The 144,179-nt window shown below is 39.5% G+C and overlaps 3 protein-coding genes across 3 annotated transcripts; all 3 read right to left on the bottom strand.

Annotated features, from left to right (window-relative positions):
* Positions 1-3,721: 3,721 nt before the first annotated feature.
* Positions 3,722-4,612, bottom strand: ucn3l (urocortin 3, like). The gene is made up of 2 exons (XM_072453861.1): positions 4,465-4,612; positions 3,722-4,280 (listed from the first exon to the last, which is right to left on the bottom strand). Exon 2 carries the CDS (start codon positions 4,265-4,267, stop codon positions 3,803-3,805), a length of 465 nt encoding a protein of 154 aa, XP_072309962.1. The 5' UTR covers positions 4,268-4,280; positions 4,465-4,612; the 3' UTR covers positions 3,722-3,802.
* Positions 4,613-6,590: 1,978 nt separating this feature from the next.
* On the bottom strand, positions 6,591-50,427 carry LOC140367257 (uncharacterized). Its single transcript, XM_072453627.1, has 28 exons — positions 49,916-50,427; positions 49,810-49,845; positions 45,577-45,603; positions 45,438-45,497; positions 43,203-43,328; positions 41,845-41,916; positions 41,731-41,766; positions 40,120-40,179; positions 39,983-40,027; positions 39,120-39,155; positions 37,936-37,971; positions 37,758-37,814; positions 37,490-37,561; positions 35,823-35,894; positions 35,718-35,753; positions 34,872-34,952; positions 34,491-34,544; positions 34,357-34,410; positions 34,033-34,095; positions 33,888-33,950; positions 32,985-33,101; positions 17,144-17,221; positions 16,903-16,956; positions 16,334-16,382; positions 14,418-14,660; positions 10,805-10,864; positions 9,153-9,344; positions 6,591-6,734 (listed from the first exon to the last, which is right to left on the bottom strand). Exons 1-28 carry the CDS (start codon positions 50,414-50,416, stop codon positions 6,703-6,705), a joined length of 2,412 nt encoding a protein of 803 aa, XP_072309728.1. The 5' UTR covers positions 50,417-50,427; the 3' UTR covers positions 6,591-6,702.
* A 1,824-nt stretch (positions 50,428-52,251) lies between these two features.
* col7a1l (collagen type VII alpha 1-like) lies at positions 52,252-114,059 on the bottom strand. Its single transcript, XM_072453626.1, has 77 exons — positions 113,956-114,059; positions 105,892-106,072; positions 104,616-104,775; positions 103,189-103,282; positions 100,680-100,853; positions 99,871-100,034; positions 95,566-95,695; positions 95,374-95,490; positions 94,556-94,711; positions 93,917-94,033; positions 92,874-93,020; positions 91,512-91,631; positions 90,472-90,630; positions 89,346-89,459; positions 89,113-89,262; positions 88,027-88,164; positions 87,719-87,865; positions 86,701-86,820; positions 86,470-86,616; positions 83,798-84,082; positions 83,245-83,384; positions 82,688-82,811; positions 82,400-82,543; positions 80,425-80,612; positions 79,898-79,972; positions 79,789-79,806; positions 79,691-79,717; positions 79,536-79,601; positions 79,324-79,404; positions 79,215-79,241; positions 79,093-79,137; positions 78,068-78,142; positions 77,894-77,989; positions 77,792-77,818; positions 76,977-77,030; positions 76,822-76,893; positions 76,676-76,735; positions 75,953-75,988; positions 75,834-75,878; positions 75,706-75,741; positions 75,559-75,603; positions 74,588-74,659; positions 74,481-74,513; positions 73,477-73,548; positions 73,345-73,404; positions 73,206-73,241; positions 72,598-72,678; positions 71,250-71,285; positions 71,111-71,155; positions 70,933-71,004; positions 69,660-69,695; positions 69,358-69,384; positions 69,151-69,189; positions 69,001-69,063; positions 68,724-68,762; positions 68,586-68,639; positions 68,467-68,499; positions 67,880-67,945; positions 67,685-67,729; positions 67,572-67,607; positions 67,458-67,484; positions 67,312-67,383; positions 66,727-66,789; positions 66,477-66,494; positions 65,944-65,979; positions 65,805-65,834; positions 65,391-65,426; positions 65,177-65,311; positions 64,130-64,195; positions 62,932-63,093; positions 62,752-62,856; positions 56,929-56,973; positions 55,588-55,656; positions 55,245-55,301; positions 54,474-54,542; positions 52,998-53,042; positions 52,252-52,614 (listed from the first exon to the last, which is right to left on the bottom strand). Exons 1-77 carry the CDS (start codon positions 114,032-114,034, stop codon positions 52,603-52,605), a joined length of 6,372 nt encoding a protein of 2,123 aa, XP_072309727.1. The 5' UTR covers positions 114,035-114,059; the 3' UTR covers positions 52,252-52,602.
* Positions 114,060-144,179: the final 30,120 nt, after the last annotated feature.

Below are 144,179 nucleotides of genomic sequence, written 5' to 3' on the forward strand. Positions count from 1 at the left end.
CTCTAAAGTTTACAGCGAGTGCTCCTGCTGTCTGTGGACCAAAGGCTAAAGTGCACAAGGAGCAGGTGTTTCAGGTGTTTCAGGTGCACAAGGAGCAGGTGTTTCAGGTGCACAAGGAGCAGGTGTTTCAGATGCACAAGGAGCAGGTGTTTCAGGTGCACAAGGAGCAGGTGTTTCAGGTGCGAAGCTGCAACAGCGTACCACACTGTGATGGAGGAGGTGAGGATGGACTCAATTATGGCGGTGTAGAACTGCACCATCATCTCCGCTGTCAGATCGTCTTTCCTCAGCTGCCGCAGGAAGTACATCCTCTGCTGGGCCTTCTTGATGGGGGAGCAGATGGTGAGCTCCCACTTGAGGTCCTGGTGATGGTGGTGCCGAGAAAGCAGAAGGAGTCCACAGTGTAGATGGGGGGAATCTGTGATGGGGCTGGGGAGCTGTGACTTTCCTGAAGTCCACGATCATCTTCACTGTCCTCTGGGCGTTGAACTCCAGGTTGTTACCGCTGCACCAGGACACAAGCCGGTCCACCTCCCTCCTGTAGACAGACTCATCCCCATCCGACATGAGCCTGATGAGGGTGGTGTCATCCGCAAACTTGATCAGTGTCATGGTTGGAGGTGCAGCAGTTTGTGTACAGGGAGAAGAGCATGGGAGAAAGTACACAGCCCTGTGGAAATCCTGTGTCTAAGACATTCTTCAGGCATGGTGGAGGCATTCTGAGCTGGGAGAGATATATGTACAACACATTTAACTAGAGGGAGGTTGAAAATAAGCTTCAGAGGTTAAAGAACAAGGAGATATGATGGGTCTAAATCTGCAAAAACCCAATCATTAATGCGCACAGAGAGAAGAGACAAAGAAACAATAAGTTAAATTTTCCAGTGAGAGAATGGATCAGGGGAAAGAGCGCCAGTTACAACCAGTTTCTGTTGCAGTCTCAACTGACCCACCCTCTGACGCCCCCTGTCCATTTTCCCCATATTTATTAAGATCTAAGGGGGTGGGGTAAAATAGCAGTTCAGACAAAACACTGAAGATAACATGTTAAAACAGCTGTTGCAGACCTTCAGCAGAGGTGTTTCTTATCTCTATCTTGGGCCCCTTGCCTTAATGGGACAGGAAAATACCTGTTCCTCTCCTCTTCTGCGAGATCTTACGTCATGTTGAAACTTACAGACACTTATAAGGTATTCCCTTTTTGCCCCCTTCCCCCCTGGTAGACAGCAGCACGCCTGTCTCCAGGGCAAAGGTAAGAAGGACAAGGGGTCACCACAGCAAAAGTATACTTCATTATTACATTAGTATAGATAACATTTTTAATAAATCCAACAAGATAGGTCAATTTTAATAATTTACGGTCAATACTGACATAGCCGAAGGAACTGTCTTTTACACTAAGTATGATCTCTAAATTTCTCCTCAGTAGTTAGTAGGCTAGCTTTGTGTATCGTTTCTGCTCTTATAATATGATTTAATATATGTTTAAAGGTGTAAGTCAAGATCGGTATTTTTTAAAATAAAATGTATGTTTAGTTTTCAAAGATGTTATCATTGGTTTGTGATCCATGGTTTTGACATTTTCATCATCATCATCATCAATTTATTTTTGTAAGGCCCAAAATCACAACAACAGTTGCCTCTGAGGGCCACAGGGAGAAATTAATCAACAATGTCTGTGGTGGCGATGGAGTCAGACAATGTCTGTGGTGGCGAGGGACGATGTCCCAGGGTCCTCTGTCCTTAGACTCTCCTTCTCGGCCAGGAAAAACTACAAAAAAAACCTCTTTGGGAAAAAAGCGTAGAAACCTGGAGGAGTTCCAGTGAAGGAGAGATCCGACTCTCACAGACGGACAGACGGACACGAGGAGACTGGAGCTGGACCCACTCTTCAGGCAGAAGAGGGACCGTCTGAGTCGAGCTGGACCCACTCTTCAGGCAGAAGAGGGACCGTCGGAGGCGAGCTGGACCCACTCTTCAGGCAGACGAGGGACCGTCGGAGGCGAGCTGGACCCACTCTTCAGGCAGATGAGGGACCGACTGAGGCGAACTGGAGCCACTCTTCAGGCAGATGAGGGACCGTCCACACAGGGCAGGGACCACTTCACCAGGAGAGGGGCATCTGGGTCCACAGGTCCTCAGAAGTGAGGCATTTTGCCCTTTGCAGGTACAGGCTGAAGCAAAATAAGCATTACAAACACTTATGATCAAACTCAGTCCATTATAATTGGCTGATTGTGTTTTTAAATTTGATGATATTGGTTTATGAAAATTCCTTTCATATGTATTCTATTTTCAGAAGATTGGCATTGTTAACACCATACACTTTACATGTCTGTAGGAAACACACACCAAAAACCTGATCCAACTATTAGGTTAACTGATTTTTCTGATATTTTCAGCTGTGTAAGTGTACGCCTACCCAATGAGTGGAACATGATGCAATTTTAATGGGGAAACTGAGATTAACCAAAGAATATTCCAAAATGTACAAAAATAAGTGGTTAACAAATGAAAACCACTCACTACTAACAATATTCCCCATCCTCTTTTAACAGAGAAGAAAACAAATGGATATTTCTACTTATTTTGCCTCCCGTCGCCTCCATTCAGGGCACCTCCAGAATTATTGACATTGGGATGACATTGCACTTTAAAGGGTCTATAGCCTATTCAAAATGTTCCTTAAGCAAACACAACATCTGTATTGTGAATTGACTATTGACAGTATTGAGTTTAATCACATAAAATCAAGTTATGCATTGATATCAACAAAAGGGGTAACTGTCATAATTTGGGCTGGTCTTGTCCATCGCATCAAATCACATTGAATTTTACAAGTGAAGAGTTCATCTGCAACATTTGCCTCAAAGTTTGTTCTCCTCTTAATGCACTAAACTAGATTTGGCTTTTGAAAACACAAACTGACAAACGTTTTTTTGTCAGTTTGTCAATGTCAGGCCAATTTAGTCAAAAATACACCAGATGGCAGTGTTTCATGTGGACCATAGACCATTCCACTCAACTATCACTGCTAAGATAGAGATTGTGTGGCTGTGGATTTTGGGACACATGGTTACAATGGACTGGTTTTATTCATTCCCGTTTCCAGCTGCTCTAATGTCTCACGGTGTGGCTCATGTGGCTCATGTGCCCTTCAGTCTTGTCCTAGCACAGGGTTAACATGGTTTAGTTTAGTCCTCCGTAATTCAACATGCATGGGCTCAATAAGTTCCAAAGATGACCCGTGTTTGTTGCATATTGTTTATTAGAATAAAAATACATTATTTCAAGTATAAAAAATAACACACTGATGAACTCATACGTTCCTATGCAGAAGGGGGTGGCTGGCTTTCAGGAGAGATGAGAGTAAAGTAACATTAACCAAACAATGAAAGTTACAAACGTAACTGGATATGGGATAATAAAAATGAAATAAATAAATACATTTATATATATAATTTATTTTTTCATTTTTATTATCGCACATCCATTATATATATTTTAGAAGTGAATAAGCCAACGAACGTCGCTGAACAAGAAGAACAAAATGTGGTGATTAAGAATTACAGCTACAATTATCAGTAAATAAAAGGAAAATAATAAATCAATAAACAATGAAATTGTTAAAAAAAAAAGTTTTATAATCACGCCGAGTTCATGAGTTCATTCAGGAACATTACATTGGTCAGTCGCGTACGAATAATAACGTGTGACGCAATAACGCCAAAAATGAAATACGAAACAGTAAATGTGGAGCTGCAGACGCGCCGTGGAAAGAGTCTGTTTGAGTCAAATCAGATCACTTTCTGCGTCCCACATGCGCCAAGAGGCGCGCGTTCTCCGCCGCTTTGGCGCGCATGTTTTTGGCTTTGGCCACGTCGAACAGCACGTTCATGATGTTGGTGGGAACGTCCAGAGACAGTGTGAGCCGGCTCCTGCGGTCACCTTTGCTGCTGTTACGGAGCATTTGGCCCTTGAGCTTGGTCCGGCTGATGAAGCGGTAGTTTGCGGGGCTTGAAGTCCTTTTTTCCCGACTGGACTCGGCAGATGAAGAGGAGGAGGAGGAGGAGGAGGAGGAGGAGGACAGGAATTCTCCAAACTGCAGCACGGAACTCCAGTCATTGAGCTGCGCACTGTCGGGCTCTTGTCTGTCGCTCTGAGCCTCGTCACACAGCAGGTCTGACGGGTACAGGCGCAAACACAGGCTGGAGCTCGGCGTACACACGACCGAGAGAAGCAGCAGTGTCTTCAGGGAGTACAGCATCACGGTCCGGCTCCTGTGCACGACACACCCATCAGAAAGATGCAAATACACCAAAAGTTTATTTTGAACTAAAAACCATAACAATTATATTTAAAACCACGAGTCCAAATCGACTCTAGGACCGCACAAAGCCGTGCGTAATGGTGTTCCAAAGCAATCCAAAACGCGTAACGGCGCGTTTGAGTGGACATACGTACCTCTATAACCCCGCAGAAAACAGGCAACACGTTACACCCGACCACCGGAGGGACCGCCACTTTAGGATGAAGCAGGAGTCCTCAGGAGTCTCTGCTTCTTTACGCAGCGCATTCAATTAGTAGGATCCATTGAAGCGGAGTTGTGCGCCAGCAACAACGTCACCGCACTGACATTTCGCATTGAAGCGCGTTTCCTATTGGCTGAGGGGTGCTGATGTAAAGAAAAACTTTGTAAGTGACATAGCACACAGTGACACGAGGCATCACGACCACTCACACAAAGGAACAGAAACTTGTTTTGAGACAAACAAGCGGACTTTTTCCATTAATCCACATCAGACCGGTTTTTTCAGCACCTTGGACAGCTCCGACTAAGAAAAAAAAACAGGACATATTCCCAAACCGAGTGGGGCCATTTTGTGTGGATTTTGCACGTTCTTCTCGTGTCTGAGTAGGTTTCTTCAGGGCGCTCCGGTTGGTCCTGCCACTGAAAATTACAATTATGAATACAGTTTTATTTATTAAAATCAATTTACCATCAGTGTTGGGAAATAACTAAATACATGTAGTACCAAAAATATTATTCATAAACAATATTTTGATAAATGAAAGTAATTCTTTCATTCATCAGAATATATTTACCTTCCCAAAATCAAATAAATATGGTGCAGTGTTTGGCACGCAATTTAAGCTTTAAGAAAAATTGAAAAAATAAATTGTAAGGGCAATTTTTCCATCTCCAATGAGTGATAACTAAATGTATATCAAACTGTGACACAAAAATAAAGCTGATCTAATTTGTCTACACTATAATGTAAAGCAAACAATGAAGTATTCTTCCTAAGGTGGTAGATGTATCCAAAAATGGTGAACCAATGTGGATTGCACATGGCCTTTGCTTATCAAACCAACAATGGAAACGGTTTTAATTAAGAAGTTGGACTAGTTGGACTATAACCCAGTGGGCGCCTTGAGCATGTGTGAAAACCAAAAGTTATAACGAGCTACTCCATTGTTGAATAAAACGCCTCCACAGCTAGAGAAATCATTCTTTGACATGCAAATGACAAATAGTCCATCTCAGATATTATTCCAAAGTACATGACAACTTGTTCAACTTTACCAAACAATCTAACTTATATTTAAAAGTATGCAAATCTAATTCTATACCTTTTGTGCTGCCTGATGAAAAAAAAAACAGCAACAAAAATGCCTGGAAACATATGATCCCTTCAGCAAAGTTCTCACTCATTTTTGAATTAATAGAGCTTATGCTAATGCAGTTTTATTTGAAGTGTTCTTTTAGCGATTTGTGCGCCGCATCTGTGACAGGAGGTGTGGTCTGCTGACAACAGCTTGTCCCCGTCACATATATCCAGCACATCCACGGAGCGCTGCAGACTGTGGGAGTAGATTATTCTCACTGCAACATTGTCATCGTGACAAATTTGAGAAATAAATTGTAGCCTGAGTATTTCATGACTAATCTTTTCTTTTATTCTGAGAATGCAAATTGTTTCTTTCACAGGGTGATTGTAATTTCCCTAAACATGGGTAGAACCTGCTGATTGTAAACAACAATCAGTAATGTGATTTTCCAAGTGTTTTTTTTGTTTTTATGTTGAGAGGCCAATGTGTATTAGTCAATCAGCATTTTTCTTAGTCAAATTTATAATGAATTTATTCTTCCTTTTAACCTAAAATCCTAAATCCTTTCACAGATAAAAAAAATCACAAAGTGCTTTACATAGGAAAATATAATTAGGGAAAATATTGAGAAAATAAATCAAACAACAACCCAGTCAACTAAAAACGTTTCTAAAAAAGAGTCTTCAGCTGACGTTGTGTTTTTTTATGATAGTTGGTATTGAACTATAACTGTGGATCATCATTTTATTATTTTTTCTTTGTAAATTGCAATATTGCTCGCAAATGGCTTAAAAAAATATAAACAGGTCAACTGCACAAGTTCATGTTTAAAAATTGCAGAACTGATGAGTATTATATTTGTACAATGTTTACAAGGACAAATAAATAGTTAACAGAAAGTAAATAAAACAATAATCAGTGATGTCAAAAAGTGTGTCTGTGCAACTATTTTCCAAATATAACATTATTTTCAACTATTTTAACACAAAGATTTTATTTAGTCTGTATAAAAAAGTAAGTTACACAATATACATAAATAAATCAGTTTACAGAAACAAACATAATGAGTAAGATTTGTCTCAGAAGTCGTCATCTCCATGGTTCAGTGCCTGTGGATGCATCTAGAATTAGAAGAAATAAAATGTTACAATATAGCTTGAAAGATATTGAACATAAAATTGTTGGATAAAACTAGACGGATAGCCAGATACTAATCAATACCAAAACTAGTATTTTCTTGGCTCATCAATACTACAATGTAGTCAGTGGTGAAAGAAGTACTCAAGTTTGTTACATCATTAAGAGTACAGTCAAGTACTTCTTAAGGAAGTACTTGACTGTACTTGCTGTACGCATTATTCATGACTCTTCCCATCTTTTGCACAGCAATTACAGAATTATTACATTCCGGAAGGAGGTATAGAGTAATATCAGCAAACAAACATTTAAGAACTATTTTATACTAAGTGCAGTCAAAGCTGATAACTCCGTGAATCTTCATTGATGCGTGTTATTACCTGTTTTATAATCTTTAATACTTAAAGTTAAAATCGCTAAATAATATCTGTTGATTTTGATGTATGTGTTGTGTTTTCTGGTCAAAGGAAGCAATTGATGACGTAATTTATTTTATCATTATAAAATTATATTTATATTATATTTTATCATTTTTTGTATATTTTTGTGAAAAAAAAAACAGACCCATCCTTTAACTAAAAACCTAATGTCAGGATGTCACCATGACCATTTCAAACAATCATAAAAATACTTCCACTTTTCAGTACAGAAAGTACATAGACCTACTCTAAAATGTAAAAGTACCCGGTGTAAAATGTACTTAAGTAAAGCACTTTTACTGTTGTACTTTCCATCACTGGATATATTCATATTTCATGGACCCCAGGAAGATTAGCCACCACTTGGTGCAATGTAATGGGGATACTCATGAGTGTTCTGATTACATGTAAACATTAAAATACCTCATTTATCTTGGGTAACGCTTTAATATTCGGTTCCTTGGTAAACTATTTATGAGGCTTTAATAAGCACTAGACTATTTATAGCATCTGTAAATGACTTCTAATACCTTTATAAATGTCAATAAGCAATTAACAATGTTTGTTCATACACCATGTAGGAAATGATTGTAATAATAATCAATAATCAAGGCATAAATACAAGTAAATGTAAATAAGTGCTTATAAACCGAATACTAGTACTTATTAATAGATGATTTATAGTTTAAGGAAGCTTTATTTATTTACTATTATTTAAAGCATTGCATTATCTGTTGTTGGAGTTGTTGATAATACGAACTTGGTGATGAAGACATTCTAGGACGAGTTTTTTGTAAAGAACTTTAAAAAAAGAATAAAACAGAATCAAAACTTGTATCGAGCTTATTCCTAAATATCAAAATTAAAACACAAATGCCCCTTTTCCCATAGCTGCAACTCGGTTCGGCTCTACTTGGCTCTGAGTTTGTGGACCCGCTCAGCCCAGATTGCATTTCCATTACAACTGGTGCTCAGTGGTGCTGAGTAAAACTGGGCGTGGAAACAACGCAAATGATTTGAAACTTGAAACGATGTCTGCTCCACAGACAAACACCAAAACACATGACAACTGCTACACATCATAATCCATCCATCCATCCATCCATCTTCTTCCACTTATCCTGGGATAGGTTTCGGGGGCACCACTTCAAGCAGGGACTCCCAGACTTCCCTCACCCCAGACACTTCCTCCAGCTTCCCCGGGGAGACCCCGATGTCTCTCGGGCCAGCCGAGAGACAACAACCTTAGGGACCTCAGCTTGGGTGATGAGACTGAGGTCTACGACCTCAGTCTCTGCCTTCGCTTCAGAAGACGCAACAGCGTAATTGAGGAGGTCCTCAAAGTATTCCTTCCACCGGCCAACAACATCCCCAGCTGAAGTCAACAAGTCTCCACCCTAACCATAAACGGTGTTGGTGAAGCACTGCTTCCCCTTCCTGAAGCGTCAGGCGGTTTGACAGAATTTCTTTGAGGCCGATCGAGTCCTCCTCCATGGCCTCCCCGAATTCTCCCAGCCCCGGGTTTTTTGCCCCAGCACAAGCTGGGGTGCGCCCTGTCAACTGCATCAGGAGTGATGCCTTGGTCCACTCAGACTCAATGTCCCCATGTCTCACGTTAGCCTCCAAACTCAAGCAGTGTGCAGCTTGTTTACGGCGGACACAGTGGTGTTCTGTCTCCTGCTGTTGCTGCAGAAACATTAGAGTTTTACCCAATCGGTGTCTGGACATCCCCCAAAGAGAAAGGGCACATGGTCTAATGTACCTGGTCTGAGGAGGTAGCACCACATAGAAAGGCTCTAAAGCAGGGCTGACTAGAGTTGAGTAGAGCCAAGTAGGAACAAATGGAAATGGGGCATAAAAGGTTATGTGTTTATATTAAAAATGAATTTGTACCGGAGAAAATTTGTCTTGGTGTTGCACATAAGAAACTACGGTACCTCCATAAACAATCTTTATTATTGTTATTAGTATTATTCTCAGTACCTTTTTGCCTGGTCTTGCACTCGAGCTGACACTCTTGCCTCGAAGAGAAGCTGTTTCGGTTTCCCTCACACCCTCCGTACACAAAGGGCCTGCACTCGCCCGACGCAGAGTGGAAGTACCACAGTAACATGAACTCTGAACACGAGCCCTCCTTCATGGGTTCCAGGCACCGCTCCCATCCGGAAACTGACACTGAAAGAAAGACACAGATTGTATTCATTTTATGTTTGTAGATCCGTGTTGACTGGTGTGAAGCTTTGTCACCCGCTCGTAAACACTTATTTGGTTAAACTGGTATGATGACTTTTAATAGGCGTAAATAAAGACTTAATTCATAAAGAACAGATACTTAAAAAAAAAAAAAAAAAAATGATTCAGTAACTACCGGTACTTAATTAATACCCTGACTTCTAACTCTAACCCCTTCCCTTAATTACATAATTACTAAATATATTCATTGTTAATTAAGTCTTTATTACGGCTAATAAAAGTGTATTTATTACAAAGTGGTGCCTGTAAATTCTAACACTTGTTCGCAATATTTATGACTTTTGAGTTTGGTATGTTAAGGGAGTGCAGCAGAAGTGCATCTCAGCAATTATAGGGTGCTGGGAAGAACTTGCTCCACCATCTTACCTCTTTATGGATCTGTTTCGCGAATATTTACTTGATGTAACTAAGGACTAAAACAATATACAATTATTGAAGGTAAAAGCAAAGGAAATGATCTGATGTGACAAAGTTTAATGAGAAATTAAACTGAAACATCTTAATTGTCAAGAGTGTTTATCAAAAGTTCAGGTAAAACTAATATGAAATAAATAATCTTCAATGTCTACTGCCTCAGTCAACAACAAATCTGTGGCTTTCTGCCTTTCTTTTTTTTATGTTTATGGGCCCATTATAGTTCAGGTGGCGATGTTGGACCTTTTAATTATGTTTATCAGCCTAATTTAATATCAATCATGTAACAACATTCGATATTCACACTAGGCAAGTAAAAAAAAAAGAAAATCTTCAATACTATTATTTTATTCCAACATCATATGCACCTTAATAACTACAGCTTCTTATAGTGAATTCTCATTTACACTGCTTTAAAAATGTCTGCAGGTGCAGCTTGGTGGCAGAGTGGATAGCACATATGCCCGGTGCCATGTGGGGATGTGTGGATGTCCTTCCCATCCCTATGCCACGCTACAGTGTCCTGCCTAATAAAACATATGGGACAAACAATATTTAAAAAAAAAAAAAAGACAAAAGAAAAATGTCTCCACAGAACGTTTGAACACATTTTTAAAGAACTGTGAGTACAGGGACATGGGCGTGGCTTAGAGACAGGGGGATATGGACATTTGTGCCTCAGTTGCAGAACAAAACAGGATTACTAATATATGTATAAAGAAATCAAATGCAACTATAAGGAAGCTTTTGATGAAGGGTAAAACTCATGTCTTTAAACTTCTATGCAATGTCTCCTATAATACATGCGACACAGGGCAGGACTAGGTTTGTTGAATATAATTATGAAACTGATTTAAAATGACAACCTTAGACAGCCGTGTTTTATATGTTCACGTCACATTACGTATGTAACTGAGCAAGTCGGTAAGGAAAAAGCGTCACAAAAATCCCACATATTGAATACTCACCGCCATTTGTGGGTCTAAACACTCGTCTTTTCATCCTGGCCGTGTCTCGCTGACGAGAGTCTGAAGCCAAAAACAGCATCAGTTAAACATCAGTGACTAAGAAGGAACCACTTTTAAAGAACGCCAGAGGCTTTTTGGACCAGCCACTGATTGACTTGGCAATATTTTTTCTTCTTTTTAAATGCAGGTTAAACAGTCTTGGCAAACAACTATTTTGATATTAACAAATCTTCAAAGTCAAAAAAGTCTATGTATGGTGCACAAGCCAGAAAAACTGTAAATAAACAAGGCAGATGACATTGACACGGGGCAATGTCAGATAATTTCATCGTTTTTGCATTTTCCCAAAGCCAGAACAGCAGCTAATTATCGTGTAGTGCTATATTCTTACCTCAGGGTTTAATCACTAATGAGCCAAGTATACTGTAGTAATGGCTTTGTTTAACTGAGCTTCAAAACATAGAGGGCACCCCAATATAACACAATAGGTAGAAAATAGTTATGTTTACTTGAGTAACTCTGAAGTAATTCTTGTTTCATTATACTTTTACTGGTTATTGAGCAATAACAATTTAGTAGTAGCAGTGTTATTGCACTATAAGTCAATACGTTTAATACTATGTTATTCTAGTTTTATTGATGAAAAATGTCTATCAATTTATCATTCAAAAAATAAGAAATTCAATTTTTTGCTCAATATTTATTTTGTATCCTTAATTGCACTTGTGTTTTGTAATAATATTACAAAACAGAGTGCAATTAAGGATACAAAATGTTATCATGTGAGATCTAAAACATGTATGCCTCAGTACAGCTACTGACTAACTACATAAAGGTGCACTAGAGACCTGTAGTTTCCCCACGAGACCTGACTCAAATGCTGCTGGATTGGGTGGTCAGACCTAAACACCTCAGGGTCTACAGTGTGTGGTATCTGTGTGTATGTGAGTGTACAGTGTGTGTGTATGTGAGTGTACAGTGTGTGTGTGTGTGTGTGTGAGTGTACAGTATGTGCATGTATGTGAGTGTACAGTGTGTGTGTATGTGAGTGTACAGTGTGTGTGTGTGTGTGTGTGTGTGAGTGTACAGTATGTGCGTGTATGTGAGTGTACAGTATGTGCGTGTATGTGAGTGTACAGTGTGTGTGTGTGTGTGTGTGTATGCGAGTGTACAGTATGTGTGTGTATGCAAGTGTACAGTATGTGTGTGTATGCGAGTGTACAGTATGTGTGTGTATGCGAGTGCGTGTGTGTATGTGAGTGTACAGTATGTGTGTGTATGCGAGTGTACAGTATGTGTGTGTGTGTGTGTGTATGCGAGTGTACAGTATGTGTGTGTATGCGAGTGTACAGTATGTGTGTGTATGCGAGTGCGTGTGTGTATGTGAGTGTACAGTATGTGTGTGCATGCGAGTGTACAGTGTGTGTGTGTGTATGTGAGTGTACAGTATGTGTGTGTATGTGAGTGTACAGTATGTGTGTGTATGTGAGTGTACAGTATGTGTGTATGTGAGTGTACAGTATGTGTGTGCATGCGAGTGTACAGTGTGTGTGTGTGTGTATGTGAGTGTACAGTGTGTGCGTGTATGTAAGTGTACAGTATGTGTGTATGTGAGTGTACAGTATGTGTGTGTATGTAAGTGTACAGTATGTGTGTATGTGAGTGTACAGTATGTGCATGTATGTGAGTGTACAGTATGTGCGTGTATGTGTGTGTACAGTATGTGCGTGTATGTGTGTGTACAGTATGTGTGTGTATGTGAGTGTACAGTATGTGTGTGTATGTGAGTGTACAGTATGTGTGTATGTGAGTGTACAGTATGTGCGTGTATGTGAGTGTACAGTATGTGCGTGTATGTGTGTGTACAGTATGTGTGTGTATGTAAGTGTACAGTATGTGTGTATGTGAGTGTACAGTATGTGCGTGTATGTGAGTGTACAGTATGTGTGTGTATGTGAGTGTACAGTATGTGTGTGTGTGAGAGTGTACAGTATGTGTGTGTATGTAAGTGTGCAGTGTGTGTGTATGTGAGTGTATAGTATGTGCATGTATGCAAGTGTACAGTATGTGCGTGTATGTGTGTGTACAGTATGTGCGTGTATGTGTGTGTACAGTATGTGTGTGTATGTGAGTGTACAGTATGTGTGTGTATGTGAGTGTATAGTATGTGTGTGTGTGCAAGTGTACAGTATGTGTGTGTATGTGAGTGTGCAGTGTGTGTGTACAGTATGTGTGTGTGTGTGTGTGTGTGTGTGTGTATGTGAGTGTATAGTATGTGTGTATGTGAGTGTATAGTATGTGCATGTATGCAAGTGTACAGTATGTGTGTATGTGAGTGTACAGTATGTGTGTGTATGTGAGTGTACAGTATGTGTGTGTATGTGAGTGAACAGTATGTGTGTGTATGTGAGTGTATAGTATGTGTGTGTACAGTATGTGTGTATGTGAGTGTATAGTATGTGTGTATGTGAGTGTACAGTATGTGTGTGTATGTGAGTGTACAGTATGTGCATGTATGTGAGTGTACAGTATGTGCGTGTATGCGAGTGTATAGTATGTGTGTGTATGTGAGTGTACAGTATGTGTGTATGTGAGTGTACAGTGTGTGTGTATGTGAGTGTACAGTATGTGTGTGTATGTGAGTGTACAGTATGTGTGTGTATGTGAGTGTACAGTATGTGTGTGTATGTGAGTGTACAGTATGTGTGTGTATGTGAGTGTACAGTGTGTGCGTGTATGTGAGTGTACAGTATGTGTGTATGTGAGTGTACAGTGTGTGTGTATGTGAGTGTACAGTATGTGTGTATGTGAGTGTACAGTGTGTGTGTATGTGAGTGTACAGTATGTGTGTATGTGAGTGTACAGTATGTGTGTGTATGTGAGTGTACAGTGTGTGTGTATGTGAGCGTACAGTATGTGCGTGTATGTGAGTGTACAGTATGTGTGTATGTGAGTGTACAGTGTGCGTGTATGTGAGTGTACAGTATGTGCGTGTATGTGAGTGTACAGTATGTGTGTATGTGAGTGTACAGTGTGTGTGTATGCAAGTGTACAGTATGTGTGTGTATGTGAGTGTACAGTATGTGTGTATGTGAGTGTACAGTGTGTGTGTATGCAAGTGTACAGTATGTGTGTGTATGTGAGTGTACAGTATGTGTGTGTATGTGAGTGTACAGTATGTGTGTGTATGTGAGTGTACAGTATGTGCGTGTATGTGCATGGTCTGCTTGCTGTCATAGAAAAGAGCAGGAGAGAGGAAACAGGACAAAGAGAGTCCTGACCAGCTTTGGCAGGACACACTTTGAACCATGTGAGTCGAACAAATGAACGATGGAAGAGGAATAGTTGAACTAGCTTCCTTCTCTGAGGTCCTTGGTGTGAAAGAGCTTTTATGAAACATAGAACACATCAAAACTGGAACTAAACCAGGCCAAAACCTGGAAGTAAACCAGGACTAGAAAATGACGAAAGCAAGTCTACATCAGGAGAAACTGGACCAAAACAGGACCAAATCATCATCATCAATTCTTGTGAATGAGATGAGTGCTGTTGTAGTTCTGGACCAATGCTGGAATCTCCCATTCATGTATAGAATGATCAGTATTATTATTACCAGTGCTGTTTAGAGGCTGGTCCTTCTCCCCTGGGGTCATAGGGGTCAAAGGGGCCAGAGAGGCGAGCGGTTGATCATTGACTTCATACAGTTCATCTGTCGCCTGCTCCTCTCTTTCTGGGTCCACCTGGTTTAGATCCGAGCCAAGTGCAAGGGACATTTCCGCACTGTGCGGTTTATCGCCCCTCACTGGTTTAGTCCCGTCGGGATCCACTGACTTCACCATGAACTTGTATTCCAGGCCTGAAAACAACAAAATATATAAACAATGTTATTCAATGTTTTTGAAAGTAATAACCAACTAGACACTGTTGACAGAGGAGTTGAACTTTGTACCAGTTTTTGTTTCCCGTGGATAGGCCCAGTAATTAAGATTAAAATATATTAACCATTAACCAGGGCAAAATATATGCATTTTGACAGCTGAACATACTTGTAGTTAATTATAAGACATAAAAGAGAAGAGTGCAAGAGTGCAAATAAAATCCTTTTAGTCATATGCACTGCTAAACAAAACAGTTTTTAGCTGAGATTTGAACATTGTCAGAGTAGAACCTGTCTCACAACTTCAGGAAGACTGTTCCAGATTTTAGCTGCATAAAACTGGAACGCAGATTCCCCATGTTTAGTCCTGACTCTGGCACCAGCAGGAGGCCGGTCCATGTTTAGTCCTGACTCTGGCACCAGCAGGAGGCCGGTTCATGTTTAGTCCTGACTCTGGGCACCAGCAGGAGGCCGGTCCATGTTTAGTCCTGACTCTGACACCAGCAGGAGGCCGGTCCATGTTTAGTCCTGACTCTGGCACCAGCAGGAGGCCGGTCCATGTTTAGTCTTGACTCTGACACCAGCAGGAGGCCGGTCCATGTTTAGTCCTGACTCTGGCACCAGCAGGAGGCCGGTCCATGTTTAGTCCTGACTCTGGGCACCAGCAGGAGGCCGGTCCATGTTTAGTCCTGACTCTGGCACCAGCAGGAGGCCGGTCCATGTTTAGTCCTGACTCTGGGCACCAGCAGGAGGCCGGTCCATGTGCACTTCCGCTTGAGTTCTCAAATCGGCGAAAAATCGTCCATTACGCCTTTAAGGAAGTACATTTTACATCAATGAAGCTGTCTTTAGCTTATAAATGGGGCCCACAGCATTTAATAAGCTATTCAAATGTTACTATTGCCTAACTAACTATTATGTTATCCATTTAAAACATCTTTACAATTTCAACATAAGCGTTTTGTCTTTTGCTACTGTAAGGAGTTTAGTCATTTAGAGGCCATCAGTTACAAGGTTTCATTATATTTTTCAAGACACTCTCATTTCAATTTCCCTTTAGAAATGAGCAACGTCTGGGCCTTTACATGCTACACTCAAACTACTAGTAGTTCAATGTTAAAATGCAATAAAACACTGTTTAATCATTTTAAATGTTAACTTGTATAGGATCTATATACTAGGTCTTTGTTTTGTATGTAATCACTCTTTCTATAAATAGCTACATTTCGTGTTCATGAAGTACAGAGTATTTATTATTATCAGATTTATTTCTAGCCATACAAATGTATACGGTGATGTATATGATGAACATACAACATTATAACATGGCAAAAAGCAGTATTTTTTTTTTGCATAGTGTAGTTCATTTAAAAAGAAAATGCCGCCTTGTCCTGAATGAGCCTGCCTCACTCTGTCCTGTGTGTGAATGTCTTTACTCTCTCTATCGCCCCCTGCAGTGTGTTCTTCTGACAGAACAAACAGATGGCTCACCTCAGAGGGTCCGTGCTCCAGCCGCAGGAAACTCACAAACACACAACAGAAACAACAACCAACAAACAAACAAACAAACAAACAAACAAGCAGCAACACCAAAAACCCACAGCCGGCCCCAGTGTGCATTGTGTAGAGCAGAGAAAAGAACACGCACTCACCGCACTGGTCCACCACCTCCTGCGTCACCAGCTCCTTCATCTCCGCAGCCTAAACACAGGGACACTTACACTTACACTAGGAATGTCACAATATCACATTTAAGTGTAACCATTATTATGAATATTTTATTTTTTGAAAGCGATATCCAATATTTAGCTTGCTGCTGCCGTCAATAAATTGCCCCTGTCCTGGGTGTACCCTGCCTAAGGCCCAAAGTCACTGGGATAAGCTCCAGTCACTCACCACCCCTAATGAGAACAAGCGGTAGAGGATGAATGAATGAGTGTATTGTAACCTGTAATCACAATAATCAATTACCCAAATAATAGATAACAATTTGTGTTGTATGTATCAAATTAACTGTCAAATGAATTTATTTCTTCTTTTAATGTTTTGAATGCAGTAGTAATTTTTTTTTATAAAAATGCATTTGTTTATTAGCTCTTTTCCTGGTGATAAGTCCTACTGTAGCCACAGCTGCCCCGGGGTGGACTGGTAGAAGTATATCACATTCATACACATATATATACAATTTTCATCCCTGGTTTATACAAGTTGCCATACTAACCGACAATCCAGGTTCTCCTTTCTCTCCTTTTATACCTTCAGTCCCCATTTTCCCCTAAAAATCATAAATGTATTCAGGTTAGAACAAATACAGCCACAGTTTATATTTCTATATGTTTGTTTTTAATAACTAAAATGTATTTACATTACATTCAATAAACCATTTCAGTCTAAATATCACAATTTTTCATTGGCAGTGGTTCCCAATCGTTTTTTCTTAAAAGGTTGAAGAGCATACTCACAAGGAGGCCCCTCAGTCCTGGAGAGCCTGGTTGTCCTTTCTGACATGGTTTTGTCCTGCCTCTGCGACCCCTTTCACCCTAAACAAATAAATAAATAAAATTGAGTAATGTGCAAGATTGCTTCTATATTTTACATTTGGTACAGGGGCACATAAATGCTACTATTTCAGATATTGAAAATGTATATTATAAGTAATTTAACAGCTTATTTAAAAGTCTATGCAACTGTTCTGGTGGGGAGTGTGGCCTTGGTCCCCTAGACCGCCTGTAAGAACACAGTTCTATTGTGGGGCAGAGCTCTGCCACGTGAGCAACTGACGGCACCCAAATGTATTTTTTCCCCTTTAATAATAAAATCTAAATTGTACCGGAATTAAACTTTAGTCACATTGCTATATTTAGACCGCACCGGCCTAATACACCCCAGTTGGACCCATGTACATTTGAAGAGTTTATTTTGCAGAAATAAACTAACCAGCAGACGCGCCCGAGTCGTCCAACACACATGCGCAGTGGAGGAGTTTTTGTGTTTCCCGAGGTGCCTCTTGGTGCGAAGGCAGACCAGGTTGAGAGAGTGGCTTTGGGGTATTTGCTTTACAAAGCCCAAAAACAGCTTGTCTGGGTCCACCACGTACTTCAGAGGTGATCCGAGTTTGGTGAATATCATTATTTGTTCTCACGTGCAGTGAGGTTCATAGCTAGTGAGGCACTGACTTCTGGAGTCAGATGTACAAATGCAAAAGAACCCAAAAGAGCACCTTAAACATAATTTGATTGACAACAGACAATGAGTTATGCTACATATCTCATTTCACCATTCTTTACAACATGTGACACATATTTTATATAAGGTAAAAATTAATTCCAATTGAGCTTATTTCAAGCCTATTTCAAACCAAAATAAATAAAGGTTAATGGTCTTACCTTTACATTTTGATAAGCAGGATTGTATATAAGAAATAAACGAGTTCAAGAATGAAGAAGATAGCACAACAGTCCACTGGCTCAGGAGCGCCCTCTGCCATGAGTCAGGCGTAGTGTTTGCCTCAACGAGTGAACTTTTACTGCTGTTTTATAATTAATCTGAGAGCCTAAATACGTTTCAGAAAAACATTTCATACACTATCCAGAATATGGAAGTGCAAAGTGTTTTATTTGTTATATACAGAGGGACAGTAGAGCCAGCACAGTTTGTGAGGAGTTTTACTGTGCACCGAGAGGCGGAGAAACGTGCTGCCTCACGTTGCCCCACCTCCCTGTATCTGAATGGGAGTTACGGGACAATGCGGAAATTGTGATATTCTTAATTGAAAAAAATATTGTTCCATATTGGACTAAAGCAATTATATTTTATAATAACGTTTTTTTCCTCCCAAGATTGACAGGTGAGGCACTGCCTCCCCTGCCTCCCCTGACTGCACACCACCGTTTGTTCTAAGAGTTCTGGATGGTTGTTTTGGTCCGAATAAAAATGTCATCAAATTTCAATGTGTAGTTACATCTCTGGAGTGTACCGTATTTTCCGGACTATAAGTCGCACCGGAGTATAAGTCGCACCAGCCAAAAAATGCATAATAGAGAAGAAAAAAACATATATAAGTTGTACTGGAGTATGAAATGAGGTTGCAAGTGTGGAAATAACAAATAATATCACATATAAGTCGTAAGTATAGTATAAATATAAGTATAAGTGGCACCCCACCAAAACTATGAAAAAAGATGACTTATGGTCCGGAAAACATGGTATTCCCTGATTGGTTGGCACACAGCGTCAGCCACCAAAAGTTCAGCTTCTGCGCCAGACGTGCATCCAGCGCGTCCAGAGCTTTCAGAGCATCCAGCGATTAAATGGCCAAAACGCGCCACGTCAAACACTCAAAACTTGGGATTCAAAGGATGCTATGGACACGTCGCAAAAACACTGGACACCAAAGACATGCGTCCACATAGACTTTAAATAGAAAGGAACCTTGAAGCTACAGTGTGAACTCACCATTAGGCTGAACTCAGCAATTCACAAAGGACGTTTAGTAATTCCAAGTTTCAGTAGTGTGCGTTGACTTTTATGGATGACTTGCTGTGTTCAATATTTAGTGGATAACACAAAAGTGAAATCTAATATGCAAACAAGGGATTTGAACCCCAGCCTTCTGCGTGAATGGAAAGGGCCTTTCCTGCTGGGGTAAACCTCCATACCCAAGACAGATAATTCATTACACAAATTATCGTTCTGTATTGTTAAATGCCTGTATTTCTAGCTAACGTATCATTAGAAACGTGAACGGAGCCTTAGCAAAAAAAAAAACCCTCTAAATTATAGATTTTAAGTCTGTTTGATGAAGCTTGGCGTTGCTGTTACTTCACTCTGAGCCTGTGCAGTTAGGGCAAACCCTGCAAACATCCTTGATTCCCACAAAGGTTTATTCAGCATGGCTTGAGCACAGATCCATGGGTTTGAGGCTGTGTTGTCCTCAAAGCAGAGCTCTAAAAGAAGCTGCTGTCCGCTCTGGTTCTAAAAGCTCATGTTAGAGAGCGGAGCCTGAACAGACCTCTGAACATGGCCAGAGACTGAGCAGCTGCGGCAAAATAAGAATCATGCTTCCTGTTCAGCACTGCCCAGCGGCCTGTTCAGCCAAGCTTCAGCAGCAGAAGTGAGGGGAAACAGGCTTATTTGGATGTATTTTAGAACAATTCATACAGTTTTGACACATGGTAATTTTAGATTTTATTGCTCACTTAATGCCCTGACCGCACACCACTGCCAAGTTTGTGCCGCTGTGAGACGTGGTTAAAGCTCGAATAAACAAGAAATGACTTATGGTTTATCACCGCTACACTGCATTTTCGTGTCTCTTTATGAAATGCATTGGGTTCGGATAATGTTACAGGGCATTATGCACTGGAAATATATTTTGGGTCTCGATGCAAGTGCTGTGCATTGATAAACAGGAAACAGCTGATGCTAACTTAGTGTGGCAGAACAGCCTGCAGGCTCTGCCACTTAAAATGTTTCTTTTAACTGGCTGTTTATGTCAGCTGTCATTCGCCTTCTGATATCACTTACTTCCAGTCCAGTGTGGTCCATGGTCACGCTTTGTCTCCAGGTAGTGAAGAAAACTTTTTTTTATTGTGGCACTAATTGCAGTTCCTAAAGGTTTAGGATGTGGATTGGCTCCACCGTGTATCCAAAGCTTTATGTTCCAGTCTTAGCTTCATATGCCCGACTTCAGGTTCATAGTAAAAGCGTAGCCTACTGTAGACATCAGCCTAGTCAAATTACTAATCCATCTTTACTTTAAGTGCCACATAGATGTCCCCAAGGTCTTTTGCTAGTTTACTTTTACCAGGTAAAGTCATTAACAATACAACTTTGTGAACAAGACTTCCCTTTTTGTTGGAAGAGGAACTGATGATGAAGCATCGAGTGAAAAAGGGAAAATGGGAAAAAGGAAAAAAAAATAACTGTTAAATGATTTCCAGCCGACTTTTTTATTTAAAGTTATAATGTGACAACTTAAACCTTGCCTCTGTCTTTCAACAATTAACTCAATCTCAGGTAGTGTTGTTTGGCTCTTTATAATTTGCTACACCTAATACCGTTAATATAAATAACTATTTCACTGTCTACTCTGCTACACTAGCTTTGTTTGGCATGATGGCTCAACAAATAAGCTACCATCACTGGAAATACGAACGTTTATCATAAGATCAAGTCAGCGTTTGATTAGAAATGATTATTTTCTGTTTATAAGCAATAACACTGTAGAAAAGCAGTTGGCAGACCTCAATCAGTTATAAAATGTTACATAGTGCACCTTTAAATTTGTGCGATTTTAAACATTATTAATTTCCATTTATTTCGTAGTATAGGTGTCAGAATATTCCATCCAAGTGTCATACAAAAGTGGCATTTTATGAGTTATGTAGTTGCCCCCACAACCCAACCCATATACATCTGAGGAAGATGGATGAACAAAATAAGTAAATCGACGGTATAGTCCAATGAAAAAGTCTGCAGAGTCTTAATCCTTAGTGAGTCAGTCTGTTGCCCATTATCCACACAAGAGATTTCTTCATTGTTGTGTCCTGGTCATGTGATAGGTTAGATAAGTATAGTTTTCTTTTATACAGCTGTGTATTTCATTAAGTGATTTCATGCGTTAAAAGACATTGGTTGAAAACTGGTTTACAATAAATGTGAATTCACAGAAGCCTTAACTTAAATAAATGTTATGTGTCATGTTAGAAAAATATTGTTTTGTTTTCAGGTCATTTCGGTCATATGATCGGTTATCAGCCAGAATCCTGTGTTCTTGATCCATTGCTTATGTCTTTTTACCCGCCACTAGGGGATTTCCGTGCCGTTTCTCCTCATTGCATTAAACCCCTGCAAGAGGGAAACAAGTACAAATCACTCTCGTGATTATTTCTCCTGTTTTCAGGTAAATGTTACAGATTGTCATTTTCTTGTCACCTGTAAATAAGACGTTTTGATTGAAATAAGTTATTTTGAGTACGTTAAGTTAAGTTTTTATATGTGTACTTTGAAAGTTGAGACACCACGTTTTCTGTGCCCATGAACCTGTGCTCCGCCATTTTGGGCCAGCACAGATAATGTGGTGGAAGATTATTTTGCTATTTTCTGTATATTATGTGAAATTATTTGGTAAATGTTGTTGTTCCAAGGTCGGACATTTGAAATGTTGTACACGTGTGTTAACTTTGAATTGCATTAAACCCCTGCAAGAGGGAAACAAGTACAAATCACTCTCGTGATTATTTCTCCTGTTTTCAGGGGTGCAACATTTGGAGGCAGCGCTGGGATAGCTGTTTAGATGTCTGGTGTACACAGTCTGTGCACCGCAGTTTAAATCAGCTAAATCCCCCCACACAATTCAGGCTGACGTAGCGAGGAGGAGTTTGTGGTAAAGGAGAGCTGGCAGCAGTGTTCCAGTCTACGCATCCTGAGGCCAACCAGAGATCATCAGGAGCTGCAAAGACCATACACCTCAGCGTCACCTATACCTGCAAAAGTTCCTCCTGTCTACTGCCACAATGTCGACGCTGGAACAACTACAAGATCAAATTGTGCGTGAAGTGCACACCTTGCTCAAAGACCAATTAGTGACCATCTGTGAGTACTTGGGTATAGCAGACAAAATAAAGGCCAGCACAAGAACACGCCTGTCTCTGCTAACACACATCCAGATGCACATTGGAAGAGATGAAATGGAAGAACTTGAGGATCAAGGAATGTCAGAACTACTGTTGTTTAATGACAAGATTGCTGAAATAATAAAAGTTGGAAAAGAAGACCAAGATACAAATGAAAGAGGTGATTCAGAGCACACAGACGAACCAACTGCTACTTCACTGGTAACAGAGACAGTTAAGGTAGTCAACAACACAGTGGCTCAACCCCAGTTTCAACCAAGTAGCCACCCTGTGAGTAGTGTACCTGATCACAAGCAACAAAGTCCCTACTGGCAAAAGGACTTCAAAATATCAGGCCAGATAGGCGAGCCGGGCCAAAAGGATAAACTGACATTTTCCAGTCTTGCTCACCAGATTGAAAACGGACTGCGCAGAGGCTACTCAGAGCTGGACATTGTAGATTCTGTCATTAGAGCAATTCTTCCAGGCCTACAACTACGCAGCTACCTGGAGGGAAAGACCCAGCTTACCTTGCCCACTCTACGTCGCATTCTACGCTCGCATTTCCAAGAGAAGAGTGCCACTGAACTCTATAAACAACTTGCTTCAGAGGTACAGAACCCTAAAGAGACCGCACAAACTTTCCTTATGAGAGTCCTAGATTTGAAACAGAAAGTATTGTTTGCTTCACAAGAGTCAGAATCAGGGCTTAAATATGACCCAGCTCTTGTCCAGCGTATGTGTTTACACACAATACTTACAGGCTTTCAGAGTGACAGTGTCAGAATAGACATGCAACCACTATTGTTAGACCCTGAGACCCCAGATGAGCTCTTGTTAGAGAGGTTAAATATGGCTTGTGCTAATGAAACCGAGAGAAAAAACAAGAAAAGGTGTTTAGCCTCACAGTCGGCAACAAGTGTGAGTGCAGTTGAGTTACATGACACAGTGCCCGCCAAGAATCCAGTGAAAGAGGTCAAGCCTAAATTTCCTTCTGAACTGTTTACTGAACTAGCAGAGCTTAAGACGGGGTAGCCTCCCTTAAAGGTCTCAGTGCAGAGATAGCGCAAATTAAAGAGACATTACAGCAGCCAGTGACTAGTCTTCAGTCATATGCCCCTCCACCAGCTATGCAGTATGATAGAGACCCACAGATGCAGTTTTATAGCTATCAGGGCCCCCGCCAAAGACCACCACCCCCTAAGTATCCAGCGCAGCACTACCAAAGTCGTCCAGCTCGTCGTGAGAGGAGGTGCCACGCCTGCCAGCAAACCGGGGCCAGCGAGCGCTGCACACACTGCTACTTCTGTGGGAGTGGAGAACACTTTCAAGTTGGATGCAGAAACAGAGGTACAAGACAACAACAAGAGAGGCATTTAAACAGGCAATGGTTACCACCGAGGGACGAGTGTTAACCATCGCCCACCACAAGTCCCAACAGTGTACCAACTGTAAACAAGAACATCCAAATAATACCCTGCGGCAGTGTTCAACATGTAAAAAGACACTTTATTGTTCAAGAACATGCCAGAAGCAACACTGGAACGAACACAAGAGACAATGCATTGAGTTAAAGACAAACAATGGAAATAAAACTGTCCATATTCCACTGCCACCAGCCCAGGTAAACACCACGCACAAAGTCACATCTCTGGTGGGCAGACAATGCCTGGTCGAGTGTCTCCTGGATGGCCACAGACTCCAGGCTCTGTGGGATTCAGGCTCGCAAGTGTCAATCATCGACGAGAAATGGAAAGAGGACTATTTGCCACACATAAAGTTGAGAGATGTTGCAGAGCTCATGGACTCAACTCAACTGAGTTTGAATGCAGCCAATGGAACCAACATGCCGTACCTCGGGTGGATCGAGACGACTTTTCAACTCATTTCCGGAGCTGAACCACCTGAGAGAATAATTATCCCCATGCTGGTGATGAAAGGTTTTTACTTGTCACACCCCATTATAGGTTACAATGTCATTGAATACCTCCTGAATAAGACTGAAAAGGCAAAAGTATACAGTACAGTGAAAAAAGCATTCCCCGGCCTCAGAAGGAACAAGGTGAAAGCTTTCATTCAGGCTGTCAGCGCAGATACCGTAGATGAGTTTACAGTTAAAACTAAGAGAGACTGTATTACTGTACCAAAACGAAGTCACATTCCTGTTGAGTGCCGCATAGCTGCGCAGCCATTTAAAGAAGACATGACTATGCTGTTTGAGCCAGATTTAAATCCGCAGTGGCCAGACGATTTAGAGTTCTTTGACACTTTGGTTAAAGTTAAAAAGGGTAACCTACCTATCATAAGTGTTGATGTCTCTAATCCCACTGATCATGATATTGTCCTGTTAGGCCGTACAGTAGTGGGCACAGTGCAGACTATTACTTCCATCTTACCTGCTCAGGTGTTTGAAAAAACTACTGTAGCTTCAGTTATTCCCACAGGTACAAAGTCACCCTGTAGCACTAGTGAAAGTTGGCACCCACCTGTAGATCTCAGCCATCTCAGTGAAGAACAGAGAGTAATCGTGCAGCAAATGCTTAGAGATGAGTGTGAGTCTTTCTCTAAAACGGACAATGACATAGGCTGTATCGAAAACTTGAAAATGACTATTTCACTCAAAGACAATGAGCCTGTTAAACGCACATATGTCAGTGCCACGCCCACTCTATCAAGAGATGAAAAGTTACTTACATGATCTAATAGCACATGGCTGGGTCAAAAAGTCAAACTCATCATACTCCTCACCAGTTGTGTGTGTTAGAAAAAAGGATGGAACTTTAAGACTGTGCATAGATTACAGGGACTTGAATAGGAAAACTCATCCTGACCGCCAGCCAATCCCTCGTGTTCAGGACATTATGGACAGTTTAGGTGGAAACTCTTGGGTTTCACTTTTGGATCAAGGAAAAGCGTACCACCAGGGGTTCATGTCAGAGGAAAGCCGGCCACTCACTGCCTTTGTGACCCCCTGGGGACTCTATGAGTGGATACGCATCCCTTTTGGACTGATGAATGCTCCTGCAGCATTTCAACGCTGTATGGAAGAGTGCTTGGAGGGACTTCGTGACAACATATGCATCCCATACCTGGATGACACATTAGTCTACAGCAAAACCTTCAACGATCATGTGGAGGATGTGAGAAAGGTGCTCCAGCGGCTAAGAAACGTTGGTATCAAACTTAAGCCAAGTAAGTGTGACATCTTTAAAGCCGAAGTACGCTATTTAGGCAGAATAGTGTCAGCAGAGGGCAGTAGAGTTGATCCCGCAGATTTTGAAGCAGTAAGAGCACTCAAAGACACTAACCCACAAAACGTTGGTCAGCTCAGAAAAATGTTAGGCCTTCTGTCATACTATAGACAGTACATAAAAGACTTTTCCAGAAAAGCAAGCTGTCTGTATGAACTGTTGAAAGCCGAAAAAGATACAGACAACTTAAAAGTGACAAAGAGAAAACAAAAGAAATCCAGTCCAGTTGTGCCCTCAACAAAACAAATATTGTGGACTGATCAACACCAAAGTGCACTTGAGGAACTAATAGACTGTTTGCTCAACCCACCAGTGCTCGGCTTCCCGGAGTTCACTCAGCCGTTCATCGTACACACTGACGCCTCACACAAGGGACTAGGTGCAGTGTTGTACCAAAGACAAAATGGTAAGCTGCGAGTTATTGCTTATGGCTCCCGCACATTAACAGCAGCTGAAAAGAACTACCATTTTCATGCAGGCAAGCTAGAGTTTTTAGCTTTGAAGTGGGCTATCACTGACAAATTTAGAGACTATTTATACTATGCCCCAACATTCACTGTGTTTAGTGACAACAACCCGCTAACATACATTTTGTCCACTGCTAAACTTAACGCAACAACTTCTAGATGGGTTGCTGAGCTTGCTGACTTTCACTTCACTATTAAGTACAAACCTGGCAAGGAAAATGGTGATGCTGATGCTTTATCCAGAATGCCTCTAGATGTAGAGACATTAATGAGAGACTGTTCTGTAGAACTTGCACCTAACTCTATTTCAGCTGCTATTCAAGCCATTGAGGTGCAAAACGACACTCCTGCCACATGGACATTATCAGTAACAGCCATGTCGGTCACAGCACAAGGTGAGCCAGCTGAAGCGTCATTCACGCCCATACCGAAAGAACAGTTAAGCCAAGCACAAAAGACTGATCCTGTTATAGGCCCTGTATTACAGTGTAAACAGTCAGATTCAAAGCCACTGACCAAAGAGCTGAAAACATTCAGTCCAAAAACCAAATGTCTGTTCAGAGAATGGGACAAGCTAGCACTAGACCGTGATGGTATTTTATACAGAACCACATTTGCCCGCAAACAATTAGTCCTGCCAGAACAGTTCATAAAGACAGTGTTTGAAGAACTGCACAACAACCTGGGTCATCAAGGAGTTGACCGCACAGTTTCCCTAGTACGTGATCGCTTCTTTTGGCCATACATGCAGTCAGACATTGAGCATTATGTGACCAAAGTTTGTTCCTGTGTCAAACAGAAAAAGCCCAGTCGTGACACAAGAGCACCTTTATGCAATATTGTAACCACACAGCCGTTTGAACTTGTGTGTATAGACTTTTTACATCTTGACAAATGCAAAGGCGGTTATGAATATATTTTAGTGATAGTTGACCACTTCACACGCTTTGCACAAGCCTATGCCACAACGTCAAAGTCAGGGAAAACTGCAGCAAACCTTGTATTCAATGACTATGCCCTGAAATTTGGTTTTCCTTCTCGCATTCACCATGACCAAGGCGGTGAATTTGAAAATCAGCTATTCACGCAGCTCAAGAAACTAAGTGGCATGGCAGGCTCTAGAACAACGCCCTATCACCCAATGGGGAATGGTCAAGTTGAGCGAATGAACAGGACATTGTTACAAATGCTTAAGACGCTAACTGAAACACAAAAATCAAACTGGAAGGAATCTATCAACAAGTTGATGTACTCGTATAACTGTACACGCTGTGAAGTAACTGGTTATTCCCCCTTTTATCTACTGTTTGGACGGTCACCCAGATTACCAGTAGATATGCTACTATATTCAGATTCAAGTTTTCATGACCACAGAGACTATGTTGAAAAATGGAGAAAAGGCATGGAAGAAGCCTATGCCATAGCAAATGAGAATGCAAAGAAAGCTGCTGATAAAAGCAAAAGACATTATGACACCAAAGTGAAGAGTTCTGTGTTACAGCCTGGCGAGAGAGTTTTGGTCAAAAACCTGACACCAAGGGGAGGCCCAGGGAAACTAAGAGACTATTGGGAAGACACTATTCACACAGTAGTCAGACAAATGGGTCCAGATCTCCCAATCTATGAAGTAAGACCAGAGAGAGGCAAAGGACGCTCTAGAGTGCTACACAGAAATTTACTCATGTCATGTGACCACTTACCTTTTGAATGTGACCCTGATAAAGACAATGCAGCAAAACACAAAAACAGAAGCAAACCTGCTCGAGACAACCCTGTGTCAGACGATGAGGAGAGTGGTGATGAGTACAGCTTTTACTATGCACCACCTCAGCATCCTGTGTTCCAGCCATCAGACTCTCCTGTTGAACCGTTAAGAGAACCTCCGGCAGTGAGACATCAGCTTCCAGAACCAGCACCTGCTGCATCACCAGAACCCCCTGGTGGAGACCAACCCGACGTTCCTGACCCTGTTGCTGTGGAGACAACCCATGAGGAGACGGATTCTGCGGATGGTGACCCACCGGCCCCTCCATCGCCTGCTGCACCTGAGGGACCAGAGGAGCCATCGCCCCAGCGACCTCAACGAGAGAGACACCCGCCGAGACGGATGACCTACAACCACCTGGGCACTCCATCCTGCGTCAGTGTCCAGCCTGCCCCATCACTGCATCCTGTGTATCCAGGTTTGGTGCCATGGTTTCCAGCTCTGCAGCCATACTACGCCCAGCCCTTTGGTATGTATGGATTACAACAAACTTGAGTTGACATTTTTGCCATGGATGACCTGGTACGAAAGACTGTCGTCAAATCTACGTTTGCTACTTTTGGATTATGAATGCAGAAAATGGACTGTTTATGGACTATAGTCTTCAGTTCTAACCTGCGGATGGTTTACTCTTCTGTTGACGGACTAATGAGTAAACATGGACTCTGAAGAAACATTTTTTTTTTGGTATAATGTCGAGACGACATTTTTCAAGTGGGAGAGAGTGTGATAGGTTAGATAAGTATAGTTTTCTTTTATACAGCTGTGTATTTCATTAAGTGATTTCATGCGTTAAAAGACAATGGTTGAAAACTGGTTTACAATAAATGTGAATTCACAGAAGCCTTAACTTAAATAAATGTTATGTGTCATGTTAGAAAAATATTGTTTTGTTTTCAGGTCATTTCGGTCATATGATCGGTTATCAGCCAGAATGCCTGAATCCTGTGTTCTTGATCCATTGCTTATGTCTTTTTACCCGCCACTAGGGGATTTCCGTGCCGTTTCTCCTCATTGCATTAAACCCCTGCAAGAGGGAAACAAGTACAAATCACTCTCGTGATTATTTCTCCTGTTTTCAGGGGTGCAACAGTCACTCTCTGCCAACACTGAGATTCCAGTAATCGTAGCTGAAAGGAACTAACTGAGCACGCTATTAGTGGAAAGCTGCAGACCAAAATAGACCTGTGTTTAGAAGTCCCTTAGATTAAAGCTGACAGGATCTGCAACTGTATCTTATCGCTCTGTTGATGTATGTAAATGTGGTCACCTCTACAACAGCGCTGCCATTTTATGACGCCTAAGAATCGTTTTAATGGTACTACACAAAAACAAGTGGAGGAAGCAGTAGGTGAGTAGAGAGCAGTTCTGTTGTGCTCTTTGGATCATGTTGTACAACAAAAAGCCGAGGAGCAGACTATTGGATCTTATTAAGCCAGTTATTCAAATAATACTGATGAGGGACTCTGGTTAGGGTCTTGCTACCTTAAACCTGTTTTGAGTGTGACTAGTGACCAGTCCATTGGAACTGCAGCGAAACAATCTGCAACAATCCAGAAAGCATTTTTCCCATTGAGCAAAAGTTAAAGCAAACCACCCTGCAAAGAGGGAACTAAAAGCTTTTATTAAGGTCATATTTTTATGCTATTCTATTTTGAGATCATGAACTTTTTCTCAGCTCAAAATCCTTCAGTTTTATTAACAAGAAATCCTTTTTAATCTTTCGTTTTGGCTCGTTCCGTTCCACTCATGTGTGTGATTAGTCAGAGTGGTCACGTGGTATGCGCTTCTCGTACGCACTTGTGTGGTAGAAGAGCACTACTGCGCATGGCCGGTGGACTGAGATCTACCGGATGTAGCCACTAAAGGATAAACTGGCAACACGGTACAGATGGACCGTAGTATCCTGCCTGAGGGGAGTGGCTCAAATAGTCCATGTCCAGGGTGAGAAGGGTCAGCAGTGATCCAACCTGTTCGTTCCAGAGCCCTGGAGATGTACAGGTCCTGCAGAGATGGAAGTCTGCAGCCGATCATCTTCTCAGTAGAGCGCACGATGCTCTATGGTCTCTGTTTGGCACCATCATTTGCACTAGCAGCTTGGCTTTCCTCAGCTGCCACAGGGAGTACGTCCTCTGCTGAGCCTTCTTGATGAGAGAGTTGATGGTGGGCTCCCACTTGAGGTCCTGGGTGGTGCAGAGGAAGCAGCAGGAGTCTACGGTCAAGGTGAGGGGGGCTGTGACTTTCCTGAAGTTCACGCTCATCTCCAGTGTCTTCTGGGCGTTGAGCTCCAGGTTGTTACCTCTGCACCAGGACACCAGCCGGTCCACCTCCCTCCTGTAGACAGACTCATCCACATCCAAGATGAGCCCGATGAGGGTGGTGTTGTCCGCAAACTTGATCATTTTTACGGAGGCTGGAGGTGCAGCATTTTGTGTACAGTGAGAAGAGCAGAGGAGAAAGTACACAGCCCTGTGGAATCTTTGGATGGAAGATGATGAAATCAAATAATAAACATCTTTGGGTGCAAATTGAACAGTGTTGTTTCCAGGTGAAAATGTATTTGTTGAGTTACCAAAGTGACTGTACTAGTGTCTCCCCTTTAAATAGAACAGAGCAAAAAATGTAAATGCAACCATAATTTGGCATTTGGCTCATGTTAATAATATTAACATGAGCCAAATGCCAAATTATATTATTGAAGTCTGATTATGAAAATAAAGCTTAAAAAAGTTTATTTTGTAGATTATAGTAAATGTTATGTAGCAATAGAAAAAAAGGATCCACCAAAACAAATATCTAAGTTTATATTTAGCAATGTATTTGTAAATGCCCTGCTGCATATAGTCTATACTATACTACAATATTGTTACTATTTAGGTTGAATAGCTTAGCTGAGGTGTTTCACAGTTCTTTAAAACACTTATTATTATTTCAACATAGACCTCTGCATTTAATCAAATACAAATCAAGATAGATATTCTGTCATTCGTCGTTGATCGTGTATATTTTGTTGGATTGCAATGATATTATTTTTATTTATGTTCAGGAAAGTAAATTGAAAACTGTTATCACTCAATATGAGTAGTTTATTTACCCCCAAAATATGTTCTTTTGTCTCGCATAAGCCACATTTGTGAGTTGTTAGAAATGTTTATTAAAGCAGTGATTAATGTCATAACTTTATAAAGAGAGTTGGACGTTTCTATTTCCGTCTCCAACAGATTTGACAATGAAACAACAAATATTGCTCACATGGTTCAAGCAGTCATGACATTTAGACAATAAAAAAGTTAAATTCAACAGTTTTAGAAGTTTGATTTATGTAATTGGGTATTCATCTGCCTTCACTGATATATTTTCAGGCAAGTTTAAGGCTGCGTTTACCCTAACAAATAACTTCAAAGTCGGAACTAAAATAGGACTAAAGCCAGAATTAAACCTGGACTAGACCAGGACAGCGCCAAACCAAGTCAACAAGGACTATGGGCTGAAAAATGTGTGAACACACCCAATAGTTATGATAGTTAAAGGTGCACTATGTACCGGTACATGTTCTGGTGGAGGGTCCGCCCCCCTTTTCTCACCATTCAAATGTTATCCCTTTGCCTGGAATATCCCACTGTGTGCCATTAAACTTATCTATATTGAATTTATTCAATAGAGGTTATGCAGATGACATCACAACATTCAGAATCTTTGCCCTGAGTGGCAAAGATTCATATTCATGTGCAATTACTGTACTCACACGCAATTAATTCCATATTCATGTGCATATAACTGATGTGAATAAGAGTGTTTACTTTACCATTATTAGTATTATTTTGTCTTATGCTAGCTATTTTTATTTTATTTTATTATTATTTTATTTTATTTATCTTATCTTATCCTTTTATTTTATTTTATTTTTTCCCTCCTTTCCCTATTAAGATATGAGAGGAGTTTTGTTTATAAGAGTTCTTCTATTAAGAGTGTTTTTTCAAAAAAGTTATCTGTCCGTTTATCTGTATCTACTGCGTTGTAACAACGAAATTTCCCCATGTGTGGACAATAAAGGATTATCTTATCTCTTATCTTAAAATTGTGTGTCAGTGGCTAGTAATCACATTTCTTCTGTAAGAGCACAAACTACAACTACAACTACAACATGAAAATGCAGCTCTCTCCGGAGGGAAAATACAGGGTGGAGGAGTTTGTTTTTACATCAACAACGCCTGGTCTTCAGATGTGACTGTGATCTCCAAACACTGCTCTCCTGCTCTGGAATATCTTTTCATCAACTGCAAACCATTCTACTCTCCACGTGAGTTCGCCTCATTCATTCTGGCCACTGTTTACATCCCGCCGAGCGCACGCTGTGCCTCCTGCACGTACGTCTCCAAGACTCTGTGATGAACAAGTTGGATCACAGCCGACCCTTCTCAACCTGGACACGGAATATTGGAGCCACTCCCCTCAGGCAGGAGGCCATAGCCCAACTGGACCAGAACCTCCCGCCACAAGAACAGTTTCTTTCCCGTTGGACTCATGAACACTTCTCAAACACTGTCACTTTAACCATAATTTAATCACTCACTGCACTGTTCACTTTCTTCTATGTACCTTTTTGTATTTTTTTATTCTATAGCAGATTTCAATTTATATAGGTTGTTTTATTATTGTTCATTGTTTTATGTTGCACCGAATCACCAAGACAAGTTCCTATGTTTGTGAATTCTGTTAATTGACAATCTTTTCTGATTCTGATTCTGATTCTGATGATGTTGCTCCATTGAACCCGGACCTGCAACATGCACTGGGGCAGTTTGCAGCAGAGGCCAAGCTCCTCCAAATCCAAGGCCATGGTTCTCAACCAGAAAAAGGTGGCTTGTCCCCTCTGGAGTCTTTGGCCCAAGTGGAGGAGTGATCCATATGCCTCCTGGGCGCTTCCCTGGGCATGTCCCACCGGGAAGAGGCCCCGGGGAAGACCCAGTACACGGTGGAGGGACTGTCTCTCGGCTGGCCTGGGAACGCCACGGGATCCAGGCCAGCCTCAGAGGAGTTGGAGGAAGTGTCTGGGGTCAGGGAAGTCTGAGAGTCCCTGCTTAGACGGCTGCCCCCACGACCCGGCCCCGGATAAGCGGAAGAAGATGGATGGATGGATACATAATATGTACAGTAACATGCTGTTGGAAATAATACGTAAATAATAAAATAAAAAACATTACCTTTGTTCCTAAGCTGCCCCTCAGTCCTGGAGCTCCCGGCGGCCCCTCGTCTCCGTGTCTCCCCGGGCTTCCAGCTGATCCTTTGAATCCAGCAAAACCAGGAAATCCAGCCACTCCCTAAATCAAGAGGTATAATTAGAAAGAGAAAACCATGTTGTGCATTTACTTTTCAATGGACTTTAAGGAATTTGGAATTTAATTCATGTAAAAGGGGCTGTTTCTAGCAACATACACTACATAGGCGCATGTGTAAGGACCATTTATCCATGAAAATTAATCTCAGATGGTGGGTGGGGCCTAGTTAATTCTGTTTTCTAAAGAAATAGCCAAAATTAAATTAATAAAAAACCTTGTTTGGGATTTTCTCCCCAAACATGCAATATTAGTCTCATGGCTTAAAGTTGTTTTATATAACAACAATCCCATCTTTGTTATTTTCCTAATTTCACTGTTGTTTATTTGCATTGTCATAGAAGACAAGAACACGTTTTTGTTTCACGTGAATAGGCCTAGTAATTACAGAAATATGAACCATAATCCAGGTCAACAAATCTACAAACTGACACTACAAACAACAATTTCCACAATAGAATCCTGACTCCAGCTCAGTGAAAGCTGTCGAAAGTCAGGAATGTTATATTTTATTATTTCGTATCTATACATGACTGAAAGGATTTTTAAAATGTATTTTTTGCACTCTTTTATTTCTTAAACCCGTTTTGTGATTTCTGTAATTTCTTTGTGATTTGAATGCATTTTTCCCTGTTGTGTGAAGCACTTTGAATTGTATGTGCTCTACAAATAAAGTCGTACTTCAACTTGGACCCTCCTTGATGCTAGAAACAACCCAGAAATGACTTAAATAACGATAATACACTTCCACAGTGGATTGCCAGGGTTCACCTTGTCACCTTTCTCCCCGATTTCGCCATCAGCACCATTCAGCCCCCCTTCACCTTTATCACCCTGAAAATGCCAAGGTAAGTCAAATTCAAAATGTTTGATCAGACATACTTTGTTTTGTTAAGTAATCATTTCTCAGTTGTACCTTGCGTCCAGTGAGTCCATTTAATCCAGGAATTCCAGCTGTTCCAGGCAAACCCATGTCTCCCTTTTTACAAAGACAAAACATTTATATTTAATACAGAGGCCAGTCAACAATCTTAAGCAATTCTAATCCAAATGGCCAATTCAAACAGTAAAGATTATTTTTCATTGCTCATGTAATGTTTGTCAAGGCTACAATAATGAGTTATGAACATTTCCATTACAGGAGTTTGAGAATAGTTCCTAAATCTATACCAGATTTCACTCAGTGGTCTAATACGTTTTGAGGTATTTTTACATGCAGTTCTTATCAGACTCCACCGACCTTTTCTCCATTAAGTCCCGGACTCCCAGTGCGACCATGTATTCCTCGGAAGCCCTGAATGCAAATACAATTCATACAATATAAAACATGAAACTTAAGCCATTAGGAATATTATGTGACCTGTAAAATATTACCTTCTCTCCTCTCTCGCCTTCGTCTCCAGGTAATCCTGCTTCCCCTGCATCTCCCTGCCAAAACAAAGTGCATTTAGGGCTATTTTAAAAAGACAGGGACATCAAATAGCTCCTTAAGTTTAGTTTTTGTAGAGTTTGATTGTATTCCAATAAATAATACTGGAAGGTATTAAATAATTGAAATTGCACCATTATCCTAAATTTTAAAGCAATTCTATTATGAAATATTCACCATCACTGGCAGTTCAAGTATCAGAAAGAGTTGACATTAAAACTGAAAATATTACATTTTTGTGTCAGGCAAATGAAGCTAATTTAACTTTTGATGTATACCGTATGTGTTTGAAACTAGAATTGTGTTGTATCTAATCAACATTTTACCTGGCTGCCTTTCTCTCCCTGAAGTCCATTGTCACCTTTGTCCCCTTTGGCTCCGTTTATTCCATCATCTCCATTGCGGCCCTTAAATAAAAATAACAATGTACTTGTTTCACTATAAAGCACAAAACTAACATTGACATATTATTCTAGTCAGCACTATCAGTCACTGACATACATTCATAAATTATTTTAATTCACGTTTCATTAATCCTCCTGAAGGAAATTCTTTCTCTGCATTTGACCCATCCTTCAAATGCCGCAGGAAGGAGCCGTTTGCACAGAGAAATCCTAGAGCGCTAAACAACCAAACTCAATTAGTCTTTTCCCCCAAACTAGTCAAACCACACTTCTACATCCAAGTCGACAGCAGGCCAAAGAACTGAATCGGTGTGAACGGGGGCTGAGACGTTCAGGGGGGTCAAGTAATTTAGTATTAGCGCTAAAACTTTATATCTATGATTGCTAATAATAAAAACAGCAATATTTTTGCAAACATAGATACATGACATCTCATTTACGTTCAACATTTGATTTTCAGACCTGAGGAACTGCGTTGCTCACAAGTTATTTGTTCTCCACAGCACAAATAAACACATTGAAGCTACAGGAGTCCTAGCCAAGAGTACTTTAACTGGAAGATTTAACCTATTGTGCATGTTTGGGTTGATAGGGGACATTGGAGTACCAGGGAAATCCATCTACGATAGACGATGGACACAACGATAGACAACCAACCTTTGGACAAGGGTAATGTCTCTATGGACCAAGCTATTGCTGAACCAATCACATGCCACATTCTTAATCAAATGTTACGATGTTGTAAACAACTGACATAATGTATCATACCATGACTCCATTAAGACCCGGCTCCCCTGTATCTCCCTGTAAAAAATAAAACACTATCACTTAAAATATAACAAATGATTTAGTCCTCAGAATACGTCCACTGACCTTCTGACCAACCGGCCCTCTGGCTCCAAACCGTCCAATTCCCCCTTTTGTCCCAGGGTCACCTTTTAGACCCTTTAGAGGTAGAAACAAAACAACCAAAGTAATCAAGTAAATCCAACCATGCAGAGAGCTCTTTGAAACCACATATATAAAACAACACACAAATATAAAATCAGCAAAATAAAAACAGTACCTTAAAAAAGAGAGAACTATATATATATATATATATATATATATATATATATATATATATATATATATATGTATATGTAGCAGCACAGGAGCAGGCCCTGAACACCAGATCAACAGAGGCCCAGATCTACCACACCAGACAAGACCCAAGGTGTAGGCTGTGCAAAGGGGCCCTGAGACCATCCCACACATAACTGCAGGTGCAAGGTGCTGGCAGGGACAGCATACATGGAGCTCCATAACCAGGAGCTGGCATAGTGTACAGAAACATCTGTGCAGAGTACGGGCTGGAGACCCCAAGGACAAAGTGGGAAACAGTAGGAAAGCCGTGGTGATGGACATCGCAGTACCATGGGATGGTAACATCCAGAAAAAGGAACATGGGAAACTAGAGAAATACCAAGGCCGGGGGTGGATTTAGTGTAAATGGTGTGTGAGTTGACAGCACTTATAATTAGAATGGCATTAATGATGCAATGGTACCACTACCTAGATATGTTTTCATTCTCTGGTCTGTTGTATCTACACCCCCAATCCAATCCAACTTTATTTGTATTTGTATAAGCCTTCATTTCAGAGACTGATACATCAGACCACTCCATAAATCTGGAATGTGGCTTTAGATGCATTGATGATATGCACTGGTGTGCATATCTGTTTGTCTCATTAGTCATGAAGGTCCAAAACTCATCTGTCAGAAAGAATGACAGAATATCTACTGGATTAGCATTTGTCAGATCTCTCTCTCCTGTGTAGCCAACAGGCCCTTCCAACGATTTGATCCATGCCTTTTTATACATTTTGATTTGAAAGCATTTTTTTCTGTTGTGTGAAGCACTTTGAATTGCCTTGTGTATGAAATGTGCTCTACAAATAAACTTAGCTTGCCTGAAATACCTAATGTCTCTCATCTGATCCCAGCTCTCATCCTCACTTATGTCCGGGCCGGTTGTACTGTCTCACCCTAATTCCTCACCCTCCCTCATCTCCACTTGGACATCCATTGTCACTCTCAGGTGTATTTCAGAATCAGAATTTGCTGTATATTACACCTGAGAATCAACACGTGTACTTCTTCCAGCCATTTTGAATGTATTTGTTTTGTTACCGGAAAATACATGGTTAATAAAGGGATGTAACAAAATAACCAATTATTGAAATGTTTTGTGTTTGATTATTATTTCATAATGTTCCTTGTACAGGAAAGATGGAGTCGCATTTCTGTGACTTTGGCGCTTAAAGGGTTTTAACAACTTATAAATAGTTTACTAAGCAATTTTATTTTTAAGAAAATATAATAGAAAAAGAACAAAATTACCAATAACATTTAAAAAAAATAAAAAATAAAGACCACCTGCTTACCAGTAGTTTATGTTAATTGGTAATTCAATAAATATCCAAAAAGTAAAGTAGACTAGTTTGGGAAACAAACAATAAAAAAAAAAAATGTAATGCAAAAAAGTGTAAAGTTTCACCTTGACTCCAGGCGGGCCGTCTTCCCCCTTTTCTCCCTTATCTCCGTCAAACCCAGGAGGACCTCTCTCGCCCTACACAGGAACAAGTATTCCAGTACCAACTTTAAAATGTACTCGCACTATTTCAATCCAAATGTAGGCGTCGATTGTCATGATGAAGAAATGTGTTAGCATCATCTAAACAGGAGACTGAAAGGAGGCTCAGTGGATTTACAAAATGATGGAAAATATAAGTAAATCTATAATATGCAGAACAGAAGTTACTCACTGCTTCTCCTTTGATCCCTTTAAAGCCGCGAGGGCCCTGAATTTGAAGAACACTTCCCTGATGATAGAAATAATTAACAAAAGTTAGAATAGCTTGGCCTTGGATATTAATATGGAATAATGATTTTCTTTTGTAATTTATCGTGATTGAATTTCTCGGTCCAATAAAAAAGCCTTACTCTTTCGCCTCGAAGGCCAGGTACACCACGATCTCCCTGAATGAAAGAAAATTGACAGTTGATGACATTTGTTTATTTACCTATGGGCAAATCTCATATGTCAAGTTTCAGTCCCGCTGTCCGCAGGTCTATTTGACATAAATCGCCCTACATTGCAGCACAATTAGGTTCAGTTTCTTGTCCTGTGGTAACCGGCTTTGAAAGGTCAGCTGCTGCTTGATTGAGTGTGATTAATATTATTGCACACGGATGTTTGAGTGGAGAAGAAAGTAAGGGGACAAAAAATGCAAGCTCCAACGTGAACATGTTATATACAAGTCATATACAGTCTTTCTCACTGATTTTAAATTCACTGGGATGGAACATCATAAATGAAACGCAACTGGAAAAATCTGTGTACGGCCAACAGCCAAAACGATGAAAAAGAAAAAGCCGTGGACCAACAGCTGAACGATTAGATATGGTGAATACATCTAATACATCTCCATAATCCAATCCTGATCTCTATACTGTAAACTTAAAGATTTAGACTTAAATATATATATATAGATAGATAGATATATATACATAGACATAGACATAGACACAGACACACAGACACACACAGACACACACAGACACACAGACAGACAGACACACACACACAGACACACACAGACACACAGACACACAGACAGACAGACACACACACACACAGACAGACACACACACACACAGACACACAGACAGACAGACACACACACACACAGACAGACACACAGACACACAGACACACAGACACAGACACACACACACACACAAAAATCGACTGAAGTAAAAGCACATTATAAAAACAGCAGAAGTACAATGTATTGGAAAAGATACGCTTGTAGTTATACTGAACGTAACTAACTATATCATTGCTAATTCCTCCCCCTCTGCTCTTGTAACAGACCGGGAGTCTCTGGGATGACACGTTCAAATGCCAATGTCTGTCCTGCCAATTCTGTCCCACTGACGCAAACTGTCCTTGACTCAACATTTCTGTCAATTAATCACAAAATGGAGGGGACATTTGAGGAGATTCATTAATGCCCCGTTCCTGGAAAGTGTAAAACATTTGGTGTTGTGGTCTGAAAATATAACAGCTCTCACTAATGCTAAAATAACTTTAATTGTAATCCTAAATGCATTTAAATACTTACTTTTTCACCCTTACTGCCTCGAAAGCCTTTGGAACCCTAAAACATAAAAACAATACACTCATCAGTCAAATCATATAGCTTATTTTAGTTTGGTCCTTTTCTAAACTAGTACAGGTTTAGTCCTGGATTTAGTCCTGGTACAGTCGCCATTTTAATTTGGGCAGGTTTTTATCACATTATGGAAACCTGCCTCCTTTATGGGGACAAATATCAGATTTCCATGAAGTAAATCCTTTATTATTAGATCAACGACATGATTTCAAAGTTATGTTTTTTTTTTTTATGGGTTAAGATTAGGCAAGTAGTGATCATGGTTACGGTTAGGATCGGTTTCCAGGAGATGAATGTTCAATGCAATGATCCTAAGAAACAGCGCTACTACAATGGCAACACGTAGTACTGCAACTGCAACTCCAAATACTGTACCTACCACTACTCACACTATATCCACAGGACATTTTATTCGATCAACTGGTCAAAAGTTTTAAGAGTGAAAACGTTTCCAAGTAGCTTTTTTCCGCTGGCAGAGAATGGTCTGAAGGGAGGAGCTAACTACACTGAAAATACTTCACTTTCAGTATTCTCTGCCATCCCAGTCCCTTTCTTAACCAAATGTTTGCACAGAAACTGGTTCAATATTCTGCATCCTCAACCAAAAGGTCTGGAAACTGAAATAAGTGAGGAAATGACTGCTGAACGTTTTGGAAATAGGATCTAAGGTTTGGCAACTGTTATTAGTGATTATTATTAGTGCTGCTGTTATGACTGATCTGTGTCACTGTCTTGGGCAGGAAAAAGAGATTAGTCAGCTCAATGGGACTTTCCTTGTAAATAAAGGCTAAAGCTTGTCCAAGTACACTTACCAGATGTCCTGAAATGCCCTTTTCACCTGGTGTCCCCTTTTCACCCTAAAATATTCATTCAAAAAACATTTAAGGTACAGAAAACATACAAAAACTTAAATTCATTGCAATATCATGTTTGTTTTTTGATGCATCACCTTTCTCCCCGAGAATCCCACCAAACCTCTGGCCCCGGGCTTTCCAGGAATACTGTCCCCCTGAAGAGACAGATGAAGGGTTCATTTGCAATAAGTGCCATTTTAAAAAGTCATTGGAAGCTTGCCGTTTACTCCTTGTAGTAATGTTTTCAAAAGTCAAAAGTATTTGACTTCAATCAAAATATGATTCCATCCCTCCTTGATCAAATCCACTCAAGTTTATCAGTTTATCAGTTGCAATTGATGGTTATTGGTCATTTCTGGTAGCACTATATAATAATTAGACTTTAATTAGCCATAATGAATCTGTTGTTTATAATTTGACTCAATTTTGTTTTAACACATTGTTAATTCATTCTCTTCACTTGTTTCCGTGAGGGTCACCGGTGACTGGAGCCTTGGGTGGGGTTCACCCTGGACCGGGGCCAGCTCGTCGCAGGCACATTGTTTTAGTGCTTTTAACTATGAGAGCTGATCTTATTAAACTGCATGTTTTAATAAATTAGCTTGTGCCATTTGCCTATGCCACTGCTTCAAGCTTGTGTTCTGCTGCTTGAGCCTCGCTGTACGACCCTCTATGACTAATGTTTCCTTTTAACACACAAAGCAATGGCCAACAGATTAAAAATGAGCCTATTGGCTAACTCTGAAATACTATACAGCTACTGTTGGTCTAAATAGAGTACATTGTCCATTAATTAAAATGATTCAAGCTGTGCTGCCCGGTGGTCGAGTGGTTAAGGCGGCAGCACACATGTCTTAATTCCATGTGTCGCTGGCCGCAATGTCATGGGTTTGAGTCAATTTGCTGCATGTCCTCCCTTGTCTCTTATCTCCATTTCATGTTTGGCTTTCCTATCTAATAAAGCCTACAGGTAATAAAATCCTTTAAAAAAAGAATGATTCAGGCTAAGTAAACAAATAATTAAGGCGTTAAGTATTTATTAAGATCCCTTATTATGCAAAATTAACTTTTGTGAGTTCTCTATGTTAATTTGTACCTCTAAACAATCCCAAAAGTATGTTTTCCTTCATCCGTGTATTTTGTAGATTTAATCGTTTGAAATGGGGGGAGCCAATGACTGCACCCACAGTTCCATCAAATGTGACGCGTTATACTCCACATCCTCCAGGTTGTGTTTCTGTCTCTACCCAGTCTGTTTAAGCAAGATTTACACCACGGAATGTCCCATGGAAATATGCATGTAACAGTATGCATGTAACCTGTAATCTATTTTCAACAGAATAAACTTTTCACTCAAGCCAAATGGAGCACTGTACTTGAACTGAGGCTGGCACAGCATTCCCAGGTAATGTGGGGCCTTTCCCTGTGGAGTTTGCACCACTAAAACATGTACAATAGGCTCCTCCCCTCAGTGGGACCTAATGACATCAGCCTGCCCAGGGACGACAAGTGGTAATTAGCCCTTGAACTACAGCCTGGTACAAAGCATCTCTGCTGATAAGATTAATGTATATAGTGCACTGTCCCTGCCTCAAATGAATATAACATCTAACTCTAAAAATATTATTTGAACGCTCGGTCAAAAGTGTTTCAAATGGAATAACAGCAATGTGTCATGTGCTTAAGAGGAATAGAATATATTTCACCTTTTCCCCTTTTGCACCAGGGATTCCAGGATCACCCTGAAGAGAAATTACAGTATTGAAACAGTTCTACCACAAAAATATGGCAAATATGTTTATTGGCAATGAAATTATTACCAGAGCACCTGAAGGTCCTCGGGGTCCTTGAGTTCCTGGAGATCCGTTCTTCCCTCGTTTCCCTCGGTCTCCCTGCAGTAACAGTATAATACAGAATGTGATGGAAACTGAATTAATGGAAGGGGGAAAAGGATTTTTAATTTAGTCTGTGTCAGCAGTAGTTTTGACATCACACATTATCCAATTATGTGACAAAGAAAATTACATGTTTTCATCTCTGTTATTGCCAATGACGATCAAAACAGGATAAATTAGCAAATATTCTAGTATTGCCTGGTAACAGAATGTTTTGACATATACGGTGTATGTATGAGTGTATGTATGCACACACACACACACACACACACACACAACACAACACACACACACACAACACACACACACCTTTCATTAGTGTGAATCAAAAACACTTGACTTTCATCCACACATATTCAGTCTTTGTGCAATGGAAAATGCCTTTCATTCATTTGCAGTGTGTCAGCAGTGGTGGTGATATCACACATCATCCAATTATGTGAAAGAGACAAATGACTAGTGTCTGACTGATGCGTATGCTTGTGCAAGGATTGTTTTTAATATGTACATCCATGATTGGGACAAGTTGGACTTTTACAATACTCAGTAATTATACATTTTAAATGTAACTGATTATAATTACATTACAAAAATGTACCGTACAAAAAATTTACATAATTACAGTAATGTAAGTATTTGTAAAATCTATATTACACATTTGTTGGTGGCCAAAAGGATTGAAGGCTGTGGCTATTCATGGGTCATCAGGTTTCTAGCACAATTCAATCTAAATATGATATATTTTGAATGGGAAAGAAATCCTTCAGATCAAGAAGGACTCATTTGCCTGCAAGCCATGAATACTAGAAGCTTGTGCATTCATTCTGGTGAATGCAATTTGAAAAGCGTTCAGAGCTATGTCCCAATTTTGAGTTTATTAAAGGCTGTGTTAACATTTATCCTGATTTGATCCCAGTTTGATCCCAGTTCGGTTTCTACATAGACTTGGTTTGGTCCTGTTCAAGTCCTGGTTTAGTCATGGCCTAGTCCAAGTTCAGTTGCAGTTTTAGTCCCAGTTTTGATGTGTTGTGTGTGATGAAATCCTAAATTTAGGTGAGTCAGCGGCCAGGCAGATTAAGTATAATTATAATCTTTGGATAAGCTTAAGTACAGCAGTGTATGCTTTGTATACCAGTATTTATATGCCTTAGTATAGTAGTATATGCCTTAGTATGGTAGTATGTATAGGCCTAGTATAGTAGTTTATTCCTCAGTATAGTAATATGTATATGCCTTAATATATTAGTATTTATATGCCTTCGCATTGTAGTAAATGCCTGTACCTCTCTTCCCGGTGATCCAGGATCCCCCGGGGGCCCTCTCAGTCCGGAGGTGCCCTGCTGACCAGCATTACCCCGGATGCCCTGTATGCCCTGAGCACCAGGGGGGCCCGACTCTCCAGGCTCACCCTACAACAATCACAAAAGATTTAAAAAAAAAGCATAGTAAAAATGAAGATTAAGAAAAGTTTATTGTTTTAAGATGTGGACATTTGCCTTTGGTTTCACAAAATAATGAAAAAGATCCACATATCACTCTTAGCTCTACATACTGTAATGATGCAAAATATTAAAAGATTATGTGGAGATTCACAGAGTTATGAGTGTTAACTGCCCTTGGTACAAAAGAGTTCTTAAAGATATTTTAATTTGCTGATATTACTCAATACCTCCTTCGAGATGGTAATAATTCCAAGTGAATGTGCAAAGGCCGAGTCCACAGCCATTTTACTTCTTCTTAGATGCTGCTCAAAAGCCTCTGAGGTCGCCCTATGACCTTTAAGTTCATATTTACGATGCTCTGCAGTTTGTGCTTCCTCTGCACCCTCATGTTTCTACACCACAACAGCATGTTAAAAGTGAAGATGCTCTCCACAAGGCTTTGCTTCCAAAATGATTCACTGTGAGCATCTCAACATTCTGATTATTAATTGTTATTGGCGACATAGACTATAATTTTGCAAGATTAGCTCTTTAGTATTGAAACATTGACATCTAAAAAGCTATCCAAACACACTGTTTTTTCTCTAATAGAGTGATGAGCTACATGTCGTCGGCATATTTACTTTAATTATGTGGTTATCCATATTTTGTTATTTGGAAAAACCCTGACTTTTGGTTTGAACAACATTATTTAAAAAACAAAACAAAAGAAGTCTGTCAGATCATCTGCGTTATCACAAAAATCAAAGAAAAGATGCCAGTCAGTATATCCTGGAAGCGACCTGAGCTCTCACACACGCACCTGTTTAGTCACTGTTTTTTCTCGTTTCAGTTTTGCCCTGAACCGAGGGAACTGAGTTAACTACATTATAGTCCGACTTTCCCAAAAGCTTCGAAATGCGTCCTGTACGTTGCCCTAACACTAATAAAGGTGAGACATGCACATTTAACAGTCACTACTTTCATTTAATGTTACGAGTGGCCCAGTATTACTTTAATAATAATTGCTTTCAAATTGATTCCTTGCTTTTATCACATAACTTTTTCATAACAATTTCAAAAACAGACTGAGCCAATTTAACTTGCTAAATTAAAACAGTGAGAGTCAATCAGGAAGAGAGTAATTGAAAAGCTATGTTGTTGATTAATTGGTTTAGCAGACATTAAATATATTGAAAATTCCAGTTCTAGTTTAAACTTAAAAGGGAGACAGTTAGCAGTTTATACTCTTTGTTCTGAAAGTGCAAGTACAAGTGTCCTGTTTTAGACATTAATAGAGGACTGTTGTTTATGGGTTGAAGACGCTTTTACCCATGTTATAATACTTCTACTACTCCCTTATCATTAACTAACTCAAAGTTGTATTTCAATAAGTGCTCATTTCCCCTTCCCCCTTTAGTAGGCTAGGGCCACACCCCGATAGCCTACTTAGAGTTCAAATTTTTCAAATAATTGCAATCGAGTCATAGACATTATGGGATTGTTAAATTTGACATCATGAGTCCAAATGTTCAGAGTTCTGATGAATCTAAGACAGAAACGATTTCACACTAAATAAAAAAGTGCAACTATATTTACATTTATTTTCAAATTACAGATTTCAATAAAACGTAGTGAACATGATCATATTTAAGATTTTTTCTAAAATGCATGCATATTTTTTTCCCAGTTTGAATATTTTAGAGACGTTTATACTGTGACTTCCTGGTTGGACATGAGCAGCAGATGTGACAGGTTGTGATAGGTTGAGGTTATTCCACAACTGTAAACAAGGGCCAAAATCCATAAAAATTACACAATAGTTAATTAGTTAGTTAATAGTTATTTGACAAATAATTATACCTGATAACACCTTTATTTTGTTAAATGATTGTTTAAACTGGTGTTGCGGCCATTGATGACTTAGAGGGATTCTGTTTTAAAAGTTTTATTTTTCTATTGTTACTTACAAACTGTAACATGACTGAATATTTACTACAGGGATTATACCACTAAACTGAGTTATAATTACAAAAACATGAGAACCTGGCATATGCAGTGTAGGCTAAAATGTAGAGCAGACTGGTTCTCGTGTACCTTCTGTCCGGGAGGTCCCGCCTGCCCTTCAGGTCCTCTGTAGCCGATCCCTGGCTCTCCCTAAAAGACAAAACAACAAACTTAACTTTACCTTTTCACATGCAGCTCAATAACAATTAGTTTTATCAATGACTTTTACCTTTTGTCCCTTTTCTCCAATTTCTCCCTGGGTACAACACAAAAGACAATCAGCATTCGAATTCATGTGCGTCAAAAAATGTAAAAATCTAAACTTTAAAGAATCGGCAGAGTAAGCAGAGCTGTCAGTTAGCGTTAGCAAGGGGAATTATTAATGCTGACATTACTCCACTGTCCTCCCATAAAAAAAAAGAAAAAAAAAAAGAAAAAAGGCAACATCAAAACCCTGGAAACTTTATTTATTTTTTATTTTTTTGACAACTCTGAAAAGGATGTCCCCAAATGTCAGCGTCACAAAGCAGAGCCATGATATTTTTATGAACCAGTGGCAGATTTTGTGAAGCAATTGTTAGTTTATATTTACGGTGGGAGGAATGATGATGAAGGCTTTGATTAGTGTAATCAGTGGGTTGTTACCAGTGCGTCTCCACAATCGACAAGATATGATTCTCTCTCCAAAAGAATAGGCCACAATATTTTTATTTCTTCTGTTACTTCAGTCTCAGATCATATCTCATCATATCTACAGTAGGCTGAAAACTAGAGCAAATGTGTGTAGCATTACTAAAATATGTCATGTTCATTAATTAATTCAACGGGAAAATTAGTAGAATCACAGGTGAATTATCTATATTTTTATTTATTTAACCAGCAACTAAAATACCTCTACGGCTCCGGTGGTGTTCATTCTGGCTAAAAAATGTAAATCCCAAGTTTAATTGATCTTAAAAAGGTCCCATTACTAGTTGAAGTTGGGTCAAATATAAAGTTTGAATGGCCCAAGCGAAAACACGATCAAATGGCAAACATAGAAAACGTGCCTATAATAAAGTACTTCCAATCATTTTTAAAGCTAAACTAATTACTCTCCCAGAAGTTGTTCAAAAATACTTTAAACTTAAAAAACAAAAATAAGAGCTCATTGTATATCTAATTTGCCAAAAGCCATAAAAGGGCTTAAACAAAGATGTACATCTTTTATTGAGGCTCAGTTATGGAACAATGTTAGGAAGGAGATGAAAGCATGCAAAAACTCAAACCAACAATCCATTGTCACTTACTTGAATTAATGAATATTTCTATATTCTATATTCTATTTTTCTAAGTTATAAAAGGTCAAACATGTATTACTTGTATTGCTACCTTCAAAGATACTACTACTATTACTATTTGTGTTTTTTTTAACATAGAAACCAAACATACCAAACATACAACAAACAAAGATTTCATGCTGTTGAGGGGCGAGGCGTCATATTACAGATGCCTGTCAGTCATCCAGACCCGAAGATAGCACGTGGCTATACGGCTGAAAGACAAGTGTTGTGGAGTTTGTGTTTGTATTTTGCTTCCTTCTGTTTTTGTCACAAGAAACAGCTGTGTGCAGAAATATGATATGACTGAAACTAAATAAACTGAACTGAAGAAGAGTGAGAAGATGTGGGAGGAATTAATAATGTACCCCATTTGTATAGTAATTGAGCGTTTAAAAAAGCTCCACTGTGACACAATTATGCAGCCGACACTCAGATTTACTCTATGTTTCACTGTCGGCAGGTGAATCACTGCATCCAACAGATCAATGTGTGGATGCAAAACAACTTTCTCCAGCTGAACTCAGACAAGACTGAAATCATTGTCTTTGGCCCAAAGAAACACAGAGAAAGTGTTAGTGGTCACCTCCAGAGTCTCGCTCTAAAACCTACAAGTCAAGTTAGAAATCTGGGGATAATAATGGACTCAGACCTGAACTTTAACAGCCACATCAAATCAATAACATCAGCAGCTTTTTACCATCTAAAAAACATTGCCAGATTAAAAAATATAGTATCTAAAGCAGACTTGGAGAGACTTATCCATGCGTTTGTCTCCAGTAGATTAGACTACTGTAACGGCCTGCTCACTGGCCTCTCCAAACGAGCTGTAAAACAGCTGCAGTACATCCAGAACGCTGCTGCTCGGGTCCTGACTAGAACCAGGAAGTACCATCACATTAGTCCTGTTCTCAGGTCTCTGCACTGCCCCCTGTGGCTCAGAGAATAGACTTTAAAGCAGCTCTGCTTGTGTACAAGTCTCTCCATGGCCTAGCACCAAAGTACATCTTGGACATGTTAGTGCCATATGAACCATCTCGGACTCTGAGGACCTCAGGGACCGGCCTCCTGCTGGTGCCCAGAGTCAGGACAAAACATGGGGAATCTGTGTTTCATTTTTTGGTAGCTAAAATTTAGAACAGAAAACTAAAAACTATTTTCTTTAGCTGTGACACTTGCTATTGACAATTTCTGTTGCATTTAGAAAAACATGATTTAGACATTGGTAACAAGTTGAACACTGGCTTTGCGCACGCTGCAGTGTCAGCTCCGTGGAGCCGCGCCAGCTGGAATGCATGAGCGTCTTCTTTCATTTGCTCTTTTTCACACAGAGAGAGTGCGGCGACGTCAATGGAGTCCTTGAGCTTGTTTTAAATAATAAACAACTAAAGAAAAAGTGGGCCTACTATATATTGCAGCAGCAAGATTACTAACAGGAACAAAAAGAAGAGAGCACATTACGCCAGTGCTGAAGTCTCTTCACTGGCTCCCCGTCGAGTCTAGAATCAAATTCAAAATTCTACTCTTGACCTACAAAGCCATAAATGACATGGCCCCATCCTACCTCAAAGATGCTATAGAACCATATCATCCAAACAGAGCTCTTCGCTCTCAGAATGCCGGCCTTCTGGTGGTGCCAAGAGTCTCTAAAAGTACTGTAGGAGGTAGAGCGTTTAGCTGCCAAGCTCCTGTGTTATGGAATCAGCTCCCGACCCATGTTAAATATGCTGACACAGTCTCTTCATTTAAGTCCAGGCTTAAAACGTTCCTCTTCGAAATCGCTTATGGTCAGAGTAGTTAGGAACAGAAAGATAAACCCACAGCTTCAGCTACGCTGCCCTAGGAGTAACTATGCTGGGGGAAGTATGACAGCTTGAGCACTATCCTCTTCTTCTTCTGACTACTTATGCTATCAAACAATATTTATTTTTTGATTCCACTTGCAAACTGTTCACCGCCTTCTTTTCTTTCTCTCACTCCTGAGGACCTGTGGACCCAGATGCCCCTCCCCTGGTGAAGTGGTCCCTGCCCTGTGTGGACGGTCCCTCATCTGCCTGAAGAGTGGGTCCAGCTCGCCTCAGTCGGTCCCTCATCTGCCTGAAGAGTGGCTCCAGTTCGCCTCAGTCGGTCCCTCATCTGCCTGAAGAGTGGGTCCAGCTCGCCTCCGACGGTCCCTCGTCTGCCTGAAGAGTGGGTCCAGCTCGCCTCCGACGGTCCCTCTTCTGCCTGAAGAGTGGGTCCAGCTCGACTCAGACGGTCCCTCTTCTGCCCGAAGAGTGGGTCCAGCTCGACTCAGACGGTCCCTCTTCTGCCTGAAGAGTGGGTCCAGCTCCAGTCTCCTTGTGTCCGTCTGTCCGTCTGTGAGAGTCGGCTCTCTCCTTCACTGGAACTCCTCCAGGTTTCTACGCTTTTTCCCAAAGAGGTTTTTTTGTAGTTTTTCCTGGCCGAGAAGGAGAGTCTAAGGACAGAGGACCCTGGGACATCGTCCCTCGCCACCACAGACATTGTCTGACTTCATCGCCACCACAGACATTGTCTGACTTCATCGCCACCACAGACATTGTTGATTAATTTCTCCCTGTGGCCCTCAGAGGCAACTGTTGTTGTGATTTTGGGCCTTACAAAAATAAATTGATTTGATTTGATTTGATATATGCTCCCCATTAAGAGTTCTTCTATTAGGAGTGTTTTTACAAGAGTTTTGTTTATAAGAGTTCTTCTATTAAGTTCTTCCAATAAGTTATCTGTCCTTTTCCTCTGCATCTACCTGCGTTGCAACAATGAAATTTCCCCATGCGTGGACAATAAAGGAATATCTTATCTTATCTTTAATTGTAAATGGACCAGTGAAGATGCTGCACAAATAGCTTTTTCTGTCATTCAGAATAGCCTGGTGCCCCTTGGAGCAACTGATGCCCTACCACTGTGCGTTGTGCGTAATGAGAGTGGTGGCACTGATATTAGAACATCTCCACCCAGACAAGCAGATGGCAGAAGAGTTAAACAGTGCACATTTAATATTAAAGTCCAATACACTTGTGTTAATATATATGCCTATGTTTAACACTATTTCACCATGTGTGGGACTCTTTATAACCAAGAGGGGGAACATTTAGTTTGTGTATTTTTGTATTTTCATTCACCTTTGATCCTGATTTCCCAGTTTCTCCTGGGTGCCCCTGTTAAATAAATAACATATTATTTCTTGACATTCTGGAAGATACACGAGTTAATTATTCACAATAATACCTTTAATACAAAGTACTCTGGAGGGTAAGGGTAGGGCTGCTGCGTTTCAGGATCATACCCTTCTTGTCTCCTCTCCATCTCCTCTCGCCTCCTCTCCCACTCCATCCTCTCTCGCTCCAGCTCCTCCTCAGTCCTCTCCGGGCTCGGGTCTCGGTCAAGGTCGTCGTTTGTCCCACGGTCCAGATCTTGGTCCAGATCTTGGTCCACTGGGCTCTCTCTCTCCCCCTGCCTCTCAAGCTCCAGCTCTGCCTGTCTCTCTCGCTCCAACTCCTCTCTCTCGCGCTCCATCGCGAGTCGCTCCCTCTCTCTCTCCTGTTCCAGCTCATCCTGGTCCAAATCTTGATCTTCGTCATCAGTGGTCCACTCGTAGTCCCCGCTCTCCTCTTCCTCAAAACCTGCGTCGTAACTTGTTTCGGTAGGTTTTACATCCCACTCGTCAATCACTTCCTCCACGTTTTCGCTCTCTGTGGCAAGGTAGCTCGGTCTGTACCGTTCCCCCATCTTACCACTCGCCTGGTTTCTGCTCTAAAAAAGAAAAGTTGACACGATGCATTTTATATTGAGGGTTTTAGATGTCATGCCTCATTTGAATAGGGATTTAGTCTTTAAATAAGAATGTTAAGGCTAAATAATAACAAAATAAAATAAAAATAGAGCTCTGAAAAGTTGGTAAACAAATTCCGTAATGGAGGAACATGATAAGAGCCATTTAACATCAGAGCATCAAGTCAATCAAGTGTTGATTTGTAAGCTACTATGATAGCATTTCTGATGAAAGCAAAATCTACATTTTTAGGTGCCACTGGATAATTACTTACAGAAATGTTGACCCCATGCTAGGTTTTTATTTTAACCATGGATAAATACATCACCAATTATACCAAATAGTTCAAAACATCTTTGAGGTTATAAAGACTTAAAAACCATTAGCATTTAGTTCTGATGTGTTTTTATGGTCTACTTCATTTAGCCTCCAGTCGCCTCTTTTGCATCATTTGAACATTTCGATGACAGGTTTTATAATAATATATAACTGATGGTAAACTTACGTTTAGGTTGTTGTATCCTTGAGCTCCTGACGTGAGAGACTATATTCAAACAGAGTAATATTTGTTCAGTGCAATGTTGAATTCACTCAATATTAGAGTTAATATGAAAGATTGTACTTGTGGTGCTTCTTTGAGGCGGCCTCTGGTGCCCGGAGCTCCTGGCATGGACGCCTACAATGTCAACATTTATCGGGAAAAAAAGATATATAGAAATAACGTTTTTAACATGACTCTGCACTGATCTTCAAATCTGTATTGTTTTAGATTAGTTTATGTATTTATTTAGTGTTGTGCACCATTTGAGAGGGGCCTAGCTCGCATGGGCTTATAAGACGCAGAAAAACAAAATAATAAGCAGACAGTTTTCACAGAACTGCATCAAACATGGTGTCCTTTTAGAGCGGTCCAATAAACTACATTTAAAAAGATGTGCCGGTCTCTCTTCCTCTGACATGGCACGCAAAGGCAGAAAACAATTTTCATCTTTATTTTAATATTATTATTATGACGATCACATTGAAATTTAGGCTCGAAGAAAATAGTTCTGTGAATACGTTTTGCCATATTGCTCGTTCCCGTTGCCATATAATTTCGAACCCCAAAAATTAGGTCAATTTTATATATAATATCGTAGTTTACTCAAATACAAACTAAGATATCTTAAGTCTTTTTTTTATCTAATATGTAAAAAGAAATTTGAACTTAGCTCTATCCATGTTTAAGATTTTATCTCCAAAATATATGAAATTTTGGCAAATTTTACACAAACAAAAATACACAATGAAAAAGTGTAATACATTTTGTTCTTATATTTATATAAGTAAACAACAGAAGAAGTTTCAAATTGATATTTCTAAATTTAATTATATTTCCTATTCACCTGGAGGTTGCAAAACACTTTCAGGAGAAAAGAATAATGAAAATGTATAAAATAGTCCTAAATAAGGCTGGACATCCTTCAAATGAAATGGTAAATGCAGATTTGTATTTGTTGGCCAAACTGATTTACCTTATTTCCTGAAAGTAAAACCAAACATTAAACTCTGAGGAAACTAATTATGAGGAAACACTGCTGTAACAAGGTTAAAATCTCATTAAAGTTTATTTTGCATAATATGTCCAACAATTAGGACTTACCGCTGAGTGAGTCCACTGCACACTTTTTCTCACCCTGATTTTAGAAACCTGTCAAGTTCCAACATAAATATTGTGATACAGTGCATTCATATCAATACCAAATATATATTTTCATAATAAATAGTCACTAGAAAAAGGACAGACACCCAGTTTCTTTTAACACCTTTACTTGTACATGCAAAGTAGTAAACAAAGACACAAAACAGAAATACATTTCACCAGTGAAAAAGTCTGTGCTCATTACAGTTGATATTTATATTCAATAAACCACAAAGTATTCAAATAAATTAAGTATTTAGCATAAGAAAAACGGGTATGTATTTTGATGGATCATTTTAATAAATATGTTGAATGTAAGTAAAGGGTAAAACGCAGTAACGACACAAAAACGAGTACATGATTACAAAGGTGTTTAAAAATTGTATCCAAACATGAAGGTTGTTTTTTTTCTGCCTGGATGACACATGACTTCTTACAACTCTATAGACAGTTTCTCTGGAGCTAAGAGACGTCCTGTTTAAAAAACAATAAGAAAGAAAGTGTTAAAAAACTAATCTTTGCCTGGGCGTCGTTTACACCTTAATTAATTCATGTTTTGCTCATTCTCAATTAGACAAGCTTCATGAAACTCGTGCTCAAAGCATGCTGAGAACATCCTGCCTCATGCTTTGGTGCTATAAGGCATTCAGCATTCACATTATGCAATCTAGACTTTTGCACTGGGGAAATTTGAGAAAGTATGTGAAAGTAAGAGACTGTTTAGCAGTTGATCTGAATGAATCAAGAATAATTGAAAGAGTAAACAAAGAATTGTGCATACAAAGCCATGCAAAAATAACTATTCAAATAAAAAGCAAATCAAGACTGGAAGTATATAAAAGTGGATTATTTTTTACCTTATCAGGTTCTTCCGTGAGTGGAATATTCATCAGATCTGACCCCTACAGGAAACAATAAATAAATGAATAAATAAATAAATAAATAAAATAATAATAAAATAAAACAATACATAAATTAATTAATTAAAAAACAATAATTAAAAAAAAAATATATATATATATATATATATATATATAATAAATATAATAATGAAATACATATTATTGTCTTCCATCTTGACAGAAAGCAGACAATAAGAGAGAAGAGTGCAAATAAAATCCTTTCAGTCATATGCACAGCTAAACAAAATAGTGTTTAGCCTATATTTGAACATTGTCAGAGTAGAAGCCTGTCTCACATCTTCAAGAAGACTGTTCAAAATTTTTGCTGCATAAAACTGAAACACAGATTCTCCACGTTTAGTCCTGACTCTGGCACCAGCAGGAGGCCGGTCCCTGAAGTCCTCAGAGTCCTGAGCACAGGACTGAGGCAGGAGCAGCGTTCTGGATGTACTGCAGCTGTTTTACAGCTCGTTTGGAGAGACCAGTGAGCAGGCCGTTACAGTAGTCTAATCTACTGGAGACAAACGCATGGATAAGTCTCTCCAAGTCTCCTTTAGACACTATATTTTTGATTTTGGCAATGTTTATTAGATGGTAAAAAGCTGCTGTTAAAGTTCAGAGTCCATTATTACCCCCAGATTTCTAACTTGGTTTGTATGTTTTAGAGCGAGACTCTGGAGGTGACCACTAACACTTTCTCTTTGTTTATGTGGCCAAAAACGATTATTTCATTATTGTCTGAATTCAGCTGGAGAAAGTTGTTTTGCATCCACACACTGACCTAACGGCAGCATGTAGAGGTTGAACAGAAGGGGTCCCAGGACTGACCCTTGGGGCACTCCACACGTCAGGGGCATGTGGTCTGAGACAGTTACCAATTTCAACAAAGTACTTCCTGCCTTCCAGATTGGACTTAAGCAAACTTAGGGCAGTGCCAGGGCCACCCAGTCCTCTAGTCTCTGTAAGAGGGTTCCATGATGGACAGTGTCAAAAGCAGCACTCAGATCTAACAGAATTAAGACTGAGGCTTTGCCCGTGTCAATGTTCAGGTGGATGTCATTTGTCTCCTTGATCATTTAAGGCATTGAAGGCAGGTTGGACTGAGCCACCACATACTTTTTCTGGCCTGGAAGCTTTATGTCAAGTATTTTTCCCACAAACAAATATATATTTTAAAGTTATAGATATTTTTTTTCATCATTTTTATCATTTGGGCCAAATAAGCAGTATGGAAGCTGGCTGTATTCGTTTTGGATACCATTGACATAGAAGGGGATTCCTTTTAAGAACTCTGCACTACTGCTTATAATATAAAAAAAAAAAAAAAAAATTGCAACTTTTCTTCACAAACTAACTGGTAAAAAACTATGATATGATATGACTTTGGGTGCTTTGATGCAGATACGGTAATATAAATTAAACATTGCTCACCTGTGCCTCTCTGATGGGGTGCTCAGCTGTTTCAGTGTGGCCAGGCCTGTGGATGGACATCTCTTCTTCCTAACCAGATAAAGGTCCGAATAAATATTTAGACTTTTTCCTCAGCAGACTGATAAGCACGGACAGTTAGTGCGTGGCGTGGCATAAATGTGCTCAGCTGCCCTCGCTCCACTTCTATTTCGTAACACAATGAGTTTTTTGTTACGCTCATGTTCAATGCGAAACGTTTCAAACAAGGTGGCATGTCATCTGCATGATTCCATGGAAATAGAAAGCCATACGTCAATTCAATTCAATTTATTTTTGTAACGCTCAAAATAACACCAGCAGTTGCCTCGAGGGGGCAGATTAAACAATGTTTATAGGGACTTGGTAATGTCCCAGCGTCCCTTGTCCTTGGACAAATGTCCCAAGCTCCCCTGTCCTTAGACCCTCCTTCTCGGCCAGGAAAAACTTTGTAACATTCTTCGTGGACATAGGTTTTATGCCATACTGTTGAGTTTTCAGTGCATTAAATAAAATAATAATAACAACAATCCTTTTTTTTTTTCAATATGTATTTTTACAATGATTAATAATAATAATAACAATAATATTATCAGTATCATTATTAATATTGATAATAATAAACATACAATTGATAGAAATATACATAAATAAACATAATTCAATGTTTCATTCCTCCTCAATATTATTATTATTAGTATTTTTTAACCAAACACTATTAAAACTTGAATCAAATTTGTCTGTGTGCATTTGTACCTGCTTGTTGTCAGTCGCCTCATGTGAAACAAAGAACTCCTCTGGGAATAAAGGCTCCTATTAAAAAAGATGATAATGATTTCATTATTTATGGTTGTGTGATGAAGACATATAATGAATGGAGATAGTGGGTGTGTCATTAATCCGAGGTGTAAGAGTGGGCGCAGTGCAATTACTCTCGAGGCACTTGAGCTTATTATGAGTTTGTTAAGACTTTGACAGTTTACTTGTTAGGAGCCGCGGCCCCCACTGTGACAAGTCTGCCAGAGTGGAACAACTTCTGCATCATTATATTAAACACTCATCTGTCTGTGCATTTGTCATGTGTTCTATGGCTGCTTACCTCATAACTGTAGTCTTCAGCAGGATATGACTCGTCCTGGTCCTCTCCGCCTTTGTCCATTTCACTTGACTAGTACAAAAAGAACATTATTATTACATCATCATTAAATATCTGTTAATATATTCAGGGCTGTTTCTAGCTTTGTAGAGAGGCAGTTGCAAAAGGCAAAAGGTTTAAACTCTGGTTCAATAGACCTTTCAATATTTCATCAGAATGTTAGAAATTACAATTATTAAACATTATTTGTGGATTACATCAGATCAAAATGTAAATGATTATCTTCTGTTAATATGACTGAAAACCAACAATTTAGAATTTCCAGGTTAAAAATTGTAGTTAGTTTGTATCCGTCGACTATAAAGGGTATAAAAAAAAATAACAAAAATAACAACCAACCTCAAATTTGTATTGTGTTTCATAAAAAATATAATTTATGGTCAAGTATCTAATATAATGATAAACTATTGTGGGATCAACACTCCAACACGCCTATTTTCATTGTTTTCTGTCTATCACAAAACAATGAAAATAGAAAGATAAATGTCTTTACACCAGTCGCTGATATCACTCGTATCATATATCCGAATGGTTTTCATTTGCCAAAACCACCTTGATTTTTCCACATTTTGGTAACAATAACAATGAGGTTAGTCTTAGTTCCTCCACTTGGAATCACAATATGTTACACTACACTTTGCCTTCAGTTGCCTCCATTCCAGACTTTAAAATGTGTTTACAAACTATAACAGACTATAAAACTATTAAAAATTGAACTTATAACTTCCATCATAGATTCAGTAATTTGATGGTTATTTTTTTTCTTACTGGAAAAACTACAGCATTCAGTATATTATAGAGGGTTCACCAACAGTTCAAAGGTTGGCTGTTGTAGGCTCTTGTTGTGCCTTTGAGCAGAACACCTCATCCATCTAAACTGTATTGAGGTCAAGTCAAACTTTTTCCTGAACATAGAACCTAGCCAGCATACAGTTTAGAAACAGCCCTTAATATCTCAATACATCAAAAACAATGTCAAACAATGATTTGCCAAACAATGCCAAGCAAAAACTATGCAGCCCATTTAAACAGCAGAACTTACCAGTTACCAGTGAATGCATGCACACATTGATTACGATAGATTATAGTGAGGTTATAACTTGTTTAAAGCCGTTTTATTGCATAATTTAAGCTTTTTTTTATTCTACACCAGCCTAATGGAAGCAAAGCATGTCTTATTTATCATTAAATGCGGAGTTAGACAGTCGTGTTAGTTGTGTATTTGAGGCTCAGCTGAGCTTGTGTTCTGTTGGGCCGTTTTAAAGCCACACTGGCGACATTTACCAGGCGGTGTCTCTGCCTCTTATGTCGTCCTTTATTTCCTTTGCCCTGGTTAAAGGTTCAGTCACAGAGAGACAAGGTGAGACTTTCTCCAGCTTAGATTATATCATCACATGTACAGTGTTCATTTAGTCGACTCAAATGTTTCAGCGTAGTTTTTGTCAAAGTCATGTACTGGCAGACTAAAGCTAAATAAAAATGAGTCATAATTATGTCTAAAATCAACTACAAACTTACTATGATTTTTTTGGGGGATTAATAGTTGAATGTAAAAAAAATAAAGACTAGATCCAAGTTCTATTTTAGAATTTGAAAAAGTAACTGACTAAAGCAATGCAAAACTAGATATCATCGTTTAGTGACAATTTTAAGTTCTATTTTTAAAAACAAACTTAATCTAAAACAAAAAAAACGACTGAAACTAAATTAAAACATCTTGTCAAAAGGAACCCTGTACATGTAACAGGATGCATACATAAATATACCCAAAGGTGTGATACTATAGTTTCTTATGAACAGACAGGATGTTTAACAGAGCGTGACAGTGTGGGCTGCACTTGCTTCTTCAGAAGCATCACGTGATGTTGCTGTGGACCCTACAATGTTCAAATCTAAGCTAAAACAGTTTTGCTTGGCTGTGCATGTGACTGAAATGATTTTATTTGCACTCTTCTCTTTCATGTCTTCAACTGTTTTGTGATTTTTGTCATGTCTTTGTGATTTGAATGCATTTTCTCCCGTTGTGTGAAGCACTTTGAATTGCCTTGTGTACGACTTGAGCTCTACAAATAAACATGTCATGCCTGTGTCTGGTCAGCTGCTTTAAACAGATTTTGGCAAGTCACGTCACAGCAACGTGACACTTTTGAAGAGGGCTAAGGTGTGTTCATAAGAAACTGTAGAACAATTATATCAGAAGACATAACAAACCCAATTAGATTGTTACACACGATGTGTTTTGGGGGTTTTAAATGAATGATATCAGTGGTTTTCAAACTGTTTATGTTTTGCTCTTTCAGTCAAGGTGTAGTCTTACAACAGACTTGGTTTAACCTGGTATTGTAGCCTATTACAGCCACATGTCAACCTATGGCTGTGGATGCTCCTCCACTGTCTGGAGAAACGGTCTCTAATCCAGATGAACGGTTCTTCATCTGCCTCAAAGAACCAGTTCTCCTCCTGAGTGGTTCCAGCTCCACTGTTTATCTGCAATTTGAAGCACGTCCACCTGTCTGTCCGAGGGAGTCGGATTTCTCCTTCACTGTGGAACTCCTCAAGGTTTCTTTTTCCCGGCCGAGAAGGAGGGTCTAAGGACAGAGGAGCTTGGGACAGTTGTCTAAGGACACAGGATGCTGGGACATTTTCTAAGGACACGGGATGCTGGGACATTTGTCTATGAACGCGGGATGCTGGGACATTTGTCTATGGACACGGGATGCTGGGACATTTGTCTGAGAACACGGGATGCTGGGACATTTGTCTGAGGACACGGGATGCTGGGACATTTGTCTATGGACACGGGATGCTGGGACATTTGTCTGAGGACACGAGATGCTGGGACATTTGTCTAAGGACACGGAATGCTGGGACATTAAGACTATGGACACGGGATCCTGGGACATTTGTCTGAGGACACGAGATGCTGGGACATTTGTCTAAGGACACGGAATGCTGGGACATTAAGACTATGGACACGGGATCCTGGGACATTTGTCTGAGGACACGGGATGCTGGGACATTAAGTCTATGGACACGGGATGCTGGGACATTTGTCTGAGGACACGGGATGCTGGGACATTTGTCTGAGGACACGGGATGCTGGGACATTTGTCTGAGGACACGGGATGCTGGGACATTTGTCTGAGGACACGGGATGCTGGGACATTTGTCTATGGACACGGGATGCTGGGACATTTGTCTGAGAACACGGGATGCTGGGACATTTGTCTGAGGACACGGGATGCTGGGACATTTGTCTGAGGACACGGGATGCTGGGACATTAAGTCTATGGACACGGGATGCTGGGACATTTGTCTGAGGACACGGGATGCTGGGACATTTGTCTGAGGACACGGGATGCTGGGACATTTGTCTGAGGACACGGGATGCTGGGACATTGGTCTGAGGACACGGGATGCTGGGACATTTGTCTGAGGACACGGGATGCTGGGACATTTGTCTGAGGACACGGGATGCTGGGACATTAAGTCTATGGACACGGGATGCTGGGACATTTGTCTGAGGACACGGGATGCTGGGACATTTGTCTGAGGACACGGGATGCTGGGACATTTGTCTATGGACACGGGATGCTGGGACATTTGTCTGAGGACACGGGATGCTGGGACATTTGTCTAAGGACACGGAATGCTGGGACATTAAGTCTATGGACACGGGATGCTGGGACATTTGTCTGAGGACACGGGATGCTGGGACATTAAGTCTATGGACACGGGATGCTGGGACATTTGTCTGAGGACACGGGATGCTGGGACATTTGTCTGAAGACACGGGATGCTGGGACATTTGTCTGAGGACACGGGATGCTGGGACATTTGTCTGAGGACACGGGATGCTGGGACATTTGTCTGAGGACACGGGATGCTGGGACATTAAGTCTATGGACACGGGATGCTGGGACATTTGTCTGAGGACACGGGATGCTGGGACATTTGTCTGAGGACACGGGATGCTGGGACATTTGTCTGAGGACACGGGATGCTGGGACATTAAGTCTATGGACACGGGATGCTGGGACATTTGTCTGAGGACACGGGATGCTGGGACATTAAGTCTATGGACACGGGATGCTGGGACATTTGTCTGAGGACACGGGATGCTGGGACATTTGTCTGAGGACACGGGATGCTGGGACATTTGTCGGAGGACACGGGATGCTGGGACATTAAGTCTATGGACACGGGATGCTGGGACATTTGTCTGAGGACACAGGATGCTGGGACATTAAGTCTATGGACACGGGATGCTGGGACATTTGTCTGAGGACACGGGATGCTGGGACATTTGTCTGAGGACACGGGATGCTGGGACATTTGTCTGAGGACACGGGATGCTGGGACATTAAGTCTATGGACACGGGATGCTGGGACATTTGTCTGAGGACACGGGATGCTGGGACATTTGTCTGAGGACACGGGATGCTGGGACATTTGTCTGAGGACACGGGATGCTGGGACATTTGTCTGAGGACACGGGATGCTGGGACATTTGTCTGAGGACACGGGATGCTGGGACATTTGTCTGAGGACACGGGATGCTGGGACATTAAGTCTATGGACACGGGATGCTGGGACATTTGTCTGAGGACACGGGATGCTGGGACATTAAGTCTATGGACACGGGATGCTGGGACATTTGTCTGAGGACACGGGATGCTGGGACATTTGTCTGAGGACACGGGATGCTGGGACATTTGTCTGAGGACACGGGATGCTGGGACATTTGTCTATGGACACGGGATGCTGGGACATTTGTCTGAGGACACGGGATGCTGGGACATTTGTCTGAGGACACGGGATGCTGGGACATTTGTCTGAGGACACGGGATGCTGGGACATTAAGTCTATGGACACGGGATCCTGGGACATTTGTCTGAGGACACGGGATGCTGGGACATTTGTCTGAGGACACGGGATGCTGGGACATTTGTCTGAGGACACGGGATGCTGGGACATTTGTCTGAGGACACGGGATGCTGGGACATTTGTCTGAAGACACGGGATGCTGGGACATTTGTCTGAGGACACGGGATGCTGGGACATTTGTCTGAGGACACGGGATGCTGGGACATTTGTCTGAGGACACGGGATGCTGGGACATTAAGTCTATGGACACGGGATGCTGGGACAGTTTTGTCTGAGGACACGGGATGCTGGGACATTTGTCTGAGGACACGGGATGCTGGGACATTTGTCTGAGGACACGGGATGCTGGGACATTAAGTCTATGGACACGGGATGCTGGGACATTTGTCTGAGGACACGGGATGCTGGGACATTAAGTCTATGGACACGGGATGCTGGGACATTTGTCTGAGGACACGGGATGCTGGGACATTTGTCTGAGGACACGGGATGCTGGGACATTTGTCTGAGGACACGGGATGCTGGGACATTAAGTCTATGGACACGGGATGCTGGGACATTTGTCTGAGGACACGGGATGCTGGGACATTAAGTCTATGGACACGGGATGCTGGGACATTTGTCTGAGGACACGGGATGCTGGGACATGTGTCTGAGGACACGGGATGCTGGGACATTTGTCTGAGGACACGGGATGCTGGGACATTTGTCTTAGGACACGGGATGCTGGGACATTTGTCTGAGGACACGGGATGCTGGGACATTTGTCTGAGGACACGGGATGCTGGGACATTAAGTCTATGGACACGGGATGCTGGGACATTTGTCTGAGGACACGGGATGCTGGGACATTAAGTCTATGGACACGGGATGCTGGGACATTTGTCTGAGGACACGGGATGCTGGGACATTTGTCTGAGGACACGGGATGCTGGGACATTTGTCTGAGGACACGGGATGCTGGGACATTTGTCTGAGGACACGGGATGCTGGGACATTTGTCTGAGGACACGGGATGCTGGGACATTAAGTCTATGGACACGGAATGCTGGGACATTAAGTCTATGGACACGGGATGCTGGGACATTTGTCTGAGGACACGGGATGCTGGGACATTTGTCTGAGGACACGGGATGCTGGGACATTTGTCTGAGGACACGGGATGCTGGGACATTTGTCTGAGGACACGGGATGCTGGGACATTAAGTCTATGGACACGGGATGCTGGGACATTTGTCTGAGGACACGGGATGCTGGGACATTAAGTCTATGGACACGGGATGCTGGGACATTTGTCTGAGGACACGGGATGCTGGGACATTTGTCTGAGGACACGGGATGCTGGGACATTTGTCTGAGGACACGGGATGCTGGGACATTTGTCTGAGGACACGGGATGCTGGGACATTAAGTCTATGGACACGGGATGCTGGGACATTTGTCTGAGGACACGGGATGCTGGGACATTTGTCTGAGGACACGGGATGCTGGGACATTAAGTCTATGGACACGGGATGCTGGGACATTTGTCTGAGGACACGGGATGCTGGGACATTTGTCTGAGGACACGGGATGCTGGGACATTTGTCTGAGGACACGGGATGCTGGGACATTTGTCTGAGGACACGGGATGCTGGGACATTAAGTCTATGGACACGGGATGCTGGGACATTTGTCTGAGGACACGGGATGCTGGGACATTAAGTCTATGGACACGGGATGCTGGGACATTTGTCTATGGACACGGGATGCTGGGACATTTGTCTGAGGACACGGGATGCTGGGACATTTGTCTGAGGACACGGGATGCTGGGACATTTGTCTGAGGACACGGGATGTCGCCCTTCGAGGCAACTGCTGTGCATTTGGGCCCAACAAAAATAAAATCGAATTTAATTACAGACCTGCCAACGTGAAATGTTTGAAAACCACCAATATAGGTTATACCAAAACGTTTAAAGTTATTTAGACTGACCCCCTGCCTTCCTTTTATTTAAAATCACTATGCTTACAAATGGCCTCTTGAAAGAACAAGAGAGAATGGTCATGTGTGCACTAGTGGCATTTTGTTGTTTCTTTGGCTCATTTGCAAAGCCCAGAATCAGATATATGAAAGGCAAGAGATCAGAGATTTGTCTTTGAATAACAGGTTAACATTACATCGTGCTATTATTAAATGATGAAATAGTTCTTGTTTGCATGTTTACGCTGCAGTGTTACCTTCCCACGCTCACGGTTTTTCTTTTTATGTCCTGCGTTTTTCTTTTGTAAATCATCAGTCAACAGCAGAGTCTCAACAACCGGATCTGACAACTTTAAAACTGTCTACAATGGACCAGAAGAAAAACGTGTGATTAATGACATTAGAAAGACACATTTGTTGTTATTCAAAACCTTTACCTTATTGGTTGCTGTATCATTAGTAGAGTTATTAACGGTCCAGTTTGTTTTTATTGATGCATTTTCACTTTTCCAATGTTCCTTAAACTTGTCGGATGTGCTCTGCTCCCCTCCGTTCAGGGTCCATAACGTTGGCCCCTCAGCTGTTCCATTCAAAGGTTCCTGTACACAAAATAATAGACATTTAGTATCGTAAACTACTAAGTATCATTAACAATAATAATAGTGCGTTGGATTTATATAGCACCTTTTAAGACTACCAAAAGTTCTTTACACTACCCTGGGGCAGACTGACCACTCACACTCACACTCACACTCACACTCACACTCACACTCACACTCACACTCACACACTCACACTCACACTCACACTCACACTCACACTCACACTCACACTCACACTCACACACTCACACTCACACTCACACTCACACTCACACTCACACTCACACTCACACTCACACTCACACTCACACACTCACACTCACACTCACACTCACACTCACACTCACACACTCACACTCACACTCACACTCACACTCACACTCACACACACACTCACACACTCACACACTCACACACACACACACACACACACACTCACACTCACACTCACACTCACACTCACACACACACTCACACACACACACACACACACACTCACACTCACACTCACACTCACACTCACACTCACACTCACACTCACACTCACACACACACACACACACACACACACACACACACTCACACTCACACTCACACTCACACTCACACTCACACTCACACACTCACACTCACACTCACACTCACACTCACACTCACACACTCACACACTCACACACACACACACACACACACACTCACACTCACACTCACACTCACACACACACACTCACACTCACACTCACACTCTCACACACACACACACACACACACACACACACACACACACACGCCACATTCATACTAGTTGATGTGGGTGGAGTGTCTTGCCTAAGGACACAACCACCCTGGTTAGCTTCCACAACGAGACAAAGTGGGACATTCTCGAGTAGTAGAAGGAGGTCTACAGCGTTATTGTTGTGTCAGAAGAATTTGTGTTGTAATTGTAGCAGTCGTAAGGGTAGAAACTATAAGGCTCACGGTTGCAGTAACAGTAGTATCAATAGCAGTAATACTAGTACAGTATTCTACTTACAGACTCCACAAGAAAAGCAGGGTCTGCCAGTTCTGACAGCGGCTGGTTGGGAAACTTCAGTGAACTCTTTAAATAGGAAAAAAAAAAAAAGAGGAAATAGGTTACACAGTCTTGACATTTTAAGGGTCCTTTAATTTGGGATTTGAGATGGAGGACAATTTTGTGTTGTAAAGTTGCCTTTTAAAGTGTCAAAATTCAGTTGTTTTGGCCCATTTATGATCAGCATCCCTGAAATTACTGGTGTTGTCCAAAAAAAACTGGCATCAAGTTCAATATCTTTTCTCTCAGTACACTTTACCTCAAGAGCTACTCTTCTTGTTGTGGTGATATTCAGTCACATTGTTGGACCAAGCATTAAAAGACATGCTCAGTATTCTCAGTATTCTCAGTGCTTGCTCTCCATTTGTCTTTGTTAAGTTAAAATGTGACCGCAAACTATCCATGAGTTTAAGGTGATGTAACATTAGGACGGTGCCATAGCAACAGACCAAGCAAAAGATTGTGCCTGATTATGTCCATGTGACGTCAAAACACTGAGTAGACACATGAAAAGAGTACATTTTTTATGGTAGTTTTTTTTACTGCTGCAGTTATGGCTTTGTTCACGCTCAATCTCTCTGTGATTATATAAAATAACACAAAAACTGGCACAAAGCTCCCCATTTATCACCATAAATGAACTAAAGCACATTTCTCACAATAGATAATATTTGATCATAGGAGCACAATACACGCAGAAAACAACAACTTTCAACAGTCATGAATTTGCTGATACTTCCTTCCAAATGTATATTGATATCATGTTCTACAGTATAGCATTAATCCTAAATGTTTCCATGGAGAGAAGAAAGTTACAGGTCAGATCTGTGGCAAGGCGATGCCGCCCACAGTGAGAATGGATATTTTTCATTTTGTTTTTGTAATTGAATAAATGCCAGGATTAACGTCAGATTGCGGAACATTCCAGGCAAAGCTATAACATCTCCATGGAGACAAGCAGGTGGAAGATCCCCTAGTGCACCTTTCATAGAATAGAGAAAAACGTACGGTGTAATCGGTGATGATGTTGGACGTGTGACTGTTAGACTTTTCCTTGGATTTCTTTGCATTTCCGAGAACTTGCAGCAGCTCCTCTATGCCATCCTGAAGAAGCCTGTCAATCAACGCTTTCAGCAACGGAAGCTAAACAAATGTATATTATATTCAATTATATTAAAGTACATTAGAAAGGTGGCCAGGTGAGAGTTAGGAACATACATACCCGTATACCATAAGCCTCAAACATGTCTTCCAAGTCCTGAAAAGACAAATTGTTAACACACTAGTCTAGACGGGTAAATGAAAAATTGTTTGTTGCAATTAAAGGGATTTCATTTTTATTTTTCAAGTAATAATGTAAAATCTGTCTTGCCCCTGAAAAGTTATATTGTAAAAATCAGCTCTGAGGGTCAAAATTAGACCGCTTTGTGCTGTCTGCATCTAATAAAAGAAGGTTTTATTCTCCAAGAAGCAGGAAGTGCACTGTTAGCAAGCTAATTTGTTTGCTTTAGCTTTAACTTAATCCTAGACCTGTGGCGGTAAACTCTGCTATGGCTCTGAAAGTTGTGAAAATCAATTCCAAACTGACTAATTCTGATGCTCGTGATATTACATAAACTTTTCTGTGTTTACTTACCTTCATTTCAAGGCCTTTTCCAGTTTCACCCTATAATACATTATGAATACAGTAAATCAATGTGTTATAGTAATAATCCATTCTATTTGAAGTGCGTGTTCATTTTACAAAAGTATCTAAGAAATACTGTAAAACAAACCCTCTCTCCTTTAACACCAATTTCTCCCTTTTCACCCTGAAACGACAACACAAATGTAATTCTTAATATCACGTTAATACTTTTTACATAATGTCCGTTACTCATTGTCCTCATTGCCAAAACATACCCTCAAACCCAGCTTTTACCAAAAACAGGAATAGTCCTTTATACGTCAATACAAGTAAAAGGCAACTAAACAAACTTTAACATTTGATTTAATGTACATTATTGTAGAGCAGGACGATCTATTTATTATTAATCCGACTTTTTTTTAAATGTAATAAGACTGGGGTTATGACGCGGTCTTGCCCCACCGCCCGTCAGTTTGGAGATTCGAGGAAAGGAGATAGTCTGTAATATAGCTAAAAACTGCGGAAATCACTAAAAAAAAACACTCTGGGTACATATATGAAGCACAAATAGCAATGTAAGAAGGTTAAAAGCTCTGAAAAGTCGATTTTGCATGTTATGGGACCTTTAAAAAACAACAGTCCGTATTTTCTTAAAATAGACCGAAGTACAGTACAGCTTACCTTCATTCCTGGAGAACCCTGAAATAAAACATACATATAAACATATCAGCATTATATTATAAAGCATAAAGAGTCAAAATTTTACTTTAACCATTCAAATATATACAGTACATAAAAACAAGGATAAATCAATAAACAAGACTGGCTGACTTGCATGCCATGTTAGCCTTCTATATACAAACAATGATACAGGAAACAGGGCATTAGAACACTCATGTCAGAGATGTGATAAGTAGATCATTGCCCTCACCGTCGCACCCGGAGGTCCCATTGGTATTGGAAAGGCTTGGCGTAAATCATCTGCTGTGGCACCCTGAGAAATTGAGACAAGATTAGGACTCAAAACTGCTAAAGTATCTTTATGATTTGACCAGGTGTCTGTACCAAAAGTGCACAGACAAGACTCCGAGACAACAGGAGATTACGCAATTACAAATATCTATACAGAATACAGAGAAAATGGCATATTTACCTTTGAAAAAAAGGCATCTTAAACACACAATTCATTCCCAAATTTCAAGGTAACTCCCTACATACCTTCTTCTTTCTGTTGTTGTGAATAAAAATACTGGACTAATAAAAAGCACCAAGGATGCTATTTTCCAAAACAACCAAAATGATTCAAACACAAAGCATTGAACATGTAATTTGTGTGTCAAATGTATATTGTATTATGGTATACATACAGCATGAGTGAAAGGAACAAATATAAGAAAATAAATAATAAATAATGAAACCTTCACATTTATTCACTATTGGTAATTTAGTTTCTCTAATTCATCACAGTAAGAGTACCAATATACACAGCTTTTTATGTAATCATGTTTTGTCTTACGTTTGCAGTGACCAGCACTTGTTTTCCAGGTAAACCCGGGGGCCCCGATTCCCCTTTGTTCCCATCTCGACCCTATGGAAATGAGAGTATTTTGATGTTGGTTCTCATCCCAAATATCGTCAAAATTCTTCACTTTAGGCACCTACATCAGCACCCGAAACACCCTTTTCTCCCTAAAATAAAACGTCAGATAAAATTGTTATGAAATGAAATCTGGATTGTATTCTATTTTTGCAATTATTATCATTTTGCAATTGTACCTTTTTGCCTTCTTCTCCTTTCTGCCCTCCGTCTCCCTGTGAAAAAAGAGGCAGTGGGATAGTTTCACAATGTAATAATGAAAATCAGCTGGTCGTAACAAATGGCTGCTCACATGATTCCCAGGCAGACCCCTCTTTCCGTCAGTGCCTGGTCGCCCCTGCAGAGAACCACACATAAAACAGACCCATAATGCTGTAGTTTGGACAGTATCAAACAAACTCAGTGTGATTTAATTTTGCATCTGCCAATATTAGAAATTATATTGCTTGTTGTTACAGTCCAAAGGCATAAACATTACGTTACTCACAGGGGTGCCGGGTAAACCAGGTATTCCAGCGATCCCAACTTTCCCTTGTTCTCCTTTGTCCCCTTTCTGCTCAAAATAATGCACAATAAAAATGACATTTATAAAATTGAAACTGCATCTGAAAGTTGAGTCCAGAAGAGTCCAGCAGCAGCCGCTTTACGGTGAGTCACATCACAGTCAGTGCCGAGAAAACTAAATTGGCATAATTTATTCATTTACGATAGCTGCATAGTTTAGTTGGTTTAGTTTAGTTTGTTACGGTTTGGGTTTGGGGCAGAGGCAGGGGGTTGATAGTTGAGTATTAAAAGTCCAGTACCGTTAATGTCTTGAAAAATATATTACAAATTTGAGGACGTAATAAAAAATTTTCAGTGAAGCAACTCTCGAGATTTTATTGTTTTGGCTGGAATGTTCCGGAGTATGGCATTGCCTTTATTTTCATGCCTTTCAGGGTGCATTAATCAGCTTGTCTCCATGGATATATCAGCGTTTAATGCCATACTATGGAACATCTGGGATGCAAAGCAATAAATCCCTCCACCCGAAAAGTTACACTCATAAGTTACATTAATAAGTATCCAACTTACCATTCCAGGATCACCTTTTTGTCCATGTTCGCCCTATAATAGGAAATATAATTGAATACTAAAGCAGGCCCTTTTACAAACGTAATGAAACAAAACATGTTGCATAGAAAATATTAAACCTTTTGTCCTGGTTTTCCTGGTAATCCATTGAGTCCATCTTTTCCATTTCCACCCTGCAAAAACAAGCATTCATATTGAAGAAATTTACAATTATACAATTATATTTGTCCATATATATCTTTATGTTGAGGACGTACCTCTGATGAACCAGGTAAGCCAGGTTTTCCTTCAGGACCCTGTAGAAACATGTAGAAATGCAGCTTTTACGTCTGCTTGAGCATCTTACACAAACAACAACACACGAAGCCAAAGGACTATTAATCTTCTCTTTGTAGATATTTACAGACCAAATGATGACAAAGTTGGACAAGATGGAACAGAAGAAGGAACTAAAGCCTAAATGGGTATGTGCCGCACAGAGCAGCCTAAAATCGGAGGTCACCCTAATTGTACAACATTAAGTGCATTACTCACTCGTGGTCCTGGTGGCCCTGTATCTCCTCTTAAACCCAGCTCTCCAGGCTCTCCTTGTTCCCCCTTAAGTATAGCAGGGACAAACAAGTACACTACAATAAAACTACAGTACGATTTGTGTTTAAGATAATGTTTTTTGGGTAAATGTACCTTAATTGCTCTGGTCAAGATGTTGTTATCACCAACAATCTAAATAAATGAATCCATGGGAGTTTGTTAGTCATGTGTGATATTCAAGTACATTTGAAAAGTCAGGATGTATTATAAAGTCAATTTATTTTAAAATGATTCTTGACTACTTCTTCCAATATTGCTGTTGTTTGTTTAGCTGGAGAATAGCTATGGATTCTTTCTTACTTGGTTTCCAGGAGGTCCAGGTTTTCCCTTTGTCATCACAGCCGCACAAAGAAGACAGAAAGTAAAAAAAAATGTATACAAGCATTTATCATGTGAACGTGCCACTGCTAAAACAATGAATATCTGCACTACAAAAGATTGGTGATGGGTGACCGACACAAAACCCCAATGAATGAATGTATCTGTACTAAAATCATGGAGTCACAGGAGTATAACGTGACGCACAATGGCAGATAAACATTAATAAGAAAATTACTCAACCAGGAGCCAAGTAACAAAGAAAGAGAAAAGCGCAAACATACAGGCTCCCCTTTTTGTCCCTTGGCCCCATCCGTCCCCTGCAACACAGTAAAAGGTCAGAGAATTAAACAAAGAAATTAAGGATTTTGATAGAAGATATGTTGATATAAGACAGGGGTGGGCAAACTGCGGCCCGCGGGCCACATGTGGCCCATTTGTCTTTATAATCCGGCCCGCCAAGTAATATTTAAAAAATAATAATAATAATAATATTTGTTCTTTTTTGCCCTCAGGCATCTGTCTGCACTTGTATCCATAATAAATATGACGTGAAAGGATTCAAATAGCCTATATTTGACAGAAAAGTGATATTTTATTTGACATTTAATTTTTTTTATATATTTTTTTTCACACCAATGATCGCGGGCGGCCCTCCGCTACTTGCCTGGATTCGAATATGGCCCTCGGAGGAAAATAATTGCCCACCCCTGATATAAGATGTAGATAATATCAATAAGGGTGCAGTCTCACGCCACACCAAAAGTGGGACTAAGGATTAAGGAGTTTTCATGCCCCTGGTCACCCTTGAATTAACTGGTTAAAGGTTTACAACAGCAGCAACAACAACAACAACAACAACAGCAGCAACAGCAACAACAATATGTAATATTATAAACGGTTATTCCCATCACTTGTTTATAATTTTTTTGTATTGAATGTATCCAATCTCTTAATCTTTTTAATGTAATCTTTTGTACACTCACATTCTGTGTTTGTGTATTATGTGTTGTTTTGGGATGCATTTTAACTTTACATTTTTAAGAACAAACAAAGCTCAAACCAGCACCAGACGTGTGAATGTACTCTGCATTTTGTAGAAAAAGATTCAGCTGTAGTCATCTGGATTCTAAAACCTTAGTTCAGATGAACTGAACCTTTTTCTACAATAGAACACTCCTGGACAAATGAGGGATTACTCCGACATACTACTCTGCATTTTGTTATTTGTTTGTTTGTTCATGTCTGTATGATGTATGAAGTGTTGTCTATAGTCTTGTTTGGATTTGTTGTGAATTTGTAATAAAATAATTGTACCACTGTATATTAACTACACCTTAGACAACCTCAATAAAGCATGAACAAACACTTAATTAATTAAGAACAATAGTTTATAAGAGTGATTCAAGGCTTAGTAACTACTTGATTAAGGAGTTAGTGTATTAATTAAGAAAGTTCATGCTTTATTTATGCTATCTAAAGGTGGAGTTATTACCGTAAAAAGTGTTACGAAAATAACATTCAAAATAAGATTTGTCTGAGAAAATAAAAACGTACGTGCAGACCAGAGGTCCCAAAGTCTCCTTTCTCGCCTTGGTCTCCTGGTCGTCCAGGTAAACCAAGAGGACCCTGATCAGAAAGACACAGTTGAAATTAGACAACAACAACAAACAATAAATAAATACATTATTTTGTAGTATTTTTTTTTATATACAATGCAGTAAAGCAGACTTACCCTAATTCCTCTGTCACCAGGATCCCCAGGTGGTCCTACATCTCCCTAAAAAATAAATAATAAAATAAATAGATTTGTATTATTAAAATAATAATCTATAATAATAATAATAATAATAATAATAATAATAATACACTACTTTTATTCCTTGATCTCCTTTAACTCCAGGGGAACCCTAAACACACAGAGAAAGACAAAATATAAATAAACAATGGTAAAAGATTGTGGAAAAAGTACATATTTTCCATTTGCTAGATTTAGCAATAGATTTTAGTCTTTAAAGGTCCCATATCATGCAAAATCGACTTTTCAGAGCTTTTAACCTTCTTACACTGCTATTGGTACCTTCCTGGAATCTTTAGCTAGAGAACAGTCTCTATCCTTCCCCTCGGATGAGCAGATGAACGGGGCCTACTCACCAGCCTGATTGCCTGAGTGTCGCAGCACTCTGTACCTGTAAAGGCTTGTTCACACCATGGCGTCAATTTCGCGCCTGACGCAGGAGTTGGACGCCTGTACATTTGAAGGTATCCAGCGCACATGCGCAGAGGAGGGGTTGTTCAGTGTCGCTTTTCTCTTGGTGTAATGGAGGACCAGGTTGAGAGAGTGGCTTTGGTGCATTAACTTTACAAACTCCAAAAACGGAGGCGATGGGCTCCGGGGCTTGTCTGGGACCCGCAGATACTTCAGAGGTGAGCGGAGTTTAGTTAATATCATTATTTGCTCCAAGAGCTGGATTATTTTTTATCATTGCAGGGTTTGTTTTGGGCCTTCTTCTGGGTAGTGCGTAGCATGTCATCGGAGCGTAATCTCTGATTGGCTGCTGCGCAGCGTCTGCCGCAGAAAAGTTGAGCTTTGTTCAACTTTTCTGCGTTGGCTGCTTTGAACACTCTGGACACTCTGGAAACTCTGGACACTCTGGACACTCTGGACACTCTGGACACTCTGGACACTCTGGACACTCTGACGCGCGTCCAAAGCGTCTGACGCTCAAACGGCTATATATTATTTTGCGGCTATTTAGGCACAGTTAGCTTCAAACGCTACTTTGTTTGTTCCAACGCTGCTGCCGCTGAGATGCGCCGCTGTGTCATGCGCTGTGGGTGTGCTCTGTTTACACACCCACGTCACGGGTGGGCGGGGGAGGCCAAAGCCGTCTGCATTTCCAGGTTTGTGAGCGGTGTCCAAGATATTGGTGATATTTCATAACTCTTATGTTATGGGTGTTGCACAACACAAAAATAGCATGATATGGGACCTTTTCCAAAAGTAAAAGCTAACAGTTATGAGCATACTGCCAAAATGAACTCTTTTCTGTCATTGTGAACACCAATTTGATCTTTGGTGTTATTTGCTGTTCTAATAGCAGTTAGATTTTTTTTTTTTTTTCAATAAATAAAAAAAGAAAACACCATGTAGGAGTAGACATTTTGACCAGGCCTACACATTTTTGTTTTGTTTGCAATAACCATTCAGGATTTACTTACATCTTTACCTCTTAATCCTGGTTCTCCAGAACTGCCTTGGAACCCAATATTCCCTTTGTCACCTTTGGAGCCATCATGTCCCTGGGATATACACATTTATTTTGACCTGAGTCTTTGTACATCATGTAATAGGTGTTTTTATTTTTTTCAGATGTTAATGTTTATAGTTGGAAAACATTATCTTTTGCATTTAGTTTTCAAACAGTCAGTATTTTATAATTACTACTTTTTGTTGAGTGCAATCTTTGGATACAATATCCACCTCAGATTATTTATTTATTTGATGGGGACATTTATGTACATCAAACAAACTAACATTTATAGCCAAGGCTAAAGTAGGACTTTGTACAAAGTTTGCGTAGAATTAACATTATACAAATGCAAAACATCTCATTCTGTCATCAAAAATGGTATTTTGGGAGTAGAAGTCCAACTGCGAAACAACCCAGGTGCAGGTCTAGTTTCAATTGTAAATTACAAAACTTTATCAAGAAGAAAATTCATTCTCTGCAATACCTGGCAATGGTATTTAATACTTTTATCGCTCCATTGTAAATCTCTGTGGCTTAAATGATCACAGGAGTTTACATAATACTTGCACTTCTTACCTTTGGACCAGGCTTTCCAGATAATCCAACATTTCCCTGAAAACAATCAAACATAATTAAGCTTATTATTATTAAAAAAAAAAATGCTTCTATTGTATTTATTGTTGACTGGATGAGGAAGGTAAAACAGATAACTTACTCTTTCTCCATTTTCCCCCTGTGGTCCGCGCTGACCAGGGATCCCAAAACCAGGACTGCCCTGTGTCAGAAACAGTGGTAAGAAAAATGTAACAACTAAATTATGACCAAATTTAAAATGTCTGTTCTTCACCTTTGTTCCCTTGTCTCCTTGTTCACCCTTAACTCCCTGAGGACCTGTGGAACCAACTGGACCAATGTCACCCTAAAAGGAAAAACAACAAATTAAAACAATGACTCTGGCGCATGTATTTTCTGTACAGACGATCCCACTGTTTCCACTCACTCTGCACCATTTCACCAGCAACGCAGCCGTAAAATCAGGTCTTTTTATTTATTTTCTGAAGTGTGGCTGCCAATTAGCACAGGGCCATCATGTGTTTTGAGACCGCCCTATTGTTCATAAATATTGGAGTGAGATTAATGTGGCACTGCAGACTTCACTTCGACATTTCATTTGACTTTAAAACTGTGCATCTAGAGCGTAGACCTCCAACAATGAGTTGATGGATACCTGTGGAATGTGCTTTGGCTCAATCAGGATGATCAGGACGGAACCAACTATCAAGGACTGGATTGAAATAGCATTGGACATTTATAAAGTGGAAAAATTGACGTTAACCATAATTGTGAAAATGGACAAATTGACTGAACATTGGGACGAATGATACAATAGCATTGAGGGACATATGCCAGACTTTCGAAGTATTTTTGTCTTTTCACCGTCGGTCTTCCTCTGTTCTTTTTTATTATGTGTTGGGATGGATGTATGGATGGGAGACCACTGGGAATACTAGGTGCCAGAATGGGGCAGCAGTGGCTCTACCTCATACCGTCGTCATGTCCTTGGGCAAGACACCTCACCCACTTTGCCTCCAGTGTCAAAGTCCACTGGTGTATGAATGAGAGTGAATGTGTTACAGCAGATGGGAATTAACACCTGGTTACAATTTGTATCTCATGTTTGTTCATTCACATGTACTGTCTAAAAGGCATTCTTATCATTATTAAAATGCTAAACCAACTGTGGTAATGGAAAATGGACTAAGATAATTGACATTTTTTGATGATCAAGACACTTCCAAAAACATGACATGATGCTTAACTGTTTGATATGGTTTTAAAAAGCAGACTCACCCTTGCCCCTTTTTTCCCAGTTGGACCAATTATCTGTAGAAAAGAAGTGAATGGAACACGTCTACATGACACTCATGTGTAAACAAAAACACTTTTGAATCTCTTACACCCTTCGCTGGATCCCCAGGGACTCCTCTGTGGCCTTCGTCTCCCTTTAAACCCTTTGGACCCATCAGTCCCTGGAAAAGAACACAAAATGTTCAAATAATGCGCATCTTAAGTAAAAGGACTTTAAATATGCTCTCATGTATTGGAACTTAAAACAATTGGTCAATAAAATTATATGAGTCAGGCATTTGACTCTCAGTGCTGCAGGCTTCCAAAAGTAGCCTTTTAGATGAAATAATGAGGATGTTTGCTACTACAATTTTAGAGTATTAAAAAAGCCTTTCTATTGATTTATGGGACAGGTCAGACAGAAAAGGACACACCTCAGCCGTATCTTTACAAAGCAACAGTATTTGAAGGCTGGATTACATATTGCAGTGGGACAGAACAATATCGTCAGAATTGTAATAAATATCCTAAAAAATATTGTGTGCGATGTCCTGGGAAACAGCATATCAACCATCGACTTTAATTCTGCACCACAAGACGTTTTTTTGTCTTGGCCATTCTGCTGCTTAACAAATATACATACATTATTATTTTATACACTGCTTTCTTATAGGTCTGCGGTGAAACAAGACTCTAGTTGAGTTTGTAGCAAGTTTAAATTACATATTTGTGGAGAGGGATCAAAAGCGGCCCAATATTGTCCCAAAAATATCGGCAAAGCTTATGTGCCACTCTGGATTCAAAAAAATTGGTATAATGAAAAAAGCCATAGTGGATCTCTTCTCATGGATGTGAGTTACCCCCTTCTGAACACTCATAACACCTCATGGGGAAATCAGAATCTCACATTGATAATATGTTTGTCTTTTATTTTTATAAAAGTATGTTTGTCCAAGTACATGAGCTCAATATGTTTATATGTTGTGTCAAATAAAACAGTTTTACCCATCATTATTAAAAATCCAATAAAAATGTATAAAAAGGAAACATTATGGAGGCATTAATAAACAAATGAGCTCACTGTTGGTCCTAGCAGCCCCGTCGGTCCAATCTCTCCTTGGTCTCCCTTTCAAATAAAACATTATATTTAGTTTGAAGATATGTCAATCTTGAATACAATGTAATATAATACTTATTTCTTAGTCTTATAATGAATATGTTACATTACCTTGTCACCTTTACCGCCTTCAAGTCCCTTCTTTCCCTGTAATATCCAAGGTGAACCAATTGAAACAAAACATCAATTGGAAATTGATGCAGTTTTAATATTTACACAAAACAGTTTAAAGTACAAACCCGAGGTCCGACTTGGCCTTCGAGGCCTTGCTCTCCTTTTTCACCCTTAAATAAAACACAAAGACATTACTATAAAATCCAAACAAGCAAATATGTACAATTATATAAAGCTTAATTACCTTTGGCCCACCTGGACCAGTCAACCCAATGTTTCCCTGACAAACATAGTTATAGAAATAAATTAATAAAAAAAATTTGATTATATTCATTTTGAGCAGGATTTTTTGTTTTGTTTTTAGTTTTAATGTAGCTGCAAAGGTTTGGCAAAAATATTGGCTCTATCAAAACGGACTTCAACCATTGCTATGTATTGTACAAACACACGTAAACTAACATTTTGCCAATATTTATATATTAATGGCATTTATTATAAGCCTACAGTATTTGGCTGTTACCTCAGTGCCATCATTGATTGATGAGAATCTATGATCTTGCCACACTTTATGTATTGTATATCGAGCTGGTCACAGGGCTCCTAAACAGTCCTTTCGGAGTCGGTAAATAAATGTTTCCTATCCAAATCCACGGCAGCATCATCATTGTTACATTCCAGCTAAATATGCTGTTTTAAATTTAGAAAATGTAATATTTCATACTAATGCTTGCTTACTCTTTAAAATGATCAATGGAATAGCAGCAGCTCCTAAGAAAATGTGTTGCTCTGTGCTCAGATAAAATGACGCTATGTATGAATGTATGAATGGGAATCAACATCTTTGCTATGACCTGGTACTTTCATTCCTTTTTTGGTCAGTGTAACATTGTGCACTGTCCCTGTAAAAATAAGAACATACCATACCACTGTAGACAATCACAATAAAAAAATCCCCAAACTAATGTACCTTCTGCCCTGGTTCTCCTCTCGGGCCTTGAATACCCTTTATGCCAATGCCGTCTTCTCCCTTTACAAAAATGTATACAATAATATACAATTTGGACTCACTAAAGTAACGTAAATTCCATGTTTCAATGTGAATGTACATTTCACCTTTTGCCCCTTCTGTCCATGTATTCCAGGCACACCGTCAAGTCCAATTGGACCAGGTAGACCAGTGTTGCCCTGAGTTACACAAAAATATGGTGCATTTTTTGGTGATCATACTTTTCAAAATAGTTAATGATATTTATTTTGTTTTCACTTACATCTTTTCCAGGCTCTCCCTTGTCTCCTGGCAGCCCCGGATTACCAGGAAAACCCTTTGACAAACGTTCAGGGCAGATTAATCAGATGAAACATTTGATAACTAAATTGAGGCCTCAAATCAAATGCCAGTGTGATTTGTATTGTTTATTTTATCATCTAACAAGATCTTCTTAAATCTTTTTTAATAATGGAATTTAAGACATTAATTTGAAATGTTACAAATGTCAGAAAAAACTTTATAATGTGATGTTTTTAAGGATTTTGTCCCCGAGGCTCTATTTGGCCATGAAAGTGCAGCGTGAAATGGGAATAAGCCTCGGGAAGGACATTCAGTAAATTGTTGATGCTGTGGCCCGCTGCACATGGCAGATAAAATTGTTTGTGCTTTCCACTCGACCACAAGTGGCACCATCATGTGATTTTTTCAAAACAAAATATTGTCGAAAAATTTCTAAAATTGCACACATTTCTGACATGTATATCTGAAAAATGAACATAGCTAGGTTTAAATTCCGTGCCTCTTTTTGTTAACATATTAGATTAAAAACATTTACAAAAGGAGATTTTGGCTATCTTTAGTGTTTGAGCAAGTTATAGTTTACTGAAATGTATGTATAAGTGCAAATGTTGTCAGAATCTTGTTAAGTACAAGATTGTAAAGCTTGGTGTGTGTAGGTGCCACTTTAAGGGCTGCTCTTTATCTCTCTGTGGGAGAAAAAGGCCTTTTGAGAACGGCTTTTGCATGTCCCATATCAATCTATGGCTTCAAGAGGATCTTCCTTGGCTTATGCAAAAATAAAAAACTGATAATTACCCTTTTGCCCGGCTCCCCTGGATCTCCCTGAGAATGATAAAATAATGACTTTTAATATTGTCCACGCTATTACAAACAAAACACAGATCAGTTTGGCAGTACCTTGACAGACGTCCCTGGTGGACCTCCTAAACCTGGGGGGCCGGGGAATCCAGGAGCTCCATTGACGCCTGTGACCCCGGGAGGACCCTGAGGACCCTGTGGGGACACGGTTTATTTAGACGTTTACACATAAGAACACAGTCTAAGTGTATAAAGAACAAGCTGAACACCCACTGATGATCCCGGCTCTCCTTTTCTCCCAGGAACATAGTTGGCATCAGGGCCTGCAATAACATAGCCAGGCTCTCCCTGTCACAAGAATGCAGCTGTTAGCTTTTATTCATTTACATTGTTTTAACATTTGTTTTTGCACAAATTATTGTTGTCAAATTTATTTTTGAAATTGAACTTTAATGAACTTTTAACTTTGATTATTAATTACTGCATGTTTGAGTAATCCTGTATTGTCCTGCAACTGAGGCTTGAGTGCTGTTTTCACTTACCTCCTATCCCTGCCCACATCCAATACTTAGTTGTGATTATTTGAAAAATTGAGACTCAGAGTGAAGTTGTTGTTTTGTTTGTTTGTCACAGAGTAAACAAAGACAAAAGCAGGACAGGCTATTATCAGGAGGTTCCGCCCAATAGGCGGGGCTTACTCAGATTAGAATAAGTATCCGAGTTCTCCGCCTAGAGCCTCAGATTGAGAATGACTCTTGGCTGAGAGAAACGTCTTGTGTAAAAACAGTGTCCGGATGATACAACTGAATATTTTTCTACAGTGACTCCGAGGGACACATGATCTAAAAGGTCATTAAGGACTTAGGCTTTATTAGACAGGAAAGCTGAGCGTGAAACGGTATGTGTGCTGCTGCCTTATCCACTCCACCACCGAGCAGCACCATTTCTTAGGTGAAATATTACTATGAAGATTGACATTGACAATGGTCAATGAAACCTTAGTTTGTTTGTTGTCGTTGTTTAATAAATATGGTCTTATAGTAGTAGAGTAGATCAATGGACCGAGTCGTTTTATCTTTTTGATACAATCTTCTACACATATTACAAGAATGGATGGAATCACTCAAATAGATTAAACTGGACTGGACAAAGAAAGTAGTAAAGCTTTGTCAACTTTTTCAAACGGCAATATCTGTTTTTGCAGTTCAAATTTGACCTTTGATACTGGTTTTAGTATTACTTAGCATCTGGACATTGCTGTTTTTGACGAGAATAGTAGAAATGAAATGTAAACAAACCCTTTCTCCTCTTTGACCCTTTGAACCTGGGGCCCCGGGAAGACCCTAAAACAGACATTTCTTATAAAGACATCCATTCATAGATTTACTTTTTTGAGGCAATGACCAAAAATTATACTCACCCTGTTGCCTGGGATACCTTCAAGCCCCTTCAGAAAGTAATGTTCAGTATTAATTAACTGTAAGACTCATAAGAGCAGTACATGCGCTTCTGTCTAAAATGTGCTTTACCCTCAGACCAGCAGATCCTGGGGGTCCAGATCTTCCCGGTCGACCAGGCAACCCAGGAATACCATCTGTTCCAGGAGGGCCCTGTCAAACAGAAATATTCCCAGTAATGCAATAAAAGGCTACACAGCAGGCGACTAAGGCTGCTGTGTGTCTGTTATGTCACTGGTTCAGATATAACACACAACAACACGTCAAATGAAATCTTCTTTAACCTTTTCGCCTGGTTCGCCTTTTGTGGCTGTAAAAGGATCAAACTTTCCAGGACTCGCTCTAAATTTCTAAATTAAAAGGGGAAGCAAAAAAAGTAATGTTGAAAGTGTAGCAATGAACAAAAGTGATTTTGAAAAGACCAGTAAACCAATCATACCAGACCCCCAAGTCCAAATCCATCGCCCTGAAAGAAATGCAAAAATACTGAGATACAGAGATATGATTTTACATCACAATTCTAAAAATGCAACTTACCCTATCTCCTTTCTGGCCCTATGGGAACCAACCACAGGCAAGAGGTTTTATAAAATGTAAATTAAATTACATTAATTAAGGTTTTATTGCTGTAACTTTACAAACTAACCTTCACACAATGGGTGGGGCAGGGGGGCTCAGGCTTGGCCACTTTTTCTGGGTCTCCTGGGTCTAATTGAGCCTCCTGTAAAACATGTCATTGTAGAAAATGCATTAAATAAATTTAAAAACTTCATGTTAATGGAGACCTATTATGCCAAACCAACTTGTAAAGGCTTTTACCATTGTTACACCCTTATTTGTTTCCTCATCATTAGTTTACTTAAAGTTGTATTTTGATTGATCCCTGCACGTTTGAATTCATCTGTATTTTCCTGAAACTGTTATTTCCGACTTGAACGTTACGAGCGGCAACTCCAGAGCGTTCCAGCTGAAATAACTCAATAAACTCAATAAATGACAATTTTCCAAGTACCTGGAAAAAGTATAGTAATATGTCCCCCTTAACAACAAATAGACATAACATATAGGACAGCGAATTCAAATTAAAAACATAAAGAGCAAAATAACATTACAGAGTTACTACAAAGACTTTATAGTAGACACATGCGTCATAACGTGAATTTAACCGCTCACCTCTGCTTCTGGCTTGTATTCAGACAGAAGTTCGTCGCTGCAGATGCTGTTGATGAAGTCTCTCTCGATTGAGGGGAAGTCGTCAAACGAGGGAGAGTAGAAGATGTTCTTGTAGTTTGTGGTTGCGGCTATTTTATTCAATTCATTAATGTCCGCATTAGCCACTCCGACTGCCAGGACACTCACGCCTGTAATCACACAGACGAGCTTAAAGTACTACCTTTCTATCCATTCCCTTCACAGGTAAAGAGGTGATGGTTTTCAGATTTTACTAAATGATGATGCTATGGCACAGATGATGAGATGAGAGCCAGGTTTCCCTTTTGATAACATACTCCAGGGTCTATGCTATGGAATACATGAATAATAGTCATTTCAGCTGCTCTGAGTCTCAATTACATGTTACATAGGTCTATAGAAGAGATGTCATCTGAAAACCCAGCAATAGAGGCGCGTAGAGTAAAGATTGGTTTATTTTTTTAGCGCCCCGTTGCAGACCTGAACTGTTTCACACATTAGGGTTTCATGTAGGCCTTCCAAAAGACTTAAAATGTGTATGTGGACAAATGTATGTAGAGATGTTTGTACGAAAGCAACAATGGCATTTTTGAACTCATCATCCAATCACAGGGCGGCTTGCAGCTCGTAACACATTAACAGCACGTATATTTTATTAGATGAGTGTGTGAACCAGCCTGGAGCATGTGGAAAATGTGCAGCAAACATTTATTAAAGCGTTTAAAACCATTTAAGAAATACATTTTTTTGTAGGATTCTCACTCGCCCTATTTGTTTTTTCATAAAAGGTCAAATCTGTTTCCTCCCAGGACAGATATATTGTGAAATGATGGAGTTGGGTGAAAGAAAAGAGAGAGTTGGGGAAAAAACATCATCACGGTGAATACTTAGGATGCCCAGAATGCATTAGGTAAGTGAGAAATGCATGTGGAAAGCTGCAAAGTTGTTTTAAGATGGTGAGGCAGCACCTTTAAGTGCCTTGCCAACGGACACAACAATAGCATGTAAAGGCGAGAGCAGGAATGGGGCCAACCTTTAAGATGGTGGACATTTGGAAGAGCAACACATTGTCTACTATCTCAATGGTGGACGATTTCATTCCTGTTTCTGTTGTTCTGCATTGCAGTTATGTCCTCAGGCAAAACACTTTAAAAATACATATTCCGTACTATTTGTACTGTTATAGTCCTTTAAACATGCGCTCATTTTTTAGAATAATAATTGGTCTACTAAAAGCAGTCAGGCATTTTCCATGTAAAGAATTAAGTTAGAGCTCCTTCTACAGGCTTCAGAGGGAACTACATAGGGGAGATATTGGGTACGTAATATTCATGTGCTTATAACTGATGTAAATAAGAGTGTTTTTATTTTACCATTATTATTAGTATTATTTTGTCTTACGATAGCTGTTTATTTTATTTTATTAGGAAATGAGAGGTTCTGTCTTTAGGAGTTTTGTTTATAAGAGTTCTTCTATTAAGTGTTTTTTAAAACTTCCTGTAAGTTATCTGTTCTTTTCCTCTGTATCTACCAGCGTTGCAACAACGAAGTTTCCCCATGTGTGGACAATAAAGGCTTATCTTATCTTATCTTAGATTAAAAACCTAGTTTTCCCCCGACATACACAGCGTTGTATTGAACGCAATTTGACAGCAGAAATACTGGATGGATTTTTTAAAAAACAGCACACAAGATCTCAAAGCTCTAGCTGTAATGTCCAATTCTGTTAAATCTGGAGCAGAGAAGATCAGAGGGAGAAGAAAACTATACATGATTCATCAAAGAATCCTGGAAGAAGCTAAATACAACTTCAGGTGTGTTTTTGAGGTGATGTGGTCAGTGTGTGGGAGTAAACGGAGTTTGACTAAGGAATGAGTGAATCTTTTTCAGAGACTTGTAAAACTAAGTAATTATATAGCTAATCTTAGTATTTTTATGATTATAGTGGAAATCTGACCAAGAGCGCGTGCCACTCTTGAAGGCGGCACCACGTCGTCTTGGGCCCTGCCGTCAGTGATCAGAACGAGGACGTGAGGAGCGTTCGGTCTCATTCCCAAAGACTCCTGGAACAGCTCCTGGAGGACGTACCCAATTCCTTTTCCTGTGAACGAAGTTTGCAGATTGTTTTTTAATCACAGTAATCTATAACCATTTAATGTGCAATGGCCACATCAGCACACAATTTTTTATGTGTTTATCTCATTAACTTTGTTGGAGATCATTGGAGTTCTTAGTTGCGTCTAACCCGTTTTGGTGTTCCCTCCTCGATAAGGCAGAGCTCGGAGCGCCCGCAGCAAAGAACTCCGGTCTTGGTTGTCGTTCAGACGAAACTCAATTCGAGGGTCATCGCTGTAATGGACCACCGCAATCTGTGCGAAGATTAAGAACGAGGTTAACCGCACGATGTTTGTTCAAAACATTGGGGCTGACAACTTTTGAAAGAGTTTTAAAAAGCCAATTTATGCCAAAATGTATCATAAAGAATAATAGATAAAAGACATCTGTAAAATTAAGAAAAGTGTACTTGTTTTCTTGAGTAATCCTGCCTATTTAGTCGATCTCCAAAATGAACTCTATAATTGCTCCCCTTTGCTTTTTAAGTTGATACATTTGACTAAATTCGAGGGGCTGCAAGATGATATGCAATCAAACCGCAATTTGAAATGTTGCAAAGGACAAACCACAAATACTGTGCCTAAAAGGTTTCCAAAATAATCTGTAAGCACCTTGTTGAAACCGCTTGGAGGACAGAAGACAAAGGACAAGGATGAAGGTTTTTGAAGGTTGTTTTTTGTGACGAACCTGTGTTCCCTGAGGTCCAATGGAAGGGAAGTAAGTCACAGCTCTGAATATGAAGTCCTTTATTCTGTTAAAGTTGTCCACGCCGATGCTTGATGACTCATCCACCAAGAAAACCACATCAGCTCTGGCTTTATCACACCCTGAAGTCACACACACGGCACAGTAAAGGAGTTATAAAGGGGGAAAAGGCATTAAGCCACTGGGGAAAGTAAATAAGAAGGGCAATAGAGCAGTTGTCCGACAGCTAAAAGGTTTTAAAAGTGCATGCTATATGACCGTTTTGTACTTGGTCAAAACACTTCATCCACCTTGCATTTGTGATAATAAGTTGTAAAACTATTATTTGTGTTGGAGAAAAAAATCTTTCGTCTATGAATGACAATAGAATGTATAAAAAAAGGTGTCAAACGCGAATTCTGAATGCCAAGTCATTTATAATCTTGCTTCATTGTGCTTCAATTGCCTTCTCACTACTTTCCACTACTGGGAAATAAAATAAACATGTGTTTGGCGTTTATAGATACCAAGTGAATCCGTTTTTTCCTGTAAATACCTGTGGTCTGTGAAGCAGTCGTCTCGGTCGTCTCGGGCTTCGTTGTGGCCACTTGTACATCTATTTCTGTCTCACTCACGGCCGCTTTGCCCTGGGCTTTCTTTCCGCTCTTGGGTTTTAGCGGTGGTGTGACAGCGGGGGGCCGGTTCTTCCTGGTGGTGGTGGGAGGCATTGCAGGACTGGTGATGGGAAGTGGCTTTGAGGCTTTGGTAATAATGTGGGTAATGGGAGCCAAATCGGGGGCAGGAGTGGCCGGGACAGATGCCACCTGAGGGTCCTCTCCCACTGAGAGAGAGAGAGTCAAGTTGATAAGGCTTTTCAACATAATGGTTACTGTAGGGTAGGATATGTGCTCCAAAAATATATTGTAGGAATATATAGAAAGTAGAAAGATAGAAAGTATTGTCAATAAAGTTTGGATTGGAGTTGTCTCATGAATCACACTAATGGAAAAACTGAGTGATACAATTTGGTCCTGCTCAAAATCACAATGCTGTTTTCAATTATTTTTTAGGAGAGACAGAGGATAAAATGTTATAAAGGCTTTTCAAAATATAATGGTCACTTTAGGCTGGACAGAGAGCAACAAACACAAATTGGATTAAAATATGAAAAATAGTATACATTACAGCTATAATAACGTTAGAATATCTTAGTGTGTGTGTCTTTGTGTGTCGATAGAGACACACAAACTTTAATGGCATTAAACTCTGGCATTAATATTTTTCCACTTGTTATTACCTGTAACTTGTCTTGGTAGTATCACTTGTTTGTCTCCATGGAGATAGATACGTTTGTGCAAATGACAAGTTCTCATATTTTTCTATTGCTTTGTTTGGTGAAACAGTTGTAATAAATCCAATCGATCTTTATTTGTTTAGCACATTTTACCAACACAAAGTCTCTACAATGCTGCACAGTTTAAACATTAATTAGACTAAATAAAAGTGTTATTAGGTAAATTATTGTCTAATTTATATGGATTTTGGTCTCATTTAGTTCAAATTGTGTCACATCTCGGTCGTCTCGGGCTTCGTTGTGGCCACCGAGACGTCATAAGGCGCTGGTACAGCTGGCAGCCCGGTGTAAACGCTCTCTCCTTTCTCACACTTATTGTGCTTTATCTCCTATATTTTGTAAATATAGTTAGTATATTTTTTCTATTTTACTGTACGATAGGGACACGCGCTGGAATAGTTTTTTAATTCAACTGTTTTTGACTTTTTTCGGCTGGATTTGAGCGTTTTTCGTTGCGTTCGTTGTGTTGTTGTGACGTGAGCTAGCTCCGAGCGAGCCCACCAGCCCCCCCCCCCCCGCGCCCTCCGGCCGCGCTAAAGTACGGCGTGTCGTCGGTACACGTTTATATACACGTTTATATACACGTTTATATACACGTTTATATGAAAGAGGAACTTCACGAACGATCGGGACACGCACTGGAATCGCTTTAAATTAACTTGTTTTGACTTTATTCGGCTGGATTGAGTGTTTTCGTCGTGTCGTTGCGATGTGTCTTGGCTCTGAGTCCCCCGGCCCCGCCCCCCGGCTCCGGCCCCGCCCCCCGGCTCGTACCGCGTTTCCACAAAGGAGGAACTCATGAAACTGCGGAGAACAGTCGTCTTACCCGGAGATCGTCACGTTATCCCGTCACAATACTGACCTAACCTAATACTGATGTGCAATTCTGTCGTATGTGCAATTGCTGTTGGAATTCATGTGCAATTCATGTGCAATTACTGTGAAATTCATGTGCAATCTATGTGCTGTCGTGACACATATTCATGTGCAATTACTGTCGGGATCACATGCAATGGTATTTATTTATGTATTTATTTGTCTATGGGAGTTTTTATTTATTTATAGGAGATCTTCTACTGAAAGTGTTTTTCAGACTTCCTATAAGTGATCTGTTCTTCTGTATCTACCTCTGTATCTACCTGCGTTGCACCAATGAAATTTCCCCATGTGGGACGATAAAGGAATATCTTATCTTATCTTATCTGCTGCGCATGTCCAACCAGGAAGTACAATTATAAACTTCACCAAAATTGACAAACTGGAGAGAAATAGGCAAATATAATGTTCTCATATGTTCTACTAGTTTAACCCGCTGGTTCTCAAACTGTGGTACACGGGCTCCTTCAGGTGGTACGCGGATTCCTTTGTAGGTCAAATATTTACTGAAGATGAAGTCAATTCAATCTGCATTTTTCTCTTCTTTTTAGTTTGGCCTGGTTTAAAAATTGTAACACATAGTTTACTTTAGGCCTAAAATAGTCTTGTTTCTGACTCAGTTTAGATCTGGTGGTACTCAGGGGCCATATATTTTTATGTGCTACTTTGAGTGAAAGGTTTGACAATCACTGGTCTAACTTTATGTCATACTGTGGCACATCCCAGGAGTAATATCTCCATGGTCTCCACGTATAATATAGTCCCTTTTAGAGGGGCTATATTATTATTCCATATATTATAATTTTATTTATCAAGTTAATCCAGACCACCTCTCAAACTGCATTTTGTAAACATTAAGATGACAGCAAACCTTTCACTGTCCCACAATAAGGAAATTGTAACTAAAAATATGTAGTTTTCAATGATGACTTAACTGGTGAAATAACTGTACTTGATCAAATCCAATGAAAAAAGTTCGAAAACAAAAAGTCTCTTACATATTCTTTGGTATATAGTGGTTATGGGCCCCTCCACTTCCCCATACAGCGGCCGAATGGTAAAAATATAGGTTCTTCCATATAACAAGTCTCCAATCTTTATAGAAGTGACACCGGGACCCAAGATCTCAGTCTTAGTGTCCAGAACTGAGGAGAAAATTATGTATATTATTTTATTGTTGAAGTTTTATTCGTTATTGTTCTTGTAGAGTGATCTCCATGTTAACGGACCTGAAATGTGCCTCCAGGAGAGAAGATACCCAGAAACACCTGCGACTCGGGTCCAGTTGAGGACAGAGCTCCTGTCTGTCGTGTTCAAGGCCACAAAGCCATTCACTTTGGGAAGATCCACTGACAAAAGTACAAAAAACGAAATGTTACAATATAATTTGAACTTAGAAATTCCGTAAGTCAAATGTTGGGTTGACAAAAATGTACTTCTCAATCGGTTGGGTTCACAAGCTAAACTTAAAATAGAGCTGGCGACAGGTGGAATGTGTCGTTTTAACTGTCAGATTATAGATGTGTTGACCTGGTTTATGGTTCATATCTCTCTAATTACTGGGACTATCCACATAAAAACAAAAACGAGATCAAATTCCAAAGCTTGCCAAGATATTTGTGGTAAATATAAGAATAAGTTGAAACTGGCAACCCAAATGTGACACGCATGAGAGGTCTGATTGGAGAATTTTCTTTGAACGAAATTATAATAGAAACTATGTGGGCTCTATCTTCAATGTTTATGTAATTAAGAATAAACAAGCATTCAAATTGTTATCAGCAAACACTAAATTTGATTTGAACATGTTGGTGTAATCCCTCGTTCGTCCAGGAGTGTTCCATTGTAGAAAACGATTCAGTTGTTGTCATCTGGACTCTGTTTTAGAAAAGCAGGACATTTCAACTTTCACCCTAAAGTCATTCTCTGCAGATCTAATGTAGTCTGAGAACTAGATCCTCCATTGGGAAATCAGGGGAAACTTAAAACAATGCAAACAAATAAATAAACAGGACAGGCCATTATCAGTGGGTGGGCAGAACCTCAGAGTAGATTGAAAATGACTCTTGGATGAGAGTTGAGTGTCCAGAAGATTTGAACATGTTAACCTTGTATCTTTGATTGGTCAAGTTTATGAAATTATAAATCAAAATCTTACACACGATTCCTTTAACTTAATCCAAACATCTTTCTCAAATTTGCAGACAATAATATCCACGTTGCCCCCACAGTTTCAGCATTACTCACGAGTTCGTGCAGTGACCAGGACGGGACTGCCCTCTTTGTTGCCCACAATCGAGGACAGCTGGATCTTATAGGCCGAGCTCTCACGCAGGTTTTGAATCGTGTACGAAGTGGACGTGCCCAAAACCGTGTGCGACTTCTCCTCACCTCCTAATGCGAAGACACAGAAGAGCCAGCGATAATGAACGCTGTTAGATGCTGCTCTGAGCCTCTGAGGGCTAATTGTCACAAAGCATGAAGCCAAATAGTGCATGTAATTTAGCATACAAGAAGACCACTGCAGGGTAACGGTGTAAAGTGTGTGGTGATACCTAGGAAGGGGGTCCAGAAGATTTTGTACCCAGATGCCCTTGAGGTTTTTTTCCATGACAAAGTAAAAAAGTTTACTCCGATGTCGACTACTTTCACTTCTCGTGGGGCCTGGATGTGGTCTGAGTCTGAAACTGCAGCTACAGAAAAATACAAACATTATAATATAAGAGAAGCTTTATTTGTTACACTACAGGGAAATTGTGTTCCAACACCAAAGGTCAAGATCAACAGCAGTGGAAAGTAACAAAATACAAAAAGTACAAAGTAATTTCTAATTTGGGGTATCTGTACTCAAGTAAATTTTACAGTGGATTCCTTTTTACTTTTACTTTACTACATCTGAAGACAAAAAACTCTACTTTGTACTGCACTACAGTTTTTTTTCCATGGTTACATTTTGCCTAAAAGCTTTGAACTCAAATTTCAGCTTCAAACAAACAAAAATACATAGATCTAGAATATAAACTATTTGTGATAGAAACATTTAGAAAATCAATGTATTTGCTTCTGTAAACTCAAAATGAGCACAATTCTTTATCAGATTCACTACATTTGATGCTTTAATAGTAAAAAAAACAGTGCAAAATACTTGACTCTAAAAAGTACATTTTTCAATGGGTGCTTAAAAACTTTGACTTAAGTAGACTTGTTTTATGTGATTGAGTGATGTGTATTTACCCCTGCATGTGTACTATTACTTTACTCACTCTTCCATGACTGAAGCTCAAGTATCAAGAATGTATAAGATCATAATAGGAAAAAATTATGTATTTTGGTGAAATAAAAACTAAAAAAATAAAATGTATTGTTACACTTAATTGTTACAATTGTTACACTTACATTTAATGTAAGTGTAACAATTTTAACTCCTTTCTTTGAACATTCTGGGCAAACCAGAGAGAAAAGCAAGTGGCGTACCCACCAGAAGAATGACATAGCGCACCTTAAAATTGAGAAATGCAATGAGAAGAAATGTGGATAAAAGGATTAACATTAAAAACATGTCTAATATTTATGACGCAGACAAGTTGCCCTTTCTCTATAACAAAATCGAAGCGCAGTGATAATAAAACCTTGATATTTACCTGTGAGTTGTGATAAAGATATTTCTGGTCCCTCTGCATTTCCATAGAGAGCACAAATTGTGACTGTGTAAGTGGACAAGGGATTCAAGTCTTCAATGTGATAAAACAAGACGCTATAGTCCAGGTATTTGGACTGTGGACTGAAACCATCTGCAAGAAGTTGTTTTTAGTAAGTTAAACCAAACGTATTTGAGGGTTATTTTTATATCGTGAATTAGATAAAGGCATGTTACTTGTCTTCCAAGTTAGTTTGTACTCTGTAGCTCCCACAATCGGACTCCACTCGACGTGAATGGAAGTACTTGTGTATGAGATGACCTTGAAGTTGGAGACATAGCCAAGAGGAGCTGGGACAAAAACAGAAAGTGCATTGGATAACAGACATGGATTAAGGTTTAGGTACTTTATTTTCTCTGTAGGAAGTCAAAATATTCATACCCAGATATACATCAATATATAAACTCGTTCAAAAACTAGAAACTAATTATCATACAAGTATTGAGGAAGAAAATTGCATAAATATGACATAGTTGCCTGGAAAGTCCAGAATGATATTTCTCAGTATTTTTTATACAGATTGACATCAGTCTGATCATCGTTTTCATCAGTTCAGACGGGCGTGATTGACAGGTGGAGTGGCCAATCAGGGATATGCAAAGTCCATCTGTATCAAAGAAGATATGGCTGCTAACGAGGGGAAAAACAACTAAAGAAAATATGTATCACAGGGACTTTCTGCAGAAGCACTAAGTGAGAGAAGTTTGATATAGTTTAAATGACAGATAACCAATGAGCTCCTTTTTTCATTCTGATTGCACAGTTCTGCATGAGATATAAATAAAGGACATTTCAACACACCCCACAACAATGATCAAAGCAAATTTCCTTTACAAACTCAGAAACATCTTATTTAAGGAGAGAAAGGTAATCAGTGTGTGGTCCTGAAGTCTGTATCAGTGATAAATGAGTGTAGCTGCAATGTTCCTGTTGTTTATCTGGTTTTCTACAACTGTTAATGTCGCACAAACAAAATATTTAGCACTTTCATATTTGTTACCAGCCTCTAGCAGCCCTTTCACATTTGAGCTGTTTCGAACTCTTACAGGAGAACATTTCATTACTCACCATTGACACTCACACATTTTGTTCCACTCAGCGCTAAAATTCCAATTTCTGTGACGTCATCTGCATAACCTCTATAGCATTTCCATTCATGAAAAATTAAACAAGCCATGACACAAAAGTGAGGAGAACAAAGATCCACTTGTCTTGTTGCTGGTCTAAAACACGCTCATCATTTTGCCCCAGCGCGGGTGTAAATCATTCGTCCTCACTGACACGAGTCGCGCAGTTACTCACACGTCCTGAAGGTGGCGCTGATGCCGGGCCCCACCACAGAGCCGAAGAGCACGTACAGTGACAGGACGTACTCTGTGTCGTGGGCCACGCTCTTCAGCTGGTACTCGGTGGCGCTGCCGTTCAGAGCCAGCTGCCGAGGACGGTCGCGGCCCAGGAACTCTGGAGGGGCCACAAAACAGTCAGGCCAAGAACTATATATTAGTGGGAAAGGAACATCTCCATAAAATACCAAAGCAGGTTCCTAACAGTCCAAAAAAGACCAGTTTTCAGGTTTTCCAAATGATTACTTTGTTTAGTGAGATAGAACCTGTTTTATACCAGTGAAGTTACAGTTTGTGAAGAAAAGCTGAAAATTACAAAAAAGTATCAATCAGTTCTACAAAGGAAGTTTTGGCAACAATACACACAATTTCATCCAAACTAAAATGACAATTTACGCACAAGGAACACATACTATTTAGTTTAATTATAACAGTTTAAATTCCCAGGCGAGATTTTTTATTTATTTATGTTTAATCAGTGAGTTTTGTTAAGATTTGCATATTTTTTTCAAGGGAGTTCAGAGTACAAAACATGGTTAAATATTTGTTAAATAGTTACAATATTTTCTAAAATGTACGTGAAATATATTTCTCGGACCAGAAGTCAAGTAAACACAAGAGAAACATTTCCAATTCTAACACTTACAATGGTCTAAAAAGAACGATTATATTTTCTTCACTCCGGCAGGTTAAACAGTTAAGATTTAAATGGTGAAACACACCTGGCATAACAATACATGAGGTTTGTTGTTTAGTATATATGTAAATGCACAAACAGAATAAATCATCATTACTCGGAGAGCCATTTGTCTTCCCTGTTGCGCTTTGTGAAATTGGAATCACAAACCCCCAATCATAGTTTCTGCATTTACTGGTATTTTGCAAATTTAGTTAAACTCACAACAGACAACTTATTTAGCTTTTTTTTTCTGGAGTGCAGGTAAACGTAGGGACTGTTGTTACTTTAACACCAAGTACTTTTTAAGGATGTCTTTTTACCTGGTGTGGGTCCCCAGGCCAGTCTGTACCCAGTGGCCCCCGGGACACTGTTCCAGGAGACCACAGCTGAACTGGTGGTGACGGCGGACACTTTGAGGATCTGCACCGCACTGCTCTCCACTGACACACCACACATCAGAAGTTACATGGAACTCTCAAACAAACTGCAGTAAAAGCGACGGAATAATTAAAGGTGCACTGTGTAACATTTCTAGTGGAGGGTGCTCCGCCTGCTTCTCTCCATAAAGTTGTTATTGGAATGTTCCACAGTGTGGTGTTAAACATGTCTATTTCCATAACGGCGAGCGGGTGACTCGATGTATTTCAACAGATTTTTTAGCAATAAAAACACCCGTAAATAAGTGCATCATTTTAAAGGTGCTATACTAGACTTGACTGATCCACCCTCGCTGTGTGAAGGAAAGGTTCCGTAGGTCTTTCCTTCCTGCTGCTGTCAGACTTTATAACAAAAACTGTTAGTACTGAACACTCGCAATACTGACCTAACCTAATATTGATGTGCAATTCTGTCATATGTGCAATTGCTGTTGGAATTCATGTGCAATTACTGTGAAATTCATGTGCAATCTATGTGCTGTCGTGACACATATTCATGTGCAATTACTGTCGGGATCACATGCAATGGTATTTATTTATTTGTCTATGGGAGTTTTTATTTATTTATAGGAGATCTTCTACTGAAAGTGTTTTTCAGACTTCCTATAAGTGATCTGTTCTTCTGTATCTACCTCTGTATCTACCTGCGTTGCACCAATGAAATTTCCCCATGTGGGACAATAAAGGAATATCTTATCTTATCTTAGATTTTTACAGTCTTAAAAACGTGAAAAACAGAACAAGTTCATTTTAAACTTATTGCAGCAGTCCACATGTATCCTTATTATTCACTGCGATAAGTTTATAAGCGCTTTTCACAACTTTCAGAGACCAGAGCAGAGTTTTGTCATCGTGGTAAAGCATGGCCACAGCGCACTTCCTGCTTTGAGAAGAATAAAACACTCTATAACACTATAATTAGATGCAATTAGATCAATTAAAAAGTGGGTAAAGCTCATTTAATGTTCCAGTCAAAGCAACAATGTGGAGACAAGCCGGCAGACCCTCCTCTAGAGAATTACACAGTGCACCTTTAACATAAACAATATCATTATGAGTAGAGATAGTACCGTACCACATCTTTTTTTGTAAATATCCAGAAAGACTGAACATTCAAAAAAAAAAGGAAAATGTAGTGGTTTTCGATCAATCATAATCAATCATATTTATACCACTAGTTTACTGTACATCTACAACATCTGTATTTATTTATTTATTTGTCTGTGTGAAAATAAAGTGACTCACATGTTTTGGCTTTGCTGGTTGTGACGGGGCCCTCGATGTCTCCAAAGATGGGGTTGATGGTGATGGTGTACTCGCCCCCGGGACGTAAGCCCTGGATCATGTAGAAGTTAAAGTTGTCCCCAAGATTTACGTTCTCAATGTGGCCATCTGAAAAACAACATTTGAATTACTATGAAGCCAAGAACACCCAGCTTTGGTAATGCACGTCAAATAAAGAAGTGAAATCCTCTCTATTATGAAACGTATAACACGAGCAGAGTGCTACAGCGGCTGGCACTAAAGTGGAATCGTTTGCCATTTTGAAGACTTTCCAAAGATAGAGCATTTTGTTTGAAATTGTCAATTACAATGGCAAGAGTGCTAATTCCTCATCACTCTGCAACCTAAAACTACTTTCATTCTGAATGACCATAAACGAACATGTTTATTGTATGTTAAGCACAGAACAGGTGACTGTGTGCACGAGGGGTCGGACCTCGAACTCCCTCATCATCTTTTTGAACCCCGCTGTATTCTCTGGAACTCCCTCCCCCGACCTGCCCGTCACTCTCCCCCACTCACAACATTTAAATCCGGCCTGAAAACATACCTCTTCACCCAAGCCTATGACCTCCCCTACCCCGAGCCTCCTCTACCCCACTGTCTACACTTCTACCCCCGTTACATCCCCATCATTTTCTTTCTACTTCTTCTGTCTTGTGTATTTTATCTGTTCTTTTATCGGACTGTGTTTATTAATGTGTATTGTACGTGCTGTCCCCCTGTCTGTAAATACCCCCCCTTTTTTGTATAATGTCAAAGCGTCTTTGGGTCATTGAACAGCGCTATATAAATAAAAGGTATTATTATTATTATTAAATATAAGTAATAAATACTATATAAACTAAACTAAACACATTAATTTGATAAATCTGGTCAGGGTGCAGGACTTTTTGAACTATTGAAGATGACATGGTTAAAAACAAAACAAAAAACAGTACATTGTTCATGTTGTTCATTTTCAGAGGAGCTTTAGCGCCCTTAAAAGTATTTCCTGTCGTTACCTGGAGCTTCCCACGTGAGGCGGTATCCACTCGCTCCTCTGACCGATGTCCATTTGGCCTGGAGCGTGTCTGTGGTGGCATTTTGGACCAAAAACTGCTGAACTCGCACCAACTTTACTATCAACAAAACAGGGAAATCACAGTTGAACCAATTAATGTTTATTTAAAGAGCCATTTATCAAACTTACCAAAGTAAATTATTACAAAAATCAAAACCATAAAAATTAAATTAATAAACAAATACAATCTGGGGGAAAAAAGGTTAATCTGGTTTACCATTTTTAGATCCTCCACATTGAACATAACATTATAACACGTTTATATAATAATAACACCAACACAGGGCCATTATGAACATGAGACAACACTCCCATCTTGTGGCTGTATAGAAGTATTGCAATGGGGAATGTAAATGAGTTAAAAGATGCTGAGATTGGAGCTGCAAGGAAACAACAGGCCTAAAAGAGGGCCAAAGAGGAGATTTATGGATGTACTTAAAGAGGACATGAAGTCAGATGGTAAGAGAAGATGAGAGAGACAGAGTTAGATGCAGGCAGGTTGTTCTCTGTCGAGCTAAGAAAAATGCTTCTCCATCTATACAATATTTGTGTGTAGGTAAAATATACTAAACAAACTCACATGTCTTGCCCACCACAGACACCGGTTCACTGGGCCCCTCAGGAAACACAGCATAAATACTGACGATGTACTTTTTGTCCTCCTCCAAACTGTCGACCACGTGAGAGGTGGTCTCCCCAGGAAGAAGCTGCTCGAAGCTGAAGCCTGGTCGATTGGCTGAAAAGCATTTTTATGATACATGTTTATCATTCTGTTCTTTCAAAATGTGTCCCACTTATTAGGAAGTTTAATAAATGTTTTGGAAAAGAATAACCTGGCAGCCCTAAGGTCATCCTCAACAACATTTTACTTCTGTTAGTATAACATAAATAACTACAATTTTGTCTCAGTAAATGTGTGGTGGCTCAGTCAAATCTATATCAAATGCTTTTTAAAAATGTTTTATTGTCTTTATTGTCCAGAATGTCACTAGCCTGTGCTTCGTTTCAATACGCGCCTCTCTGTGAAACATTTTTGGACACTCCTGGTGCCCAAATCATATTAAACTAGGTTTTAACTGTGCATACGGCCTCACCCAGGTTAACTGTTCTGTGTGCCACCAGAAAACGTCACGTAAGGATAGCAAAAGAAATTTTAATTCTGTCAAAACGACAAACGTTTTAGGAGTGAAGACTTTTTGCCACTCATCCAAGTAGCTTCTTTAGTTCCTCTGACAGAGAACTAGTCATCGGTCTATCTGAAATTCTCAAATTTCTCTTGCTATAGAGTCTACCTAGAAAACTGAGGGATTAGACAAATATGATAACCAAAGTATGGTATGGTTGATGACACAGTTCTTTTGATGTGTTTTTTAACATAAGTGTGAATGTTGGGTTTACTTCTTGGGATGAAAAGCTTGAATCCATCTATTTTTGCTCGAGGCAGTGACCAACCCAGACGCAGAGAGAACAACCCCTCTTCAATCACACGGAAGTTTGACACTTGAGGTAACGAGGCTGAAAAACAAACAAAAAGAATCATCAGAAAGGCAATATTTAATAAGGTGTGGACTAAAGTGAAATATGTTGTACTTGTCTGAACTGGAATGGTCACTGCGTCTCCGATGAGGCTGGGGTAGATGGCATAAAGAGTGAGGGAGTAGTCTGTCTTAGGAGTCAGCTCCGCCACCAAAACTGTGCTCACGTCTGCCTTTAAATCAATCTGACCAACAGGAAAAAACAATACAAAATAATATGTCATCCAGAGACAACTGCAGAGTGAACAAATACTAATGATACATGAGGCTGAGGAGAAATATGGGTCCATAAATATGGTAGAAAAAGCTTCAGTTGTAGTCATCTGGACTCAGTTTGAAAAAATAGACGTTTCGACTCTCATCCAAGAGTCATTGTCAATAAAAGAATTTAGATCGAGAACTCCGATATTAATACTGTTCTGTGGTAAGACCCGCCCATTGGGAGGAGCCTTCCTGAAGTAGAAAGAGTTGTTTGTTTCAACAGAAACTCCCCCCTTGTATCTACCGAGCTAGCCTATTCAGAATTTTAATGGGCTATTAGAATCCTCTTTGTCTTTGTGAGACCCTGGCTCAACCACCCTGAGTACCTGATTAGCATCTAAATGTCCTGGTCCTGGTCCTCTACCTTTCCAGGGGTTCAGTATTCCATTATAGATGCCAGGAAGATTGAATCTGAGCCCTCCATTTCTGTTTAAAGAAGGTCTTTCTTTTTTAACAAAAATAGCATATAGAATAGAAAGAGGAGTCAAGGAAGCTATTTTTGTTAAAAAAGAAAGACCTTCTTTAAACAGAAATGGAGGGCTCAGATTCAATCTTCCTGGCATCTATAATGGAATACTGAACCCCTGGAAAGGTAGAGGACCAGGACCAGGACATTTAGATGCTAATCAGGTACTCAGGGTGGTTGAGCCAGGGTCTCACAAAGACAAAGAGGATTCTAATAGCCCATTAAGATTCTGAATAGGCTAGCTCGGTAGATACAAGGGGGGAGTTTCTGTTGAAACAAACAACTCTTTCTACTTCAGGAAGGCTCCTCCCAATGGGCGGGTCTTACCACAGAACAGTATTAATATCGGAGTTCTCGATCTAAATTCTTTTATTGACAAGAGTTGAGAGAGAGATTGATGAGAGTCGAAACGTCTATTTTTTCAAACTGAGTCCAGATGACTACAACTGAAGCTTTTTCTACTATGGAACACGCCTGGACGAATGAGGGATTACACCGACATACGTCCATAAATATGTGTTAGCTCCGCTGCGCTCACATAAACTACCGACATTCATGTATAAGTAAAGTATGTGTTCCAGCAGGGATTTGTGTTCAAGTCGCACAGTGGGTAATATATTATAAAATGCTGTTTGTCTGATACTTAAGAATACATATGTTACCATAAGTTGATCATGATTTATAATCATTTCTAAAAAGTGGAAGGCACAGTGTTTACAGATGACGTGCGCGTCCCTCCCGTTCTAGTTTTATCTGAATTTGGTCCAAAGTCAAACTTCTGACAGGTGTTTTAGTGTAGTTTACTGTAGAACAAGCTTCAGTTGTGGTCACTGCCTAAGAAGAACAAGATGTTTCATCTCTCATCCAAGAGTCTTTCTTAATCTGCAGATATAGCCTGAGAACTCGGGTAATTATCCTACTTTGAGTAAGCTGAGTTACGGAGGCCATTTTTGTAAAAAAAACAAAAAAACAAGAGAGAGCGAGAGCATCCCTCTTTAAACAGGAAGGCTTAAGGTTCAACTTACACGTAATATACAGTACAACAGAAAACCATGGGGCAACATAAACCTTGCTATTCTGATGCTAATCAGGTACTCATTGGTGATGAGGGAGTTGCAACCAGCTGAAAATAGGATTTCTCTGGCCCATGACAGGGCTATTAGGATAAACAACAAATATTGGTTTCTTGTGAAACTCACAGTGTAAACAAAAACAAAAAAGGACAGGGTTCTAAGACTAGATCTGCAAATTAATAGTTACTCAAGGATAAGAGACGAAAGGTCTTGTCTTTCTAAAACAGAGTCCAGATGACTCCCTCCTGCACAAATGAGGGATTAAACAGATTTAGTTAAGTTTAGTTTATTTGTTTATTGAGACAGGGACAGTGCACAGTATATTAACCTTAACAGGAGAATTGAATTGTACCATTGTAATCTCTGTTGTTTGTAATGTCTCAGATGTGTTCTCATATGTACATGTTGTTTATTAGGTTTATTGTTGTAATCTCGGTTGTTTGTAAAGTCTCAGATGTGTTCTCATATGTACATGTTGTTTATTAGGTTTATTGTTGTAAACTCTGTTGTCTGTAAAGTCTCAGATGTGTTCTCATATGTACATGTTGTTTATTAGGTTTATTGTTGTAATCTCGGTTGTTTGTAAAGTCTCAGATGTGTTCTCATATGTACATGTTGTTTATTAGGTTTATTGTTGTAAACTCTGTTGTCTGTAATGTCTCAGATGTGTTCTCATATGTACATGTTGTTTATCAGGTTTATTGTTGTAAACTCTGTTGTTTGTAATGTCTCAGATGTGTTCTCATATGTGCATGTTGTTTATTAGGTTTATTGTTGTAATCTCGGTTGTTTGTAATGTCTCAGATGTGTTCTCATATGTACATGTTGTTTATTAGGTTTATTGTTGTAAACTCTGTTGTTTGTAATGTCTCAGATGTGTTCTCATATGTGCATGTTGTTTATTAGGTTTATTGTTGTAAACTCTGTTGTTTGTAAAGTCTCAGATGTGTTCTCATATGTACATGTTGTTTATTAGGTTTATTGTTGTAAACTCTGTTGTTTGTAATGTCTCAGATGTGTTCTCATATGTACATGTTGTTTATTAGGTTTATTGTTGTAAACTCTGTTGTTTGTAATGTCTCAGATGTGTTCTCATATGTGCATGTTGTTTATTAGGTTTATTGTTGTAAACTCTGTTGTTTGTAAAGTCTCAGATGTGTTCTCATATGTACATGTTGTTTATTAGGTTTATTGTTGTAATCTCGGTTGTTTGTAAAGTCTCAGATGTGTTCTCATATGTACATGTTGTTTATTAGGTTTATTGTTGTAAACTCTGTTGTCTGTAATGTCTCAGATGTGTTCTCATATGTACATGTTGTTTATCAGGTTTATTGTTGTAAACTCTGTTGTTTGTAATGTCTCAGATGTGTTCTCATATGTGCATGTTGTTTATTAGGTTTATTGTTGTAAACTCTGTTGTTTGTAAAGTCTCAGATGTGTTCTCATATGTACATGTTGTCTATTAGTTTTACTGTTGAATGTTTTGTAATGTTATGTGTCTGTTACCTGCCTTAGGACAACAAATGAAATGTAGCTATTGTGCTGACATATTTATGTTGAAGCTGCTGCTGACACATTGACTATTATGCACTGTACTTATTCAAACAAATAAATAACAAAACAAACATTTACTTTACATATAAGTATATCGGGAAGGACCAAACGTTTCTGTTTGAGACACCAAAAATGTCCAAGATCCCCACAAATTTAAGCAGCAAAACATGAACATTTTAGAGTATTAATGTTTAGGATGTTTCGGAGTTGAATCTTCTTTTCAGCTGTCTGTGTGAACTACATGTGAGCTTAAGATAATTCCATTCAAATCTTCCGGAAGGTATCCCATTTTAGTCCTGATGTAGACCTGGTTTGGTGATGTTAGAGATTTAGTTTAGTCCAGGTTTAGTTTTGGTTTAGTCCCAGTTTTGCTGTGGTAAATGTGACTGTGTGAACGCTCCCTTTGACTCGCCACATTTATGTAAAATTACTTTATTTTACATTTATGAATTGAATGAATTATTAAATCAAAAGGTCATATATAACTTTTGTGGTGGCAGGTCCACCACCAGTTTGTCTCCGTGGAGATGCTGTTTCTTTGTATACCACTAAACTTATCTCCATGGACAAGCAAGTTACAGGTAAGATCTGTGGAGAGGCGAACATGCAAAGACAGACTAGGGAGGCCACCATATTGAATTTTAGTGTGACGATTATTGTGAGAAGAAACATCAAAATATAAATATTATTCATGATTACTGTCACAGAACAAACCAAATGTGAAATCCTTCATTTTCTTTCATTCTAACACATTTGTGTTCCAATAGTGTTTGACCATCTTATGAAATCAAACTTTCTGAATGCAAAAGTAAAGTTATTATAATATAAACAGGTACATCAAACGCACTATGCATTTCAGTGTACTTTTTTTTAGAGAATAGACTCTAAAAATAGTCACGATTATTTAGTTTTGAGTTCTTAGGGTTATATTGTGACCTTAATAATCACGATTATCCCTTAACCGAATAATCTTGACAATCCTGAAACAGCCTCATACTGTCCTCACCTGTCTCTGCTGTGAGTGAAGGGCCTGTCCCCTGGAGCTGAGCGCAGTGACCAGGAGCCTGTAGCCCGTCACGTCCCCCGTGGCAGGGGTCCAACTCAGTCTGAAGGAGTTATGGTTCACATCCCTGAGGTACAAATCCCTCGGACCCACCACTGGCTGCTCCACTGAAACATACAGTCACAATGCAGTTTAGTACTTTTATAACCACGTTCTAGATCCTCAATGTCAATATGTTAAACAGTAGAGCTCGGGATTGTGTCACATGCAATTACACTACTGTTAAGAGAGTTTAAGATGATAAATTAACTAAATATAGAGGTCATTCAAAAGTATTCTGACATTAGAATGTGATAAATGTATAGGGACTCAGAGTTGTCCCACAGATCATTTTTACTTTTGTTTTGGGTAATAATTCTAATACTAAATGTTAAATCTCCAAAATATCATTGAGTGAACTAGTTGTCCAAAGTCAAATAGAATTAATAATTTTAATAACCTTAGAAACAAGCTATTATATTCCAAAATAATATTTAGCTGTTTCAGAAAACTCATAATTCAAATTAAATCATGACAAAAACAATGCTATGAGTCAGGTTCTCTTTGGAGATTCCTTCAGTAGCCATGTTCAAGTTTTCTTTTTGTCATTGTACAATCAGACCATCTTTTTTTTTGTATTATAGTCAGCTCTTTTTCAACAGGCACACTCTCCTCTTATATTTGAAATAAATCATAAAACTGTTCCCTGCAAAGTGCTCAAACACCAACACCATTACTTCAGAGCTCTACTGTGACTGGTAGTCCTGCTGTACCGGGCGGAGCGGCTTTCACAGGCCGCGGTGGCTCAGATGCTGTGATGCAAACTCTTCGGGACAGTCTGGGGAGGACCATTTCAAGAAGTGAGAAATCGGCCCCAGAAAACAAGTGCTCCTCCAGAGGCTCGGACACAACACGCCTCAGCTCGGATTCTTGAGCTCCTCTCACACCTGAGAAACAGGAAAGCGAAAGAGAAAATGTCTTAAGAAGGCTGCATTTGGCTATAGTTTAGGCCTGGATTCATGCCTGATTTAGAGTTTATGTTTCAAGTAGCCTAAATGTATAGTATATTGTGCGCAGCGTTCTGGTTTTTTTTATGCTGCTGCCTCTTGACCAGGTCGACCAACCTGGATAAGTAAATGTCAAATAAAACGATACAAAATGAAGAGAAATTCACAACAACCACTTGGGGAAGATATATGATGGTTAATCACAGGATTATAATACACATATAAATCTCAATCCCCACCAGTCAAGTTGCAGTTTGTGAAGAAAAGCAGCACTAGACATATGACAGAGGCAGACGGATTCCATTTTTATTTGTCACATAATAACTAAATTAGGACAGTTTTTGCCCTTGTTTACCAAATGGTTGCAAGGTAACAGTTATGCAATTACCTCATATAGCACATCTGCTGCCCATATCCAACCAGGAAGTACAATAATAAAGAGGGGACAAACTAGCAAAGATGAATAGGTCTATGTTAGAGGAGCTCAGCCTCCCTCTGCAGTGAGGAATGTGTAGGCAGGGTCAGAGGTACAGACGGGGGACACAGAATAGGCCCATGAAAAATGGCTTTGATTAACGCACTGTCGGCTAATGAGCGGTAATTACCGCTCATTATGAGCGGTTATTACCGCTACGCTCCCGACTGAGAGTAGCTAATGTTTGTTTGTGTGTGAAGGTGAGACTGGCCGACTCAAGCGTACGCACCAAAATGGTTTAGCAGAGGAGCCTTTTGATCAGACACAGTTTCAGTTACTTTTGAATATTTGTACTTCCAAGAGTTGTTTTATTCCTGTCACACAAACTAAATGACCAAGAATAATCAGTTTTCTTTCTCCACCCAATATATTCCATGTGTATGTGGACCTGACCCCACGGCCTGCAGGCATGGATACTCTCTTTAGAACACACCACTTGTGGTGTCCACGGAATGATTGGTTGCGTGACAAGCCAAAAATTGATTTTAATCTTTAACAAGCTATTGTATATTTGATAGAGGATGATCAAAAATGATTAAATAGGCTACACTTTCTGCTAGGGTTGATCCATTCAGCCTTTTTAGTTACCGAAAATTATTATAATAAATGATTTATCCCTTAACCAACAACAGAACAGCTTTGTAGGTATTAAATTGGCACATTCCCTTTGTTGCCCCAGACCAGTTCACCTTGGAGCTCTCGGAACAGTTATTTATAACGTGTGTCTCTGTGTTCAGGGACTGGCTCTGGCTCCAGAGGCAAAGGTCTTCCACGTGAGCAGCTGACGTCAAACATAGCCTCAAACATAACACATGATAAATGAAATCTGAATCATACCTAAATTATACCTTTTAGCCATAATGCCAATCTCAGGATTTCACAAAATGATGTTTAGTAATTCCAATTTTGTCACTGTGAGACGTGGTTAAAGCAAGAGTAAACAGGAAAGTACTTCCTTTTTCTGCATGTATTTACACTTCTCTGCACTCTCTTTGTGTAATGCATTGTCTGATGAATGATTTGTCTGATGTTAGATGCACTGGATAATATAATATTATATAGAATATATAATATTCTGTTGCTCTTGATGCAAGTGCCGTGAATAAACAGGAGAAAGTTGATGGTAAATGTGCAATAGCTTTGTTTTAATAAGCATGAGACTTGCCATCACTGGAAATACACCGGTTTATTACAAGATCAAGTCAGAGGTTTCTGTTTATAGCTTTGTTGTCTTGTTCTTGCCTGAACCTGCTTTTTTTCTTATTCAATCCTCTTGTGTGTAGGTCCTTCTTAGTGAAAGCAAATCCGGATCACGACCATTATGGGAGGTAGTAGTAGTAGTACTATTGCCTCACAAGGGCTGCTTCAGACATCGGCTCAGCACAGTACATTTTACAAACGCTTTTAGATCGTACTGTGAAAACAAGACTGAAAGTCTTGACTATAAGTTTTAGCTATAGTACCTTCTCCTACCTCTGTTTTAAACCTTTACAGTGCATGAGACACACTCAGTATCTGTACATATTAAAACACATCAAAATTCTATTGACATGTTTAATAAAAATCACAAAATGTACATTTCATACGTATTCATGATTTTTTTTTACAGCTACAAAGCCCTCACATGTTCAATCTGCAAACAAGACACTCCTGTATAAATCCCCACAGTGAATCCTATTAATTTAAATGTACAGGATGTGAATTTAAACTGCAAACATTGGCGATAAGGCGTAAGAGCGGGATGAAATCAGACAGAGCTGCAGAGGGACTTCTGCAGAATTCACAATGTTTTACACTCACCGACGGCAAACAGAGAAATGCCACCGTCAGCAACTTCCCGGGCCGCCAACTCGACCTGGTCATCCGAACGCCCATTTGTGATCAATACAGCGATCTGGAAAAGAAAGGAGGGTCGGTGAAACTTAAAAACATATTCCTTTGGGAGAAAGTATTGTGGCTTTTTTAACATTATTAAAGCTAAGATAAGCTGTAAATACACCGGATTTAAAAGCAGGTACAACAGTGTAAACAGTATAAAGCACACACAGAATAAGACATGACAACATAGTAAAACAGATACAGCAGATATAAAATGAAAATATCTCTCTCTCTCTCTCTCTCTCTCTCTCTCTCAAGGTCTGACCATTAGAGAGAATTGACCATCTTTGACCATCTTTGAGAATTGATAAGCCTTAGGCTGTTTCTTAAATGAAATAAAGGTGGTGCTATCCCTGAGTGTTCCAGCGTGTGCAGCCCTTCACAGAGAGCCCGTTCTGGGGAAAGGTGCACTTCCTAAACTGTACTTCACAGCGGTTCTTTTTTGATGAATTGATCCAGTTTGAATCTTAGGAGGTTTCCACTGGTGACATCAGAGCAATATGTGGAAAAGATCAATGGAAAAATCCAATAAACTGCTGGGTCACCACTATTACACTTTAGTGTCAGAATATGTTTTAATAAACAGTAATTTTAGTATTCAGCATCTGAAAATCTTTATTAAATCTATTAGAGATTTTCAGATGCTAAATACTACAGTCTGACACTACAGTATAAAGGTACATCGCCTTTAGCTTTGATTACAGCACATATTCACTGTGGTAGTTTCATCATTAAGCTTCTGCAATATTAAAAGATGAATTTCCATCCAGTCATTATTTTTCACCAGTCGATCTTGTCTTGATGATGGAGAGAGTGACCACTGCACAAATCCTTCTCCAGCTCGTCCCAAACACTCTCACTGGGGTTCAGATCTGTGGATGATTAGATTCTGCTTCTCCTTAGATGTTTTCTCTGCTCGATGCCAATGATTTGACCCTTCTCAAACACACTGACATCTTTTCCATGACAACAGGATTTGTCTTACCACATGGTTGTATCAGAAATGAGAAGCCACTCACTGCACCAGTTTAAATTCTGCGTTGCAGCTGAAAGATCATCACCCATGCAACAATTATCCAGTAGGAGGCTCGTTTTGGACAAGCAGTGTATATTTTATAGTATAGCAGTAGTGACCCAGCAGTTTATCGGGTCGCTCCATAGCTCTTTTATGTATCTCTAGGGACGAGTTCAATTTTGGCGTTCTTTCCCAAGCTCTACACCTCTATACCAGATCACTGTGGCATGAAGTAGGGAGGAAAGAGCGAAGGACATTCATCAAATTGCAGGAGCCAGAATCAAACTCAGCGGCAGACATATCCACTCAGCACGAATACTTCTCTGAACATTACCTTGGGGGCGTGGTCTCGACTGATGGCTGCACTGAACACATTCTCCAACAGGTATCTCAAAGCCACGCCCATCTTCCTGGTGCCTCCTTCATACGTGAGGTCTCTGACAGCTTTGAGGGTCTGCTCTTGTGTGCTGTAGTCTGTCAAAGCTATCTCCATCCTGGAACCACAAGCACATGTTCATTTGATTCATTTGACTGAAAAAGATGCAAATATAACAAATATACATGACATAACATGGTGGGTTATTATGTTCATATTAGGATTGGTGGAATAGTACATGTGGTAGATATTTAGTTTTACATCAGTCAAGTGACAGTTTGTGAAGTAACTTTGAGAAAAAACAAAAAAAACTGAATTATAATTATTTATGTTAACTATGTTTTTGTGACAGGTCAAACCTACTTCTTTTCATTTTTCAGATGTACGTGTCCCAAATATGTCCAATTCTGACCATTTGTGAATTTCTCTTGTTCTTTTGGAGATTTGAAAATATGTGAATATCGAGTATATCTTCTATAATTATAACAAATAAAATTACCTCAAAGAGAGGCAATATATTCTTCCAAACATAGAATCTATAGCAGGGGTCATCAACCTGGTGCCCGCGTGCCCTCGGGCGCCCTTTGAGCCTCTGTCAGGCGCCCGTGGGGTGTGGGCCTGTTCTAAATATAGAACACTTAATCAAAAGCTTTGTGTTTCACCCAAACCTATTTATTTGAGAACTGGGCATCTATAGACTGCGATAGATGAGATGACCAGCTCCATGTTTTTTCAAAATACACCCAGTAATCACGTATTTACAACTCCCCAAAAGTGACACATCTTTAGGTAAAGCACGTGGACAGTGCTGGATCTGCATCACATTTCAATGAAGACTATTTTCTTATATTTGCATTGCACCTTTTGCATGTATTTCGACAATTACATTAGTTTACTTTGTTCTTATAACTCATTGGCTTAAAATGTGAATTAAGATTGGGTTTACAAATTCAAATTACATGATAAATAAACACAAATTAACTCAATTTCACCAATGTATGACAAAGTACACTTTTTACTTTTCTACTTTCAAGACCTTCTCAGGATTGGTTCAGTAGATTACTTTATTGTAATATGTTGATAAAACACAGTTCAAAAATAAAAAGCCCTGGTAAAAGTTTGGGAAATTAGCTGTTCCTGCCAAATATTCATCTGAAATCATATCTGCCTAAAACAATGCGCAGCCAATAATACAATTTACCTCATGTCCTTTATTACGGTTGAATGTTTTTACCTGGGTAGATCTCCAAACACAGTGACTCCAAAGCGAACTCCCTCAGACCCGACCACATTATCAGGAAAGTACAAGACCACAGACGAAATGAAGTCTTTCACTCTGGAGAAGCTGCTCTGACCGACGCTCCACGACTCATCCACCAGAAAAACGATGTCCGCCCGCACCGCCGTCCTGCAGACTGACCACAAAACAATCATAATCATAATAATGGCAGTAATTCTTTTTAAATAGCACACCCAATCCAAATCAATATATTACATCTTTTGAATGGGGAAAGGTCCTCACGAATACTTCAAATCAGGAAGTAATAATTAGCCTGAAACCCATGAATACTGTGTGAAGTGAATGATTAAAAAGACATGAAATTATAACACACTTGGAGTCTCCAGAAGTAATGGTAGTCCTGCCCAAGATCTGGAGATGGGTCCGGGCGCAGATGACTCATTTCCCTCAAATCTGAACTAATCTAACATGTTAGTTTGCTTAACCACGCTCTGTTTTATTGTAACCTTGACATCTTGATCTCACCAGGCTCTTGAGGCTGCGGGTTACAGCAGTGATCTTGATACGATGTGTTTTCTGCAGTCTTACCAGCTAAAATAAACCAACACGACAGGACAGTGTAGCCTACAGCTGTGTCTTTGTTCAGCTTCTTCACATGTGCAGGATGGAAAGTAAATAGTATCCAAAATGTTAAGTACAAAACAACACAAATGAATGAAAACATGTAGATCCGATATAAGATGAGCCAAATGTATGTAGATGAATGAAATAACAGATAACAAATAAATCTGAGCTCATGCAAACAATGAGCCCAATAATTGATTAGTGTGATACCAGTAGTTTATAATCTCCATCTAGTGTTTGGACTTTCACTAAAATATGAATTCAAGAAAAAACTCCCCTAACCTGCACATTGTCCGGCACTTTCAGATATAATGCCTAATTCCACCTCGGTCCACCAGATGGCAGTCTTGTCACACATTTTTGGAGAGTTCCAGCTCACTCTGTCAGGCAGCCAGCACCAGCACAAAACCCCATGAATGTTTAATGAGACACAAGTGAGCCAAAGAGACTATCAATATTCATAGCACTCCAGCAATAAAACTTTAGTACAGCGACGTGGAATGCTTCGAATAATAAGGTAAACACGCCCAAAAATCAGGGTCGCTGACATCGTCTCATCAGAGCCAACAAATGCTTTTAACGCGAGAATCGCTTTGTTTAAAAAGATTCTGGGCACTTTTAAAAGCAACACTTGTGTGTATTGGGGCGTGCAGTGAGATATACTGTATACTCCCATAGAATATATCTACTGCAACTGGAACTCTGCAAGGCAATCATGATAACAATAGGTTTGATTTACTATGTACTTTCATTCAGGGAATCTCATGGTCTGACAGTGTAAACCATCAGGAATTAATGGACAATAGACAAGTACAACACTGATGAAAATCCTCTTTTTATATTTGCAGTGCTTTTATTTTCAAAGCAAGGGACTGCGTATGTGCTAGTTTGCTCATGACACTGTTTGGGTTTCAGTGTTGTACTTTCTTGTCTTAGCCAGGACTACATCGTTGTAATGTTCTACACCGTGTTTCGTCACAGCTGACACGAGATAAACTTGTGAGCAGGGAAACCAACTGGAAACAACAGTCCAGTCTGTTCTGCCTTTGAATCCTGGTGTTGCTGGTGCTAATCACAATGTATTCAGCCACTTTACATTAAACTTGACTTGGTTCCGAAAGTGAATTTTTCCCATAAACTTTCCAAAAATGATTTCAAATGTAGGCTAATCTTTTCCTGAAGCTTTATAAACCATTATGTTATGACAAAGGTTTGCTATGTTGTAAGTTTTATATATTGTAACTGGTTTAAAGTCTTAATATTTTATATTAAAAAACAAACTATCAGAAAATGAATAGGAAATTTACTTTACAGAACTGCAGTGGGGTTCAAAACATTACATTTTTCGTTATTTCTTTAAAAAACAGCACCCGGCGCTCCTGTCCTCCATCTAAAATCATTACATCAAATTCTACAATATGGTGAAAGCATCTTATTTGCAAACTCCTATGAAAAATATCTTCACTTTCACCTGAGCAGAAACAAGCTGCGTCTGCACTTCTCTAAGTCGATATCCTGACATTAAATGTGCGATAAACAACAGCGGCCTCACTGACAACAGCATTGATTAGACGTGTGAATAAGACAGGCACCAATCATTGTCCAGCATTGAAACCTCAGCTGCTTTTCTCTTCCCTCGTTCATTACCAAGCCTCCCCGATTAGCTCACCATTCCTACTTTGGCTGCAGTCCCAGATCCACTAAATCTGACATATGTCTACAGCCAATGGGCCAACATTACGCTCCTATTTCTCTGGACACATACAATGTCATTCAAATGTAATAACTTTCTAGCTAGAAGAAGTAATCAAGTCTACAGAGTTGTTTGCCCAAATGATGTCAGTTTATATTGCATACTGTTGTGTCCATAAGCAAAACTTATTATTAGTATGGTTAGAATTAAATTAGGGCTGAACCAATTTGGAAAGTAATGAATTGCAATTACAATGGTGATTTATGTTTCCCTATTAGGATTGTTCAGAGTTCACATTATAAACATCCAGGACCATTAACATTTGAGAAAAGACTGAAATATGGACTGCTAAACTAATCCAAGAACACCATGTATTCAGAACATGTTTATAGTCGTTTTAATACAGAATAAGATAACTGTGACTATTCAAAGTGATTTTGATTTGTTTGCGAGATATCTAAAGGCAGCCTATAACTGAAATGTTCTCTTTACTCTGACACAGTCTGAACAATATTGTAAGTACAAAGTATGTCACCATCACTGGTAAATGATATTTGATATAATGAAATAAAATGAATACCAGCCTGAACTGCTACCCCCATCACTTCCCAACAACCATCAAAAAACAGAATTAACCAAAGGTAAATCAACAACAAGTTCACTATGTTTTTTTTCTGATGGAATCTGCTTGTCTCCATGGAGATGTTATTACTTTGTCGCAGTAAATGTCACAGTAAAGCAATAAACTAACATATCCTTGCATTGATTCAGTTACAGGTGTTCTAGAGAAACATGCATTCTTACAATGAACACCTCTTCATAGAACTGACTTGTACCATGGCCTGATCACCTGTGCCACCGGCCTGTCTCCATGGAAAAAGATACAATTAAAAACATGGAACATTCCAGGCAGCGCAATAGATACAGTCGGCGCCCGAGGGAACGCCCACTAACAGTCGACTGTGGGAGAAGCAGTCCATTCATTTCAATGTAGAAGAGCTGCTCTGTCACTGCTCAACAAAGAGCAAACATAGATTAAGGAGGTATGTGAGGTATTGTGCCAGATGCAGATACAAAAACACAAAGAAGAAGAATAGTCCAACTGCCAAAAATCTGAACAATTTCTTTACTTTTCTGTTGTAACATCTGTTGATTTTGATACCACAATCATAATCCCAATCATAATGCATAACCTTTCAACAGAAAATAATACTTCTTTCTTTATGTTACATTTAAATTACCTTGTGGTCTTATACTAGCTCTGATAAAACTCTTTCAGAAACTGTCAAATTTTATTATGGTGATTTGATTTTGAGTGTTTTTTTAGTGTCGACTTTAAATGAGTATGTAGTTTTTTTCATACTAGTTTGATTTAGATCTGATTTGAAGCGTTCTTGAATCCATTAATATATCTATTTTTAGATTTCATTGGCTTCAATGTTATTGAAGCCAATGAAATCTAAAAAATCTCAGAGGGAAATTTCAAACAATACCACAAAACAAACCATACAGCCATTGTTTCACCTCCTAAGCTGCAGCTCGCATGCAGTTAAACATCACACTGCACAAACATATGGCCCCATGTTTACTGGGACACATTTTCCAGTCCACAAACTTCAGCGAAAGCACGTAACACAGAGCAGAGCTGGCGCTGGAGGCAAACGCAGGCGGAGATTAGAAGCGAGATGAGCTACACAGTATGTCCTGAAGTCTGTCTGGGCTCGGGGCAGGTGAGACACGCCGCACACGATAAGAAGAGGAGAGAAATACGAGCGGTTAGTCGAGATTATTGTGATGTATTTGAACATGTTATAGACACTAGGGCTGGGAATTACAGGGAACCTCACAATTCAATATGAGAAACGGTTCTAAAAGCAACACAATATGACAATAAAGCTGGGGATCTAAACTTCAAATAGAGATGCATTAGCCACATTTAGCACACTATAGAATGGAATAGAATAGAAAGCTTAAAGTTTACATTAGTTTAACCTTAGGCTAACTGAAAATCCCAAGCTCTAACTGATCAATGTTTAACTATATACATTTGTTTAGTGAATGTTATTGTAAAACCACAATTTAATTTAACAGTCAAACCAGTATATTACATCTGTTAAAAATGTTGAAATGTAATGTTATTTTGAAGCTACGTAAAGTTTGAATATCAAGTATATCGTTTTGTTTTCTGCACTTTTATGATTAATTTTACAGACATTTTACATGTATCTTATAATTAAAAGCACGTTTCTGTTGGATTGACAGAATATTGTTAGTAGAATACTGCAAAAACAAATATATAAGGCTACCCCAAATAAATTGTCTGTTTGCTGTAACCCGAGTCAACATTTTTCATCTGGGTCGGTCGTTAGAGGCAAATTCTTATTTTTTTTACTTTGAAGGCAAAAAAAAGATACAAATTTTGCCATTTTTTGAGTCGGAGTGACCACCAGGGGTCAGGCTTCAACAGTCAATGACGGAAAACATCTTTATCAACCTGATCGGGAGACTAAATTTCCCGATTTTAAGATATTTTAATCAACCTGTTGTACGCCGCTATCCTTTAATTTGGTAGCGAAGGCGAGCGGGGGGAACATGCGGGGGACACAGGCGCCGCCATGTTTGTTGTGATGACGCTGCTGGGCGTGTTTCAATCACAGAATGCATTTGCGTAAGTCAAATTTCACACCCTGACAGAGAAACACATGTCCTATGGAGATGGCAGTGGCGCCGACAGAGGCAAACCGACTTGTCAAAAGCGCTATGACGACTCCTACGAGCGCTCTATTTCGTTACAGATGCATGTGGAGGGCTGAAAATGAAGACGCACATGTGCTGCGCGGTGCGTTCTCAGTCCTTTGAGATGAAAGACACGTTTATGAGCGTGATAAAAATGTTCGACATGGGGTGCGAGTCGGCGAAATAATTGAAAAATAAAAGATTTTGACGTTTTTTCAACAAAATGCTGATATTTTTTTTCCAGTCGGCTAGTTTCATAGCGGATCGGTCGTGTTACGGCAAACATACATATTATTTTACCTAGCCTAATCATAATATATTTACACATTAGTGCAGTAGTGCGTAACCATGTATAACTATAGAAAATCTTGGGCTAACAGGTGATGATTTACAGCAGCAACAGAAATAAAAGTGTTAGGACTAATCCAGAGTGATTTAAGAGAAAAGAGCTTCAGGATTAAGGATGGACGGCTGCAACTATTTTAAACAAAATCAAGAGTGCCAGAGGAAACCTTTTCTGAATGTGATTGCAAATTTCAAACTAAACAACATGTACATTTATTTGGAGGTGTTTCAATAAACAGAGTCAACATTACAAAGTCAAGAAAGGTTTTTCACTTTTTGACCTTTCTCTTCCATAAACAACAATTTAGAAGAGAAATGACATTCTTTACTCATAAATTAGCATAAATAAAAGCCACAATAAGCTAAAAGAGAAACAGTGTCAGATAAGAATCACGTAAAACAAATTATAACTCACTAAGCATGTTTATTCCATGGGCTACTGAATCACTTGAAAGCTATTAGCATGCAGCTATTAGCTAAATCAGCATATTACTAACTTTGCCAATCAAAATGCTAAAATATCGCACCTAGCATTTAAATGAGAATTACTTTCAAGTTTAACCAAAAGCCAAGAAAAAAACAACATTTGTGATTGTTAAAATATTAGCAAATTCATCACAAACCTCTCATGTAGCTAGTTGTTTCAGCGGTTTGTTGATCTATGACCTGTTGGCATTCAGCGCCATCTAGTGGTCCAAAGCCCCATTGCAATTGCTGGGTTTCACGTCACAAATTTGTATGCATCTTTTTTTTGTTAAATGATTTTGATTAAAAAAAAATACATATATGATCTGGTGTATTTTCCTTTGGGATTTTTTCAGGTTGTCTAATGGTAAACCAATGGAGATTTTAAGATGCTATGGCTCATTTATCAAGAATTCTGACACTATATAGTGATATAATATATATATATATATATATATATATATATATATATATATATATATATATATATATATATAGGCAGGGACCAGTAGGGAGCTAGCAATTTATTTGCTTTTATTTAAGTTTTTTAACATTGTTTTGGCTAATTGTTTGATTTGGCCTAATTTTGGTGACAGTGGCTCAGGGGTTAGAGCAGTGGTCCACCAAACTAAAGGTCTGATCTATTCCCGCTCAGACCAAGTTCTGTCATTGTGTCCTTTGGCAAGACATTACCTTACCTGTTGCCAGAAACATTTTAGATTTTGCCAAAATCTTTCGCTGTTTGACATGCAATCTCAACTCAACTTTATGCTGGGTTTCAGATTACATCACAACATTCTATGCAGATTTATGCAATTCACAGTGAACTATTTATACAGGTCTTTGAAGTGTATTGTGTATTTCAGTGGCTTGTTTGAATAATAATCAGGTTCAATACAAAGTGATAAAAACTTCAGTACTTCAGTATACATGAACTCACATTATAGAAGATGAAAAGCAAAGACAAAGGTTCAGATATAGATCAAGTTAGATCAAGAGCAAGAGGTGGCACGGTGTGGAGTTTGCATGTTCCTCCCATGCACAATAGATACGATCTTCCAGCGAAGGTTGTGACCAAGCCAAGCTCCAGATCTGTAGATGCACTGGTTGAAGGATGGGTCAAATGCAGAGGACAAATTTCCCTACAGGGGACAATAAAGGCTAATCTAATCATTAGTTGTGAATAAAAAAGAGATGATTGATAAGCCTAAATTAGCCTACTGTTTCTGCAAGTAACCTTTGTATGCTTGACTTTCACACACTCACAGAAGGGGAATACCATTAGGCTTTACTGCACAGGAGGTATGCAGATGTTTAGGTTTCTGGAGCAGACATTTCCCCAGACAGTCCAGGTGTGCGCTTTTATACGATCTAACATTTGCACTTTGGCCTACGAATCCAAGCCCATTAATTCAAGGACGAGTGAGTAATGTTGACAATCAGACAGTTGGCTCATATTTGAATCTAATTATGCCTGTAAAATAATGGCAAGCCTGCAAATCTGAAAAAATAAAGTGTTGGCTCGTGCATTTGACTCACATGAGGAGATCAGAGGGTGAAATTGTACTGTTTGCTTGAAATTAATTCATTTGACCTGGAGCTTTGTTGTGTGCAATCTTACAAAGCACTTTGGTTAATTATTTTGTGCTCTCATCTAAGCAGTTGAGTTGCAAAAAGTATAATTGTAACATGCTGCTATTGTCAAGTTCAGTTTGTTTTGCCAAGTCTATCGGTTCAACAAGTAAAGTTAGCATCACTGGAAATACTGAGGTTAGTCACAAGATCAAGTCAGCGGTTGGTGAGTAATGATTGTATTCTGTTCCAGCTCTTTCTGTCACCTTGTGAGTCTGTGTTCTCTCTTATACTGCAGCATTCCAGGAGCCAAAGAAAGCCAGACCACTTCAGAAGCTACACTAGACCTCTCAGGGTCCACCTCGGACCGCCTGCAGTTCACTGAAGACAGCGGAGACGCTTTCGGACCGTCCCAATTTGCTCCAAAGTGAACCAGTAGAAGTTGATGTCGTTTCTGCATTTCTTTGCTGTGTAATTCTTATTTCATAGTTCCATTATATTGATTGGTAGTAGTAGTCGTAGTAATGTAAAGGACTTATCAATATGCACAACTACACAGGCGCACACACGGAAGCTGCTGAAAAGTCGCTTACAGCAGTAATAGTAGCGGTGACATGACTTACCTTCAGACTGAGCAGTGGCTCTTTGATGATGGAGAGAGATCAGCTGCAGCACCAGAATCCACAAAGAGGAAAGGCCCATAGTCTTCCTGTGTTTTCAAGCAGCCTCCGCCCAAGAGTTTTTATAAGCTTACGGGTCCGGTCAACAGTCCAGTAACTTCAGCTGGTTCTGACCTGAAACAGTGAGATACAAACAGTGAGTAGAGTATTTTATCATTTTCCACAATGTGTAATGACCATTCAAAACATCAGACAAGTGAAGTGTCTTTTTGAATTCTTGAATGTGTACTAAAAAAACTTAAATAATATGTATAGTAATGCAATATATTTTCAGAAATACCTCAAATGTATTATGCCAAACACTAATATTGACCAGATAATAAACAACAACATTGATTTTATTCCTCCTCGTGTCACTGTGATATTACCAAATCAAAATGGTAAGCTCTGTCTGTAGCCACAGCTGCCCATGGGCTAAATGACAAAAATGTGGCTGCCAGTCTACGCCGATGAGCTTTCCAACTGCCACCAATCACTCTCTCACTCGCCACACTCATACTATGGTGAGGTAATAGACACTGGTGTGAAATGGGAGTGTCAAAGTTCTCACTATTCACAGAGTCATGCTAAATGCTGCAGAAAATGTGTTTGCCTGGAGGCCGACCATTATCATGTGCTTTTGGAATCATCATCATCAGTTTCAGAACAATGTATTTGGGCCTCAAAACTCTCAGGACACGTTTGGAGCATTCTTCTGGCAGCAAGGAAAAAGTCCATCACAAAAAAATGTGTGACGCAAATTGCACCGAGTGATATTATAATTGACATAAGTAAAATGGGGGATCACATTTGGACTTATTTGGATCACAAATTTGACCGACTTTGGACAAATTGGGACGTTTATTTTGGACTTTGTGAGTCTTAATTTTCTTTGGATGTCTTTTATCTTGAATTTATTTTCATCTCCTATGATCTCGCTGGTCTTGTTCTGTTTCTTGTGAAGTGTTTTAATTTGTTTAACAATGAAAAACCTTTACATATAAGAAAGATGAAGGAAATGACATGCAGCAAACTGTCAAGAGCCAGATTTGACACTGTGACCTGCTCCACATGACAAAATAAATACATGTTCAATGATTATCTGGCATCAGATCAAACGGTTCTATTTTTTTTCCATTTTCAATTTTTGAAGTTTGATTTTAGATCAAATTAAAAAGTGTTGTGTCCCAGAAAACCCCAAAATCTGGATTTTGACTTCAGCTAAAAGCTACTAGCCTGTCTGAGAGGGTTCTTTTTTCTTTTTGCCAAAAAAACGTAGAATGTTTTAAAGGGTCTCGACTTTCCACAAAACCGTTCATAGGGAAATCTCTGAGCCAACAGTTCCTGCCGTTACAGCTCCAGCCGGCCCACTGTTGGACACGAGACTGATCAATGGCCATAAATATGATCAAAGCATTTATATCTCCTCACATGAAGGTTAACAATGCACTTTTAGGCAGCTTTTGGATGAATATGAATCAATGTTTTTAAAGGTCAGAGCAAACATCTGGACTGCACACCTGAGACCTAAATCCCTCTGGGTCTGTGCACTGCAGGGTTATCAGGGGGAAGACAGCGTGGCCAATCATCTACAATGGACAATTCACAATGAAAATGACCTGCATCACAGTTTTCAGGCTGTGTTTGCTAAGACTGAGCCCTAATGACACCCAGACCCTGCATTTGCCTTTTGCTATCCAACCAATGCATTTAGCTGTAATATTCAAAATGTGTTTTTCTTTCTTACATATGATGCAAAATCAACTTTAATTAATCGGCTTTAAATCTTGTTACAGCAGTGTTTCCTCATCATTAGTTTGCTCAAACTTGTATTTCGATTTATTCGTGCATGTTTGAATGATCATGTTTTGTCCTGCAACTGCTCAGTGCTCAGAAAGTTCTTGTTTTCACCTACCTCCTATCCCTGCCCACATCCCTGAACTTAGTTGTGATCATGTTTTTTTTTAAAGATGACTCAGTGTGATACATGTTGGTATTCAAAAATATTACAACACCAAAGATAAAACACATGTAAATGCTTATATTGTAAATGCTTGTTACGGAGAAATGTCACAATGAAGAGGTGGAGCTTAACAGTTCTGCAGTTTTGAATTGGATCTGTAGCTCTGGATGCTCCTCTACTGCCTGGAGGAGCGCTCTATACTAGATGAACAGCTCTTCATCTGCCTGGATGAACCGTCTTGCTAGATGAACCACCATCTCTCCTCCTGAGTGGTTCTGGCTCCTCAGTCCCTCTGTAAATTGAAGCGTGTCAGTCCTGGGCCATCTGTCCGTCCGTGGGAGTATGATCTCCCCTACACTGTGGTTCTCCCCAAGGTTTCTACTTTCTCCCAACGGTTTTTGTTTTTTTTTCCTTTCCGGGAAGGTGGGTCTAAGGACAGGAGATGCTGGAACATTATCCGTTTGCTAAATTCCTGAGAACGTCGTTTAATCTGCTTCTCTATTTCAGTCGCCCTTTGAGGGGTTAACAAAAAATAATTGAATTGAACTGAGTGTCACCTTTAATTACGTTTTGTATCTGTTGGTTTTACTGACAATAAAGAGCTGATGAGCAATAGCGTTTCCTTTTTTAGAGTAATTTTACACGGTGACCTTACATGCAGCAAGCTATATTTTCAAGTAAAGTCAGGAATTTTAAAACATAGCTTAGACTTCTACCACTATAATCATAAAGATTATAGGAATAAAAGGTAGACTTATATGTCATAAAATTCTCTCCACTGAGCAACTATTTGGTGATTGGACATTCAAGGAAACATATTATGCTAAATTGAGTTTTAAGAGCTTTTAACCCTTCTCATCAAACCACTCAAAGTTGTATTTAAAGTGATTCATGCATGTTTGACTGTGGCACTTTTACTGATGATGTGCAGGCAGAAATGTCTTTTATTGTGTTGTTTTAAATCAATATTGAAATTTGAAATATGTAAACTGCAACATCCTTTTCTGTGGTTGTCATAGATTATAACTATGTTGCAGACAAAAGCATTATGTATCTTCTTTAACGTTACAAGGTTTCATAGGCTTTACCATATTTATGCCTTGATAGAGAAAATTCCTACTCTAATCAAAGGTAACGTCTTCTTAGTGCGTGGGAGGATGAGCCTTTTGTATTTACAATGTAAAGTGACAGGTTCATCAAGCATGAGCCCTGCAGTTTGTCATAGAAATGTACAAATAGAATGTCAAAATTCTTTTAATTGCAGTAATGTCAGGGTTATTTGTAAGTGCGTTATTATTGGAGTAGTAAGAGCTGCTATGACAAGTTGATTCATCCTCTTAGATCTAGTCAGTAAAGTGCACTATGTACTTTTTCTGGTGGGGGTGCTTGTCTCCACGGAGATGTTATTGCGCTGAAATAATCTATGTCCAATTTATTTAATAACAGGAGTTTCTATCTTGAAAAAATCTCTTGAAAAACAAGCATTCTTGGGGTAACCTCTCCACAGATCTGATCTGTAACTTGAATGTTCAGGAGAATGTAAAATGTTCCACAGCATTACAATACTGTGGAACATTCTACAGCAAGAAGGTTACACAGTGCATCTTTAAGTATAAGAGTATTGTTAAGGGTATAAGAATATAGTGAAAGTAATCATCAAAAGCACAGATTTTTACTGTCTAAAAAGTAATTATTAGTTATCATTAGTTTGTTATTTTAAACGGTTTGCAGCAGTCCAAAGATATTCCTCACTTTCTCATGCATTCCCAGCCTTTTAATTATTCAGAGCATTGAGCACTTTCACAACTTTCAAAGCCCAGATAGTTTTACCGTTAAAGCTAACAACAACTAAAATAATAACAACGCACTTCCTGGTTTTCTGACGCTGTATAAGAGAAGCGGAATTCCCTCAGTGGTCTCATTTTGACCCTGAGAGTTGGTTTTACAATATATCAGTACTGAAATAGAAAAAAAGGGTACAGCCTCTTTAATTGATTAGAATCACAGCAATAGTTCTAATTCTATGTAATTTTAATTTAAATCAAAATAACATGAAATAATATACAATTGAACATATTCTCTACTGAGAGGTACAACCATTCTCTCTCACGTGCATTCTATAAGGCAGGGGATTCTAAACTATTTGCCCTCAGGCCCAGCTTTATCAGTAAAAAGTTAGCTGGGGTCCATCTATGTATTAAATGTAGGCCTATTGTATTATTTTGGGCAGCTCTGCTTGTGGCCCCTCCCTCTAGCACTTAGGCTCATTTGTCCTGGTTGTGACCTGGTGTGATTGCAGTTTAGTCCTGATGTAAACTCGGTTTGGTCCTTGGTCTGGTATCATGCTATGTTCCAGCTGTCCTCGAAGGTCAGATTTTCTGAGTTCCTGCTTGTAAATGCACACTGGAACACTCTTACATCTCAGAATTCCTACTTGGACACTTGGGCAACATTTCAGAACCCAAAGTTTATCCGAGTAAGCCAATCCAGTTATATCAGTTAAAATATTGATAGTACTTGTATTTGTTCCTTTTAGTTACTCTCTACTGTCCACCCGTTGTTTGTGAACTGCTCCTGTTCTAAGCCTCTGCAGTTAGAATGTGTTGTTATGGTAATGACAAAAAAAACACAAGAGCTAATGACAAAAGCAGGAATTCACTCTCAAACGATGTTTTAACGGTGTAATAACAACGTCCGGGTCCAAAGTTTACTTAATTGGACTCACATTTTGGTACTTTTTTATTGAAATTTTTTGCATTCTTCTGGGTATTTATTATTTGATTTGAGTCATAACTATATAAACTTCAATCATCACCTTGAGCATAGTTTTTCCGACTTGACAACTGGATCAAAGAAACTTGACGTCTCTCTGAGGTCAAAGTTCTTACCGCTAAAGATAAATGAAATGCAACAATAGTTTAAAGTTTAGTTCCAGTTTAAATCTCATTATATAAATTCACAAAAAGTCTTTGGACAATGGAAGAAATGCAGACATGTGAATACTGTTTTATTTTCATGACTTGTTCATTTGGTCGGGACGGTGCATGTTAGTGGACATACATGAAGTAAACGCAGTGGATTGAAGCCATGAGCTCATTTCCATCCATTGTCCCGCATTTGCTCTCACAAATCAGACTTACTCTAGTGCACATGGATTCTCACAGTATTATAGTATTATTAAACTATCATATTACATTTTGTTCATTTTAAACTGCACTGTTGTCACTAAACATAGACTTCCTAATGAACTAATAAGCCCCGCCTCTATATTGTGAAATTTCACCGTAACAGGCTTTAAAGCCGATTTTACATAATGCGTCCCTCCAAAGTCAGTATTCAAACTGTTACTTACATCACTAACTTGTTCCTAGCGCTCTAGTATACCTGTATGTAATGATGCACTTTTTTACAAGTTTGTGATAAAAAAAAAATTGCTTGATTATCATATACCAGTGCACAGTGGACTTATTACTGTTGCTTTTAGAATAATTTTGCCCTTGGGATAAACAATATTCGCTTATTCCAACATTTCAAATATCATATTGAAGACCTAAATCTGCATAATTCTCCATAACCAAAGAAGCGTATAATAATAAACCGGTCATTTCACAAGGATCACACTTCAGTCTTGTGGCTATAGTGTCGGTAAATACTTCATGATGCTGTGCTTTTCTTATGTTTTGCATTAGTTTTCCATCCCTCACACTCCCTGTCTGAGTATGTGTATGAGTGTATATGAGAATAGAGGCATGTGCGCCTGAAAATGCACCAGTAACATCAAAGTGAAATGAAAATCTGCCTTCACTCAGCCACTGAAGACAGGATCAAACGGCTTTTCCACCAATGTGTGCCCTGTATCAGATCTATATACAGCAATAGTAACATAATTGGATACTGGTATGGGCTCTATGTAATATAATACATGTAGTATGTTCACGTTCTGGTGCCAAAGATCTGCACCGCTAAATTTCAGCTGATGCCTCATGCTGAAATGCCATCCTACACTTTAAGGTGCATTAAGTAACATTTCTGGTGCTTATCGGCATGGAGACGTTATGGCTTGACCTGGACTGTTCATCAGTATGACATTAACCTTATCCTTCTTGCATTTATTCAATTACAAGTGTTTTTCTTACTAGAATTAGCTTTCACAGTGAGTGGGCCTCTTAACAGATCTGGAGTCTCATTAATAATACTTAACGTGGATTTATTTCTAAAACTGTACCCATGGACAAACATAGACTTCCACAAACTTGCTCATTCCTCATCTCACACAATAAGAGAGTCATGTGAGGCTCATTCTGAGAACAACAAAACGAGAACATAAATAACTTGGCCACCCATGTCCAATGTTTTAGTAATCAAGAATAAATCAGATAAATAAATTGTTATCAGTAAAAGCTATATATAACATGTTTACCTAATATCTGGGGACACAGACAGGTAGTTCTGTTCATTTAAGGAAACACACACAACTAATTTCTTCTTTTTTTCAACAAACGCAACAGGCAAAAATGATCTGCTTATCAATGTTCTGTACAGCACAAAACATATTTTATGTCTGTGTACATGAGTTTTGCAAGATGGTAAAGCAACATTTACAGAGAAAAGTAAGCATTACGATTAATGTAACCAGTAGCCAATCATTTGTGATTTTTTTCCCCTTTTAATATGACCCTTAAAACATTAATATAGCTTCAATATTATTACTACTGGTGGTGTAAAAAATGCAGAAGGATTTGTGCCTGTGGAGAGGGAAGTGCGGGCTGACAGGGCTGAACTATGATGTAAGTCTCACATACCTCCACAGCTCAGATCTGCCCCTGCTTGTGCTTCCCCTCTAAGACCAGATACAACACCTCACTTCAATGAATGGGAAATGTGTGTTAAACTTCATGCTGTTTACCTTGACTCTAGGGCAACTTTTGGGTTCCAAGAGGTGGATACACTTCTGTGCCAAAATATAAAGGCTTGGGACATAACCCCTGCACTGGCCATCTTGCAATAGTGAAGATGGTAGCTCCTTGATTTGGAGGTCTTTTTTTAAATATAGTTCTCGGATAATTGCTTTTTGCATTAAGACAATGCAGGGCTAGTTTATTTGTAGAACCATGCAAAGTGCTTATAACAAACGTTTTGTAAATACTTAGATATACTACACATCACATGTTATGATAAACTACACATCACAAACTGTCCAGGAATGTTCAGAGCAAGTTCCATGTTAGCATGTTTTCATATGCAAAAACACATATAAGTTTATACAACTTTGCATAGGCCCATTGTATAAAGGAAAATAGGATGTGCATATGCTTATCTTATGTAAAGTCTCTCTTGGCTGACACGTCTCTACAGCATCGCATGCAGTCGGGGACAGTGCCTCTAAACCTCAGATGCAGGAGGAGCAGCATGATTTTTGTCCCAGTCGTAGAACATTGGACTAGCTCTCAGGTGCTGGAGGGTTCATGGAGATTTGCCACACCCATCCACATGTGCTTTGTGGATCTGGAGAAGGCATTCAGCCGTGTCCCTCGTGGTGTCCTGTGGGGGGTACTCCGGGAGTTTGGGTGCATGTTGGACTCTGCTAGGGCAGAGGTTCTATTTATTGTTTTTATAGACAGAATTTCTAGGCACAGTCAGGGGATGGATGGAGTCCGGTTTGGGGACAACAGGATCTCATCTCTGCTGTTTGCAGATTATGTTGTCCTGATGGCTCCATCAAACCAGGACACCCTATGCACTGGGACGGTTTGCAACCGAGTGTGAAGTGGTTGGGATGGAAATCATCACCCTTAAATCTGAAGCCATGGTTTTCGACCCTGCCTCAAGTAACTTGGGATCTTGTTCACGAGTGAGGCATGGATGGAGCATGAGATTGACAGAAGGATGAGTGCAGCATCTGCAGTGATTAGATCGCTGTATTGGAATGTTGTGGTGAAGAAGGAGCTTTGTCAAAAGACAAAGCTCTCGATTTACCGGTCAATCTATGTTCCTACCCTCACTTATTTTCATGAGCTTTGGGTAAGGACCAAAAGGACAAGGTTGCGGATAAAAGCACTGGAAATGAGTTTCCTCCTCCAGAGATAGGGTGAACTGAGACAGACGGGCGGAGCTCAGAGTAGAGCTGCTGCTCCTCCACGTCCAGAGCATCTGTTCTGGAGCCTCCTAGATAAGACCCAGAGTAAAACCCAGGACACTAAGGGACTATGTCTCTCTGATTGTCTGCGAAAGCCTTGAGACTGGAGGAAGTGTCTGGGGTGTGAGAAGTCTGGGCGCTCCTGCTCAGTCCTGCGACTGCTGCCTCTGTGAACCGGCCAGACGTGGAAGACAATGGATGGATTTTTAATGCAAGATAGATATGTTACATATATTAAAGGCATTGCAATAACCTCTCCATGGAGACAGACAAGCAAGTGTCATATCCTCCACCAAAAATGTTGCACAGTGTATTCGAAAGCCCTGCAAGTTTAACATATTTCTATCATCTTCCTCTTAATACGTACACCATATCTCTGTAGTGGGCAACACTGCAAAGACACACACACTTTGCTTAGCACTACAGACGTATTCAAATTAACATGTAAAAAGCTAATTCACACATTCAAATACAACACATGCTAACTTATCGCAGACAACCTAAAAGCAACTTAACGGGCATGTCTAAGCATGAGGTTAACAAAGAAACCCCATTCATTTCACATGCCGGTTTTATCCCTGCACAATGTCCTAATAAACAAAGCATGCAGTCTGTGATGTTGTTACTATTCATGAATACACTAGGAGAGTTTTAATGCATGTAAATTCCTCATGTTTTATGCATCTATCAGGTTTTTAGATGCAAAGTTTCTGCATTAACTCAGCAAAAAGAGCAAGTATGTCTGTGAAAGCGACATTAATGCATGCAAAACATCAGCACAGACCTTGAATATCGGAGGGGCAGCAGTGTAGCTTATAAAGAGATGGCAATAGACACTAAAAGCAATAAACGGGGGGTATTAGACAATACATGTGAAGTAATTTTGAGAAAATGTGGTCATTACATTGTAACAAGGGTTTTACAAGTTAGTTAATTTCAGGCAATACACTGTAAAATAGAATATTGACAAATGTCTAAAAACTTAAATTCACAATATCTACCTTTTATTGAAAAGATAAGGTTATATTTTACTTGTTTCAATGTTTTGTTATGAGTGATTTCCATAAATAAAATCATTCTCATTTTCATCAATGTTTTCACACTGTGGAGTTACAAAAATGTGATGAATTTTCTTAAATCAAAAAAGTGCTTGCAATAGACAAAAAGACATATTAACTAGAATCTAAATTATTCAAACTAATTCCAAATCCAATACGGTTAAAAATGAGCTTTTGTCACTTACCATTAGTATCTTGAATCATAATTTCCTTTCCAATGCAAGTATATCCTATTGTATCCTAAGTTGTATCCAATTGTGCAAAATGTCCAAAATATATTCCCCAAGAAAGTAGTGGATAGCGGAGTTTTACTTGTCCGTTTTGGTGGAGGCAGAGGTAGGTAGGTGTGTGTGGATGAATGACTAAAAGTGCAGAAAGTTTTTGGGAGTGGAGAGAGGGAAAGAGAAAGAAGAAGGGGTGGTAATAAACATAAATGGGGCAGTTGGAAGGAGGGAGGCGGGGTGAGAGAAGAGCTTTTTGACCCCATAGAAGCAGGAATGCATTGTGCTAAGTGAGTGTCTCCTGTAAGTGTACATGTTCTTAAGTGTAAAGGCAGACAGGCTAACGTTAAGGTAACCGGCATGAGTTATCGTGTCAGAGCCGAGAAACAGGAATGCTGCAAATTCAAATCAATAATGCGTTTGAAGTGAGAGTTGTCGTGAAGTCTTGTCGACATATTCAGAAGAAAAATGGAAATGTGATTGGAAACAGTTGGTAGTTTATGGGATACCTTTGGAGTTTACTCCTATAGCAGCAGGGGAAAAGGCCCTTACCACAAAATGTATGACACAAACAGCACCTACAATCAAGCACTGGACTGACATTGTAAAATAAAATAAACATTCAGACTTAATTTGAAAAGGGAAAAACTTTGGCTCAAATGGGACTATGCGACTGTGGACAATAAGTGCTTTGTTTATCTTTTGCCTTTTTATTGTTGTTTTTCTCTCATGTTCTCTCTGTGAAATTGAGTTGCAAAATAAAACAGTTTACGGTTTACATTTGTTATATGGTTCAACAGGGAGAGAATGCATGGCACATACACAATTATGTACACAATGTTGTCTATACATTTATCTTATCTTACCAGGGGCGTCACCATTGTATGTGCCCCTCCTTCCTGCTGTGTGATCATGCATAGTGCTGCCATTCAGCAAATATTTTCTATGCATTCTGTATATATTCTGTACATTTACTGTATTTGAGTCAGAGTGACAAGAGGCTTCTCAAACAATAACTGTAAAATTCCACAATGCAGGACATCATTTGGACAATCATCCTTCTCTTATAAGAGCTGTAAACTCTGGAATTCCTTACCCACTAAAATAAAGTGAATCTCGGAGATAAAAATGTTCAGGCTGAAAGAAAATCAAATCTGTACCCACTTGTAAGTGTTATGAAAGTGCATGAGTGAACGTGTATGAGTGAGGAAGAATGAGCTGTGTAGATGTATACATTAACCACTGATTTATTTATAAAAATGGAAATGTCTTTTATATCTGTAAAAAGTGTAGAAAAGCCAACCCAGGGACAGGAGTTCAAAAGCAGCACTGGCTATAAACTTTGTATGCATCGCATCGGCTACAAGCTTTGTTTTGTAACTATGTATGATTGCACTGTCCCTGTTGAATAAATAAATACATAATATATATATACATTTGTGTAGCACTGCACTGAGCCTAAATTGTCCCATTAACTAGTTCATTTTAAAAACAGCGATCCAAATTACCTAATGCATTCTGAGCATCCTAATTCTTCACCGCGGTGAGTTTATAAGTGCTTAAATTCACAACTAAATGTTTCAGTTTACTGTCATGGTAAAGTTAGCAAGCATGCTAACAGCTCACTTCCTGCTTCGCAGACAGACCCCAAGGAGCAAGATGTCGATCCGTTCAAGTCAATGGATCGAGTGGCATGTCACCACTTGCCTTTTCACTGGTCTGAAGGTTCGCTAGTCCGAAGGTGTGAGTCCGCGCAGCACTTTGCCGCGCCTCCCTTTGCCCTACACACTGGCTTTCAAGACTTTTCTAGTGTTGATGCACTTTTTATGATTAAACTCACATATTTTCCATAACTGACTTGTTTCTGTGCATAGCCTGAGCTCCTTATCGTATTATTAATGAATGAATTAACTCCGGGATTAAACTGTTTTCCAGTAGCCGCGGCGTGGGCCCCGCAGTTTCAGGAGCCACGGCACAAAATAACATGGCATTTTCGGCCACGCGCCGCGGCTCTGTAGACACTCCCGTCTTGGCGAGCTGAATTTCCTTTTTGAAAACCAATCCTACGGTGATCGGATCGCGCGTATTTCTATACTTTTAATCAAATGAAGGCATAGAGTGGAGGATTTGAGATGTTCCCTTGTTATTTTCATATACACAGTACAACTTGCGGTGCCACATGTGAGCAGCTGGTGCACTAAATGTGACGAGCCCCAGTGTGTGTCTTTGTGCTTCGTGCGCATTTTACAGACTGACTACATCCCGATGCCGTCTATGCACCTTATGAGGAACTTTCGGACTAGCGAACCTTCGGACTAGCGAACCTTCGGACTAGCGAACCTTCGGACTAGCGAACCTTCGGACTAGCGAACCTTCGGACTAGCGAACCTTCGGACCAGTGAACCTTCGGACCAGCGAACCTTCGGACCAGCGAACCTTCGGACCAGCGAACCTTCGGACTAGCGAACCTTCGGACTCGTGGGGGGTAACCGACCAATCAAAGCGGAGCAGCACAAAGTTGAGTGAGCCAAAGCTAAAGATGTAAAACCGGAAAAAAGTGGCAAAAATCGCCACAAAATCCAATATTTGTGAAAGCTGTAAGATTCTGTTTTTAAAATATAAGAAAAATGCTTTCTGGCCTGTAGAGGATTTGTTTGCTGAAGTACCAATGGACTGGCTACTGGGGCCGACTTGCGACAGTTTTAAGCTGGAAATACCCTATCCAGATATTCTAATAGATCCATGTTCAAATAAAACTATCTATATCTATAATTAGATCAAGAAAAGCACACAGCGGCCTCATTTTCACCCTGCTTTTACCATGTATCTGTACTGGGGTAAAACAATGACGCCTTAACTCTGACTCCTAATGCTCCTAAGCCACTTCTCTTTACTTTGTAATGCTTTGTAAGTCTTGCAATGATTTATGGTCTTAACAAAAGCGCAAAAGGTCTTGGAGCTCTACTGATGATGTCCAGAGATAGGGTAAAAATTTATTTACGGTAGTTACAAAATAATCAATACCAACATTAAAGTGTAATTTGTAACATAGTATTAGTCTTCTGAATATACTGAATACATTTAGTAAATTCATTCCCAACATTGATGACATCTTATAGGAAATTTAGAATGTTTTTGACACTTACACAGGAGAGGACAGGATCAATTGAACAAGTGTGTATGAAAGCAAATGCAACTCCAGGTATAGTTTTGATGAGGGAACAATGTTATAACATGGTTAAAAGCACAAAGTAAATTTAGCATAATCATTGATTATAATGACACATGTTTTGTGTACTGTAAACTCACCCCATGTGTCCTTTGTCTGAAGATTGTGAACATACGACTGTATTTACACTATCTGTGGTTGTGAGTTATTGCTTGTCAACACAGACAGCTGCTTCGGTCTTATAAAGTGTCCTGTGGATTCTTGGTTCCACAGTTTGAGACGACCCACTGCCCCAAACACACAAAACATCTGACGGAGCCACAGACGGCTTTAAAAGTGACACGTTTATTGCCCTTTATTTTGACAAGGTATTTGGTTTACAGCTTATTTGGTGAGGTTTACGAGGGAGTATACAAACTTTAACCAGCCTGTCACCTAGGTAAAAGCAAAACAAATGGAGGAGCCCTATAACAATAATGCTTCAGTGTTTAAGTTGCTGCTGTTTTTATTAAACTAATGAGATGGATTTAATTGCAATTGTTCAGTCAACTTGTCATTTGAAGGCTTGAGATGCATAAATACATGTTTTTAACTCAGGTCTAACCAAGATGTTTTTGTATCTAATCTCCCTGGTTAAAATAGTTAATAGTAATTTACCACTACTGTATATGCTATCAGGCTAATTCTGTCAGATGGGTGTGGTGTAGACATGACACTGAGAAACAAATCTTGTAATAGCTAATGCAAACTGCTGGCTAATCTGTGCAGTGCTTGCTTAAAAAAAATATAATAAGTGTGGCAGCGTGTACCTTTGAAATCCATTCTTCCAAACTAAAGCTTTGTAACACAGCTGCCACGCAACTTGAAAATAGTTTTCAACAGTCTTGTTGACAGTAGGATTACAACGCCATCCGTTGTACTCCTACTTCTGGTTATTTCACATAATGCTGCCCAGGTACACAGAGACGATTTCAGGTACTCAGGCAATCAGTGTATTGTTGGTGCAAATGAACTTTGAACATTTTACTCAAATCAACCTAATTTATGTAATATTTTAGCTGCAAAACCTTTCCCTCATCCACCACTAACAACAGAAGTGCAAATCCATAGAAAAAAGAGGCAAAAGTGGGCACGGCGGAATAAGGTGAAAAGAGCTCAGGATTGTGTCATCACATCTTTTCAAATTTGACATTCGCCTATGTTTAACTGATGGATATTTTGAGATGCCAAATACTAAACTTACTTCTTTCAAAAGTAGTTTGATTGTAGTAATCCAGCAGTTTTTTGGCCACCACAATTTTCTTTACAATTGTCTTTACTGTTTTTATTAATGTAAGTAAGAATGTAGTATTCACTTTATTCCAGACGTGGGCCTGAACGCCGCCATCCCACATAACCCTCCTTCTGGTTGTATTAGTTAACATAGGGCTGTCGACCTTGAGAGAAAATAAGACTAAAAAGTTGTTTTCAGGTCGCCCAGGAAATCTCTTGACTTGTAGGTCACGCGAACATTTTACACAAATCTATCTACTTTATAGCAGGTTTTAGAGGCAAGACTTTTCACTCAATCTCCATTTGGTTTAACACTCTGGACTGTTGTCTGGGATAATTCTTTAGATTTTACAACAACATGAGTTGTAATTTGGTCCTGTCAAAACTGAATTTATGATTGGTTTATTGAGAAGAACTGGAAATATATGCATAAGATTAGTTAATTATTACATATAACAATTACTAACTTCACTTCCCCTTCTGCAGCACTGGTGGAAACTAACAAAGTATAAATAAATATAAAGTTATCTGTACTTAAACAGGACATGTTTACTTATATACATATACAGATATAGTGTGTACCTTCAACTGCACTTCAGTTTTGAACTGAACTGAAAAGTAGAAAGCACTGCTTTGAAAGAAAGCACTTGCTCAGTGGTTTGATGGGTTACTTTTAGTATATTCATGGTGACATTCTTCGTAAAAGGTTTTGAGTGCTGACAAATATATATAAATAACATTCACTAGAACAATTAGGTAATTCTTTCAAATTGCTGTTTTTCTAAGATGAGCAACATTTTTATCACACTCAAACACTTTTCACGCTTCAACAGTTGTCCTCAGGTTTGTCCCAGGGCTTGTCTGCTCCTCTCTGACCTGCTCCTGACCTTTGAACTCAGGAGAAAGGGTTTAAGGCTCAGATCGGAGCTGTCTGAACATGCATCTGTCAATACTCACTCACTCTCTTCCGGACTAAAACCACAGACAGCTTCCTCAGATTGGAATGAAAATCTCTTTGTAGAGGCCAAAAAAGTACCAGTAGACTTTAATTGAATATTCATATTTCTGGAAACTTACTTTTTTAACAAAAGAATCCATACGTTTTACTCTTTATGTTATCAGAACAGTCTTTTTAAAATCTGCGCACAGGTTTCCTTTCCCTTCCAAAACCAATGCACACCCTTGTGTGTTGCTGTAGAACAGGGCTTTCTCTAATCTTCTGGCCCAGTGGTCGAGTGGACTGGGACATACACAATGCCTGTGAGGAGAAATACAAGCCAAGTAAACTTAATACCATGGTGTGAACACATGAAGCAAAAGGGAATGAGTTGAGCGGAGGCGAGAGAGGAGAGAGAGAAGTTGTGCACGTTCATGTGGGGAAGAGCATTGCAGCGATGCAGGTTGTGGCGTAAACACTGAATAATATTTTCGCTGTGTTAGACCACATGAGTTGGATCACAGCGGCCTGGATCCACGGACAGGGACAGGTAAAAGAGCTGGCTGTTAGGCTCCTCAGGTTTATAAATGTGGTAGCCTAAATGAAAGCTGGATCCGTTCAGTCAGAAAGCAACAGTTTTTACACAATATATTTTTTTAATAAACTGTCATAATCATTAGGAGTAAAACATTTTGTGAAGTTCTTTTCCCCTAACAAATGCCTTTTTACCTCTTGATTACAGTCAGATAAAGTATTGTGTTTTCTATATAATAATTGTATTTTTACTTGAGTAGTGAACCTGAGTACTTTTGAAACCTTTGCAAACCTGACAGTTTCTTGCTGTTAAACCTTGAATACACAAAGTCACTGTGCCACTGCTTTCAAGCTTTAGAAGGTGCATTATAGACCATGATATCAAAACTTCGGATTCAGATGGAGGGCAGGGGCTTATAAACCCTAGACAGAAATATTTACAAGAAACAGTCAACAGAATTTGTCCACAAATGTTGTTTTTTGGAAAGGATAAGCTCCATAAACAAAGGCTTAAAGTCCTTTATAAAAAGGACTGAGTCTATAAAGTCTAAATATTGGTAGACATTTAACTTTATGACACTATTATTATTATGATTATTACATTATTATTATTATTATCAGTGGATAGACTCAGTAATTACAAAAATTAACGTAACCTATTGCATGTTTGCATAGCTGTTTGGTTTTCTGTATTTATTGTTGTAGTCATTCACAGTTGAGTGCTTCTTCTTCCCCCTTGGCACTAACCCAACCGTCTTAATTCTCAGTTTTGTTAAATTTGTCCCTGTGGTGTTTCCGTAGCAGGTGCAATGATAAATGCATTAACATGGGGAGCATTAACCAGCTCAGCCTCCACTAATTGCGCTGCATTTCCAACAGGGCCTTAACCCCCCATAGTCATCGGAGCTACACAGACCAGGGCGAGCTTTGATTAAAATCTCGCTCTAGGCTAACCGCAAAACAATCATGCACGCATTGGGAATAAAAAGAAAGATTAAAAAAGACAGAAAAATGGATGGAAAATGGGCAAAAAATGGCACATTACAAAAGCTATTGGGATATTATGGGTGCACAGGGAAGAAAGGAGACTGTGGAAATATGCAAATGTGTGTAATGTTGTGTGTAGCCAGACTTTATTGAAATATTTAAGATGTAATAACAAGCACAACACTTTTTGACAATATTGTAATTTTGCATCCAAATCAATAACATAGACACATTGTGTGTTTTGTTTTGCCTGTTTGAGCTATCTTGCTTTCTCTGGCGCTAGATTTACAAACTCCAAAATTGTGTATAGCCCCGCCCACCTCAGGAAGCACTGGCCAATCAAGAATCTGTCCACATCATGGATGTATTATTAACTGGATAAGGCACGCCCCCACTGTCCGCTGTACAGCAGCCTCACAGCCCAGACCATTCAAAGAGTACGGCTTGTAAAGTACTCAATTATTTTTAGTCCAAAAATAAAATAGAAGGAATTTCATTCTTTAACCGTTTCTAAAATCCATCACGGTGAACAGAGTGCAGTAATCTGCTGTCGGCGTGCTGGCTTCCATCGCGCAGAACACCACTGGGAAAGGCCCTGAGCTAGCGCCATAACCAGGAAGTAATGACATGCGCCAATGAGCATACGCCATTGACTTGAATGGACTGCCATCTTTTCCCCTGGAACTTGGTCCGTATCAAATGCTCACTAATTTATTTATCCAAAAACAATATATTACTATTTCCACTGGTTCCTCGTAACCTTTAAATTTATTTATTTAGAATTTTTTTCTGAAAATTATAAGTATCATAACATTATAAAACATTATAAATATTTGCGCTGACATGGTGTTTATATGTTTGTTGGATTTGAAATGAGAAATAAAACTAGTTAATTAGGAATTGTGACAATTTGGCCAGCAAGATTACTTGCGATACTTGTGTGTTGAACTCTTGAGATTCCATCTTGACAGACTCTTGCTGTTGCGTTCAATTGTGATTAGGCTTGAACTGCCAGTGATGCGAGACTGGACCAATGACGGTGCAGCATTATGGTCAACAAAACAACCGAACTGAAACAAACCGGTGCTGACGTACACCGTAATTTGGCCTGACAACAGTCTGGTGTGAAACAAAAAAAAAAGATAGTCAACTGCTGTGGCCCGCTATTGAAGGAATCATTATGTGCAGATATGTTGAAGAAATCAGATGTTCTAAGATGGAGCCGCAGACAACCGCCCTGGTGTTTCGGTGCACTTTGTTTTGTCTGTTTTTTAATTGTGGGTCCGCGTGCTCTTACACCCGTGAAGAGTTCTTAACTATCAGAACCACTCCTATGGATCTAGTTACAGTTTTTTTTCACGGACACTCATACATTCGATTCTGTGAGGACAGCATTATACAGCAAACCCTGGTTCACTCCAAAACTGAAACAGTTAAGTTAGCAGAAGGAGGCAGCGCATAGGGCTGGTGACAGAGAGCCCTACAAAGATGTGAAGTATGGCTTTACGGGGGAGGTGTCGATAGCAAGATCACAGTACAATACGCGTCTGAAACAACAGTTCTCTGACAACAACCTGGAGTGGGCTTCGGCTTCTGACCAACTACAAGCCCAGAGCCCCCTACGCTGCAGACGAGCAGAAACTGGTTGAGCAACTCAACATCTTCTACTCTCGGTTGGGGACCACCCCCCCTCCCCCACTGTGGCCACCTCTGCTAACCCAACCCCCAGTCCACCCCACCTCCCCCACCACTCTCTCTGTTCAGAGACACAAGGGAAAGAATCTACACGGCCATCATTGAATCCACCCTCACCTCCTCCATCACTGTGTGGTACGCTGGAGCCACAGCCAGGGATAAACAAAGACTACAGAGCATTGTGTACTTCTGCTGAGAAGTTGATCGGCTGTAGACATCCATCCCTGTAGGACCTGTACATCTCCAGAGCTCTGGGACAAGCAGGTTGTATCACAGCTGACCCTTCTCACCCTGGACACGGACTAGTTGAGCCACTCCACTCAGGCAGGATACTACGGTCCATCTGAACCAGAACCTCCAGCCACAAGAACAGTTTCTTCCCTTTGGACTCATGAACACGTCTTAAGAACTGCCACTTTAACTACAATTTAACCAATCACTCACTGCACTGTTCACTTTCTGCAGTGTCTTTTTGGTCTTTTTCCATTTATGGCTCGTGGCTTCTTAAGGATCGTCTGTTCTAATTTGAGGGAAATACAAATTTAATGCGTTTGTGAAAACTTAATTTCTCTGCCTCCTTTTCTGCTCCAGTGGCTCCATCAGAAGGGCTGGGAATCAAACATTACTATTGCCGGTGGTTGTAAGGCACCGTTAATTGTAAAATTTCTCTTCAGCTCAACTTGCTATTTATTTATGCAAATCAACTCATGGAACTGGGGACTATACCTTCATAACTAATTAGATGCCATACAGTGTAAAATGTTAGAAAAGTATATTATTTTAGTTGGTATGGTAATGGAAATGAGAATGATTGATTGTGGTTTGAGTTGTAGTATTTAGTTTGTAGGGAAGCTTTTAAATGAATGACGTAATTAGTACACGCAGTACGCTTGATGGCATTAACAGTGTAATTTTCTCAACTATATTTTCCTGTAAACATAGTGTTTCTGCTTAGGAAAATTTGACCCAAAAAAATCAATAAAATAAAGCGTCTGCTGGGCCTTCTTGATGAGGGAGCTGATGGTGAGCTCCCACTTGAGGTCCTGGGTGATGGCGGTGTAGAGAAAGCAGAAGGAGTCCACAGTGGAGATGGGGGAGTCTGTGATGGTGAGTGGGGGCTGGGGGGCTGTGACTTTTCTGAAGTCCACAATCATCTCCACTGTCTTCTGGGCGTTGAGCTCCAGGTTGTTACCACTGCACCAGGACAGCAAACGGTCCACCTCTCTCCTGTAGGCAGATGCCAGGGGGGTGAGAACTTGTAGTTGGTAAGAAGCCGGAGCCCTCTCCACACAGAGAACTGCTGCTTCAGACACGTATTGTACTGAGATCTAGCTCTGGACACCTTCCTGCTAAATCCATACTTCTCATCTTTGTAGAGCTCTCCATCTCCGGCCCTGTGCCTCCTTCTGCCACCTCAACTGCCTCAGTTTTGGTGTGAACCACGGTTTGTCATTGTTGAAGGTGACTTTGGTGTGTGTTCGTATAATGCTGTCCTCCCAGAATCGAATGTATGACGTCACAGTGTCCGTGTACTCATCCAAACTCTGTGGCAGCTCTGAAAACCTCCCAGTCTGTAATATTCAAACACGCACGTAGCTCCTCTATTTTGCATTTATTTATTTACTAGGACAATCAAATCACATCAGGCTCGTGTGTAGACAGTTCTGTGTTTAGCTTTTCCAAGCTGTTTCTAATCAGTAGTCAATATAGTTTTTGACTCAACCAATCACAGCCCTTGTGGTCTGCAGCACTTTGATGTAAAGTGACTTTTTGGCTCAGGTGCACGTACAGCACAACAAGAGCCGCAGCCTTTCTGATGTCAGGTGCAGAGATGGAATGCTGGAGCCTTCAGTCTTGAAAGCAGTACAAATTGCTCATCCTCCCTCAAACACTTAATAATGCACAAACCAAGTCTAATATAGCATGGACTAGGGGCAATAGAGCCCTCTATCCTTGCCTTGTGCAGTGCCTACAGGGGCCCATTATAGGATAAGCTTGTATTTGGCTGACCAGGCTAAGTTTCAGCAGTATTAGCTTTGATCCCCTACTGATCACAATTTCACTTGTAAAAACATATCCTGTCACCCACTGAAATGAGATTTGAAAGCTTGTTACTTTTCCTGCAGCTCGTCCATTTGCTTTTGATCTTCTTTTGTGAAATATGTTTTATGCTTGTATTTATTCAGCTCTGGCACTTTGGAGAACAGATCTGTTCAGAGTCATGGTGCAGGGACACACAGACAGGGCACTGTGCCACAGTCTCCAGTGTAAAAGGTCTTCTCTGTGCCAAGCCTCTCAGGACCCTAGCTTTCTAAATTTGGATTAGATTCCACATACTACTGTTCCTTATTCACTAATCATACTAATACATAATAATCAACATACTTAGTATTAAATTAAAAGTAATTAATAGCAAAAACTTTATTTCCCATTTGAAATTAAATTCTTAAACCAATGATTATAAGCTTTAAGACATCATTACTGTACGTGTTTTTACGGCAAGGTACATAAAAGGGTGATTACATCCACTATTGAAAATCACATAACACTCACATAAACCTCTGAGTCGCATAGTTAACAAGTCATTTGAAGTCATTCAGATTCCGTTTTTCCCCAGAGGCAGGCCAGTGATGTGATCCTCAGTGTGACAGATGAGGCCGGAAGACTGGGATTGTTTACAAACACGCAAAGGTGAAAGGTCAACAGATGTCCACGCATCACCTCTGACCCTTCAGCCTCTGGTGACCGGTCAGTAACGACAGGAGAGGAGAGAAAATAAACATGAAAGGAAAGATAGCAGTGGTTTTTAACTGTGCGGTAAGTGCTCGCTGTCCCCGTGGGACACTTGGAGTGATTTCAGATTAGACAAGACACTGAGTAGTAATTGGGTGAAAAGGTTATTGTAGTAAATTTTACATCCTTTAAGGGGCTGTACCAATTTTGTTTCATGTAATAATAACAGTAAATCTGTCTTGTCCCAGTGATGTATTGCAAAAGCAGCTGTGAAAATGAAACCAATGTGTGCTGTCTGCATCTAATTATAGTGTGTTTTATTCTCAGCACGGGAGTAAGTGCGCCGTTAGCATGCTCATGTTTGTTAGATTTATCGTGATGCAAACTCTGCTTTGACCATTGTGAAAAGTGCTTATAATCTTATCACACGATGTATAATGTTTCCACGATGCTCAGTGGAATCACTGCAAACAGCTTAAAACAATTTTCCATGTTTTTTGAGGAATTGAAATCAAGTACAACACCTTTAAGAATACTGTGAAGGATTTTGGACATAAATATCATTAAAACTGAACAATACATAATGAACTATGTGACAAAGCTTAGGGGGCACTCGAAACAAAAAGGTTGAGAACCACTGGTGGCACATGAAAATAAATTGAGCTTGAAATGTAACATTTGCAGTGTTAAAAAGAAAAGCATTTAATTGACTGCTTGAAATATACAAACTTACATACATACAAAAATATCAAACATATAAAAATCAGGCAAATTAAATAAAAAAATGTGCCAATGGAACTGTAAAGGGCCATTTTACTCTCTGACTCTGGTGATACTGTCTTGAAGAAGTCGGACTGCAGATGGCGCTGTTTAAAGGACAGATATTTGTTCTTGTATTATTTGGGGTATTTTTGAGTTGCCTACAAAAGTAAATTCCTTCTCTTTGAATCAGTGGTATAAAAATGTGTCAAGGCTGAGATTTTTGTTGCATATATTATCGGTGTATTTCAGGATGCTCTCCAGAGGATTGAGAAAACTTGTTGAAACAGAAGCACAATTTCAGATGTGCATTTATGATTATGCTTCGCTCCAGGCACAAAATGAACGCACCGCTTTGATCCTGAGACAGCGACATGATGTTGGACCGACACATGGGATCAGCAGCAAAGGTTTTATACTCTCTAAGTGTTAAAGGATAAAGGATTCAGGACAATATTTGCACCAAATGTTTATAGTATCTTATAGTATAGTATAATTGTGCTTAAACCGCAACCAAACTCGAACCAGAAGATTATCAGTCCAACCTTTTGTCCTTGGGCAAGACACTTCACTTTGGCTATTACAATGTCATGCCTGAATCAATTTGTTAGGGTTGTTGTGGACCAGACTTCAAATACTACAATGATGAGCAATTTCACCCAAAGAATGCAGGTAAAGTTGAGGTCTTGGGGCACGAAGTATTTCAAATTGAAAGATCAATCACTATTTAAATAAATTAATGATTCTTTGTTCCCAAAAGGCAGTAGCTTGGTATGAGTTCATATTTGTCCTGGGTTGGTCTTATAGACTAGATGTAGTCCTGGTCTTGTCCTGGTGATATCAAGGTTTATTTTTGATGTATTGAGCCTCAAGTCATGTTTTGACAGGCCCTGGTTCACCTTAGAGCGCTATGAAACAGTTCTATTCATGGTGTAGCGCGTCCCCATGCACCATGCCATGTTTTCTTAATAAATAAAACCTAAATCATACCTGTATATACTTTAATCATACTTTGATCGAGGCCAATCTCAATAATACACAAAAAGACGTTTAGTAAAAAGATTTGTGGCGTTTGAGACGGGACTTGTATCTTAAAACATAAATGTATCTTTAAGTAATGCATGGTGTTTGGTTAATGTTAGATGCATGCACTGGAAATACAATATTTTAGAGCTAGACTTGACTGGCGCGCACCGATAAACAGGAAACAGATGACGCTAACGTGTGCTAGTTTTGTTTTGCTAAGCATGTGGGCTCAATATATAAAGTTAGCATCACTGGGAATACGGCTGTTTATCAAAAGATCAAGACAGCGTAAAACATTTATATTTTCTGTTAATTTCTGCTTTTTGCCATCTTTTTTTCACCTGAGTCTGTGTTCAGTCCAATCATCTTGCCCTAAAGAGTCTCGTGAGCCAAGAAGCTGGACCTGGCGCTGTGGATCGCTGAAATGGATTGTTACGCTTTGTTCACTCTCAGCAGCAGAGAAACTTTCCCAATCTGCTCCAAATGTTGATGTGCTTATTAACTTAAAACTCATGGCTTCAATAGTCTCCAAAAGCGGCCGATCGTCCCACAGTAAACTTTGTGAAATGCGTTTTCCTTGCGTCTCCATTCAGTTGTGCGCACGTCCACAGACCGACACAAGCAAAGACAGGCGTGTGTAAAGTGATTCACTGGAGCTGAGCAGGAGGACTCAATGGAACGGAAAATGGCCGCGGGCTAATGTGAAACGCTGTTACTTCTTGCACATTATACAAATGAGTTCCCTGTTTTGGCTAACACATTTTTGGCTAACAATCATGACAGCCAACAGAGATGTGAACAGTAATGAAGCCAGGAGCAGAGAAGGCAGGTACATATTTACAGCTAACCCTAAGAATACACAGATGGGGTTATTTTTTTACTTAGAGATAATAAAAACAACTATAAACAGTATCAAACATTTTATCTATATCACAGTGAATTAGCAAATATTAATTTGTCTTTTTCTGAATGAAATAAATTCAAAATTGCTTTAGGGTGAAAACTCCACCCGCTGATGTCACTCCTCTGTGTTTTTAAGGCATATCCACCTTCCCCAGGCTTATATGATATTTTTAGGCCTCAAATTGCTTTCAATACAAAGCACGTCTCGCTAACAGTTTATGCATTTATGATATCTTTATTGTCATAACTTATCTAAATCTGCAACAATGCCATTTTTTTAAATACAGAAAACACAGCTTGATTACTTCTACATGTTCCATATTCACATTATTAAAAGTTAAATACCAAAGAAAGAAAAAATATAGAAATTCCTACAATCTTGTTATAATGAGAGCATATTCAGTGAGCACAGGGTCATTTTACTGTGGCCATGTTATTGCCCTATCACTTTTATGTGAAGTCCTGTTTTAATCTCTTTTTTTGTTCAATGGCGATGCAGTTTAACTTTTTCAGTTAATTTAAATATTTGTATTGCTTGAAAAACATAAATTGCTCACCCCTTCACAGATACTATACTGTACAATATTCTGGGAAAAGCAATAACATCACCATGGAGACAGGGCGGCTAAGAAATAACGGTACCTAGTGCACCTTTAATTACTCACACAGAAGAACTAGAGCAATAGAAATGATAATTGGTGGAGAGACAAGGCTTTTTCTTAATAATCACACAGCCTTAGTGCATTGGGCTCCTCTAGTGCCCTCTAGTGTCCTGTTTGTCTATTCCGAGCCGTCATTACCCCCTTAAAACACTCCTCCATGGTTTCATGTAATATTGGCCACAGTTGGGGGTTAGTAAATTGTTATTGTAAAACAAAAATACCGGGTACAAAAGTTGGCTTGTATTTTTCATCTAGGGACACGAGCGCAGCAGCATAAATCTTAAGAGGATCACTCCATGTCACAGGCACCAGGCTGTGGGTGTACAGGGCAACAGCTTTCGGGAAACTATTGACAGTGAGGAAGTGAAATACGCTCAGTGGAGATTTGGATAATGAGAACACTGAACTGACGCAGAGAAACAAAAGTCTTGAAAATACATCCAAAATGGCAGAGCACAAACCGAGCAAAAAGCAAAAGAGGCTTGAAAGAAAAACAAATTAATAACATATGAAACTCTTCTCAAACAGGTGGGGGTGAAGATATAGACAGACGGAGTGGAAAAGGTGAATGAGGAACTTTGGTGGGCAGAGACACACGGGCGCTCCTCAGAACTCAGTACACTTACTAAAAATATAAGGTGATATACACTCCCTCAATTACCTGTAAAAGGTGAACTTTCTGGTGGGGGGTCCGCCCCTGGCTGGTTTCCATGGAGATGTTATTGCCTGAATGTTTAAGATGAAATGTAGCCAATTAACATTTAATTCATTGTGTTTCTATTGCTAAATAATAAAATGAAAAACAGCATTTGTATCACTATGAACAGGGTTGTCTTTCAACAGATCATTTATAAAAGTTATCCTTTCTGGCTAAAAGTGTACATTCATGAACATGCACTGTCACGACTATCATACCATGGAACATTCCAGCCAAAAGAATTACATCTCCATGGAGACAGGCCAGTGGTGGCCGATCCACCAGAAAAATCCCTTCAAAAACATACCTTAGTGTTTTGTTTCCTTCTCGTTTCTATTCAAGTAATCCTGTAGTCTCTGGCAAAACGTTAAATTATTTTTTTTGTTTTTTTTAAAGTGTTTCTGTTCTCTGCATTTGCAGGTTTCTTTCTTAATAACTTTCAGATGGTAGTCAAAACGTCTCAATTTCCAAAACAGTGTCCAGATGACTTGTAACCTATTCTACCATGGACTATTCCTGAAGGAACATTAACTTGTTTCTTAATAAAAGGAGTATTTCTTTACTGTACTGACTCTGCTATAGTCCACTTTACACACTGGTCACTGTCTATTGTTCACCACTTAAAGGCCCAAAGAAGTTGGATAAGTTGCTCTCCAGGATTGGAAGGGTTATAATCATTAAGATCTTTAATATAACTATTCAAGTTTGGAAAGTAATGTTTGGCTTCATGTTTAACCTACAAGTCTGAGCAAACATCTCATGAAATAATAGCATTGCCCTAAGATGGACAGCACACAACAAAGCAACAAGACAAGGAAGGCAAGGAAGACAAGACAAGACAAGGAATTTACTTTGCATCAACAAGTTTAAACATTCTCAAGAACCTTAAAATCACTGATGTTCTTGCTGTGCATTGAATATTCCACAATATGGCATTAAACATACCTATTCCCATTGAGACAGGAATGTGACACCACCAGGTAAAGTTACAGGTCAGATCTGTGGAGAGGCAACCCCGCTCAAAGTAAGAATACATGTTTTTTCAAGGTATTTTAGAATTTTTGAGACCTGTCATTGAATAAATGCACAGCAGAAAGGTTTAATGCCATACTGTGGAACATTCCAGGTAAAGCAATGACATCTCCATGGACACGAGCAGGTGCCACAAAAGGGACATGGCGCACCTTTAAACTATATAATAAGAGTGACTGTGGCCGTATATGAAGTGTAAACACCTCAGATTGCACTGCATATGGATTATTGCAATTACACACTATTAGGCTTCTATTATCTGAACTGACTGACTTTAATTACACCAGTGATCTGAAAGAGGAGAGATGAGGCGAGACACTGCGCCCAATTAATTAAAACAGAAACTTTTTGTTTCAGCGACTTGACAGGGAACGGATCAGGCAGGGAATTACTGTGTCCACGAGGGAACACAGTGGAGCTTAAGCACGCACAGCCAAAGACATGCACACTAGGCCATAGATACACCTTTTATTATCAAAGGTGCTTTATGTAACTGGTGGAGGTTCTACATCAGGGCTATTCAACCAAGTTTTCCTGAGGGCCTCTGGGCCGGAAGTGCTAGTTATTAAATAACTAGATGATACTGATGGACAAAGTGTTTGTGAGAAATAACATACAAATGACTTTACCAACATTGCTAGACTGGTACCAACCAGGTCTGACCAACCCAGAGTCAATCTGGACAAAGAGACCAAACAAGGTCTAATCAAGTGTTAACCCAGAATTAAACCAGTAAACAAGATTTTTTTTTTTTTGGTTGAGTCATGGGACATTAATGACCCTGAATTGGCCCCCGGGCCATATGTTGAATAGCCCTGTGTTAGACTGTTAGTCACTGGCAGGATTCAGGTGCTTTCGCTTGCTCTCTCAGGTTGATATCTTTCCCTCGTTGGTGTGTTTGCGACGCAGAGAATGCTGGGATGGGTCACAGAGGTAATGTCATGAACACGCACCCCTCTGCATGAAGTCTGCAGTGATGTGGCACTGCTGCGGTATCCATGGAAACACCCCTGCACTGCACCGCCCTGTCACCACGTGTGTGTGAACACATGTGGGGGCTCAAACGTGGTACGGTTAAAGATTAATGTAAGTATACGTTACAGTTATCTAACATGTTTTAGAGCTCAGATTAGGACAGTCTAAGTTTAGAGTTAGAACTGTGCTTAGTCTGGTGAAGATAGACTCGAATTAAGCAAAGCACAATATTTTACCTTTTTGTATTATGTGAGCTACTAATTCTCATAGGTTAAAACTGGAATTTACTCACAGGATTACTCAAGAATGCAGGAATCAATTTGAAATACAACTGAGTAATTTAATGATGAGGAAACACTGTTATAACATTGTTCAAAGCTCGCGAAAAGCACAATACATCTCCTTTAAATTTAAGTATTTATCATGTCCTTAAAAGCCACAATAACCTGACTGAATGTGTCTATGAAAAGTAGTCCGTTGTCCTCTCCCCGTCCCACCCACCACATGTGCAGAGGTCATGTCCCAGTTTACCAGCTGCACTTGTAATATTTTACTGTTGTTTGAGTCCATTCCGGGCCCTGTAACCATCCTCCTCTCTCTGCGTATTTTAACAAGAATTGTAACGTGATAATAAGCAGTATCTGTGGCCAGGCAGCGTCTCCGTCCCTGTAAACTGGTACGCAGCGGGGAAGAAGCTCAGTGAATTGTAGAGGCAACTCACAAAACTATTACAGCCAGAGTCCACCTGGTCCTGAGAAGACCAAACATGTGAACGCAGTAAATGTGCTGTTGGACATAATCATTTTATAATTTAGTAACAACAACAAAACCTATTGCGAAAAACAGTAATTACAGATATGAAAGAAGAAAACTGCATGATCATATTATATACAGCACAGCAATAATAATAGCAGTTGTAATTGAAACACGTCCTTATACTTTTTTCACTTGTTCACATTTAAATGGAATATAAATGATTGAGCTTTTACTTATCCACAACAACTGGCCAATGAGTGTTGCCATATTGTCATTTATCAAGGTGCTTTTTAAATATATACATGTGTTTCTTAAGCTGTTGTGTATTTGTGCTGACAGTGAAGATGTTGAACTTTGTGTCAGTTTTTGTTCCATGTGAATAGGCCCAGTAATTAGTCAGCTCCTGTGGCCCTGGCTTGTCTGTAAAACTTACATTGGGGAATCTCATAATGTGAAAAAGAGGAGCACGCACAACAAAAAGCCACTGCAAAAGGATTGGGTGGAGCCGAAGTTGTTGGATAAAAAGCTGGATAAGAGGCAATAAATATCTGGAAACATGCCCATAGTACAGTAAACATGACATGAGGTGGCATTGTCGCAACATATACATATAAGGGGGGCTGATGATTTCTATTACTGACTCATTAACTTCTTGTATTACAAAAAAAACCTGCATTTCAGCCATATTAATTTGAGTTTCTCCCCATCTGCATTAAATTATATTGGCCTGTAGAATGTTGTGATGTAATCTGAAACCCAGCAATAGGGGAAATAAGAGATAAAAAATACAATAAATAAATAACATTTACTTTTATGGGCATTCATGGCTCATTCACACCTCTTTCACGTTCCTGCGCAAAACTGGAACAAATAAATGTTTTTGGATAAATCTGCTTGGTACATGGGATAAATAGTGTCTAGGGACGTTTTGTCACTTTATTACAGTGAAATGTAATGTGAAATGTGGCTTATCAATGCAGTTATGAACAGGAGGTGAATCATTCCATTTCCAAGTACGAGTAGTTTTAGATCAATAGTGTGATTTACAACGAACAAAATGTAAAATAATGATGTATATATGTTATAGTTTAATACCAAATAACCCCCCAAATGCTTAAAGGCGGTATGGACGATTTTTCGGCGATTTGAGAACGCAGGTGGAAGTGCGCATGCGCACTCCCCCGTGCGGACTGATACAACACACACGTGCGTTTGTTTATTAGCGCAACGGAGCGCATCGCATCTCTCGACTCCCGTAGATTTCTGTCCACTTCTGTGTCAGCTCGAACTGTCTTTCTCCGTCTTCATTTTGCCCCGTACACTGAGGGAACTATATTATGATAGATCCATGCGCTTAGGCACGCGGAAACGTGGGGACGAACAGCACGCGGCTGCAGGTGAGCGATAGGTGCGTTTTATGATTGATACGTGGCAGGACTAATGATTTATCCACGCCACGAGGAAATATGATTCAAAATTTGCTGAAAAAAATCGTCCATACCACCTTTAAGTCTTCTTTAAAACTCAAATTTACACATAAATAAATGATTCAGACAGAGCTTGGGAGCTATTGCTAACAGTCCCTACAGTCAGATTGACAAACACACTTACGTTACCATTTCAAAACACAATCTCTCAAGCGCTTCAATTTTTAAAGTTCTTTCATAAAAAAGTCTATGGAGCAAAATTGATTACAGTAAAATGATGTAGTCAGAGTAAGAATTTGGTGAGGTGAAGATTTGGTGCTTCAAATCCTTTATATCACAGCTCCAACAACCCTCTGAAACTTATTGGTTGGTTTTCTCCAGACGCAGTGCTCTTTTTTCGCTCTCAGAATTGGATCCGTCTCCAGGAGTTATGTGAAGTCAAAACTGTAAGACAAACCTATTTTTCACCAGCGGCTCAAGTTAAGAATGAGCTTTCAAAGAACTTCTGCTCCACAGATTGCTTCATGTCACTTTCTTTTGCTTGAAAATAATCCAAAAAGAACTCAAAAGATAGAAGTGAACTGGTGATATAAGTCTGAAAACTATAGTATGTCCTCAAAACGTAGTGGAGCAGTGGTTAGGACCCTCACCATACAGCAATGGTGAGGGTTTGACCCGTGGCCTGGACAGTGCATTTGTTGGTGCATTATGTGTAGGTTTGCTCTGTTTTTTCCGAGCTCCAAATACACACAGGTCCAGCTGACCCGAGTGGGGGCTCTGGACTAATCCTCTATCTCAGGTCTTCCCAAACCTTTCCCCAAAATAACCGAGCAACCAGAGGGACCCCATTGCAAAAGGAAACTTGCGTCTGTGATAAAATTGTATTGTGTTATTTGACCTAATTTCACTAAAACAAACATTTGAACAGGAATTCGTCATCGTTTTAAAATTGTATCTTGAAATCATCTGGCAAGTCTCAACTTGTGCCCCACAGTTTGAGAACCACTGCTTCAGCTGATATGCAAGAGGCGGAGCCAGACATTCTAAACATCCAGGAATTAGCCCAAAAAGAAAGAAGGGGGGTTGATATGATGTGGTTTTAGTGCCCCCCCCCATACTGTATTTCCTGTACACACAGAAATCCTCCTTTTTGCCTTCTAAAAACAAATCAAAAGTGGTAATACTTAGTTACAATTACTTGAGTATCTCTTTCAAGAAACTGTTCATCATGGTGTAAATGTCTCAC

Source organism: Eucyclogobius newberryi, unplaced genomic scaffold (assembly GCF_026437365.1).
Source record: "Eucyclogobius newberryi isolate DKJ021-1_F unplaced genomic scaffold, fEucNew1.0.hap1 SCAF_2, whole genome shotgun sequence".
Taxonomy (NCBI): Eukaryota; Metazoa; Chordata; class Actinopteri; order Gobiiformes; family Gobiidae; genus Eucyclogobius; species Eucyclogobius newberryi.

What these genes read in the sequence shown, in the direction of transcription:
- LOC140367257 (XM_072453627.1), bottom strand. Translation starts at nt 50,416, where the DNA reads ATGGGGGAACGGTACAGACCGAGCTACCTTGCCACAGAGAGCGAAAAC. An exon ending in CGGGTCTTAATGGAGTCATG is followed by an intron (nt 34,953 to 35,717) that starts GTATGATACATT and finishes TTTTTATTTAAG; the next exon opens with GGCCGCAATGGAGATGATGG. An exon ending in AAGGAGAACCTGGATTGTCG is followed by an intron (nt 16,383 to 16,902) that starts GTTAGTATGGCA and finishes CCCTGTGTTTAG; the next exon opens with GCTGCGGAGATGAAGGAGCT.
- col7a1l (XM_072453626.1), bottom strand. Translation starts at nt 114,034, where the DNA reads ATGGGCCTTTCCTCTTTGTGGATTCTGGTGCTGCAGCTGATCTCTCTC. An exon ending in AAGAGTGGCACGCGCTCTTG is followed by an intron (nt 80,613 to 82,399) that starts GTCAGATTTCCA and finishes GTGTGATTACAG; the next exon opens with GCGTGAGTGTCCTGGCAGTC. An exon ending in AGGGGGAAAATGGAGAAAGA is followed by an intron (nt 73,242 to 73,344) that starts GTAAGTTATCTG and finishes GATTGTTTTCAG; the next exon opens with GGAAATGTTGGATTATCTGG.
- ucn3l (XM_072453861.1), bottom strand. Translation starts at nt 4,267, where the DNA reads ATGCTGTACTCCCTGAAGACACTGCTGCTTCTCTCGGTCGTGTGTACG.